At 45.9% G+C, this 122672-nt stretch overlaps 5 protein-coding genes across 14 annotated transcripts; 4 read left to right on the top strand and 1 right to left on the bottom strand.

The window, feature by feature from the left end:
* The first annotated feature begins 25905 nt into the window (after positions 1-25905).
* On the top strand, positions 25906-67520 carry POGZ (pogo transposable element derived with ZNF domain). Of its 7 annotated transcripts, none has more exons than XM_033092746.1 (19): positions 25906-26244; positions 39041-39165; positions 40122-40280; positions 47820-47995; positions 48925-49033; positions 50318-50608; positions 50717-50908; positions 52846-52952; positions 53613-53950; positions 54304-54458; positions 58837-58937; positions 59394-59540; positions 61842-61976; positions 62076-62245; positions 62395-62535; positions 62990-63046; positions 63235-63347; positions 63605-63629; positions 63761-67520. In XM_033092746.1, the coding sequence occupies exons 2-19, from the start codon at positions 39042-39044 to the stop codon at positions 65430-65432; spliced, it is 4212 nt and encodes a 1403-aa protein (XP_032948637.1). In that variant the 5' UTR covers positions 25906-26244; position 39041; the 3' UTR covers positions 65433-67520. The 7 variants fall into 7 exon arrangements, with proteins under 7 accessions (XP_032948637.1, XP_032948635.1, XP_032948639.1 ...); XM_033092744.1 differs by having other exon boundaries at positions 50690-50908; XM_033092745.1 differs by lacking the exon at positions 25906-26244 and adding an exon at positions 27143-27283 and having other exon boundaries at positions 50690-50908; positions 63761-67458.
* Positions 67521-68338: 818 nt separating this feature from the next.
* Positions 68339-70745, bottom strand: PSMB4 (proteasome 20S subunit beta 4). The gene is made up of 7 exons (XM_033092011.1): positions 70564-70745; positions 70166-70372; positions 69773-69919; positions 69483-69564; positions 68979-69095; positions 68671-68759; positions 68339-68463 (listed from the first exon to the last, which is right to left on the bottom strand). The coding sequence occupies exons 1-7, from the start codon at positions 70701-70703 to the stop codon at positions 68451-68453; spliced, it is 795 nt and encodes a 264-aa protein (XP_032947902.1). The 5' UTR covers positions 70704-70745; the 3' UTR covers positions 68339-68450.
* Positions 70746-84647: 13902 nt separating this feature from the next.
* Positions 84648-93003, top strand: LOC117015263 (methanethiol oxidase-like). The gene is made up of 12 exons (XM_033093815.1): positions 84648-84746; positions 86799-86855; positions 87043-87155; positions 87390-87575; positions 88228-88348; positions 90375-90557; positions 90824-91002; positions 91437-91515; positions 91610-91731; positions 91995-92087; positions 92249-92367; positions 92576-93003. Exons 1-12 carry the CDS (start codon positions 84743-84745, stop codon positions 92736-92738), a joined length of 1419 nt encoding a protein of 472 aa, XP_032949706.1. The 5' UTR covers positions 84648-84742; the 3' UTR covers positions 92739-93003.
* Positions 93004-99376: 6373 nt separating this feature from the next.
* LOC117015262 (methanethiol oxidase) lies at positions 99377-107867 on the top strand. Of its 2 annotated transcripts, XM_033093814.1 has the most exons (13): positions 99389-99487; positions 99629-99758; positions 101821-101877; positions 102057-102169; positions 102404-102589; positions 103271-103391; positions 105318-105500; positions 105766-105944; positions 106379-106457; positions 106552-106673; positions 106937-107029; positions 107191-107309; positions 107518-107867. In XM_033093814.1, exons 3-13 carry the CDS (start codon positions 101871-101873, stop codon positions 107678-107680), a joined length of 1365 nt encoding a protein of 454 aa, XP_032949705.1. In that variant the 5' UTR covers positions 99389-99487; positions 99629-99758; positions 101821-101870; the 3' UTR covers positions 107681-107867. The 2 variants fall into 2 exon arrangements, with proteins under 2 accessions (XP_032949704.1, XP_032949705.1); XM_033093813.1 differs by lacking the exon at positions 99629-99758 and having other exon boundaries at positions 99377-99487.
* A 6983-nt stretch (positions 107868-114850) lies between these two features.
* On the top strand, positions 114851-119673 carry RFX5 (regulatory factor X5). 3 transcript variants are annotated; one of them, XM_033093177.1, is made up of 10 exons: positions 114851-114984; positions 115892-116020; positions 116261-116294; positions 116683-116765; positions 116884-117003; positions 117190-117309; positions 117450-117531; positions 117842-118043; positions 118250-118350; positions 118484-119673. In XM_033093177.1, exons 1-10 carry the CDS (start codon positions 114851-114853, stop codon positions 119444-119446), a joined length of 1968 nt encoding a protein of 655 aa, XP_032949068.1. In that variant the 3' UTR covers positions 119447-119673. The 3 variants fall into 3 exon arrangements, with proteins under 3 accessions (XP_032949068.1, XP_032949069.1, XP_032949070.1); XM_033093178.1 differs by having other exon boundaries at positions 114958-115044; XM_033093179.1 differs by lacking the exon at positions 114851-114984 and adding an exon at positions 115323-115433.
* Positions 119674-122672: the final 2999 nt, after the last annotated feature.

Here is a 122672-nt window from a genome sequence, read left to right as displayed (position 1 = left end):
AATTCAGTTTCCTCTGAGAAATTAAGAAGATGATCCTGAATTCCATAATTGCATTGTTTCCTTTGGGCTTCTTGCGGGAGAGGTGGGGGCGGGGGGAGTCATGTTCTGTCTTCCAGCTTCTCCTTTTATCATTGATTGGCTGGGAACATGAGTAAGTGTAACCATATCTGATACAGAGCTGGGTGACTGTTAGGGACAAAGAATTCCAAGCAAACTTTTCAGCCTAATCAGAGTCACTCCCTGACAAGGGAAAGACTCATTCCCAAAGCTCCTGGTCTCCTCACAGCCTTTGACCCCTTTATCGTCCCAGCTGCCCCACCCCTAATGCTCTGAGCAACTAAATTACAGTAGGTGCAATTTAGTCTCCAGTGAGCCTTCAGAAGAAGGGTAGCATTTAAAAGAAAAAAAGAGCAAGAAGGATACATAGTTCCAATTCCAATGGAAATGAAAAAGGAACAGGTTCCTTCTGCATAATTTGATTTCCCTCTGACTGGTTAAAAACGCCATTCTGAGGAGAGAGCCAGCTTTCCTCCACACACTCAAACAACAGCTGATTGCATCTCCCATCTCGCTTTCCTTACCTTGTCAGTGAAGGAGGCTTGGCGCCTTATACCTACACGCCTATTCCCAAAGCCCCACGTTCTCTCGCAGGCCACCATGACAAAGAGTTTCAGCAGAGTCCCGCCAGTTGTCTGATTGCCTCAGATTCTTTATCTGCATTTTTTTTTTAAATATATGTCTCAAATACAGAGGCAAGATGATGTGTGGGCACAGCACTCGACTCCAAGACACAACTCCTGATGTGCAGCTCCGATCTCCCTTGAAGAAAGTCAGCCTTTCAACTGCGCAAGTGCAGTCAGCTGGCAGCCTCCAGCTCCATCTCCTCTGGGATCCGCCACAGTGTCAGAGCTAAGGCCCCTCTCTCCCTGAGCACTCCTAGTCGATGGCCTAGGCACGGCGCATTCGTGGGGCATAACCACTTCTGCCCACAGTTAGACTCCTCTGTGGGACACTCTTTGCTCTGGGGCATTCCGCTTGAAAGGAACTGCATCACGGCTTGAGGTTTTCCTTGTCTACGTGCTTTTCTTTCATGGGTATCAAATCTGTCTCAGTATCCGAAGGTTTGCCCTACCCATTCCTGCGTTCTTACCCTTTATCTTTCACAGGTGTTACCACCCAATAAACCTCTTGCAACTCGTCGTTTTGTATCAGCATCTGCTTCCCGGACCACCTGATTGGACTCAGTTGTTTCCAGGAGTGATCTGAAAACGTAGGCAGGAAAGTAGGGCTGGGGAGCTGGTAATGAAAACGCCTCCTGGGTAGTATGTGGAGTACAGCTAGTCGCTGGGACAAGATGGGGGCCCAGTTGTAAAACTTTCCCTGATGCTAAAGTGGGACCAGGTTGCTATGGTGCCACAATTCAGGCACATGGGGAAGGCGGGACGGGTAGCAGTGAATGCCGGACAATGGCATTGGCTGGCTGTTATTAAGTTGCATTGAGCCCTGCCAAGAGATACTGAAAAGCTGAGAGCAGTTACCAAACATTGAAAATTAACTGTGAAGGCCAGAGAGCCTCTTTGAGGGGTTACAAAGAGACCTTTATCTACATCAGCGGGAGAGCAAAAATAGCTGAAGACCAAACTCGGGACTTTATAACAGAGTTCCAGGAGGCGGATCTGTAATGAAGGTCAAGGCCTGGGTTTGGAAGACCCAGGATCCTGACACATGGAATGGAAATATCCAGGTGGTGCCCCCAAAGATGCTGATCCCCTACACTCCTCTGAATGCTCAGAGCCTTGAGGGGGAATACTCCTCCCTGTTAAGAGGTTGTCCTCCCTCCATGTGGGAAGACACTGCAGAATCTGCCTGCCCTCCTCTTCTGACTGCCAGGATCTTAATGAGGGTTAAGTTACAGCACAGTCCAGATGCTGACCCTGATGAGGGCAGAAAGGGACTACCCCCCCAAAGCAGCTCCAAGAGCTAACCAACATGAACTGGTAACAGTCGGCGAATGCCTATGGGACTGTATTTTGATGGTGCTTAATCAAAGGGCTGAAATACAAGACCGGGAAAGGGGGAGTTTATTGACTGGGGCCCACTCTCGTGGGACAGAATTTAACATCCTGGTAAGGACCTTCCCCAATGGCTCCTAGGAACATGGAGGAAGTGATAACCTTTGCTGAGGGAAGTGCAACTGCCTGAATTGACACAGCAACTGGGGGCAAGAAAGGGTTAAATGGCTCGGCGGCGTGGGAAAGCTGGAGTCAATTGTTAGATGCCAGCCTCCCCACCAAAGGAGGTTCCATGGACGGGCGAGAGGAACCCCACTTACCAGGGCTGTCAGGAATGTGCTGGTGGGAGGCGTGCTAACCTCACCCAGAAGCTCGGGGTGGATTTCTTCTGCCAGCCAGACCTAACGCGAGGCGATGCTGTCACAGCTTGGCTCTTTTATAGCAACAGGGACAGTGGGGGCCCAGAGCAATAGAGGCCAAGTGACAGCATTTAACTGCCATAAGCCTGGGGGGGTTACAATTATCCTAATGACAGGCAAGGTCAGAGGGACAGCGCAGGGAGCTGGACACCAAAAGTCGTGTGGATGGCTGAGAGAACATAGCATCCCTCGGGACAAAATAGGTGAACAGTCAAAACGAGGGTATTGCTAAAACACGACACACGAATAAACAAACAAACAAACAGAACCAAGGGTATTGCTGAATACATGTGATCAAAAGAAAGCCAAAATAGATGAGCAGGAACCTAAGGATGGAGGTCCCAGTGAAAAAAATCAGATCCCTGATCAGTTCCCCAACCTGAGTCAGTTTTTAGAATCAAAATTCCTTGATTAAAAAGGTGGCCAGGTCTCCAAGACTGGCAGCACCATGGGAAGTATATGCTATGATTCCCCAGTCCTTCCAAAAAGGGACTTAGAGCTATTTACTCAGGTGACTGAGTAAAGGAGAACACCCTTTAATGGAGAGATCCCGGTGGTGCCCCCAAAGATTCTGATCCCAGAATCAGAGGACAGGAGAACACCCAGGCATTTTGAGGACTGTCGGACACAGGGCCAGAGTTGACATTGATACCTGGAGACCCAAAGCATACCTCTCACCCCACCGTTGGAGTGGGAACTTATGGGGGCCAGGTAGTAAACAGAGTCCCCACCAAAGTCCAGGCTCACGTGGATCCACCCCATCTGGTCAGAGGCAGTCGGGACTGTCTGGACATCCTGCAGAATACCCCTCTGATACATTTCATTGATGACATCATGGTAATCGGTCAGGATGAGCCAGAGTCGCTGGTATACTCAGAGCCTTGGTAAGACACATGTGCTCCAGAGTACGGAAGAAAATCCCTACAAAGATTCAAGCACCTACCACGTCCCTAAAGTTTGGAGGAGCCCAGTGTTTAAGTGACATGCAGAGACACCTTTGAAAATCGAAAACAAAGTGCTGCGTCTTCCATCCCTGCCAGAGAAGGGGGACCTCGTCAGGGCACACCTGCTTTGGCCACTGTATACTAAGTGACACAAAAGACTGCCAGCTCTGAGTGCGGCCTGGAGCAGGAAAGGCGTAGCCCGACTGCCTTAGTCAGCTCGTGCTGCTGTAACAAAATACCACCGGCTGGGGAGCTGGTAAGCAACAGACATCTATTTCTCACAGTTCTGGAGGCTGGGAAGCCCAAGATGGTAGTGCCGGCAAATTTGGTGTTTGGTAAAGGCTGCCTGGTTCATAGATGGCTGTCTTTCCACTGTGCCCACACATGGCAGGAGGGAGGGATCTCTCTGGGGCCTCTTTTATAAAGACACTAATCCCATTCATGAGGGTTCCACCCTCATGACCTAATCACCTCTCAAAGGTCCCACCTCTTCACACCAACGTATTATGATTTCAACATAGGAATCTGGGTGCGACACAAACATTCAGGGCATACCACCATTGCCATCATTCTCAGTGGCTCACTGGGGGACTTTGTGTTTCCTGTTCCTGCAACTTCGGGCTCTACAGGGTTAGAAGTTCTAATTCCCAAAGGAGCATGTTCTCTCCACAGGGTCACATTAAATTACATAGCATGGCTGCCACCTGGGCACTTTGAACTCCTTCCATAGAAGGAGCAACAGGCGAGAAGAGAAATTACCATGTTGTAGGGTAGTTGACCCAGATTAGGGGAGAGAGAGCAAGATTGCTATTACACAGTTGACGCGGGTCACCTACCTGGGCCCCTCTTGCTACTCCTTTGCCTCATTGTGACCATGATTGGACAAGTGCAGAAATCCTGACCTGAAAAGGGGCCTCAGACCCATCAGGAATTACTGTTGGGGCCAGGTAAGCCACGGAGAGCAGTAGAGGTCCTGGCTGAGGGCAAGGGGGGTTTAGAGCGGAGGAAGGGGACAACGAGTGCGAGTTGCAGCCCTGAGACCGACTGCAGCCATGAGGGCTGCATTTGATTCCATTAACCTCCCTCATCTAAGTTTCTCCTCAGGAAGAGAGGTCCATGGAACCCTTACTAAGTATGTACGGAGAAGTGAATCCACGTGACCTAAGGGGTGGACAGCAGCAGTCATGCATGTGACCCACATGGATTCCCATCCAGAAAGTACTTTCTGTTCAGCTGCCAGGAGTGCAGTGATCTCACAGCGTCCAGCAGCAGCACCTTCAGGATTCGCTATCGTGGTCAAGTTCAGACCACCCTCTCCCCAGGCAGCCTCCAGCCAATGACTGAGCATGATGTGGGCACTAGGACTCGTCCATCCGCTCAATATGGCTCTCCTCTAACTGGCAGTCTTTGCCCCAGGTCTCTCCATGGGCCCAGCTGCGATGGTCAGATCTGTACTGTGACTTGAGGCTCTCCTTGCCCAATCCTGCTTCCTTTCCTTTCATCTTTCACAGGCTCTACCCCCAATAAACGTCTTTCACGCAACTTTGTCTCAGCATATAAGGACCCAAACCAATGCACCCAGGCAATAAAATAATGTTAAACAGAAAAATAAAAACTACATATATGTGTGTACACACACACACACACACACACACACACACACACACACACACAGACTACAATTACAAAGATGTTTTCAATGTGTATTTATATAGATGAGACCTGGAAGAAGACATAGAATAATAAAACTTGTTAAACTATTAGAGTAAAAGAATTATGAACTAATTTTTTTTACCTGTCCTTTATTGTCAACATAACATTGTTTATACATTACACAAAAATAAGGAGAAAATAAGGCTATTCATTCTGAATCTACTTTCTGTCTCTAAAAAGCTACGGGACTTTGGGCAACTGAGTTTTAGTTTCCCTGTCTATAAAGTAATAATTGTGAAAATAAAATGAGATTAAGCATAGGAACACACTTCGCTATTGGACAACACTATAAAGTTGTGAATCACTGTTTATTATAGGCTGGTGTCCCAGATATAAAGAAACTGGTCAAGCAACAAGTGTTTATTGAGCATCTACTATGTACCAGATATCATTCATATTAGTTTTCTATGGCTGCTGTAATAAACTTCTATGTATTTAAAGTGGTTTAAAACAACAAAAATGTGTTACAGTTCTGGAGGTCGGAAACCGTAAAATCAAGTTGTTAGCAGGGCTGCATTCCTTCTGAAGGCTCTAGGAGAGAATCCGTTTCCTTGCCTTTGCCAGCTTCTAGAAGTTGTCTGTACTCCTTGGTGCATGGCCCCTTCCTCCATCTTGAAAGCCAGCAACATAGCATCTTCAAATTTCTCCCCCCACTTTCTGACCACTATTTCTGTTGTCACATCTTCCCTGACACTGATCCTTCTTCCTTCCTCTTATGAGGACATTTGTGGTTACGTTGGGCCCACCTGGATAAGCCAGAATCCTTAATCACATCTCCGAAAGGCCAGCAGAGGCAACACAGGAGTTCCTAGGATTAGGAGGTGGCTGTCTTTGGGAAGCCATTATTCTGCATTGTTGTGGTGAACACAGGAGGTAAGGTCTCTGCTCCCACGGAGGGAGAGCTTATTCTGATGTAGACGAGACAGCAAATAAACAGATAAATGAGTTAATAAGGGGCTGGTAAGTACTATGAAGACAATTTTAAAAGCGCATCATGGGGCCGGCCGGGTGGCTCAGGCGGTTAGAGCTCCATGCTCCTAACTCTGAAGGCTGCCGGTTCGATTCCCACATGGGCCAGTGGGCTCTCAACCACAAGGTTGCCAGTTCAATTCCTCAGATCCCGCAAGGGATGGCCTGCAACTAAGATTGAACATGGCACCTTGAGCTGAGCTGCCTCCAGGATGGCTCAGTTGGTTGGAGTGCGTCCTCTCAACCACAAGGTTGCCGGTTTCGACTCCCGCAAGGGATGGTGGGCTGTGCCCCCTGCAACTAGCGATGGCAACTGGACCTGGAGCTGAGCTGTGCCCTCCACAACTAAGACTGAAAGGACAACTTGAAGCTGAACGGCACCCTCCACAACTAAGATTGAAAGGACAACAACTTGACTTGGAAAACAGGCCTGGAAGTACACACTGTTCCCAATAAAGTCCTGTTCCCCTTCCCCAATAAAATCTTAAAGAAAAAAAAAAAGAGGACATTTAAAAAAAAAAAAAAAAAGCGCATCATGATGGTGACTAGGTATGGAGAGTGGTCTGGGAATTCCCTCTTAGAAAGGCTTTTGAGCCGAAGCCTGAAGACAATGACTAGCACCCTTGGCTCCTTGCCCCCTGGAGTCCTTTGAAGATTTTTGGTAAATTTGGGGCCTGTTAGTTCAGGAAGTGAGTTGGCCGTTACCTCCCCATCTAGAGTGAGCTCTATTAAGCAAACCAGTTCCAACTCACAAAGTCAATATTGATTTGTTACCCCCACCCCAGGGATTGTAGTCTCTCGCCTTTCTGAATTTCAAGTTCAAGAACCAACCTTGTCTCTTTTTATTAAAAAACAGCACCCACCCCTGTTCCATGCGTATTGTCTGGCATAAAAGCCCTAAGGCTGCAAAGCGATGGCAGAGACCAAAGTGGGTAGGAGTATTTTAAATCCTTCATCTCGTGAATTGAATTCCTTTGGAAATAATTTCCAAAACCTCATCAGAGAAGTTTAAAGTTGATTGGCCTCAGCAAGGGTCTGGTTCATTGCTGAGTCCTGGGGTCAGGGTAACCAGGCCCCAGATGCTTCCATTTGGTGAGTTGGACTGGTGTCTGTCAAGTTCTGTAGCACATCAGGAGGACAAAGAAATGGGACCTTAGCTGAATGGCAGAGCAACTGGTTCCCCTAGGAGAAAGCCATTCTTCTCTCCAGGCTGTGAAAGGGAGGGTTTTTGTAGATTGAAGGGGACAAGGAGAGAGTCAGCCAGCTAAATAAGGAATTACACAAAGGTTACAAAAAGAACGCAACATTGTCACGCCAGCTAACCAAAGACTTTCTCCTCTTCAGTTCTCCCTCCAGGAGAGGGAGTGGCTAATTTATCCTGGTGTGTGCCTGGAATTCTGACAATGGTACTCTCTGTATCTTATCTCCCTGGGTTGTCCTTTAATTATTTTATTTTATTTCAAAATAACTATCTCTTTGACTGTAAAGCTAAATTAGACCAATTTATATATGCACGTAACCATATATAAATTAAACATCTAAACTCTGTGATTATAAAAATTTTACATATTAAGAGTCTTTTTTTCCTTTTTCCAAATAGCTTTATCAGGGTATAATTGACATACAGCAACCTGCGCAAATGTAAATGTACAATTTGATAGTTTTCATATATATATCCATGAAATACCACAATCAAGATAGTGAATATAATCATCCACTAGAAACGGGGGGTGGGGGTGGGGGTGGATATGTTCTCCCTGGGTTTTTTAACCTCTAGTTAGCAGCTCACAAATTTGTACTCTGAGTAATGAGACAAGATGAATCATTCATGAAATTTTTTTTTCCCTACAAAAGTGGGAAGAAAGAAAAACAACTTCCCACCCACTTGGCAGCCAATCAGTAGTTCATTAACTTAAAACATGTCACTACATCCATTAGTTCCCTTTCTTCATTGTGCCCAAGACTCAGCTGGGACACAAAGGGCTGGGGAAAAGTGCCCAGCTGGTGTACTAGGCCAGCTCTTGGCTGCCCTGTATGGAAGCAGAAAGAGATTTTTGCCCTCGGTTCCCTAACAGGCCTGCCTCCTGAAGTCCATTCTTACTGGGACAGCATCGTTCAGCCTGGGGCCTCAGACATGAGCCTTTCCCCACCTCCAGCTCCCCAATCTTCCCTGTGGTCTGAGAGGAAGGGATACTCATTTATCCTGCATTCTAAAGCCAGCCTTTCCAACTGGTGTCTAGAGTTAATAATTCCTGGTCCTCTCCACTATTCAGCAATATTTTTTTGTAAACCTACCAGGTGCCAGGCACTGTTTTAGGCTCCTAGAATATAGCAGAGTTCAAAACAGACAGAAATCTCTTTCTTCCTTACAGGTGAAGCAGGAAACTAAATGCTAGAACTTAACTTCTGCCAGTCTCCCTTTCTTTTCGATCATCTTCAGTCATTCCCTCTCTTTCTTCCAAGATGTATAGAACTTTATCCGCATCCTTTTGCAGCTTCTAGCTGCTCTCCCATGGCTTTCACCATGGCCTCTGTCACCCAGTTTATACCTGAAGGTTATCCCTCCTCAGCAGTTGAGCTCAGACACTGGCGGCCTTTTCTCAGCCCTCGCTCTACCGTGTGCCCCTTGTTCCTCTGCTCCCCAGTTCTTCACCCTCTTTCTTCCTTGGGTTTCTACACCTTTGTTCTGTCTATGATCTTTGACAGTGCCTTTCCATCTCCTCCATGGGTGCTTCTCCCCTCTTCCCTGAGTGGAGAAGCTTCTTTCTGCTGCCCTCTACTCTTCTCCCTCACTCTCCCGCTCTCTACTGTCACTTCCAAAAGCAGACAACTCTTAAATCTCTATTTAAACACTGACCTCTCATTGGTGTACAAAATCTGTTTTTCTAACTTTCCCCAGGACTTCTGTGCTTGAGCATCTCACCTTTACTTGGGACACATACCAACCAGCTGCACTAACTTCTCAAGTACACCAGCTCTGCCTCCCAACTTCCCTGTTCTGACTAACCATAGCCCTCAATCCCTCCAAAATCAGAAGGAACAACTGAAAGCGGGGCTCCATGCACAGGTCACAGGCCATGAAGCTGGAAACTGAAGTACACAGAGGTTAATAAGTTGCCCAAGGTCACACAATAAGTAGCAGAGCCAGAATTCACCCCCAGACTCTAGAGTCATGCTCTTAACTATATATAATTCTGCCAGCCGATTGCTCAGATGGATGAATTATACGACAAGTTCCTTGAGGGAGGGGACTATATTTCCCATTTGTTTCCTTGAGAGCCCCATATTATGCTTAAGAAAGTCTCACAACCGCCTGGAGTTTTCTGGGCCTCATTTTTGTGGGAGGCAGACACTCCTAGCTCTGGGAAGGGACATGAGACTGCGAAGGTAGGCACTAAGCTAAGCGGGGTTCCCTGGAACTTGCCAGTTGCCTCCCTCCGCCTTAAATACCCCATCTTTCATCCAAAGATGGGCGGCGCCAAGCCCTTCGCTGATATTACCTCGCGCCTTACGGCTGCCTCCTCACTCCTCGCCAGGAGCTGCAGTGAGTCCTGTGGCCACAAGAGGGCGATATGGATGTAGGCTCCACTGGGAAGACTGAGTCACACGAGAGCAAGAGGTAGGATTTCATTCATCCATCCGGCCTCTGCCCCCAACACGCTGCAGCGTAGCCACACCCGGTCCACGGGGGATGCGGTGTGGAAATTCAGTTTTAAGATTCACGTGGATCTGGGTCTGAATCTTGGCTCTGTCACGTACTGTGTCACCTTAAACAAGTTACTGAAGCTCTCGGAGCTACAGTCTGGCCTTTGAATATGCTTCTGTTATTGCTAACGCAGTAACGGCTGATACAGTGAGCAGCTGCTGTATGCCAAGCACCGTCCTAAGTACTTTCCGTGTATGAACTTGTCCAGTCTTCACCACTCTGTGAGGACGTGCTACTGTGGTCTTCATGTCCCGGAAGAGCACTTATCTTGTCAAACTCCAGTAACAAACTGAAAACTGACATCGGTCTGTGGAGCCCATTTGGCGGGAAGGTACCCTACTTCTAGGCCCATAAAAACTTCCCATGATCCCCATGCCTTTTGCAGGCTTACATTAATGGCTATGTGGATGCCACCCAAGAAGCAAAAAATACACTTCTATGTTAGGTAAGCTGTGTTCCTTATTTGGGTCTATTTGTTACAGCAATCAGTCTGTCCTAACTAATACAACACGTTTCTACTATTCTTTCACAAGAGTAATTCAGTTCAGAAAGAAATTCTCGGTAAATCTTGGTAGTGAGAGGATGAGAACAAGTGTTCGGATGGAATGTGGTATATACTGTATGTTGGGGGAGCAATGGTCAAAAGTGGGGGAAACGTCTCTGGTTGTAGAAGTATCTTAAACTAAAGTGTTTCTGTAGTCGGTCCTCACTCTGCAGGATCTCCTTTCAGGATCAAATTCCACTTGGGAAAATGTTGAAGGGTTTCCTCTTAGGTTTGAGTATTACAATGGTTTAGTAGAAAGATATCTATGGAGCGGCCTTGTATGTGTGATGTATGTACCCAACAGATGTTTGCTGCTACTGACGCAATGCCCAAGCCTTTCCGGGGGCGGCGGGGGGCGGGGGCAGGTTTCTACACAGAGACATTTTTGAGGATAAGACCCTCCCTCATTTGTTTTGTGTTGGTGTCTACCAGGCCCTGACAGCAGGAAGTATCCTTCTTGAGTTATAACTTCCTTCTATCGTTTCAGAGTCTCTCCTTGCTCTCAGGGGAGGTAGAAAGAGTGTTGGCAACTGGAGAGTCATCTGTGTTGGAGCCACCGATGGAGCGATAGTACAGTATAAGATGGTCATAATCCACTTTCTCAAAAATAAAGGGGAACAGCCTGCACACCTGAGTTGGCTGTTCCTTCAGGCAAGAGAATGGGTCCTCCAAAGAATGTATGCAAAATTAGGGAACTGCCAGCTCTCCGTACCCCTAAGGTTGATTTAATTAGGTATTTCATTTATTTATTGATCTCCACAGACACTGAATAATTAACTTGCCTCATTTCCCTACTGCCAGGAGGCAGCAGTGTTCTACCTGAGAGGTAAGCGGTGGGCAGGCACCTGGGTTCTCCTTCTGACTTGTTTCAAATCACTAAGTTATCCTGTGTAAGTAGCTGCACCTTTTCCTCCTCTACAAAAATGTGAAAGGGGATTGTTTTCCTCCCAGATAAAGAAGATCGTATGTATTTTTTCTATAGAAGTTCTCTAATCTACAAGAAAAGTTAATCAAAGACCATGCTGAAACAAAAAGCATCTTAATTTAATCCTGATACAAGGTCAAGCTCTTCTGATTTTTAAATGAAGAACTTGAACCACGGAAGTAAATGACGATAGCCCAACATTTTACATCTATTTAAATTCTATATTATAATAGACTACAGCAGGAAGGAGAGAGAATAAAGCAGGAAGAAAAGAAAACGGAAGGAAAGTGGAAGGCGAGAAGGAGAAAAGAAATTCAGATGATAAGAGACTGATAAGTGATAAGAGGAAGGAGGAGGTGAGAGGCAGAGAGGGAAGAGAGAGGCAGAAACTAGAAGGTGAAAGGGAGAAGCAGGAGAATTAAATGGTGAGCAGAACTCTGTGCCAAGCACTTCATGTCCGCCACTGCACATTTGTTCAATGTGCACTCATCATATATTTAAAGTTTCAAGCAGTGTACTGACATGATCAATGTGCATTTTTAAAAGATCACTCTAGCTGCAGAGAGGGGGATGGGTGGATGCATGCAGACGATTTTGGAAGGCTGTTGTGGAAGACTACGAAAAAGATGCCGCTGGCTTGGATTAGCATGGTGGCAGGAAGGATGCAGGGAAGCAAAGAGAATTATGGGATTTTTAGGAGGAAGAACTGAAGGAACTAAGCCCTCTCACTATGTCCTCATTGTACTTCTCTCATCATAGCCTATTACATTTGACTGAAATTATCTGTTTACTCATCTGCATTTCCCTCTAGCCCTGGGTTGTCCAGTATGGTGTGGCGAGTGTACTGTGAGGTGTGCTCCAAATCTGAAAAACTTAAAACAAAGGATGTAAAATATTTTACTAATAATTTCTATATTGATTACATATTAACATTATAATATTTTAGATATATTGGGTGAAATAAAAGAAACTTAAAATTAATTTTATGAGTTTCTTTTTAATTTCTTAATGTGGCTACTAGAAAATTTTAAATTATGTATGTGGCTCAAATTATATTCTTACTGAACAGCACTATTATAGACCATAAGAATTGAGGTACCTTCAAGGCCTAGTATTTAATGAATACGTGTTGAATGAATAAATCTATTATAGTAAGCAGGGGCACATTTGATTTCTAACTACAGAAATGTATTAATGATGACATCTTTCAGCTTCAATGTTGGCTGACATTGGTGATGTCACTGTTGGCTGAAAAAGAATGTATTTTCTAAACCAGCTAGGCCCCTCCAAACACTGTCCAGAATTTGGCCAAAAATTTTAGAACACTTTTGTAATTCATCTACTTGTGATTTATCAAAACTTCCAGGGATATTTGTCTCCTAATGGATATAGTTCACTTTCAGCTCAGTCAATCGCTCTGGAAACTGAGTGGCACAGATGTGGCTCCATAATTGAAGATCCTCTTCAGGTGTGCATTGTTAGCAACAATGAAAATGTGAAACATAATGCCTACACATCAAAATCTGGGAAGCTCTTCTGAAGTCGTGATTTCATTTGCCCCAACTGGTTCAGCACCTTGCCAAAGTCTGTGCTTCTATTGAGCTCAGGTGCGTGAGCAAAAGGAAATGAGAACAGTGGTCAGGTGACTGCTGTCATGGCCAATTCAAGTCCAACCCTCACATGTCTTTGAACACATCAGCACAGCCCTTGTTTCATTCTCCTGCAGCCATACATGCGCTGTACCCAGTCGTCACATCACATCAATCAGAAAGGACGATTTTATGAGTCAGTAGGGGTCTGGCATATTGTAGCTCTCAGAATCCTTTTAATTCATTCACTAAAGTCTTTAAGGAAACAGCTCAGTAAATCTCTTCCACAAGTTTCCTGATAGCATTAAAATAAACTGGATCTCCACGTTCTGCTTTAAACTTTTCCAAACATACTAAAAACTGAATATGGCTAAGGGCAGAAACACAAAGAAAATTCATTCTTAATTCTTCCATCAAACCATGTGACTTGGAGCTCCCAGCCCACAATCTCCTAATGAATGATATAATGGGAGCTGAGGCCCACTAATCGCTTTTGACGTGAATAACTTGAATAATGTGTCAAAACCTTTTTCCCCCAATCAGTGTCAAGTGAGCTTAGCTTTTCCATATTTAAACAAACTTCTCAAGTTCCATATTGACAAGAGGTTAGGCCCTACAAGTTAATTAAAAAATTTTAGTGGTCTACATTCCAAGGTCAAGAGAGCCTGTATCTGCTAAAAGGGCTGTAGGATGGACACCTCACACTAAGCTTCATTGATGAAGTGAAGTCATTGTGCTAGAGGGCGTCCATCCTGGTATTTTCCCTGTGTGTATAGTGTGGGATGTGGCATCTTCATTCAACCAATATTCATTGTTTGCCATGTGCAAAGCACTTTGGAGGATATCAAGATAAATAATACTATTAGCTATCATTTAACGAGTCCCTATTATATTCTAGACCCTTGAAAATGCATAACACTGCAAGGAGATTAACTCTGTTCATTGACAAATAAAATGGTTTTATTTAAGGACCTTACATTTCACAAAGATTTCTGTATATAGTATGATGTAGATTATAGGTATATGAAAACCTAAATGCTGTTTCTAATGAAATTAACAGGCATGTCAGATTGTTTAATATGTAGTATCCAATAGCATCCTGAACTAAGCGGTCCCCAAATGTTTAATAGTGCCAACCAGGAGAGAGAGAGAAAGGCTGTTTTCACTCGCATGAAAAACATTGCAAAAAATACCATGCATGTAGCAGTAAGGCAAAAATCTCTAAATCTGAATAGGGAGCAACTAAGTAAATTACCCACCGTCGAGATTAAAAAAAAAAAAAGATTTAAAAAAAAATCATCTGAATTAAACCTGTGCTGAGCTAGGTATAACCTTACCCATTTGAAGTAGGAAAGTGTGTTAGAATGAAGCAACCCAAAAAACTCCAAGTCATCACCCCGGAAATGTTCATTACTAATCAGGGTGAAGTTCTGGGGAATAAACCTCCACTTGCAAAATTTCCATCACACCAAAATCTGAGATTCTAAGTGCCAGGAGAGGGCAGAAGACAGAGCCTTGGAGCCTGATCTTGAGGCCTTTCAAAATATAATTTACCTCTAAATTAGTTTCAGAAAGAAAAAGGAAGTAGGAAAAATTCTATTTTTTTTAGATCGCATTTTAATTTTTTCTCCAGGTCACCTCATTTTCTGCACTCTTAATATGGCTTCCTTAACGCAGTCTGAGGCCAAGAGATCATGATGACAAAAAGAAGTTATCAATGAGCATGCTCCAGGGTTCACGAGACCCAGGGCCCCATCCTCAACTCCCGGCCGCCAGCGCCCCCTCCCGGGCGGCGGGCGCGCAGCAGAGGAGCGCAGGCCGACACTGCCCTTTCCTGGACTTCAGGGCTTTCTTCTCTCCCCTCCCGCTTCTTTTCCCTCCTGCCCCGTCCCGCCTCCTCTACCCCGCGTCTCCGCACCCACGTGCCACCCAGCTCCGGGCGCCAGGGGCTCCCGCTGTGCCGGCCCCGGCTGCCCACCCGCCCGCATGTCAAACGCCCCCTTTTCCCTGAAAAGTTTCTAGACGGTAGGGACTATTTTCTTCTAATGTAACCTTCCACCAAACTGGAGGGAAAAGTTACCCGAGGCCAGAGCAGGGCTGGGGTGCCGGGGGACCCGCGGGAGCCTGGATGTTAGAAGAGAGGACTCTCTTCCAAGAAAACGAATAGTTGGGCCCGCAAACCAGAGTTTTGTTTGTTGGGTTAATTGTAAAAGATGCACGATGAGGCTAAATATTTAAGATGGAGATTTAAAAAAATATTATAAAATAGATTCCACTAGACAAACGGTTCTTGTCTTCAGAAATAGTTCCTTCCATTGATTCTCGCGTTATCTTTCCCTTTCACCTCCAGCTTCCAAATGCTATGTTCAGATACAGGGAAAAACAAAGTTCCCTGAGAATGACTTCATAAATCCTGGAGACAAAAGTGAAACCTAGAAACTGTCCTTTTGGGGTATTTTGCTGAATTCTATCCTAATTCTGGACAGGAAAACTAGCCATATTTGATAATTAGGAAAGCCTACCAGATTGTTTTTCAAATTATGAGTGGCAAAATCAGTTTGACAAGCAGTATTAGGGAGGGAGGGAGGGAAGGGGGAAAAAAAGGAGGGAGGAAAGAAAGATAGGAGCCGGAATAAAAGAATAGAAAAATATTACATAGTTAAGAAGCAATATTCTTTTATGAAACTGCATGAACCCAGTCAAGATGTAGGATATATTTCTTACTGTGGGTTGCTGTCAAAAAATGTTTGAAAACCACTGCACTAGACAGTGAAATTATTTTTGGATGCTTAGATTGAAAAGGTTTGAAAAATCATCTAATTTATTCCTCTATACTTAGACAGTATTTCATTTAAAAAAAATAGTGCAGACTTTAATTATCTTTCTTATCATCTTCCCATCTCAACATCTGTTATAATGATTTGTGAATAATTTATCTCTTTAAAGCTACTATTTCAGTAAAGAAAGTTATAACTTAAAATATGAAGGCAAATCTGTCAAACTCCCCTTTTTTCTATGGCTCCTCTTTTATCCCATGACCTTGGGGCCGTGGACATATTTCTATTGTGTCTGAAAGAGCTGTCTCCAGTGCATTCTCAGGAAGCCTGGAGTCTCATGTAGTCAACTACTCCTGTGGAACTATTTTATTTTTATTTTTATTTATTTTAAAATACAGTTGGCCCTTGAACAATGGGAAGGTTAGGGGCCCCAATCCCTAGCAGTCGAAAACCCATGTGTTGACTCCCCAGTGTTCCTTCAGTACCCTGGGGATTGTTTCCAGGACCCCAATGGATACGAAATCTGAGGATGCTCAGTCCCTTATGTAAAATAGCCTAGAAGAATCCATATAGTCGGCTCTCCACCCATGGATTCCCAACCTCGAAAAGACTGTGTTGGATCCACGGTTGGGTGAATCCATGAGTGAGAAACCCACAAATACAGAGGGCCAACTGTATGTTTCTTGAAAAAACTGCGTGTAAGTGGACCCGCACAGTTCAAACCCGTGTTGTTCAAGGGTCAACTGTAAATTTTATATTTCTATTTATCCTAATTGCTTCTTTTAGAAAATATTATCCTCCCATGTAGGTAACATGAAAGCCTGAAGTGCTTGAATTTGGCTTTGTCCCTTCTCAGTAGGAGAGGCTCTCTTTTGAGCCAACCAGGGCTGCAGTCTGTGACTGAATTTTCTATCTTTACTCCCTTCTTCCCCCTCTTGCTCACTTCATTCCTGCCATTTTCATTAGTTCACATCTGGATCGATGGCCCACATGTATGTGTGGGCGAGGGTGCTGATAGCAGGGGAAGCTCCTCATTGTTGATCGTGGGCCACGGGCCCATCAACATCATCATCATATTCACAGTTATATTAGCAGCTAGCATTTACTCATCACTACTCTGTGCTAGGCATCTTCTATGCATTCGGTCAGTCAAGGCTGCTCACAACCCCATCTCGTAGTTGAAGAAACGGAGCTGAGACAAGGTTAGGGAATGTGCTCGCGAGCTGGGCAGGACTCTTCACCCACCGCCAGGCTGTCTTTCCATGTTTTTCCTGAATGTTGTGCCTGAGCACCCACCCCACCCCCACCTCCCACCTAAACGGCAGTTATGATATCAGTGAGCTGTTTTATGTTCCTTGGAGCCATGCCTTGTTAACTGGCATCTGTGCACAGGCGCACCCCACCCATCTCGCCTACCACGCAGGAGGGGGTCGTCGCAAACGTGGACTGAGGAAGGGGAGCCCCTGGGTAAAAGGTTCACCAAGCTGTACGCAGATGTGCCCACAGGAGAGAGAAAAAGCCACTACTGTGAACCTAACTAGTTTTATTTCCACTACATGCTCGTCGTGGGTCAGGCCTGTTATTTGGCTAGTTGTTCAACATTTTGAGCATCAACCCGCAATAAATCTTGAGGTTTGACCTACGGGGGTCATGGGCAGTAGTTGGAGATTTCTGGGGGAGAGGACCAGCAGGTGGGGAGCACTTCAGTGAAATTAGAAAAGTGATACTTTGAAAAATGGCATGCGTTCCTTTTTCCCTTTCTGAATAAATGACTTCATCCTTAGCTGGTCCTTGGCATCCATCTGCCTGAGGGACATAAGGATTCATTACAGAAAAAATGGGGGCAAAATACTGATGTTTTCAGCTTCTGACATTCCAAATAGGATTTTACAGCAAGATAAGAACCTTCTAAGCCAGGTTAGTGGCTTGAAAGATTTCCTAAATTCCTTTTATGATTGAAAAAAAAAAAAAAATTCTGCAACTCCCTCAAGAGCCCCGCCCGGAGGACGTAACTCAGCATGTTCTCCCAGAGGACGCAGTACAAGGCCTCCAAACCTGCTGCTCCGAGGCAGGACGTGGAGTGGAGGAAGACGGGGAGCCGGTGTTTTCTGGTGCTGGGGGATAATGGGAAGAAGCAGGGGGAGAGAGAAAAGGGGGAAAGGGAAAACTGTCAGAGGTAGGCCCTGATTTCTCCTCTCCAGGCTTCTGTCTAGACCTGACGGAGCATCAGATAACTGGAGGGCATAGCAGGGACCTGCCACTTTGGACCCCTGCGAGGAGGCAGGACACTTTGTGTTCTCTTCTCGCATGGCACATCAGGTCAAAGCAGGAACAAACTGTAGGCAGGCAGTAGGCCCTGAGGTCTGGCTTTCCTGTCAGTGAGGGCCACAGTAGCTGAAAGTTTGGCTGAGTTGCTGGAGGGGTGACCTTAGTGGGGCAAGATGATTCTGTAGTGAGGTCTGCAGAATGAACCACATCCACCACCACCATCAAGGTCAAATGGGCCCCACAGACACACCGTAATGGGACCTGTAGAGCCCGAGAGCTGACAGCAGATTGAGGGAGAGCCACGAGGCCTGACCAGCCTCAGGGCGGCCAGCCCACAAGTTCTGTCACACAGTCCTAAGCCACAAACAGGCCTCAGGGCGGCCAGCCCACAAGTTCTGTCACACAGTCCTAAGCCACAGACTTCGGCTGCAGGACAAGCGGGGGCCAGGTAAAGAAGCACACTACCCCCAAGGTCAGAGGTTAGGGAACACTGTTCTAGGGGGTCTGTGGACTCTCTCCCTTGTCACATGGTTACATAAGCCATGCTTGTCCCCTGATACACTTGGAGAAAATCTGGGGAAAGGGTGAGAGTCTGAGAATGCTGAGAACTCCAAGTGTTACTTTTCTAAAGAGAATCAGTCTTACCTAAAGGGATTGTTTAAATTATATGATGGCTTAGCTTTTTTTTTTTTTTTTTTTTTTGGTGCTTTCCTTTAAATCATATGAAATATTTAAGAACCACAGAAATAATAAGTAATATAAGGAACCTATATACCTACCACTCAGTATAAAAAATAAACACTACCAATACAGTTGAAACTTCTAGTGTATCACGCCACAAATGTCACTTTTAATAGGTTGAACCATATGAAATTGCCAATAATAGATTGTTTTTTTTACCTATGGAAACTCACCAGCAATTTTGTGATTCTACCTAATATTTTATTTTGATCAGTACCTTGATCATTCTGTCACCCACTCGCAATGCCTTGCTCCTTCCCCTCGTTCGTCCACATCCTCCTACCCATGCATTAAGGCACGATCTGGGCCCCACTTCTTTCAAGAAGTTTGCACTGAAGACTTGAGTCTGCATAGAGCTTTCCTTTCTCTTTCCAGAATATACTTGCACTGTTAGTATCATTGCATATGTCATATTCTTTAATTGTCTGGATCACTTAAATTAGCGCTTGGCAATATTATGTTACTGGTTATTTTGTTAGTTAACATGTAGAAGAAATAATAGGATTTTACTAAATATTTGGCTGATTAAAGATAATAAACTACTTATTTCTTGGAAGTTATTACTTCCAGCAATTTTGTAAAAGATGCTTGAGCCTGAGACACAAATTAGTTAGAAGAGACACAAATTATTTAGATTTATTATATAATAAGAGAATTATTTCTCACCGTAAGGTGAGAAATCTGGGAAAGAATCAGAATAGGGAGCCTGCCATCCATGAGTATAGTCAGATTTTATCATGTCCCACAAAATACTTATATTATGGTATAGGATATCTTAAGAACTAATAATAAAAGCCACCATTTATAGAGTCACTAATATAAACCAGGTACCATCCTAGGCATTTTATGTATTTCTAATACAATAACCTTGCAATATAAATAATATCAAGCTCTATCCAGTTAACCATACTGACTCCCATTCTTACCCATAAAAGTGTTCTGGGGTAATTTCCTTCTTTCTTTTTTCTTTTTTTTTTTTTACAGGACTTTTGAAAAATTTTTTATTGGGGAACAGTGTGTACTTCCAGGACTTTTTTTTCCAAGTCAAGTTGTTGTCCTTTCAGTCTTTGTTGTGGAGGGCACAGCTCAGTTCCAGGTCCAGTTGCCATTGCTAGTTGGAGGGGGTGCAGCCCACCATCCCTTGCAGAACTCGAGGAATTGAACCGGCAACCTTGTGGTTGAGAGCCCACTGGCCCATGTGGAAATCGAACCAGCAGCCTTCGGAGTTAGGAGCATGGAGCTCTAACCGCCTGAGCCACTGGGTCAGTCCTCTTTTTCTTTCTTTCTTTATTTTTTAAACCCAATCTTTATATCAGTATAGTTAGGCAATGATGAACTAACAAATTAATCCTGGAATTTTGGTGGCTTAGTACAATACAGTTTGTTGTTATTTTCTGGTACAGTCCAGTGTATATTGGTCAACTCACTAGTTCATCTCTCCTCCCTGAGGTGACTCAGGGATCTAAGCTGCTTCCATCTTGTGGTTCTACCATCTCCCTAAACGGGCAGAGAGGAGCCACACCAACCTTTAAGTTCTCTGGGCTGGAAGTAACCCATTACTTACGCTTGTATTCCCATTTGCCAGGACTCAAGCTTGAGGCCCTACCTAATACAGCTGCAGGCGAGGCTGGGAAATGTAGAGAGCCACGAATATTCAATGAGTTATAGCCAATGACTGTATCAGGTGAAGCAGGGCCAGGCATCCTAGGAAGCTCTCTTTATTTGCAAGGGAGGAGAATCAGAAATAAGCACCTCAGTTTCAATGGTATCAATTCAACTAGCCAAGGTAGCTAGACCATCTGATTGTCATTCAGGTCTTAGAAGTTCCTGGACTTTCCCAGACACTGAAGACTATCTTGGACAAAAATAAAGAAATAAAATAATACTAGTATAATAATAATTAGTAAATAATAATAATAGTAAGCCACTTGTTAGAGTGAGAAAACTCTCTAGTTCTTTGAGCATACATGTTCATATGACTATTGCGAGATGTATCGTTTCTCTGGGGAGACAGGAAGTGAACTATCTTGTCCAATGAGCCCAGGGCCTGAGGCTTTCCCGGGGATTCTTGCACAGGCAAAAAATGGCCTTCAAGCCTGAAAGTGTTGGCAACATTTTGTATATGTGAGCAAATATGTGTTTTTCTAGGGGAGATATTCCATAGTTTTCATAGAGAATTTTCAAGGGGTTCATAATGCAGAAAAGTTTACGATTCGCTTTTCTAGGCTAGGACTAAGATCTCTGAATAAGAGAAGCAGAGGTCAGAGGCTGCCAGGAAGCAGGGTCCCTAGGAAAGAGGAAACTCACATTCACACCTGACTCACAGTGCTTACACACCAATGCATTTCAACACAAACCTAGAAGTGAGAATTATTTCCCGGATGAATGAAGGTTAAATGATTTTAAATCGGTGAGTTTTGGCTCTTTCACATTTTCAGATTTTATTACCCATATGTTTCAGGCAATAGTAAAGACATTAAAAATGAATCCTTGAGTGTTTTAGGAGATGGGCTCCTTGCTACTTCTCAATCCTACTGTACGTGCTCAACAATAAGAGACCCAAAAGGATCTGACCACTGCTCTACACCAGAAACCTTTAAAACTTATTCTGGAGGATACTTCCGTCTTCTTACCTGTAAAATAATATTAATCCTTATGTCCTTCAAAAGAATGAACCGGGAAGTTATTTAATATCCACAGTTGTGGTCTGGAAATTATCCAGGACTATAATAAAATACAAACACTGCTAAATTAGAAAAGCATGTATCCTAGAGAAAAAAAAGAATTTTAATTAAATTTTACTTTGCAATCTATTATAATGAACAAGCCACATAACAAGTGTGTCTGTAAAGGAAGCCAATTCCTTTTTCCATGAAGCTGTATGGAATCAATTCAATTACTTTATAATCATACCTGCTCAACTCCACAGCAACAACCTAGATATATAGCTTTGCTAATGGGTGTCTCTTTGATAATATTAATTTAATTCAAAGTTTAACTAAATCATTATCTCCCATGAAATCATACCAAAACTTACAGAGAAATCTTGATGACTGATGCAGTTGCTGCTCCTGTGTTTCTTGCAAAATATATTTTGAAGACGGAGACCTTCAATTGCTTCTTACTGAAGTCTCATGGGGAACTCTTCTTTTAAATACCCAGTCTGAAAGTTCCTCTGGCTATTTCTCACCTCCTGAGAATTTTCTGAGCCCCTAGAAAAGTCCTCAACTCCTCTAAACATAAGGAGGCAGCAAATGATTTACTTAAATAAAATCCAGCAGTAGTCCCCGAATTCCCCGTTGTTTATTTGACACCTGGTCAAACACAGATCTTCACCTGCCCTTTATTTCATGACAGTTTCCCTGCTAAGCAAGGCATTTCGGAGTCCTCCTTTCCACCCCTATGTGTTGATTTCTCTTGACTCCCAGGCTCAGTGCAATCTGCTGTCAACCTTTTTGAGCTGGGAGATGCTCAGATAGTGAAGATTTCGCCACTGTTTTTCTAGCTCTGAGGTCTTCCCAAATGAGTAGCTCCCTTTGAGCGCCTGGTTTCGACGACCCTGAGTGTGTGTTGTAGGGAACAGGATGCTGGTTTGTAAAGGAAACTTGGCATTCTCTCCCATGGAGCTGTTTTCTGCCTGGACTGACCTCACAATCCTCACAATCAGGTGACCACCCTGACACCTACCTGTCAACTTGACACTGAATCTGAGCAATCAGTGGTTGGGTCTGTATATTAGCAAAATGACAGCAGAGGGCCCCCATGGTTCACTGCTTTTGAAGACATGCTGAAATAATTTGTCTTTCTGCCTTGACACTCTCCAAGCTACAGGTGGTTCCAATTTTCAACTCGTGGCAGAAACCATAAGCCAAGGAAGCAAATAAGTGTTTCCATAAACGGTAGAAAAGAAATACTCTCCTGCTACCTACCTGTGAGATGCCCAACTTGGTACTTCCATTAACTTTTGACCTTCTTTCTAAGAAACTCATAAGGAGAGGATTCAATTTTTCTAAGTTGGCTACTGAAGACTGGGGTAGCTTTTCAGCAGCAGTATGGGGTTCCATTTCTTCAATAGGCCAGTCTGGATTGGCTTTCAGAGTCCTCCCCATTATGTTATAGAGGCGCACGCGAATGGATTTCTAAGGATTCCATCCAGGTCGTTGGTTCTGCTGCTTTGGTTTCCCATGAGTACCAAGATGGTTCAAACATAAGAGCGATCACAGCTATCAGTTCTGTTACTTCACTCTAGAAACTTGTGTGTTAGCTGAAGACAGGAACATGTCCCAGCTCTGTCCAAATTAATATGGGCATTCCCTCCTTAGCATGGGGAATACGTTTCTGGAAATGGGAACGCTTAGAGATGGTGCTCCAGTGTGCAAGGTGATAGAGTTTTCTTCACATCCTCTGAAGTTATACATGACTCTGCCCCAGCCATTCGACGATTGATAAGTCCTCCCAGACTGGAGCACAGTTGGGGGACGTTTTATAATGTCAAAGAGTTTACTCCATTCCCTGATTGTTCACCTTTACCCTGTTTCCCCAAACTTGTTCCTCAAAGGTATCTCCAGTCCCTGCAAAACTCCCATGTTAACATTCAGCACAATATTCTTTCTTTATTTCTTTGTGGCAGGCATAGCACCATCACTCACACACACTTTGTTAGCCATTACATGTCAAAACTGTCTCTCAGGGCACAAACTACATCATAGAAAAACGGGTCACAGAGTAGTAAGTCCCCAGCTCCCACCCTGGTCCAGGCCACCAACGTGTCTCACCTGCATTATTGTACTTGCCTCCCAACCTGGCTCTCTGTGGCTATCCTTGCCCCTACCAGTTTTTCTCTAGAAGCAGCGAGAATGATCCTTTAAAAGTGTTAGCCAGGTCATGTCAGTTCTCCGCTCAAAATCTTCCAATGGCTTCACTTCACTAAGAGTAAAACCTGAACTTGGTTTCACTTTCTTTAGATCTGTGCTCAAATGTCACCTTAATGACGAAGCCTCCTCCAACCACCCCACATAAAAATAACAATTTCCCCATCCCCTTCTTCAAAATCCCAATTCCCCCTATCCTGCCCTGTTCCCCATCTACAGCATCTATCATCACATCACATTTACATATTTATTTACAGAATGTGTGGCAGATCACTTTTTCCAAGATGGCCACAACAAGATTTCCCATTCCACACACTTTTCTGACCATGTGATGTTTCTACCACTCCCTTTGAGAGATGTTCCCCACCTGCCTTGAATTGGGGTGAGCCTGTAACTGTGGTGGAAATGATGTTATGTGACCTCTGAGGTTAGGTCACAAAAAAACCATGCAATCTCTGCTGGGTCCTCTCGGACCACACAATCTAGGAACTCAGCCACTATGACATGAGGAAGCCCCGGCCACAATGAGATACCAACAGCCAGCTGTTCTGGCCAACAGCTCTAGCTGCAATCCAAGCCAACAGTCATCAACTTCTAGACTTTTGAGGAAGCTTTTGAGATGACTTCAGCCCCAGCTACTGCCTGAGACTCCAAGTGAGAACTGCTTAGCTTAGCCTAATCATCTCCCAGAGCCATGAGAAATAATAATAAAATTGTTTTAGTTCTAAGCCAGTAAGTTTTGGAGCCATTTATTATCTAACAATAGATATCGGAACACTTTGTTTCTGTGTTGGTGCAAAGGTAATTGCGGTTTTTGCAATTATTTTTAACCTTGTAAACCGCAATTACTTTTGCACCCGCCTAGTATATTGTATGCCTCTCCTCACTAGAGGATGTTTCATGAGTTTAGGGATTTTGTTTGTTTTCTTTATTGCTGTATTCCCAGAACATAGAACCATACCCGGTATATAGCAAGTACTCAATAAATAATTGTTGAGTGAATGGATGCAGGATGCATTTTCAGTATGGTATGTGAAAGGTTATTGGTCAACAGTGTGTGGTCCAGTCTGTTGGGCTAGGCCTCATTGGCAGAGAGCGTAAGTTGGCACTTACAGCGTGGCAAAATATATGTTCCAACAAGACTACTTCAGAGGCAAATTACATTATAATAAGTTACAATAATTATTGCAGGAAAGCATAGAATGGGATTAGAGCTTCATGTAGAATTTGTCTTCTGCTGATTGATTCCATAATCTTACCCTAGGCTTCTCCAGATCAGGTCTGGAAAGGCTTCAGAAGTATTTTCAAAAGGATTAGTGCTTCTTTCCCTTCAGATAATGAAGTTCTTCTGAGAATGACCACGGAAAATCACTCACGTTTTTGGTATGAAATGGGATGAAGTGGAATAAGAACGGATGGTGGTATGGGAACTCATGTACATGGGTGTGCAATGTGGAAGGCCCCCTTACACTGCTTATTTTCCTAGTCTGGTGGTTTGAGTGCAGTGTGTGTGTTAACAGAAGGAAGAAATATGGTTCTGGATCTCCCCAACCTCGCACCAAGTACTGGATTTAGCATTTGGATTGGAGCAAATGTTTGTGTATTGCTTAGAGAGCAACATCCTCCTCAAATAGCCAAGGAAAATATTAGCGTTTTATCATCTCGGAAGGTAAGAAAGGACACATTTTCTTAGTTTCCTGGAAAAGAGGTTAGTTTTTGTCTGGGGGAAAATAACAGGTGGATGGTCTTGAATGGACTAAGCAATTTCTTTGGGCCAACCTACCTCAGCCTTGATTGAAGCAAAAAGCACAAATGTGGAGTCTATGGTTTCTTAGAATGGAGGGTCTTAGCTGAGTCTATTCACAATGGTTTCAAAGCAGTTTTCACACAAGAATCACCCTGATAAGCAATCATGTGTGGCTTCTTTTCAGAATCCAGAAGGGTTCAGGGTAAAATGGCTTTTAAAAGTTCTTCACTTCTGGCTACTACCATAAGGCTAATTGATTGAATCTCTTGAGGAAGTGTGCCATTTTGCTGCCTTTGTTCAAATGACAGTTGTTGGTGCCATTGGGCCTCACCATCTGGCCTGTGGCATGAGGTTCCCTTCTTGATTAGGTACAAGCCTTGGGTAGAAAGTGGGGAGATGCCCAAAATTTCCCTGGAAAGTCCAGGCAAGTGAATTGGGGAATATTTTCTTTGGAAATCCCATTATTCTAACCAAAATTTAGATATGGCTTCTGAAGCTAATTATTATTTCATTTAAAAAAAAAACAAACTGTTTTTATTTATTTATTTATTTGCAGGCCCAGGCAAACTTGACTAGAAAAGAAGCCCGGGCAGGGGTTAGGATGAGCCCATGACGTCCCCGGCGCCCCAACCAATTGAAAGGCCACGAAAAGGGGAGGGCGGAAGTGACGAGCCGTATCCCTCCGCGGGGCGAGAGGGTCGGTGGGGGGAGTCGGCGTCTCTCTCCCCCGCGCCAGCTCCCGTACACGGAGCCGCATTCCTTGGCCCCCCCACCCCCCTCCCTCGGGGCCCCCCGCCCCCCTCGGGAAAAAAAAACCACCTCAAATCACTCGAACCCGAGGGAGGTTTCCTTGCACCCTCAGGGAGACGAGCTTTGAACGGTCCCCTCTTTCCCTTCTTCCCCCCAAACCCCCGTTCCCTCCCCTGCTCCCACCCCCTTCTCCCGGCGCCGGGTGTAGGTCCCTTTAAGGCGACGGCGCCTTCCTCGGGTCAGACTACCGGCGGCGACGACCACGGGAGGTGAGTGAGCGAGAGCGCCTTCTCTCTCCCCACCCCCTTCTCCCGGGGGTTCCGTTATCTTTTCGCTCGGCGAGGCGTTCCGAGGCGAGACAATGAGAGGGGGATGGGGCGGCTACGCGAGGGGTGGGGGCGGGGGCCGGTAGCGCGCGCCCCCGCCCCCCTGTGAGTGGCGGCGCGGCCCGCGGCGGCGGGCGTGGGGTGCGGCGCGCGAGCGCGTGTGTGAGTGCGTGTGCCCCGCGAGCCGCGAGAGCCGCGCGGCGGACCGGGCCGCGGAGGCCCCTGCCTGCCTGCCTGCCGGCGCCCCCGCCCCCCGGCGCCCGCCGCGGCGCGCGCGCGCGCACTCGCGCCCCACGGCCCCGCACACACCCGACGTCCACACGCACGCCCGGCGCGAGGCGTCTCGGAGGAGTGGGCGGGCGCGGGCGCGGGCGGCTACCCGCTGGGGAAGGGGCGGGGGCGCTGGCGGCGGCGAGACGGCGGGGCGCGGCGGGAGGGCCGGGCCAGGGGGCGAGGCCGCGCCGGGGAGGCGGGCGGGAGGGGCGGCGGGGTGACGTCCCCGGGGTGGGGGAGTGCTCGGCCCCCCGCGCCCCCCGCACCCCGGGGAAGGAGTGGGGCGCTCTTTTTGAGCGCGAGGAGGAAAAGGAGTGATGGCTTAGCTGCTCCCCTGTGTTATGTAATCTCCACTCGGTCCGATAGTACATCCCAAGTCTTAGTTCACTGCAGTTACTTTCCCCAGTCTCCTCCCCCGGCCCCCAAATTTCTTTGGGATGGCGCCGTGATTTATAAAATGGGATGAGGCGGAAAAAAAATCTATTTTCCGATTATTATATCCTGCCGCGGTGGGCGCCATGTTTATTCTAGGGACTATTTTCTCTGGATTCTTAGCACCTATTGAAAAGGAGTGATGTTGATCCACCTGCTTTCCCTCCTTTCTGCGAGTTGTCCTGGTGTCTTCTCCCGTTAGACGCGGGATTCCCTCCAACTGTTGATGACACGTTTCTCTGCTCACTAGTCGTGGACATTCTTTGCTCAGAAAAAGGTAGAGCTGAAGAGCCTTGTAAATCATTGAGCCCAGTCTCATTTTTGAGGTGGAAATGGAGGTACCAAATTGAGGTGGTACAATCTCAGAATAGCCTTCTACCCTATGTAGACACCTCCCCCCGGAGCTCAAAACCCCACGTAACATACCAGCTATGTTGAAGGTGTATCTCAAACTAAAGGAGCTAACAAGGATGATTCTTAGCATGAACAGAATGGAGTTTTACTCTCAGGAATTTTCACACCTAGATGCAGGGGAAAGGAGGGGCTACAGAGGGCTGTTTCTTGGTGAAGGACGTTGAATTTCAAGACATACTGCTCTTCGGTCTGGAGGTTGGACTTTGAATTCGAACCACTTAGCACAAAAGTTAATTTCGGGGTGCATAAAAAGTACCTTAGAGATTGCCAAAAAGTGCAATTTTGGGGACCGCATCCCCAAGTCTGTTTGGGTGTGATGGGGAGGGAGGTGTCACCTCTACATTTTTAATCGGCCCTCCTTCAGCTGAGACTGATTAACGTAACTACCACATAGAGAACTATTGGTGTAGCATAAAGGTACTCAAAATAGAATCTTTAAACAGAATTAAATTGCAATCTGTGCCCTTGATTTCCTGCCCCTTTCCTATATTATGGTTATAACATACCAGCTATGTTGGGGGTGTGTCTCAAAACTAAATAAACTAAGGAATGAAGACTCTTGAACAGGATTTTGGTAGTGTTTCCATTCTCAAACTAAAGGAACTAACAAGGATGATTCTTATACCACCTTGAACCAGTGGTATAATTTAGGAAAGCGGTTCTCAAAGTGTCCACTGACACCTGGGGACCCCCTCATACCCTTTCAGGGGAGCTGTGAGGACATAACAATTTTTAGAATGACACTAAGACACTATTTTCTTCGCTGACGTTTGCACTCGTGGTCCAAAAGCAACTGGCGGTGCCTTAGCATAAAGCAAAGAAGTGGTGTGAAACTTGTACTTACTTGAGAATGTCCTTGATGAAGCAGTAAAAATGATTAATTTTATTAAATCTCAGCACTCGAGTACATCTTTTTAATTTTTTAAGAATCTATGATAAATTGGGAAGTGCGGGGTTGGAAAATTAAGTTTGCGAACTTGTTGCAACAAGGTGGCTAACCTTTTTTTGATATCAGAAGGATCATTCATTATGAATTTTACACAAAAAGCACTTATACTGCCTTCCAGGGTATGATCGTTGACTTGTGAGCTGAATGTTTCATGGAACAGCATTTTTACTTGAAAGAACGATTGACAAGCTAGTTTTTTACACTTGAGTGCGTGACGGATGTTTTCTTGAAAAATTAATGAAGTGAGCTTGTTACTTCCAGGAAAACAGTTGACAGTATTTGTTACCAATGATAAAAATTTGAGGGTGAAAATTAGAATTCTTTAAAAGTTGACATCTCAAGTTTGACAGTTTCCCAGTATTTAAAACTTTTCTTATAACAGCAACGTGAATGACTGTTTTTTTTAATTATTGTATAATGATGCATGTCAACATTTGGAAGATGGGCATAGCTCAGTAAATATGTATTTTCCAAATGACCTGTGCATGATGTTTCAGAATCACCATGGGTAAAAAATCCTTTGAAAATGCAGGATACACCAATGGATTTTAATATAGCAAAGTACAAAAAGTTAATTGATAGGGTTTCAGATTCCAAGATCGCAACTATCCTTTAAGAAACTACCATTTGTTGAGTTTTAGTATTGCATCAATATACACAGCTATCTGTAAAGGTTTCTAGAATACTTTCTCCCTTTTCCGACCACCTATGTGAGGCCAGGTCTTCATTATGTACCCACCCGAATGCAGAAGCAGCTATGAAAATCCATCTGCCTTCTATTAAGCTAGTCATAAAAATTTGTAAAAATGCAAAACAGTGTTACTCTCCTCGCTATTTTGAGGAAAAAGAGTAATTTTTAAATGAACATGTTAACATGTAATGGGTTTTTAAAAATGTATTGCTAAGTATTTAAAATTGTTCTGTTTTAATTTCTAATAAGGTAAACATCAAAAGATATAATCCACATAAAAGCTCTTTGGGGTCCTCAATAATTTAAAGAGTTTAAAGGGGTTCTGAGACCAAAAATTTTTAAGAAAACTTTTAAGAGACTTTTAACAAGGGTCTGTCCTTTGCGTCTCCTGAGATCATCCAAACTTGCCTCCATGCAAGAACATCTGGAGAATTTACAAAATGTCAGTTGGAGTTAATAATAGAAGAGGCAGTGAGTTGGGGGAGAATTCTAGAGCAAAAAAGGTTGGTTTGAATCCTGGCTGGGATATTTACTAACTGTAACCTTGGGCAAGTTACTTAATCTCTGTAAACCTCCATTTTGACCTCACCTGTAAAATGTAGTACTCAGGGCATAAATTTGTGAGAATCATTGAGATATGAATGTAAAGTACGTAATAATGCCTGGCCATATCACGGTAAAATAAATGTATTTCCAGATAATGAATCTTTAGCATGTATGTCTTTTCGTGGAAGGTGGAGATTGCTGATTTAAATTACAGACCCTAGAGCTGGTTGGGGGTCTTTGTTGTATCAATATGGTAAGACTTGGATAGATTATTTGACATTCTGCTTTGTTGATATTAAGCCATATCCACAAAAACATTATTACATGTAACGCAGGGGAGGAGAGGAGAAGGGAAATAGACTAACGTGTTGCTGGTATTTACCAGAGTGAGAGGCAATCCAGGGAGCAGAAACGGAATTTAGACAACATCCAACTGTGAGTGAAGAAAAGCTTTTCTTGGGAGAGGGACTCTTGAATAGTAAACTCTTTAAAAATAGGGAACTTAATGCTTACTTCAGTTGTTTTAGTAAACAGCACATTCCTGATATTTGGGTGCTTTCTGATAGATTTGCTGCTTGATAAGTGGGAAGTATTTTATGTTGGGGGATATTAGACGATTAAGACGTTTTAAGGATCCACTGTGAATACTGTATGTAACATCCTGTGAGGGACAAAATGGGCCATACAGAGGATTGGATAAATAAAATCTGCTTATTGCAGGCTTAACAATAATTTTGTTTTATAGCCGTATTAATGATTCAGCCCTATAGGTTTTCTGGAATTAATCCAAAAATTGAGGTAACTTGAAAACAAATGCCAGTTATTTTGAGGATTATTATTATTTATTTCTCACCCTGAAGCAAGAGAGTGGTATTCTTCAATTTTTTTGTTTTTTAAAACATTTTTCCTGTTCCATATGTTCTTTTTATCTTGATTTATGGGCGGGTATGTACTAGCAGTGAATTGAAAATGTTAGACTCTGAATTGTTTGTTCCTAGTATTTATTTTACAGCTATAAAAGAATCAGGCAAATTAAAGGAATTCAAAGCTTCAAGAGCCAAATCTTTGTGGGAAGCTTTGGTAGAAAACAGATGTTTTCCTAATCTTCTTTGAGATGAAGATAAGTAAACATTTGCTGCCTATTAAATACCTCAAAAGTAGACCAACAGGTATATCTGCAGGATTCTTTCTGCTGCTTTTACATAACATCATTTGTAAAGAGTCTCTTTGTATCTTGCCTTTTCAATTACGTAGACTTTTACTGACTAGCTGATTACATAGGACCTGAGTAGTAGTAGACTACCCTACTTGCCAGCATTTAAGATACAATCCACTCCTCCCTAGAAAGGTATGTATCTGCTTCACCCACATTACGGATGGAAAGATGAATGCCAAAAACTTAAAAGGCTATGGGGATTGCCAATAGTCCTGTATGAGCTGCAGTGTTGAGTAAAGCCTACTGGGTGCACAAAATCATGTACTAGTGCAGTTATTGCTGTAAAAATACAGAAACCATGTAGGTTACCAACATACGTCATCAGGGATTGGATTAATCGAAGATGGCAGTGTTGACCTTATCTTACAGTTCCTTCTTGGTAGCTTGTATAACCCACCTTAGATTCGTTTCTTTTTTCTAATATTTCATTATTGTGCCACATCTTAAGAAATGTATATATGCAATCTGTGTGAAAATTGCTCCTAGAAATAAGGACAAGTTAACCGAAAATTCAACCAGCAAAACTACCAGTTTGATTTAGTAAATGGCAGAAAGATAATGACAGAATATAGTAGTATAAAATATGACAACCAAAATATGAGTAAGTGGTTTTTCTCCCCGGCTTTTTCAGCTTTGTTGAGGTATAATTGACATACAAAACCGTAAGATATTTAAATATACCTCATGGTGAGTTCATATACATGTACACTGTGAAAGGATTCCCCCATCTAGTTAATTAACACGTCATCATCTCACGTTTCTTTCTTTTTTTTTTTTTTTGGTGAGAACATTTAAGTTCTACTCGTGTAACAAATTGATTTCAATTCTATGATACAGTTACCAACTGTCAGACATTGGCCATGTTTTACATTAGATCCTCAGACTTTTGTTCACCTGATCCCCCAACTTTTTATTAAGCAAGTTTCATGCGTGTACAAAAGATGACCAAATACTACAGGGGTGCCTACTCCACCTACACACAACCGTTTTTAACATGTTGGCATATTTGATGTCTATAAGAAAATGCCAAAGTATCCGTGTATTTGCTGAACCACTTGAAAGTCACAGGCATGACACTTGCATGCATTTGCTAGCAATAAATACATTCTCCTACATAACTCTATGCCATTATCCTTTCTAAGAAAATTAAAAATAATTCCCAAATGTCGTCTGTTATCTCCAGGCATGCATCAGAAACACTGCCGGCTTAGTTTCAGACTCTTAATAAAGCAAGTCACACGAATTTTTGGGTTTCCCAGTGCACGTAAAAGTTATGTTTACACATACTGTAGTGTGTTATTAAGTGTGCAGTAGCATTATGTCTAAAAAACGTGCATACCTTACTTAAAGATACTTTATTGATGAAAAAAATGCTACCCATTAACTGAGCCGGTTGGAACCCGGCTGTGATAGACTTGCTCAACCTACGGTTGCCACAAACCATCTATTATATTTGTAGAAAACACATTCTCTGCGAAGCGCAATAAATTGAGGTATGCCTGTAGTCTATACTCAAATATTCTAATTATCCCCAAAATGTCATTTACAGCTTTTTTATGAACCAGAATCCAATAAAGGCTCACATGTTACATTTTATTATGTCTCTTTGCTTCAGTCTAGTTTGGTCTTCTCACTGTGTGTGTGTGTGTGTGTGTGTGTGTGTGTGTGTGTGTGTGTAAAGAGATCTTATTTTTTCTTTTTTTCCTTTTTTCTTTTAAGGAGGGTGCAGCTCACAGTGGCCCATGTGGGGATTGAACCGGCAGCCTTGGTGCTACCAGCACCACGCTCTAACCAACTGAGCTAACCGGTCACCCCAAGAGACCATGTTTTGTAATATTTCATATTCTGCATTTGTCTGATTATTTCTTTATAGAACGTCTCACCTTCTGGCTTTATCTCATTTCCTAGTGGTGTTGCTTAACCTATTCTTCTATTGCTGTATTTCCTATAAGCTGGAAGTCAAATTTAAACGCTTTTTTTGATTTAGGATTTGATTTAGGATAAACATTAGCGTCAATGGCTTTTCTTGTTTGCTTTTTATAAAAGAACAAGTCACAGACCAAACAGCTGATGACAGAGTTTGGATTGTTGGCTAACATTTTTCCATTTAACCTTATTACTGATACCACCATTGGCTTTTGATGTATAGAGCTACTTCTGTAACTAAGTTCAAGCATAACAATGAGACGTTGAGAAAGAACATAGAAATAGTTTGGGATCATGATATTGGTTCACTGTCCTCAGGAAATGATTCAGAAAAGTTGAAGAGGCAAAAAGAGGTGATATATTTAAGAAAAGCAACCCACAGAGGAATTGTAAAGGGCTCACAACCAGAAATTTTAGAAATGGCGATTAGATCAAGGTCTTTGGGAAGTTATTTTCACAAATTTTTCACCAGTCAGTACTGGTAATAACAAATACCAATATTAACCATAATTTTGGAGAGCTAATGTGCTTCAGCTTTATGAGGAGAAATTATGTAGTTGAGCAAGAACAGGAATGGCTCAAAAGTTGTCAGATGAATAGGAAGGTAAAATCAAGTTTCATAGGTAGATGATTCTGGGGTGAAACAAACTAGGTGTATATGAGTTTTATAAAAATGTTTTTACCATTCGAACAAGTTGTCGGAACCTGTTCTTATCCTTTCTGTTGCAGAGAGGATAAATATTTTTTTTTAAATGATAGTTCTTTGTGCATAGAATGTGGCATGATTTTTTTTTTTTTTTTAATTTCCCCATTCAGTTTGATCAGAGTTTCTCAGTCTTCGCACTTCAGACATTCTGGGCCAGGTAAGTCCCTGGCTGGCCTGTTCATGATTGGGTGTTTAATAGCACCCCTCGTCATTCCCCAGTAGATAGATGCGAGTAGGACTTCTCCCTACCTCCACCCTAGTTAGGACTACCAAGATGCCTCCAGACCTTGCCAAATGATTTCTGGGGGCAGACACCTCTTCTAGTATCCTCTTCTAGTATCACCGAGTTGGATAAAGTCCACTGGCACGTGTGACGATTCCTTCATGATGTCCTGTATTCACTGGGTTCCCCGTTCTAGCACCTGTGGACAGCTCTCGAACCCAGCCCCTTCTGCAGTTGCGCTGCACAGCTTGGGCTGTGCCTGGTCTGTGTTGGAGAACATGCAAATATGATGAAAGTTTTTAGCTGTCTTGGAAAGTTTATTGAAGGTAGAAATGGGCTCTTCCTTTCTAAGTAAAGGTCTAGGCCTTTTGCTTTATCTGTTCCCCATCCCCACCTCCTAGTTTACTTGGAAGAGAACTTTATTAGCAATGTGTTATGGATAAAATTTTTGTTAGGAGTAATTGAGAAATTTGTTTGGTGTCTTTGAGGTGATCTGTCTATATCTTGAGGGTTCAAGAAAAGACAGTTTTTTATTTATTTATTTTTTTATTGGGGAACAGTGTGCTTCTCCAGGGCCCATCAGCTCCAAGTCATTGTCCTTCAATCTGATTGTGGAGGACACAGCTCAGCTCCAAGTCCAGTCACCGTTTTCAATTTTTAGTTGCAGGAGGCACAGCCCACCATCCCATGCGGGAATTGAACCGGCAACCTTGTTGTTCAGAGTTCGCGCTCTAACCACCTGAGCCATTTGGCTGCCCAAGACAGTTTTTTAAAAAGTAGTTACTTGCTAAAGGACTTGATTAAACTAAATGTGCCCTCTTTGTTAACCTTTGATTGCCCCTAAAACTTTTAAATTATATGTAATCATGAAAATGATCTAGGCATCTTGTTACAGGAAGGGAAAGGGAATACATACAGTTGCGGTAGGGTAAGAGTGGAAGTAATGAGAATTTTTAAATGTAAGTTATAAGACTGAAACATCTCAAGAATTTCAGAAGAAAATATAATTTTGTTTAAAGTTTCTAAGACAAATATTATTTGTGGATTTGGAATTTTTCTGCCAGATGACATAGGAGTGAAATTGAAGATAGCCAACTAATAGTTTGGGTTGTTACAGAGATAATTTTATATTTAAAGTGAGCAGAAAGGCCCCTGGCATCTGGACTGTGGCCTTGGAATATCATTCCTCACCAAAAGGAATCAGAGCTCTTTGGAAAAGTGGCTGATACCTGGTCTAGGGCAGGAAATGTACATGTGTGAGATGAGCCTGGAACATCTCGTCTTATCAAATGCAAGGACTTTATCAAACACTACGAAGGCTTGTGTCAGGACTCAGGAGCCAACTGAAAACGCTTTCACTGGCCAAAATAGGACACTTAGAGTTCTCAGTGAAGATAACTGCAGTGGATCAAAAGATGTTTAAATCTGTGATAGCATAACAATAATTTAAGAACAAGCTTATTGGTCACTTTGTGGTAATGCTAGTGCAGTGTCTCATTATTTCGAAAACTGGTAAATAGAGGGAAAGGATCAAGCAAGATGGAAAAATCAAGACTTTTACTATATGAACTGCATCACAGGGTGACCAAATAGTAGATTTTATTTTTTTTTATAGAAGCATTCCAATTAAGAAAAAAAGGAATGGTAAATGTAGAATGAGTGTATCCAGACATTGAGCATGCCTCCTGCTGTAAGAAAACACCACCCTTAAGAGTGGTCTTAGAGAGAGAAGGGAGTATGCAGTCATGTCTCTGGATCCAGCTATCACTCAGGATGTGCAGCAGACAAAGGCATAGGTTAATACCCCGTGTCTGAGCAACAGTATCCAGACTGTAGAAACGCCCGGAGGTGACCGGGTCCTTCAGGAAATAAATTGCAAGGGGAAACGAGATGAAGGAAGACCTATAAACGAGAGACTCACGAACCTTATCAAATAGTCATAATATGTGGGCCTTGTTTGGCTCCTGATTCCAATAAACTTCTAAAAGTTGGCATTTGAGAGAATTTCAAGTTGGAGTGCTGACTAAGTATTTGATAAGGGAATCTCCATTTTTTAGGCATGTAATGGTGCTGTGGTTTTCAAACCCTCAGTTTTTAGAGCTACATGCCAAAAATACTGGGCGTGCCAAAAAGATGTATACATATGACTTGTATTCATCTTTTGTTATCGGTGTGGATTGAGTATGGCAATTTTCATGCAGTTTTTTCCTTTCTTCAAATGTGTACCTTTTTTTTTGGCACCTTCTGTATTTATGAATGTAATATTAGGTATTGGCTTGAAAATAATAGGAGGGAGAAGGGGGCATAGAGGAAACCAGGTTAGTTTTCAGTTGATAATTTTGGAAGCTGGATGATGGATACATATCTGACTACTTCTGTATTTCATTAAAATGTACATCTCACCTTAAAAATAGCAAGACGGGCCGGTTAGCTCAGTTGGTTAGAGCGCAGTGCTCTTACAACAAGGTTGCCGGTTTGATCCCCACGTGGACCACTGTGAGCTGCGCCCTCCACAACTAGATTGAAACAACTACTTGACTTGGAGCTGATGGGTCCTGGAAAAACACATTTAAATAAATAAAAGTTAAAACAACAACAACAACAACAAAAAAAAACCAAGACAAATGGAATCACTGCAATCTTGATATGGAGACTTGTAGTTGTAACATCAGGAAAGTTTGCCCCTTCGCTTGGTTACATAATAAATCTTAAATTCACTGCCCATCCAAGTTTTCCCCTTGATGTATAATAAATAGCACAGTGCCCTATTTATTGGCCTGTAATTTCTGAAATTCACACTTTTACCTACAGTTTCTCAGAAGAAATAAAAATGTCCCTCAGTTGAGTAAGGATTGCATTTCAACATAATTTTGTTTTTTAGTGTGAGAAGTCTATGAGTGCATTTGTCCTTTACAGCAAAATAATAGGAAAGAGAAAAAAATTTCAGGTTGTTTTTTTCCCCTTGTGAGAGATTAAGTGAAAGGCTTGGTGTGGAAAGATGCTAAACATGAGTAGAATGATAGTTTGGGAAGATCTGTACATTTTAGTACTGCTTATATAGTAATTCCTGTCTCCTTTGAACAGAAATAGTGAAAAAGTGACTGTATGCTGTGGATCACAGAGAATGATGGTGGGTTTTTTTTGAACATCTGGTGGAGATATTAAATACAGCATTTCATCATATTAATGATTTCTTTTTCATAACTGGAAAATTACAAGAAGAATGCTAAATTTTCATTTTTCGTTTTCAAGGTTTTAAAGTAGGTTGGTATCTATTGTGGCCTGGCCATCTTTTTGATAGAGTTAAATTTTTGGATTCTGAGCTATTGATGTTGGAATGAAAGGAATGATCACGTTCTGAGAAAAAGAGTCTAGGTCAGAATTGAGGACTAACTGAAAACTTGGTTTTGGTGTTTTTCAAAGATGTTTTGGGTATAAGTCCGTGAAATAGGCTCAGTCACAGATTTATTATGTTCTGAATTGACAAACCTTGTTAGTTAATTCCCTCTGGTTTGCTGTAAAACACTTGAAAATAGTTTCTAAGTTGAGTTTTCTTTCAGTTTTGAATCTTTTAATTTACATTGGTTTTCTTAGCAAAGTATTTACCTGAGGAGTTATTTTTCCTTCTCACTTGTTAAAAACTAGTTAGAACACAAACATCCTTCTTTGCTATCTTTTCAAAATCTACCCTTCCCACTCTGTTTCTTAGAATACCTTTTTGGTGGGAGGAATAACATGATTTGACTTTGGTCAGATGGAAGAAACTTTCAGTATTATTAAAATTCATTGTTTCACGAAATAAAACATGAACTTAAAATATTACATACTTGAGATAAAAGACCAGCCTTTTGGATATGCTAATATTTTAATATCCATAGGCATGACATTGAAAACCACAGTTTGCATTTAGATAACGGTCCTTATTCCAAAGGAAATTTTCTACAGATTGCTCAGCATATGTATGGAGAGTTTGCTTGCAGCTGGTCAGAGCTGAAAGAAGATCCTTGGAAACCATCTGTAGAGGTTATCCATAGTTTATATTCATTCTGCTGAGTGTTTGATATTTATGCGTTAATCACTGTTAGTCGTTTGTTGACTGCGGCCTCTCAGAAAGTTATACAGCAAAGAACAATGTGTAAAAATTAAGTAGTTAGGAAAAAAGTTTTGAGTGTGGTCTTTTTCGAAAGTGGAATTAGACTGAAAAATACAAAAGTGTGTGTTCTGTAGTCTTGGCTCAGAGTGACTGGATATGGATTTAGTTTCTTTTTAATTCAGTTTCTGGCTAGCATTGTCCTTTGTGTATGTAAATTAAATACGAAACAGAAAATTAAAGTTGATGCTTTAGATCTTTTTCTTTCCGTGCTCATTCCTTCTCCCCTTTGTGGTTTTGGGAAGACCGAAATAATTAAACTAGAGGGTTAAAGACCACTTAATCAAGTTAAGCACTTGAGCCATTAAAACTCTGGGTATTTGGCTGTAGCTTGCTAACTCACTGAGGCATTGCCTGGGTATTTTAAATTTTCAAGGAAACTGATGCCATCATCTGTTGGGCATCTCACAAATGAATGCTGTCCGTCATATGGACCTAACTACTTAGGTTGGTCATTTTGTTTTGTTTTTTTTGTTTTGTTTTGCTTTTGACTTAGGGCATGGTGAAAATTTTACTGCTGACACTAAGGGCTCTGAGACCCTTTGCATTAAATTAAAGGCTTTCTTTGAACGTTGAGCTGAAATGCTACTCCCATTCCAAGGCAAAGAAATTGACCTTTAGTCAACTAATACGGAGGGCAGAATAGCAAAAGCTCTCTCTTTGCATTGAAGAGGTATAGGCTTTATTTTTAAAAGAAGCAGTCACCTTGGCAGTGTTTTCAAATTAAAGGCTGACTCTAGAATCATGGTGGGGCGTACAGGATAGCAGTGGGGCTGGGACTAGATGTGACAAGTGACGAGGTTCTCATCTTGGGTGCAGAATTTCAGAGATTGTAGAAAGGCTCGGTAATAAAGAGAAATAGTATTTGAATGTATCATTTTAAAAGCTTAACGTTAATACAAAAAATCTCATAATGAAATAATCCGTTTTAAGTAAAGACAGGATCCAACCATGCACTTACATGATTCACTTTATCCTAATCCCACCCTGGCTATTATAGGTTAAGTCTTTATAATCCTAATTATTGAAGAATTTGCTGTGTATTCTTCCACAATAAATTTTTTCAAGAATAAAAGTTATGAATTTGGACCCTTGAAAATAGGAGGTTAGAGGAAATGGTTACCACTGGATTCAAGAATCTGATTCTATATTTTGTACAAAACAATTTCTTCCATTCTGAGGCCAATATCTTATTTCATCATTTTTCTTGTAGCATGGCGGACACCGACCTGTTTATGGAATGTGAGGAGGAGGAGCTGGAGCCATGGCAGAAGATCAGTGATGTCATTGAGGATTCTGTAGTAGAAGATTATAATTCCGTGGATAAAACTACTACAGGTAACGGAAACTCTCGATCTGACGTTGTTTAAAGTGACTCAGTTGAACGGCATTTTTGCTAAGAAAGTGTGAGGTGGAGAAAGACTGTAAGAATCCGGGATGCCTCATTATGGCGCTGGTGCCACCTTTATTTTTCCATGCTCTAATCTATAAGTGCCTCGGTTTCCTCATACATAAAGCTGGAAGCACAATATTTAATTCATTAAAAACATTGAGCCTCGTATTAACCAGTATTTGCCAAAATCGAGCGATCCTCTTACCGATTGATACATGACGAGAATGCAGAGTGGTGGTTGTGTCATTGCTCATCTATGTACCCAGTCAAATCACAGGTTCCCATAGTCTTGGGGTTTTTTCCTTTGTTTGTTTTACTTGAACTTGGTTTCATTTGTGAGCCGAGCAGAACTTGCTTTGTGTCTGCCTTCACGGACAGTTTACAAACTTAGGCTTTTTAGCTTCTCTTGCAGCAAGGTGATATTGCAGGGTCGAGTTCTGGGTTGCCCTGAATTCAGAAAGTGGGTGGTAGTTCTCCCCCGGACCCCACATTGTACCCATTGCTCTGTATTTTCCTCTTCCTGGCCATTGATTGGGCTGAAACGGGACACGGTTCAGGGCGTGTGGACGGCTTACTGTGCATGGCTCTGAATACCAGCAGTGGTGATAAGAAACCTTTGAGTCCTCAAGGTTTGCTTCTGTATAAGCAACACACTAAAGTCCCGATCGGTCAGCTTGGGAGTTAACTGACCAGGAAATGTGAGACAAAGAAGAAGCCATGGTGTCTGCTTGGTGGAGTGAGGGACAAGCAGGAGAAATCACAGGAGCAGTTGGATTTACGAATAAAGCAGGCAACTTTGGCTATGGAGACCTACAACGAGATGCAAAGGGAAGAGTAGAACAGTGTCCTTTAGTGTCCTCTGTCCCTGCCTCCAAGTGACTGTGCCTCCCCTTCCCCGCAGTTTCTGTGAGCCAGCAGCCAGTCTCGGCTCCAGTACCCATCGCTGCCCATGCCTCTGTGGCCGGGCACCTCTCTACGTCCACCACCGTTAGTAGCAGCGGGGCACAGAACAGCGACAGTACAAAGAAGACTCTTGTCACACTAATTGCCAACAACAATGGTAAGTGGGATTATTGGGAGGGGCGCGAGCGCACCAGAGGTCTTAGGAGCAGCTGCGTCCTCAGGCACCGATGTGGTTCTGTTAGTGGGAGAGGGAATGGAGCAACAGTCCCCACCAGGAAACCGGCAGTAGGTGGTGCTGTCCCTTCTGAGTTGGTGCTGAACTCTTGCGGCTTGTTTCAAGTCATTGCCGCCTGGTCTGGCTGCTGGTCGCTCCGAGGAGAGAAAACGTAAACCCGAAACTCGTAACTGTTAAAGAGATCTGGGGTTTTTGTTTTTGTGTTTGATTGCTTTTTTTTTTTTTTTTTTTAATTGCCACTAGTTTGGTAAGAATTCCCCCAGGGCAGCTTTGTTCTGTATTTTCTCTGGCAGGTTCATTTGCTTATTGGTTCCTGGGTATGGAAAATAGGGTAGGGTGGTTGCCTAGCTGAAGGAAATGGTGAAAGAGTAGTGTTTTTAGTGTGTTTATTGAGTAGAGAGGCTGTATGGTATTGATTTTTTAAAAATTTTGTTTCTGATGACTGTTTCTACACTCTGAATGTGAGTTATTGGCAAATTATGTCTCAAGCTTCAAAACTAGAAGAAGCACCTTCATAGAGTTGTTGCACTGCTAAAAAGGACTTTATTTTTTATTATTTTATTTCCTTTAAAAATACAAAGTGCTATGTGGACATTTTCAGGCATTGTATCACTCACTATGTAGGCACACCTGCGGTACAAAGTGAGATTGCTTTATTAATGCAAGAATAATATGTGCATTGTAGAAAAGTAGAGAAGAACAATAAAAGGAAGAAAAATTTTTTTAAATATCTCACTTTTTCTGGAGATAACTTTGTAACTCTTATTCTAAAGTACATATGTGTACTTTTATATATTCTACATGCTATATGTAGTGATTTACTTTTTACAAAAATGGATCGTATAGTCTCTACATTGCTCTTTGCCTGCTTTTTTCCTTCAAAACATAGTGACTGTCTTCTCATTTAACTAAATATGTATCTGACATTTTTGATGACTAACTGATGTTTGGTTAACTGATATTAACAATAGGTCGTAAAAGGGTATGTTGCTATTTTCAAGAGCCACTGTGAGCGTCTCTGTGTCCTTTCTCACATCCGTAGGTTGTTCTCAAAATATAGAACCAAATGTCAAATTGTTGGATCAAAGGTCATCACAATTTTAAGGATTTTGATCAATATTTGTTCCTGGATTGGCCGTCAGTTTTCCATTAGAAGTGCACATGGTGTTCTTATTTTTGGATGTAACACTTATTCTGCTATTGTTGGACATTTTTTTTGAGTCCCGATTTTTTGTTTTATTTTATTTATTCCCTTTTAAATAGTCCCAATTTTTTGTAATTACAAAGTGCTATGTGGACATTTTCAGGCGTTATATCACTCACTATGTAGACACATCTACGGTACAAAGTGAGTTTGCTGGGTCGGGCATTTAAGATTTGATAAGACAGCGTCAGATTGTCCTAATCTGTTGCTCTAAAGAAGTGACCACCAGCAGCTCTTTCCCCATATTTTTTCAATCTCTGGTCACTGAAAGTATGATTTTTATCATGTGGAAAGCACTTAGAATTTTTTTCAACTTACAAATAAAGGCCCTCATATATATGTAAAGATGAGGCACCACTATCTAGAGAATTCTCTCATGTTTACAGATGTGGAAACCAAGGCCTAGAGAGTCTAAATAATTTGCTTAAGGTCAAATAATTGGTAACTGACTAAATTGGACTTGAATTATGTAGACTTGAAAGCTTGTGGCCTTTCCACTGTATTTTACTGCTATCCTTGGGTTCTCTTAAAATAATCTGTCAAAGCTCTAAGCTCTATTAGCAACCAGTTTAGCTAAACTTCTCTTTGATCCAAGGGTTTGATGAGCATCTCATGACACCGTGACGTAACCTAGTCCCCTTGCTCTGAATGGACTCGATTCCCGAGCCCTCTTCAGGCCTGTGTACTAAGTTTTAAATATACAGTATATATAAATTGATTTCATTTATTTCAGAAACCGCTAGTATTCAAAATAAAATGTTAAACCAACTTCATGGTTAAAAAAAATGGGTATAACCACAGTTACATGTGTCTGCATATTCTTCCAAAAACTGTCCATGCATAGATAAGCACACATTAATAGGTCCAGTTTGTCTAGCCATATAAATATATATATATATCCTGTAACTTTTTTATCAGGTACTCTTGGATGCCAGCATAGGGATAAGATGGAGGGATAAGACTTCACAATAGAGTGGATACAAAACGTTCCTCTTACAACCCAGTTCACCTATAATAAGCCTTTCGTTTAATTGTATTGATACATTGTCTACTTATTACATTATCAACATAGCAAGGGAGAATAACTTGTCAGCAATTTAGTATTATTTCCCCTAGTGCACTAGGTTCTTTGGAAACTAAAAAGCTGTCTTTTCCCCCCGCCCCCCTTTTGTAAGACCTGTTTGAAAACCGTTCTGGCTCCTGAGTCCCAAGAGCCACCTCCTCCAGTCATCACATTTTAAAAGACTGTCCCTTTTGGGGCATTGATTGGCTTTTGTCGTTTATCTGGTTCTCTTATTTTCCTTGCCCTCTCTACATTAAAAGGCATTCACTTGGCTCCTGATTTTAAGGAACATTTTTATGTGTGTGGGAGGGAAAGAGTTAGGAGGAGCACATGGATATATTTATAATGGTCTAATCTGAAACTGGGTGGGGTTTGTTTCATCATTACACTTTATAACCTAAGTTTTATATAACAGTCTATGTGAATCAAATGTTAAAGTGTAATTAAGGTAAAACTATTTCAAAACAATGAATGGGACGAGGGCTTGGGGATGGACACAGTTTTGACCTATACTCCAAAATACCTGTCGTCCCATGGAGAGTGATAGTTTCAAAAAAAAAAAATCCTTTCCTATACAATGAAGAAAGAATAGTTTTTTTGTTTGTCTGTTTTGTTTTGTTTTTAACAAATTATACTGGGGCAACTGAATGCTTTCTTCCACATTGATAAAAATGAAGTACCTCCCACCCCTACCTCATACCAATACAAACATTAACTGTGAATGATCACAGACCTAGATGTGAGAGCTATAACTATAAAGGCAAACATGGGTAAATCTTTATGACCTGGACTTAGGCAGTGGTTTCTTAGGTGGGGCACCAAAAGCATAAGTAACTATAGAAAAATTAGATAAGTTGGACTTCATAAAAATTTAATAAACCTTTTATGCTTCAAAGGGAGGGCACAATCAAGAAAGTGAAAATATATAACCCATAAAATGGGAGAAAATTTTTGCAAATAATATATCTCATAAGAGACTTGTATCCAGACTATACAAAGAACTAGTTCAATCCAGTAATGAAAAGACAAATAATCCAATTTGGGTGGCAATGGATCTGAATAGACACATCTCCAGTGAAGATATATAAATGGCCGATACACACATGAAAAGGGGGCCCAACATCGTTAGTTGTTAAGGAAATGCCTATCAAAACCACAACTACTTCGTACCCGCTAGGACAGCTGTAATCAGAAAGACGGACAATAGCAAGTGTTGGTGAGAATGTGGAGAAATTGGAACTCTCACATACCGCTCAGGGGAATGGAAAATGGAAAATAGTTGGGCAGTTTCTCAACAAGTTAAGCATAGAGTGATCATGTGACCCAGCAGTTCTACTCTTAGTTATATACCCAAGAGAGTTGAAAATATGTTCACACAAGTACTTGCGCACAAATGTTCATAGCAGTATTATTTTTTATACCCAAAAAGTAGAAACAACATAAGATGTTGAATGGATGAACAAAATGTGGTACAGCCATACCATGGAATATTATTAGGCCCTAAAAAAGGAGTGAAATACTGATATATGCTATAACGTGAATGAAACTTGAAAACATAATGCTGAGTGAAAGAAATCAGACACAAAAGGCCACATGTTGTATGACTCCATTTATATGAAATGTCCAGAATCAGCAAATCCATGGTGACAGAAAGTAGATTAGTGGTTGTCGGGGCTGGGAGAGAGGAGAGTGGGTAATAACTGCTAATGGGTGCAGGTTTCTTTTTGGGGTGATGCGAATGTTCTGGAATTAAATAGTGGTGATGGTTGCACAAATCTTGTGGATATACTGAAAACCTCTGAATTGCACACTTTGCATGGGTGGTATGTATGGCACGTGGATTATATCTCAATAAAGCTGTTTTTGGCTTTAAGGGGGTATTGTTTGTTTAAGAAGGTGTCAGGAATAAAATTTTGGAATATTTTTTTTTTTTGCCGTTCTCCATAATCTGTCACTCAGCCCTGGGAAGTTAGTCCTATAGCTTTGGCTGATCATATGTTTGCATTGGAAAGAGACAGTATGAAGGGCAATAAACCAGTGCTTAATTCTGAGCTGTGAAAGATGTGAATTTAATTTTATAAATTTCTTAATGCATAAATAACAAGTTGGGACTTTCATCCCTCTTTAGCTCATTTCAACTCCAGTTTTAGCCCTCTTAAGGGTTTTAAGACTATGTAAGCAAGCTTAAAACAATGAAGGAAAAAATGAAGATGTTCAGATTTGTCCAACAAACAGAACATGTGAGAGAAGCTGCTGTGATCTCCTTCCTTTATTTAATCAGTTTGTGGCTGTGGTGCCTGGTTTGGGCGCTGAGAGTAAACTTAGAGGCAGGAGATTGATTGGCTGGATAATTCTGTTAAAGGCTTTTTAAGCCTCATGATTCTCACGGCCACTTTCATTCTCTAGAACTAGAACTTTGTACGACCTTCAAATTGTTAGAATTTCTTTGAGAAAAGAATTAATAAGAATTCAGAAATCATTAAAAAATTCATCAGAATATTAGAATTCATTCAAATTCAAATAATTCATTAAAAATGATAAATAAGTATAATTTACTCAGTGTGACTTGCCATATGCTGGATTTTACTTTCAATTGCATCGTGAACTTAATCTGAGCTTAGAAACCCACTTTTTTGTTTGCACTATATTTTTGGAAAAGTCCTAATGATCCACCGAAATTCAAACATGACCTGGTGTCATAGAGAATATTTGCAGAAAATGCCCATGTTGACATTCTTTGTAATAGTAGAGTTGGTGCAGATTTCTTGGGAACAGGGTCTCTTTCAAGACTTGCTAATGCCAGTTGATTTCACATAAATGCAAAATATTTCCATCATTCCCCTCCTGTATTTGGTTGGGATGTTGAGTCAGTGATTATCTTAAGAATTTTTAGGCTTAGATAAATAACAGAATTTCTTTTTTTACCATAGCAGTTGAAATAATGAATAGAAAATACATGTTTTTGTTTAGTCAATATTTTTTCGCCATAAATTGTACAGGAGTAAACGAGATGGGTGGGGAACCTACGCGTATAGATGAAAAGAGACTTCAGAGATATGTCCATCAGTTGAATATCTGTTGGGAACACTTTTGTAACCTGATTCAAACAAACTCTTTAAAAATTACAGACAATCGTCTGTTTGAATTCTGACTTGGTATTTGATATTAAAGAATTACTATACAATAGTGGTTACCAGAGGGTAAGGGGGGAGGGGAGTGCGAGATGAGGGTAAGGGGGATCAAATATATGGTGATGGAAGGAGAACTGACTCTGGGTGGTGAACACACAATGGGATTTATAGATGTTATAATACAGAATTGTACACCTGAAATCTATGTAATTTTACTAACAATTGTCACCCCAATAAATAAATAAAAAAGAATTACTATATATTTAACTTTTATAGAGTATAATTGACAAATATAATTGCAAGATATTTGAAGTGTCCATGGTAGTGATTTGATACACGCGTATGTTGTAAAAGGATTCCCACTATCTAGTTAATGAACACCTCCGTCACCTCATATATTTATCTTTGGCGGGGAGGAGTGAGAACATTTAAGTTGTACTCTGAGCAAATTTCAATTTTTTATACAGTGTCATCAACTATAGTCACAGAATTATTATTACATTTTTTAAGGAATAATAATGGTGTTGATACTCGCTCTTTAAGTTCTTTTAGAGGTATATATTGAAATATTTACAGATGAAATGATATGATCTGGAACATGTTTCAAAATAATATGGGAGCTGGTAAGTGGGTGGAAGGTATAGATGAAACAAGATCGGTCATTAAGTTGATAATTGTTGAAACTCAGTTATGGGTACATGCAGATTTATTACAGTGGTGTGTGTGTATGTGTGTGTGTGTATTTAACTTCTCCATAATAAAACATTTAGATTTAAAATCTATATAGTCAATAAATTGCCAGCATAGTTAGTATAGATAGAACTTGTTGAATTTTTTGTTTATCTGTCAACCTCTATAATCACTAGTCTGCTGGCCCAGTAACTGTGAGGGTCTAGTCCACTGATGGGCTCTCAATTTCTGGGAGAGTGTGGGACAAGCCACGGCTGGCCCATTAACAGCCACCTGTAAACCTACTCTCCTGGCCTCAGTAGCTAACGGCAGAGACTCCATTGTCAAGTAGAACATCCAGTTCAGAGGACTCCATCCCATTCTGGTGATTGGAGGTAAAAAGGCGAGGCAGTGTGTTGCTTTCATCTTTGATATAGGTATATTGGCTCCCTGAAATTTTCTGTCTGGTTTTGAAGTATTCTTTGTAATTAGGAAACTTTGTATTCTTTGTATTAAGGATTTTTCAGCCCTATGTAGTAAATAGAGGACTTAAAAACATTTACAGAATTGCTTTTCTCACAAATGAAAAAGAATTTAGAATATTTCAATAATAATTTGCCCAGCTTATTAGTATTTATAATATCTATTAACTTTATTCATGAATGATGAATCATTATCTTCTGGAGTCATATCATCTTTACTTGATGTGGGTTAGTTTTTGACCAGGTCTTTTCTTGATCAGTCTTGACATAGAGAGAAGGTAGCCTGCCACTCTCTGTGTTCCCATACGTGGAAAAGATAGTACTTGTTGAGAGTTTTTCATTTCTGAGATTTGACTCATTAGGAAGAGATGCCATTCTTTAAATTCTGTATACTCGCTGAATTAATGTTTGTTGATGAGTATTCCTCGTGTAAAAAGATTAAGGTGGGTTAGCAGCAAACTACATTCTGACAAAATAGGTTGAATGTGGTACTTTTGGTTTTTTTGATTTTTTTCTTTTAAGAAATTTTTTTTTTTTTTTTTTTTTTTTAGGAAAAAAAACTTATATGTTATTTTGTTTGGCTGATTTGGTATGGGGAGATTATGTGTGGTCACCTAAATAATTAGTCAAAGTAATAGTCATGTAGAGGTCTTAATATTTTAAGACATCCCTAGTTAAGATACATAGGGGAGATGTTAGTGAACCTCCCCTACCTACCTGTTTTTCTGTTAGTTGTAGATTTGGGTGAAGCTTAAATTTTTGGTGAATTTGGTGACGTTAAACCTGAGGTGAGTGATAGTCTTGGATATTTTGATATCTGGGACACCATTTCTTATCTAAGATCATAATGTTTCTCTCAAAATGTGGGTTTGTTTTCTTATGTTCCTGTTTTTTCTCCCTTTCACCCTTTAGCTGGCAATTCTTTGGTCCAACAAGGCGGCCAGCCGCTCATCCTCACCCAGAATCCAGCCCCGGGTCTGGGCACCATGGTTAGTCAGCCAGTACTGAGGCCTGTCCAGGTCATGCAGAATGCCAATCATGTGACTAGTGCCCCTGTGGCCTCACAGCCCATATTCATCACGACACAGGTGAGTAGGACTTGGGATCCTGGGACTTGGTGCAGCGGAGAGTATCTGCCTTAGAGTCTGTGACATCATGAGAAACGGTCCTGCATCCTGTCTTTTGACCTCGCTTTCTCATTGGCTGTTTTGTAAATTGATGCTGACTTTTGTGGAAAGCCTAACAGCTGGCTGATCTCCTCTTTATTCCTCTTAGAGGGCTATTAGGTGATTTGATGGAGGTTTGGGCAGAAATTAGTGGGAAAGCTTGGGTTCAGAAGCCTTAACACTTGCCCCTCAGGGCTTCTCGCCCTTTGTTTGAACCATTTTTGTTAAAATGCGGTGAGTTCGTTGGCTTCTGGAAATGCAGGTGAAATTGGTGAGGTGTGGGCAAATCTTTGAAGAGAAGGAAGATGACTTACTTATTTGCTACATCATGTGCATTGAAGTGGAAAACCTAATGCTGGATGTGGGGTGCAAAGGCAGATTCGCCTCTATGCCTGTGGCTTCCTCAGTTACAAACTCTTCTCTTAGAAATTTGCCCGAGGTTCATGGCCTTTGAAGTGGACTTGGAACAATTCCTTACAATTATTTGTATGTTGAATCACTCTGGTGAATAGCTACTAGTGTCATTTTATTTTTCCCTTCTATGTCTTTAGCAGGTGAGGGTCCAGTCTTTGGATGAGTTTTTTTAAAGCTGAAGTTTTTTTTTAAGACAGGAAGTAGATTTTCATTTTCGCTCATATGCACCCAAGCCTGTTCTTCAGTTTCTATATTTTGTTACTCAAAAGTTTGCCAGAATCCCTAAATTGCTCCATCTCAGTCATTTAAAAGCTCTGACTCCAGAGAGGGAAGTACTAGGTAAGAGTGTGGGAAGTTTTTTGGATGTAGGCCTGACTGCATTCTCTGCTAGCATTAGCGGGTCTCTATGTTAAAGATCACTTTGCTTTTTAACGCAGGGATTTCCTGTAAGAAATGTCCGGCCTGTGCAAAATGCAATGAATCAGGTTGGGATTGTGCTGAACGTACAGCAAGGCCAAACGGTTAGACCAATTACACTAGTCCCAGGTAAGGAAAAATGTCTGTCCATGTGGAATCCACTCACATCCAGAAGATTTGTTTTTATTGTCTCGACACACACTAGGTCATTTACAAAGTGTATTTAAGGAAAATCTGAAACTATAAACCTCATTGTGATTTAAGCCCGTTTTTTTGAATACTGTTTCTAACCTTTGGCCAGAGTGGTGGTTTTATTTATTTCTCTTTTTAACTTTTTACCACCCTATAGGAGGTAATAAAACTGGGTTTATTTATAATCAGTTTTCTATTTCTCATCTTTTAGTCAGCTATTAAGTTTGTTATCCTGGAGGAATATTATTAATGCAAACTCCCAAACTTTGTATTCCTTATAATTCTACTCATATACGTGGTAGGATTATAAACTCTATTTTGCTTTAATTTTATAGCATAGATTTTAGATGTAAGTTAAACAAATGACATACCCTTTGAGGATAAATATTGTCTAGTTAGTTTTTTTTTTTTTGAAGAAACTGAAGTGAAAGGTAATTTTTAAAAATCTTGTAATTTTCCCCCAGTTCTTTATTTAGTGTCTAAATTTACTACAATTCAGGCCCAAAAAAAATACCTTAGTTGAGTTGTTGTAAGGGTGTCTCTATAGTTTGTCTTCCTAAGTTTTATTGTTCTCAGAGCCCACAGAGGTAGTTTTTTGGGGTTTTTTTTGCCTTCAGTCTTTGAGTTGATCCTATGTAGTTCTGATGTTTCTTAAATATACTCATATGTCAGTGGCATTGTCTAGAGCTGAGCCAGGAGACTCTCATCTTTGGGACATCCTAGTTGAATAGTTGGTCTTCTATTTGAGTTTGTTTATTACATAAGAATGGAAGACTCCTTTAGTATTCTGAGAAAGCAAGATTGCTTTTTCCAGGACCAAGTCTGTCCTTTGGGTCAGTACATACCCATATTGCCTCCTATGCTATGCCCATTCCTTGTCTTCCAGTACCAAAGTCAAGCTACTCCTGGTTGTATTCTTAGACTAGAAAAGGCCGCGTGGTCAGGGGTTTTGGGGAGGAGTTGATGGGAGTCTTCTTTCTTCAGTTAAAGGTTTTTAAGGCTAGTTAATGTAGGCTAATTTCTTTTAGTAGTAGGTTTGAATGCCTAGTACTTTCTCAGATATGAGGCTCTGTGCTACTCTTGGTAACCTCTGATGGTCACCAATCATTTTGGGGAAATAACCTCTTCCTATCCCAGTATTTCCAGTAGAGACAGGGGGGATGTATTCTAGGTGAGCTTATTGACCAAGATGTGGTACTTTTCTTTGTCTCTCTTTTGAAGCCCCAGGTACCCAGTTTGTTAAACCGACAGTTGGAGTCCCCCAGGTGTTCTCTCAGATGACCCCAGTGAGGCCAGGCTCCACCATGCCCGTGAGGCCCACCACCAACACCTTCACCACCGTCATCCCAGCCACTCTCACCATTCGAAGCACCGTCCCACAGTCCCAATCCCAGCAGACCAAGTCCACTCCCAGTACTTCCACCACTCCCACCGCCACACAGCCGACCTCCTTGGGGCAGCTAGCCGTTCAGCCTCCAGGCCAGTCCAACCAGACCCCGAATCCCAAGCTAGGTGAGGCTCGGGGAGAGGAGACAGCAGAGCTGGGACGGGGTGGTGGGTGGAGAACAGATGATTCTCACTTGGCCAACATAGCTCCCTCCTTTCCCTCTCCACCTGCAGTGAGCATTACCAGCTTTGTCACTGTGAAGCGACCTGGGGTTACAGGTGAAAATAGCAATGAAGTGGCCAAACTGGTGAATACCCTTAACACCATCCCTTCCCTGGGCCAGAGTCCCGGGCCGATGGTGGTATCCAACAACAGCTCTGCCCATGGCTCTCAGAGAACCAGCGGACCTGAGTCTTCAGTGAAAGGTACAGTAACCTTGCGAATCAGGTACAAGGAATTCTGTGGCCGTGCTTTGTAGGTGGGTGAAATGGGTTGATTGAGCAAGTATGGGTGGGACCATGAAAGGATGGCTTCCTCGAGGAGCTGGATTTCCAAACAAGGTTTGAAAGTCGGGATTTGGTCGAGAGGTTTTTCAGGTGTAGAAGGATATGAACATGAGGGTTTTCAGCGGGCTAGATTAGGGGTCAGCACACTTTTTCTGTAAAGGACCAGATAGTAAGTAGGTTAGACCGTCTGTGCAACATACTCTGTGTCACAGGTATGACTCTGCATTGTATGCAAAGCAGCCACAGGCAGTGTGTAACTGAATGAGCGTGGCTGAGCTTCACCGGAAGTACTTAGGGACTCGGAATGTCCTATAATTTTCACATGGCAGAAGATCTTACTCTTGCTTTTATTTCAACCATTTAAAAATGTAAAAATGGTGTTGGAAAAACCAAATATCCACATCCAAAAAAATGAAGTTAGACCCTTACCAGATACAAAATGAACTCAGTGAATCGAAGGCCTACTAAACAGAAGAGCTAAACCTATAAAACTCTTAGAAGAAAACACAGGGGAAAAGTTCATGACGTTGGGTTTGGCAGTGATTTCTTGCATATGACACCAAAAACACAGGTAACAAAAAAAAAAAAATAGAAAAATAAGACCATATCAGAGGATACTATCAGCAGTGAAAAGGCAATCCACTGAATGGGAGAAAATATTTGCAAATCATATTTCTGGTAAAGGGCTAATATCTAGAATGTATAAAGAATTTCTACAAGTCAACAAAAAAAGAACAAACAACCCAATTTAAAAATGGGGAAAGGAGTTGACTAGACATTTCTCCAGAAAAGATACACTATAGTCATTGAGTCCATGAAAAGGTGCTAAACATTACTAATAATTACAGAAATGGAAATCAAAACCACAGAGAGATACTACTTCACACCCATTAGGGTGGCTATTGTCTAAAAAACAGAAAATAACAAGTGTTGGTGAAGGTGTAGAAAAATTGGAACCCTTGCGCAGTGCTGGTGGGAATGTAAAATAGCATGATTTTTACTATTGATATTTACTTCCAAAAAATGAAACAAAATTACCGTATGACCCAGCAGGTCCCCTTCTGGGTACTTATCCAAAAAAATTGAAAGTGGGGACCCAAACAGATATTTGTCCACTGATGTTCATAGCAGCATTATTCACAAATAGCCAAAAGGTGGAAGCAACCCAAGTGTCCATCAGCCTATGAATGAATAAACAAAATGTATAGACGTACCATTGTATATTGTTCGGCCTTAGAACAGAAGGAAATCCTGATACATGGCTACAACACTCCTGAATCTTGAGGACGTTATGATAAGTGAGCCAGTCACTAAAGGACAAATACTGTATGATTCCAATTACATGAGGTACCTAGAGTAGTCAGATTCATAGAGACACAAGTAGGCTAGTGGTTGCCAGGGCCTAAGAAAAGGGGGGAATGTGGAGTTTTTACGTGGGTTTCAGTGTTGCAAGATGAAAGGACTTCTGGAAATTGCTTACACAACACCGAGAATGTACTTAACACAGCTGAACTGTATGCTTGAAATTGGTTGAGAAATAGGTTGTAGGCTATGTATATTTTATCACAATTAAAGAAAAAAAACTGTATAACAACAACAAAGAGTAAAAGGCATTCTTAGCTCATGGTCCAAACAGAAACTGGCCGCTGGCTGGATTTGGTCTGTGAGCTATGGTTTGCTGACCCTTGGCCTAGAGGCAGGAGAAAGGATGAAAGCAGCCTGCCTCCTAATGATCTCGTGCTCGCTGATCAACCTCGATAGGCCCCTCAGGGAGTTTGGAACCTTTTTCCAAAAGGCCAGTAATCTGTTTCCAGTATCATCTTCTTAATCTCATCAATGCTTCTCACTTCTTCCAGTGACCTCTTCCGTCCCCGTGTTTGACCTCCAAGATGGTGGACGGAAAATATGTCCACGGTGTAACGCTCAATTCCGTGTAACCGAAGCTTTGAGAGGTCACATGTGTGTAAGTGATATGGCCGGTGATGGGCATCCAACTTAAAGGGCTACCACTGCAGACCTCCTGTCACACTGGGAGCTTGTGAAGCAGGGGCTCTACAATGACGGGGGCTTTTTAAGGGTTACTTTCTCTTTGGGACTGTGTTGGAAGAGCTGTGCTTGAGACTGTGGTAGGATACACTTGAAGACCCTCCGAGAGATCAGAACATATGCAACCTTGGCTCCTTAGTGGTGGTAGGTCTTGAAAGTGCCTGGGAGAACAGGTGTGTTAGAATCAGAACCCAAACCAAGTTGGCTGTATTGTCAGATGAGTCGGGAGCTGCTAACCAGTTGCATTTCTAGCCTTTGTGTTTTGGCATTAGTCCACATGCAGAGGTCGGAGCTTCCCCCTGCCAGGGGGCTCAGAATCAAGTGAGGCTAGTGAGTGGTTACAGGAGCTCAGGCAGGAGAGAGAAGTACAAGATACGGTGTTTGGAGGGGCACGTGGCTGTAAATATATACACACTAGAAAAAGAGTGAATCTTGGAAATGCTGTAGAAAACTGGAGAGCGAAAGCTGGATGAGGATACCTAGAGCCAAACTTACCAAGGACTGTTCTGGACTTGGGGGAGTAGCACACCCTAGACGCCAGGAGAGCCAGAATGATCGAGGTCTTCTCTCTTGGTAGTACTGCTGCCCGGAAATGGTCGAATACAAGAAGAAAGGAAAGTCGCTGGATTCTGAACCCAGTGTCCCGTCAGCAGCAAAGCCCCCGTCCCCTGAGAAAACAGCTCCTGTGGCTTCCACACCCTCTTCTACACCAATTCCTGCGCTGTCACCACCCACAAAAGTCCCAGAGCCAAATGAGAATGTGGGTGACGCTGTCCAGACCAAGCTCATCATGCTAGTGGATGACTTCTACTATGGACGGGATGGTGGCAAAGTAGCCCAACTCACCAACTTCCCTAAGGTCGCCACGTCTTTCCGATGCCCACATTGTACCAAAAGGCTAAAGAACAACATTCGGTGAGTGTCAGAGAGCCTGGGACGTTACCTTGGAGAAGAGAAGACTGACATTTTCTTACCCGTTTAATAAGTCTTGCCCTTTCGGGAACGGTTCTATTATCCAGTCTTGCTAAGGATTATCATGATTGTAAAATCAATAGCGAGTACCTTAGCTATTACTATAGTTATCTTTTAATAAATAAAAGACACCCTTGGGTAGAGTAAGGGAGACCAGTGTATCTCCTTCCACAGAACTCTTAGTTCCCTAACAGGAACTGTGGGGGAGAGGGGGCAGGTCATGTCTGCTCTGTGATTCTGTCATGTCCCCAAGGCTACTGATTTTTACATGTTTTCTGTACTTTGTGCTGCTGCAGGTTCATGAACCATATGAAGCACCACGTAGAACTCGATCAGCAGAATGGGGAGGTGGATGGTCACACTATCTGCCAGCACTGTTATCGCCAGTTTTCCACTCCCTTCCAGCTCCAGTGCCACTTGGAAAATGTCCATAGTCCCTATGAATCAACTAGTAAGTCTGGAAACTCTTCAACTCAAGGGCTACACTTAGCTCTTTATCAGTACTTGGCACTAGGGGGAGCCGGTTATATTTACTTGTATGCACGTGGGTAACACTATAGAGGAAGTTGTTTGTATATTTGTCATCAATTCCTTACTTCACTTACACTGTTTTCTTACAAGCCTGACTTCTGTTCAGCATGACTTGAGTTCCTGAATTAGTCGGGGCTGCGGTTCAGGACCACTGGAGAGAGATACATGTAATGGGTTTATTACCTAAGTCCTTTTATAGAAGGAGCGTCTCCATTTGGACCTCCATTTTAGCTAGTCCCCTGGTCGGTTTTATGTAAGATAAAAGATAATGTCACGAAGTACTTTACCGTTGAGACAGTGCTTTCAGTGAAGTGTGAGTCGCAGTGTTACCTACACTGCACAGGTGAGGAAACATGGGCTGGCCACGAGCTCAGAAAACTCAAGTCGTAGTAAGGTGACATTGTGAGAATTTGAGCCCAGTCCTCTAGAATACTTCCTGTGTCCTGGAAGGGACTTCTAGTTTTGTTGCAGAAACAAAACTTACGTACATGTGGAGAAATGTGAGAACAGCACAGTGTATTTATTATACACACAGGCGTTTATTGTGTGCTCTCAATAGTCCACTAGTTCAGACAAGAGGAACGATCCCTGTGGCTGGGTTTCCCAGAAAGTCATGCTTAAATTTTTAGTCTTTTAAATACAAGAAAGGTTTCAATGGATAGAGAGAAGAAAAGCTCTTAGGTGGTGGGAAATGGCATGAGCAAGCACAGAGGGACCAGAAATACGCGTGTGTTCTGGATGCTGCTGCTGCAAATTACAAACCTTGCCTAGAAAGACATTAAACAGCAAGGACAGCTGTCGTAGCCTGTCACAGAGAGGGTGTCATGCCCAGGACTTGAGGGCTCTGCTTCTCGACCTTTCTTTCTCCTGTCTCTGGCCCATAGAGTGGCTGTGTGAGTCCCAGGCACTCACACACACTATTGTGCAGATGAAGGACGGACCGTACCCTCCTGTGTGTTTCCAGAATCTGTTTCTTCCAGGCAAATGCTTCCCCTTCCTCCCTCCTTGGCCTTGGTCACAGCGGCAAGGGGACTGGGGCTGCCATGGGGGGCTGAAGCTAGTGCTGCTTGGGGGAAATATAATGTGAGCCACGCTTCTAATTGTAAGGTTTTTAGTAGCCATTTTAAATAAAGGTGAAGCAAGATTTTAAAATGAATGAGGTATTTAACTTTTTTATTGAGAAAACAGATTTTTCATATATTTGCACAGAGACAGATGATTGCTAGACTCCATGTAGTGATGACATCATAAGGTATAGAAATGTCGAGTCACTGTGTATACACCTGAAACTGATATAATATTGGCTACCAACTGTACGTAAAATTTTAAAAAGAAAAGAATTTTAAAACCATGATTTGGAAACCTGGTGGATGTAGCAGTGCTCGGAGCAGATCTCGGTCTGGGCTCACACATTTCAGGTGTTCCCTGAGCATACGTCACCGGCAGTTACCATATTGCACAGTGGGACACAGGGCGACGCGTTTGCGGGGAGAGTGGGTATGAAATCAGCCAGCTCAGCATGGCAGTGTGGCAGCAGAGGAGCCAGCTCGGCTGGTTAAGGCCTAGAATTCTTCACCGTCAGTGACAGGCAGCGCAGATAACTTACCTGCCCTCCCCGGTGACAACGTCTAACTCAGTTAATACAGAATCTGGTCGGTGGGTTTTTGTTAGTCCATTTGTGAGGACATACGGACTATACATAGGAAAGATAAGTTTTTCCTTGGGGGGGGAAAAAAAAGGCAATGCAGAAGCTCATCGATCCTTCTTTCTTGGCTTACTACTCTCTGTCATCCCCGACTTTTAGCTTACATATCAATTTTATTCTTGGATCCTTTTCCTGCACCCGTAGCGGATTCTGCATGCAAGTAGTATGGTTTTTAATGTTAATATTTTGGGACCCACTGCTTTTCTTTAACTTTGAAAATTTTATTTTATTTTCACTTTCTGGTGTTTTAAAATTAAATTATAGATACAATGATATTTTGCTCTTAAATATGTATCTAAAAACATAAGTATAATTTTTCAATATAGCCATAGTATCTTCAAGACTTAAGAGAGTCAGTCATAAAACCTTAGTATTACCTAATACCAGTCCATTGTCAGATTTCCTGAATTGTCTCCAAACATCAGTGGATCATTATATTTAATTATGGCAGCAGTAGAATCACAACAGCATTATGTTTCTCTTCATTCTTGTTTAAGGGCAGTTAACTGAGGGAGAGGTAGGTCGGACAGAGCAGCAGATGCTTCAAGGGGCTTCACCTTGTCCAGGTGTTGGGTGGATCCTGTGTGGAAAAGGCTCGAGAGGGAAAACGACCTGCTTGATAAAATCTTGGACTACATGGAGTGACGAGGTTGGACGAGCCTTAGGAAGGCATAAGGACTCCATCCTCCCGTTATTTGGAGAACAGGAAGTAGGAGCTGTAGTACTGACACCTGTTTTCTCAAAGTGAGAGACTTGCTAGGTGGTGAGGTGAGGGTGAGGGTGCCGGCCGGGCCAGTGTTGGGGCAGCCACTTGGGAAAGTCAGCTCTTCCATCTGGTTCCTCACCAGCTTCTTCCTGCAGAACCGATGAGAAAGGTTACCGGAATCTCTTAAACCCACTGGTGTCTTAGGTTCCTGTGTCACTGATTTTCTGGCTGTGAGAGAATACACATAACTGTTAGCATGGTATTTTTGCATTAGAAATTGCTTAGTAAATGTCATTATTGATGATGTGTGACGGGTAACAAGAGAGCTGATGTGTAGGTTGTAGGAAACACCTTTGAGGTTGAACGAGATGCCCAGGGAAAACATGGAATAAGAAAGGCTTGGACAGAAGGTTGGAAAACACCGATGCTCACAGGTGTTCTAGAAAAGGAAAAAAAACTAAAGAAAATGGGTGAGCAAATGGAATTAAGAGCTAAGGGAGACAAAACGAGAGAAAAGACCATCATGCCACTAGTTACTGTTCCCCAAACATGTCAGGCTCTTACATACCGCCATGCCTTTGCTCTTGATCTTCTCGCGGCTCCTATGTCTGCAAACCCCTGTTCTCCTTTCAAGGTGCAGCTTATGTATCTTACAGCTTTTCCTCATTCCTGTAGGCAGAATTCCTGTATATTTCTGTATCTGTGTCCTCCTAACACCTAATGTACCTTTCGGCAGTTGTTCTAAGTGGGTTGTAGACCCTTAAGAGAATGAACACAAAACTTGTAAATTCTCTTCCCAGAACAATAGACATTTTCCTCTTTTGCAAATAATTTCAGAGGGTACCCTATATTTCCTGAGACCTCTTCCCTGGACCCCAGATTGAAAACCTGGGGGGTTTTGTTTATTTTACTTTAAGGACTTACCTAGATTTCATTCATCTTTTGGGGGGACATGGATTGGACATTGTCCATAAGTGCTCAAAGCTTCAAATTTACAATTTCCATAGTTACAAAAAAGTGACAGTAATTCCAGTGACAGTAAGAAAAATACAAATACCTATCTTTATTTTGCTTATGTAATTCAAAATGTGTAGCAATTAAAATGTTTACCAAAAATTCAGAATTGCTGTCTTACAAAGCTCGACAAAATGGCCAAATTGACAGTTATCTCAAATTTGTTAATACTGGAACAACAGTAACTCATAACAAGGCAAGAACTTCTGTTCATGACTGTCAGTTTTTTGAGGACAAATTCTTATTTGTACTCAGTAGATGTTCAATAAATGTTTGTTGAATTATTCATAAGAGGTAATCATTGTCCTTAAGCAGAGGAGTAAGTACTGTATTTTGAAGGAATTCATTTGGCAAAGGTACGAAAAACTAGATACTGTATTCACTGGAGAAACAGGAGGTATTGGAAGTAAGCCAATTAGCAGTAGGCAATCATACGGACTTCTACCGAGTTTTTGTCTGGGGGAATGGAGAAGTGACAATTCCTAGATGCATTTTGAAATAATGGTGACAGGACACAGGGGTTTGGAGTCAGACAGTGCCCAAGGTTTGAGCCCAGGAGGAGGTGAGGGAGTGAAGAGGGAAACAGTGGGAAGCAGGAGACGGTTGATGGTAGAATGTCCCATTAAAAAGGTGTTGCAGATAGTTCACAATCTAGAATGGAGCTTTGGTAAGAAGTCGGAGCTCGAGGCAAGGTCAGTTGTTACCAGCAACACACATGTTAAGACGGAATCATTTTAAAGCAAGAACGGCAGAGACTCAATGATTTTCCTGACGACTGGCAATGAAGATGGGCACGTCCGAGAAAACCCAGTGAGCCGGAAGGACTGTGCTCTTACTTTCAGGGGGAGTTATCGATTGCTTTTCTTCTTACAGCCAAGTGCAAGATCTGTGAGTGGGCGTTCGAGAGTGAGCCGCTGTTTCTCCAGCATATGAAGGACACTCATAAGCCTGGAGAGATGCCTTACGTTTGCCAGGTATGGCCCATCTCTCTAGGGAGCGTTCGCCCTCCTGCTCTCAGGCTGAATATAAAGAGTCCACTCGTGACCGTTGCTGAATGTTACCGCACACACTTAGTTTCAGGAACACTGAGGAGATGCAGAAGGAGGAGAAAACCTAAAGGAGCATATGTGTGTAGTAAGGGAGGGTCTGTCTCCTGAACTTGCCCTTTGGAGCTGGACGGAGAAAACTCTGCTCCTTCAGTCACAGAACATGGATTGTTCTCAGACTTCCCTGTCCTTCCCCACTTGTACCTCAATTCGCGGCTGAATTCATCCCAAACAGAGGCCTGTATTACGAAGTCAGAATAAGAATTTGATTCGTGTACATTCAGGAAAATTCTTTCATGTTTTAACGTTCTTGTTGCTTCCTCTTTGTTGGGGCCTGGGTTGTTGGCTTCCCTCTTAGCTGACGTTCCCTGTCCTGTGCCTCAGGTGTGTCAGTACCGCTCGTCACTCTACTCTGAGGTAGATGTCCATTTCCGGATGATCCACGAGGACACGCGGCACCTGCTCTGCCCCTATTGCCTGAAGGTCTTCAAAAACGGCAATGCCTTCCAGCAGCATTACATGAGGCACCAGGTACCAGGCACCGAGCGGTTCCCATGCTCGCATTTTTTAAATTTACAGCTACTAAGGTAGGCAAGTCAATTTCGTACAGAAGAAGATAGATATGTTGGCAAAAGTTTATTGAATTTCGGTTATATGCATTGCATTGGGCTACGTGGCAAGCGAGAAACTAAACAGTACAATAAAGCATGACAAATGGTGTACTAGGGGGAATACAGGACACAGAAAAGCACATACCTGTTCTGGGAGCCGAGCGGGGCTTCCAGGAGGAAGGGTGTTGAAGACCAGAAGGGCGAGCAAAGACGGGCCAGAGAGGTGGAACAGAACAGTGCGCTCAGCGTGTGCTCAGAGGCACGGGCAAGGGAGTGGCACTTCCGGGAACTGAAAACAGCTCAGAATAGTTGGAGTGTAGGGTACGGAGTAGGGTGGAAGGTAGGGAATGAAGTGGAGAATTTTGTAACTGTGAAAAGGAGTTTCAACTTTCATTAAGTCATTGGGAAGCCATTAAAGGGGTGTTTAAGTCCTGGAGTGATGTGTTCAAATTCGCTTTTAGTTATGATGACACGGGCTGCACTGAGGACAGTGAATTGAAGGAGATTAAGACTAGAGTTAGGGAGACCAGCCAGCAAAGGCCTGTTCGGTTTAGGTGAGAGACGATAGTGGCTTTTGGCATTTGAAATGAAGAAAAAGGGGAGAGTTGCGAGATGCTGACAAGTGAAGTGGTATTTATGACTTAGGGGCGGATTAGGTGAAGTTCGCAAGGGAGTAGTTAAAACCTGGTGCCTGAGATTCTGCACGGGCACGTGGCTGAGTGGTGGGACTATGTAGTGAGAGAAACACGAGTGTCCTGAGGTGGCAGAGTCTGCGATGCTCTGTGGCTGCTTATCGAGCAGGTAGCTGGCGTGTCGGCCTGGAAGAAGAACCTGGGTTGTAGGAAAGGTGCTTAGGAGCCATCGTTACATGAATCCAGTGGATTTGAAACGTGTACGTGCCATGCCGCCACCCCTCCGTCTTCTCAGCCCCACCACTGAGAAAAAGAGGGAGGCTTAGGGCCCTAATCTCCATCCACAAAGCCAAGACCATAGTCCCAGCAGGAAAAGCAGACTCTTGGTGTCATGGAAGCTGAGGGAAGGAGAAAGTGTTTTGAAGAAAAGGATGTGATCAAAATGTTACCGGAAGGTATCAAGAAGGTAGAAACTTAGAGGCTGACCTTTAACCGGAGCGTTTTGTTGGTTGGTGGGGTGGAATTCGGGGTTCAGCAGGACAGATGATGAGAGGGAAGGAAATGGAGGCCACTTCCGTAAAGCGGTTTGTCTCGGAAGGTGGGGACCGAGGGTGATAGATCCTGGGGAAGAGGCCGCCAGGGAGAATTTGTCGTCACTGTTTTTAAGATGGAATAGACGTGGCCTTGTAAAATGCTACAAGAAAGGAGCTGCTAGAGGAGAGCGAAGGAACAGAGAGGGCACAACATGGAGAACAAGATGGGTACACGTGTGTGCACGAGCACACACTCGCATGTGCCCGCACTCATCTGCACAGTAGTGACTGCTGATTGTCTCCAGGTAGCGGCATGGAAATTGTCACTTGTAACTCGGAGGTTATAGCCTCCCCTCCTAGGGGAGAGAATTGGACATGGGCCTTGTTGTTGAAGGACCTCACTGCTCGGCCATCGGAATCCTCAGAGGGTCTGGCCCACAGGGAGGCATCTCTGTGTCGGCTGGTGTGTTAACAGGAAAACCAGCAAGGTGTGGAAGAGCACTGCCATTTATGTTGTAAAAGGAAAAGAAAGGAAAAGAGGGTGGCGATCGAGACATATGTGTCTGTTACATCATTAGACGCAGACTGTCCATCAAAGAAACGAGGAACGCGTTGTTTCTGTGCAAAGGGAGCGAGGGCCAGAGTTGAAGGCAAACTTACAATATGAAGGAGCATAGAATAAGAAGTGTGATTTCTTTTCACCATGTACATTTTCTTGCATTTTAAAAAAATGAGAACGAACACTGTCCAGAAGTAGGTGGCATGTCCTTATTGTAAAGATAAAGCAGGGGCAGGTAAAGCCTAACCGCTCATCCAGGTGACCAAAGTGACTTAGGGAGACATGGTTTGGGGAGCTAGTCATCCTGGCTTTGAGCCCACCTCTTTTTGGGAGAGTGGGAGGTGGGGATTGATGTGTTTGGCTGTGGGGTCGCGTATTACTTTCTTCTTAAATCGCCAACAGAAAGGTGGGAGGTATGCTGTGGTTGTCCTACCTTCTCAGGAAAGAAAATTCACTGGGAACCATTAAAAGACTCTTGCTCTTTCCCCCCCATTCAGAAGAGGAACGTTTATCACTGCAACAAATGCCGGCTGCAGTTTCTCTTCGCCAAGGACAAAATTGAACACAAGCTTCAGCACCATAAAACCTTCCGTAAACCCAAACAGCTGGAAGGTTTGAAACCAGGCACCAAGGTAGAGGCTTTGGCACCATTTCCCGTACGGACCCGAGAGGAGGAGGGCCTTCCAGTCTGCGTTTGCGCATGTCTCATCGTCCCTTTGCTTGACCCACAGGTGACAATCCGGGCTTCCCGAGGGCAGCCACGAACTGTCCCCGTCTCCTCCAGTGATGCACCTGCCAGTGCCTTGCAGGAGGCAGGACCGCTGAGCTCAACAGACCCTCTGCCCGTCTTCCTCTACCCCCCTGTCCAGCGCAGCATCCAGAAGAGAGCCGTCCGGAAAATGTCAGTGCCGCCTGCTAGAGGCTGGGGGTATGGGTGCCTGTAGCCGGTGTGGTGTGGGAGCCTGTGCACACCGCCCCGCCTGTCGTCTGAAGTCCCTGCAGGTGGGGGCTCCAGAGGCAGTGACGAGCATCTTCCCTGTTGCTTGACAGGAGTGTCATGGGCCGGCAGACGTGTCTGGAGTGCAGCTTTGAGATCCCGGATTTCCCGAATCATTTCCCAACTTACGTTCACTGCTCTCTGTGTCGCTATAGCACGTGCTGCTCTCGAGCGTATGCCAACCACATGATCAAGTAAGTCACGAGTAACCAGGGTTTCCCTCTGGGCGTTTCCCTCAGGACCCTCCCCTGTTCACACAGCATGTTTTCTCCTCCAACTCTTAGAGCTGTTGTCCCTCTCCGAGCAGGGGAAGCAGCCAGCCTGTGTTCACATTGGCTGGCTGCTATTGCTCTGCTCTGGCGGGACCTTCTTCTCCAGGTGTGGTGCAAGGACCGGCCCCGCTCCCGGAAGCACGTTAGGAGCGCAGCCGCTGGGCCCTGCCCAGCCTGCTCGGTCCAGTGTGCATTTTCACAGGCCTCCATGGTTCACAGGCGTGTTAGTGAAAATAGTAAAATGATAGGAAAACGGGCTTGGGATGAGCTGGGAGGCGTAGAAGGGGATCTCGTTGTTGGGGCTCTGTCGGTGGGCTGATCTCTAGTCCAGCCCGCGGAACCCTGGGACTCACACCACTGTTTCTTTGTTTCTCAGCAATCATGTTCCACGGAAGAGCCCCAAGTATTTGGCTTTGTTTAAAAATTCTGTGAGGTAAGGAAAACTGACGGACGGTCTCTTCATTTTTCAAGTTTTTACATTGGATCCTTGTAACTGTTTGGGGAGGGTGGGCATGTGAATAGAGAGAAAGAGGGACGCCCCTTTATTAAGTAAGCCTCATAGCTTCCCTCTCTAGCGTCCCTGCTGCGTGTGTCTTAGGTTCTCTTGGCTCTCTCTCCTAGTGGAATCAAGCTGGCCTGCACTTCCTGTACCTTTGTTACCTCTGTGGGAGATGCCATGGCCAAGCATTTGGTATTCAACCCCTCGCACAGATCCAGCAGCATCCTGCCGCGGGGTAAGTAAGAGAGGGGGCTTGGGAGGGCAAGAAAAAACGAGGAGGATACAGGTGACAGTGCGCCAGGAGCATCCCTGCGGGGCCTAACCATCCACTCTTTCCACATACTCCACCCCGTGGGAGCGTTCCAAGCTGAAGTGTGTATAAGACTGAGCAGGTAGTCGCTTTGCTTTTCTGGTTGAAATCCCAGACACTGTCTTTGGAAGGCTCGTTTCTCCACGGAGCTAACTTTTTCTTATCGTCTCATTTTTTCACAGGACTGACTTGGATATCTCACTCAAGGTAACAGACTCCCTTCATGGTTTCATTTCTATTTCGCACTGTGTTTGGTCTTTATTATTATTAATTACTATTACTGTTATTGTTTCGCTTTCCTGGTTTACCTGAGTCTTGCTCTCTTTGCTGACCCTTAGGCATGGCCAGATGCGGGACCGAGTGCATGACCGGAACTTGAAGAATGTGTACCCTCCCCCTTCCCTCCCCTCTAACAAAGCTGCCACTGTGAAGTCTGCGGGGGCCGCCCCAGCTGATCCTGCAGAGCTGCCGCCTCCCGTGGCCCAGGCACTCCCGTCACCAGCTTCCACCGCCACCCCTCCGCCAACCTCCAGCCACCCCCAGCCCTCAGCCCTTCCGCCCTTGGCTGCAGAGGGGGCCGAATGTCTGAATGTGGATGAGCAGGACGAAGGGAGCCCAGCCACCCAGGATCCTGAGCCCGCCTCGGGGGGCGGGAACAGCGGTGGGATTGGCAAGAAGGAGCAGCTGTCGGTGAAGAAGCTCCGCGCGGTCCTGTTCGCCCTGTGCTGTAACACCGAGCAGGCGGCCGAACACTTCCGGAACCCGCAGCGGCGCATCCGCCGTTGGCTCCGGCGCTTCCAGGCCTCCCAGGGGGAGAACCTAGAGGGCAAATACCTGAGCTTCGAGGCAGAAGAGAAACTGGCTGAGTGGGTGCTGACCCAGCGAGAACAGCAGCTGCCCGTGAATGAGGAGACCTTGTTCCAGAAGGCCACCAAAATAGGACGTTCTCTGGAGGGGGGGTTTAAGATCTCCTACGAGTGGGCCGTGCGCTTCATGCTGCGGCACCACCTGACCCCCCACGCGCGGCGCGCCGTGGCGCACACGCTGCCGAAGGATGTGGCGGAGAGTGCGGGACTCTTCATTGAGTTCGTCCAGCGGCAGATCCACAACCAGGACCTCCCCTTGGCTATGATCGTGGCCATTGATGAGATCTCCTTGTTCCTGGATACAGAGGTGCTGAGCAGCGACGACCGCAAGGAGAACGCCCTGCAGACGGTGGGCACTGGGGAGCCGTGGTGTGACGTGGTGCTGGCCATCCTGGCCGACGGCACGGTCCTCCCCACCCTGGTTTGCTACCGCGGACACGTGGACCGGCCTGCTGACATGCCGGACTCCATCTTGCTGGAGGCCAAGGAGAGCGGCTACAGTGACGACGAGATCATGGAGCTGTGGGCCACCCGCGTGTGGCGGAAGCACACGGCCTGCCAGCGCAGCAAAGGCATGCTGGTCATGGACTGCCACCGCAGCCACCTGTCGGAGGAGGTGCTGGCTTTGCTCAGTGCCTCCAGCACTCTCCCCGCCGTGGTCCCAGCAGGCTGCAGCTCCAAAATCCAGCCCTTAGATGTGTGCATCAAACGAACGGTCAAGAACTTCCTGCACAAAAAGTGGAAGGAGCAGGCCCGGGAAATGGCGGATAGTGCGTGTGATTCTGGTGTCCTGCTGCAGCTGGTGCTGGCCTGGCTGGCCGAGGTGCTGGCCGTCATTGGGGACTGTCCCGAGCTGGTGCAGCGGTCCTTCCTGGTGGCCAGCGTGCTGCCTGGCCCTGATGGCAACATGAACTCCCCCACAAGAAATGCTGACATGCAGGAGGAGCTAATCGCCTCCCTGGAGGAGCAGCTGAAGCTGAGTGGGGAACATTCTGAGGAGCCCTCGGCTTCCACTCCCCGGCCCAGGTCATCTCCTGAAGAGACAGTTGAGCCTGAGAGCCTTCACCAGCTCTTTGAGGGTGAAAGCGAGACCGAGTCTTTCTACGGCTTTGAAGAAGCTGACCTAGATCTGATGGAGATTTGAGTGTGGGGGTCCAGAGGGGGTGTGGAGTGGGGGTGGGAACGTGTGAGGGAGGGGTGAGGGGTTTAGGGAAAAGGGGGTATACCAGGTGGGGTATTTGGTTTATATTTTTTAATTTTATGCCACCGCTGCCCCTGATGTTGACTTATACTTCCCCTGTGGATTTGTGGATTATTAGGAAAACCAATAGTGATCACGTCTGAGCCGAGGAGCTGGCCCATTGGTCATTCACTTATGCTAAAAACAGGTTTTTGTGACTTTTTTTAAAAATTGAAATCACTGTGTTTGGTATTTTTCTGACAAAATCAAGAAAAGGAAAAAAAAAAACTTCGTGGGTGAATGATAAATTTTTTTGTTTCCCCTTTTACCTCAATTGTATCATAGTACATCTGGGTTTGTTAGTTTGTTTTACTGTGTGGCCAACGGCGGCATGACGCTATCCAACCATTGTCAATGTGAGAACATTTCTGAAGATGGGAAAGATAAAATTATGTAGCTCACAAACTGGTTTATTATATATGGATAAAAAACTTTTTTCATTGTGGTCTTAACACTTTTATATAAAAACGAAAATGGAAAAAAAAATCCCACTGAACTCTCTCTTCCTTCTCCTTTCTTACCTTCCCTCTCCAGAGATGTTGGTTTTTACAGCAACTCTAGATATAAAATTGTGGCTTTAAAAATGCATGAAACCACCTTGAGTCATCCAGAATGATGAATAGATTCTGTTCCCTCACCACCCACCCTCCAACAAAAACACAACAAAATCAGTATCCTTTGCACTTGCCATCCTTGGCCCCTTCGCCCATTCTCACACCATCACCCTGGACAAAGCCTCATACACGAGTCATTAGCAAGCAAGAGGTACTGAGGTGACCACACGAGTGTTAGGGTGGGAACTGTGCCCAGTGTGGGGTCTTCATCCTGCAGACCCCCCAGGGGCAGTCCCCGCCTTGTTGGAACTTCCATCTGTTGAGTGGACAGCGTGCCTGTTCAAGAGACCACATGTCCTACAGCCAGGAGGAGCTAATTGTGCAAGAACTTAAGTGTTGAACTTGAAAGACAGACCACTTGTTGAAATCCTGCTTTTACCCTGTGGCTTTTCCGTTTCTCTTAATGCTTAGAGAAGAATCTGACCTGAAGAAGAAACATACCGGGGTGTGCACAAAGAAAAAGACAGGAATTTTATTTTTCACTGCCAGCTTCAAGGAAAAAAATTTTTTCTACAGTTTGCATGAGGGATTTTTTTAAAAATTGTATGTACTCATGGTTATAAACTAAAATGTACTATAACATAGAGGAAAGGAACAAAAACCAAGTCCACTTTTCCCACAGCTACACCATTCTTCTGTCCATCCTGAGGCTTTCGGCAGCGTTGCCTCCTGTGAGCCGAGGAGACAACCTGCAGGCTTGTAAATGGTTCGTCTTTAGAATGTACATAAGTGGAACATTTAATAAAATGAGGGGATATGGGTTTATAAACGATGTGTTTTGTTTCTTTTTATTTTCTAGGTAACCCTATTTTAATAGGCTTTCACAGACTGGCAAATGTTCAAGATGTGATGGGCCTGGAGGTACAGGTGTGATGTTTGTTACCACCCGTTTCTTCTCACCCCCATTTTTTGGTTTGTTTTTTAACCCCCAGAACACTATAATATAGTGAACTGGACTGACCCCTCCCATAAACAGCTTGGCCAGCTCTGTACATCTGAAAACTGAACTGAGGATCTTTCTGGGTTTCCCTTCCCCAGCTTTTCGCCTGATGCCACTGACAGAATATGGACTTTCAAGTCAACCCTTTGCCTTTCACAAAGATCAAGAACTATGGTCAACTCCGTCTACAGCGACCTAATCCTCCCCTCTGGTAGTCTCTGCAGCAGCCCCAGCATTAGAGCTGGGTTCCTGGCCTCTGCACACTAGGACTTCTCAATGGGTAATTTTTTTAAGACCATAATACCAACAGTGGGTCAGCTGGGTTTTGGCCAGGAAGTTACCTTTGTGGATTCCGCCTGCATGGCTTAGTAATAGAAGGAAGTTTTTTTTGTTTTTTTTTATAATTCAGTTTAATCAATAAACAAGTATTTATTGACTACTTTCTGTGTTGAGACTGAATGTGTAGAATATTCAAATTGAAAGCTCATGGTTTTCTTTTGCTTACATGTACTCGTGATCATGGATGACAGAAATGGAGGGATGTTTTGTTTTCTCACTCAGCTCTCATGTCACTGAATTTCTGTAAGTTTTGGGTTTGCTAACTACACTACTTTCTAAAAAAGGTTTAGAGAATATGCATCAGAATTACCTATGGTGTATTTTTAAAATTGGGTTTAACACCATTCCAGGGGTGGAATTTCGCTAATGCCCCCAACTGTCTCACAGCTGCAACTAGGACTTTTTAATGAACAACTTGTGTGAGGTTTTGTGACAGCACTAGAAATTAGATTTAGACACATTTAGGTTAAATGTTGAAATGACTTATTCCCCACATGGAGGTTGGATGGGGGAGGGATTGAGGCTGTAGGTTCCAGCCTGCGGGTAACCTTAAACAGAGCAGCTGTAATAGATGCTACACTTCTCTTTGAAATGGTGTTTTAAGTAAAACCACATTTGCAGCCAACATTAACCAGAAACTATATTAGAACCTAGCGCAAGGGTGGAAAAATACTAAACACAAAAGCCAATTATGTCATCACACAAGGATTACGCCTGGCTTCTACACAAAGCTGCCTTCAGTACAGACCCAAATGAAGCTGGCAGTGGGTCTTCTGTATTGTCATGCCGAGAACTATTTGCTGTAAAAACCAAGAGCCAAAGGGTTCTCTGACCAGGGAGGGAGATGGCATATGGCAGTACTTAGTGGTTTCACTCTTGGTGTGACCCAGTCAGACAGAATACAACCAGTCAGCAAGCATTTCAAGAGAGTTGTTTTTATTTTACAAAAAGAAAAGTCTACCTTTGAACCAGCCAAGTTCAAAGTTGGAAGAAGGGTACAACTTCAGTTCTGGATAATCCTCCGGTATTTCATTCAAAGCCACTAAAAAGGAAGAGAGCATAATAAAATTGTGAAGCCATAGGGAGAGAAATCAATTCCCGAAAGCAGCTCTATCCTCCAACCAAAACACATTCCACCCAGACAATTTCTGGGTTGAGATTCCAGAAGAACACAGCTTAGTGGAAGCCAAGGAGCCTCCCAGCTCCTCTACCACCTGTTTTTTCCTACTGTAATTTTCATTTCAGTCACCTGATCATGTGGGCAATATCCCAGTTGGTCTCTGCAGACAGTGGCCCCTCTATTTCAACACCTTTTTCGGTTACAGTAGCGATTTGAAACTGAAAAGAAAGCAGAGCTCTCAATGAAAATGCCCACCCCCACATGAAAGGGGTCTCGGGCCTGGTCAAAGGTCAAGTAGAGGGTCTTGCCCTAGTATGAAAACAGGAGACAGTAACATGGGGCAATCTGTTCTTCAAACCACAGAGACCCCAGGCATTTGCAAGTACCCAGAATCTCCCAATTAGAACCCCATCACCTTCATTCACACCCCTCCTCACCCGGTTATAAGAACGGGCATCTCGATAGTACAGCACTCGCATGCAGCGTTCCACTAGCTCTCGGGCCTCAGTCTGGTTCAGCACTGGCTGCTTCTCCAGAGTTTCTCGCAGCAGAGGCTAGAGATTAAGGGGGAAAAGACATGGGCGGTATCGGGCTGAATACCAAGCTATTAGTCTCAAATCCGTGGTGCAATATGCACAAATCAGTGGAAAGGTGACATTCCACCTGTTGCCTCACCAGAAGGAACTCTCTTTACTTGTGCTAAGACCTACCTAAAAAGAAAGTTCTAGGGTGTCCTCTTTCCACATATCTACTGACTCCTGAACGTACCACCTTGTCATTGGAACGTAAGTGGACCACAAAGAGAACCATCTGCCCAGCAGTAGAACAGATCCTAACCTGTTCTTCACGGCAGAATTTCAAGGGAAGAACAATCATACAACCCACTAAGCCCCACTACCTTCTGTCTTTCCCCCTCCCATATCTCTCAACGGACTGCTTACCTGGGCCAAGTATGCACCATAACCAGTGGCCAGCGAAGGGGCTTCGTAGGCGACACCAAGCATGTCCACATAACCCAGGAAGCTAACAGGACACAACAGGTCAAAGAACTGATGTCACCTTAGGTACCTGTATCTTAGCTGAAGGATGGGGGCCATGGGGTCTGAGTTAGACGCGGGATTTCATGGGGTCTGAGTTAGAAGCGGGATTTACTCAGGGGTAAGAAACAGACCCTACACAGGCACTAGAGGTTAGGCTGTCAAGGAAATACGTTATCTATGTTCAACTCAACCTCTCTCCATCAGAATAGCCTCCGATGACCATGGTGTTCCACAGAGGGTTCATCTTGGACCGGCGGCTGTACATGGCCCTGGTCAGCCAGGAGTGAATAGCTCTAGGGCTGTAGCTGTGCCCATCTCCCAACAACTCCTCATCAATCCTTAGAAAGAAATGGTCAGAAAAGGGACAGCATGAAAGTCGGGATTTCCATCCCCCCCCCAAAAAAAAGACGTCAGCACAGTCTTCCCCATTTCACACTCCCTGATGTGGAAAGCTATTTACTGCACGCTCCCAGTCCTCTGCTGCAGCCTGAAGTGCCCCCACCTTAGCACCACTTAAGGGGATGAAAAAAACAGCGGATCCCCCTCCGCACTTGGGAACTACACCTGTTCTCTATTTGACTTACACCATCTGGCCGAGAACTTGCTTCAAATACTGGAAATCAGCGTAGTCTCCGGAAGCCCCCAGCATGGTGGTGTTGTTGACTCGCATAATGCGAGAAATGTTCCGGAAACGAGCCAGGGAACCGTAGGAGCCCAGCATGTCTGCTGCAATCACCACTCCGCCGTCAAACTTCACGCCCAGGACCGAGGTCCCGGTCACCATGGGGTTCCTGGACAGAGAGAGGGAGGCCTGGAGGGGCGGCGCGGGGGAAGGGCCTGAGTGCGCTCCCCGCGCAGCGGGTTCCGCTCGGGGCTCTCCGCGGCTCCTTTCATTCCCCGGCCTCAGCGCCCCGAGCTCCCCCCTCGCCATCCCCGGCTCTCTCGGAACCCGCCGGCCGCACCGGGCCCTCCCACAACTTACTGAGTGTGCGTAATCGGGCCGCCGTGGAGCGCGGACGCCGGGTCCACTAAGGAACCGGGAGTGGGCGGAATGCGGTAAAACTGCCCGGGGGCCGGACCCCCAGCCCACAGTCCGGACCGCGACTCGCAAAACGATTCCATCTTAGTCACGGTAGCAGAAGAAATGAGAGCGCTTGCGCCAACGGAAGCGGAAGTGATCCTTGAGTGCCACACCTCGCCTTCCTGCGAGCCGCTTCCAGCCGCCACATTGATGAGGTCATGAGGGCGCCTACCGTCGTCCTGGGCAGCCACCGGGAACCAGAGTGGGAATTGCGCGACATCATATCACACCGCAGTAGAGTGTGCACTAGGTCAGAGGGTTATGACGCACAAAGTCAAGGAAGAAGAGAGTGGTGTGGGAGGTAGGTTGGGGGTCCACTTCAAGACACTGACCCTTAGGGAGGAGGCTGCATTTCTTCTGTCATCTTTGGATCCTCGTCAAAAAGCGCCCCATGAGGGGCCCGACGGGTGGCTCAAGCGGTTAGAGCTCCATGCTCCTAACTCCGAAGGCTGCCGGTTCGATTCCCACATGGGCCAGTGGGCTCTCAGCCACAAGGTTGCCAGTTCAATTCCTCAAGTCCCATCGACCACAAGGTTGCCAGTTCAGATGGTGGGCAGTGCCCCCTGCAACTAAGATTGAACACGGGCACCTTGAGCTGAGCTGAGCTCCCGGATGGCTCAGTTGGTTGGAGCCCGTCCTCTCAGCGCCCCACCCCACCCCTCCCATGCAACTAGCAACTGGCACCTGGACCTGGAGCTGAGCTGCGCCCTCCACAACTAAGATTGAAAGGACAACAATTTGAGTTGGAAAAAAGTCCTGGGAGTACACACTGTTCCCCAATAAAGTCCTGTTCCCCTTCCCCAATAAAATCTTTAAAAAACCCAACAACAAAACAAAAAAAACCCCACCTTTTTCAAATAAGGTAACATTCACAGGTCCCAGAGATCAGGGTGTGGATATATCTTTGTAAGCCATTATCAGCCTACCACATCTGGAATTAGAAGTCCCTGATTTGATTTTTTATACCTTTATAATTGAAAACCAAAACACATGCAGAAAACCACACAGAACAAATGTATGACTTAATGAATGATAAGGCAAACACTCTTGAAAGTACCACCCAGCCCAAGAACTGGAACTTCTTCAGCTACCCCAGGCCCAATCACAATTGTCTCCGCCCCCCAAAGATAAGCCACTATTCTGACTTTTATGATAAACACTCCCTTGTATTTCTGTATAGTTTTATCATCCAAGTGTGCTTCGCTGGACACTATACTTAAGTCTTTCTCATTTCTTTGATTTGATATGTATTTTGAGTTTCTTAATCTACTGATTCTCTCCTCCATCCCTTTTTGTATCAGTTTATCCTTTAAAGACCCCAGGATGTTTGACCCGTATACCCTACTTTCTGCCTGTACTATGGTTTTGCTGATTGCATACTAAGAGTGTGACTCAACATGTGTTTCTGTCCTCTGCATTTCCTGCATGTGGGCACAGCAATTCAATCCAGAGGTCTGATCAGACTGAGGTTTGATGCCTTTGGCAAGACTATAGGTGGTGGTGTGTTCTTTCACCAGGAGGCCCATTGTGCCTTGTCGTCTCTCTTTTTTGTGATGTTAGCAATTGCTGCTGTTCGGTTAATTCATTTGGTGTTACAAAATAATGAATTCTGATTCTGTTATTTGATTTGCATTCATTAGATTGAATATTTTCATAAAGAGACACTTACCCTATTTACCTTTTGGTGACTAAGTGTTAAGCTCATATAAGAAAGGCAGAATAAATGTGTGATTCTTTCTCTTTAATGGCTTTTAAGATGACTTTGCCCCTATTATTATCTACATGTGACCAGTTAAGCCTCTTTTATATTTTTATGAACTCATGGATTTATTTGGATGCTCATAATATTCCAGATTTGGCCAGTGAGAGCCCTTTTAGGCTGGCTCCTGTGTCCTTTTAACATGTCCTCATCATTATTTGAGCACATCCTTACTTTCTGGCACAACAGGCTATTCCAGTCTCATCTTGTCCTTTCTTTACACTAGCCCTGGACTCAGTCATTCTTCAAGGAGCCTCGATTCCTTTTAATGGAGGCTGGTATTTAGAAACCAAGGTTTTGATTTATAGATGATGTAATGCAGAATTGTACACCTGAAATCTATGTAATTTTACTAACAATTGTCACCCAAATAAATTTAAAAAAAAGAAGAAAGAAAAAAAGAAACCAAGGTTTGGTTCCTAGGTGAGCTCATTGCTATTGAGATGTTGCTATTCCCAAGACTTCTCATACTATGCGCATACACGTACATTGAGATCAATGTTTATTTCTATACCTAGCTATACACATTGAGAACTATGAGTTTATACCAGTGTCCAATTTCAGTCCAACACAACCGGTTATATTCTAATTTCTCCCTTTCCATATTTGTAATTCCCTTTTCTGAAAGTGAGAAACCTGACTCCCAATATTCTCAATGTATATACAGTCATGTGCCACTTAACAAAGGCCATACATTCTAAGAAATGCATCATTAGGCAATTTGTTGTTGTGTGGATGTCATTGAGTGTACTTACACAGACCTAAGTGGTACAGACTACCACTCGTAGGTTGTATGGTATAGTCTCAGGATAACAGGATGCATACTGCCACCAAGAACATTCTAAAAACAGTTAAAACTCTTTCTTTTTGTATTTCTTCTTCCTATTCTCCCCTTGTTTTAATAGATGTACTATATCCATACAGCCATTATACCACAGCCATTATACGTAAGCCTTTTCTTACTCTTAGTTCTACAAATTTATACATATATATAGCTTACCACCAGTCCTCCTTAGGTTAATGTTGTTCTAGTCATTTTGCATATCTAAAGCTTTTTTCCTAGATCCTTCAGGGAGGGCTCATGGAATCTATATTCTCTAGGTTAGTAAGTGCTGGTAGCAGTTGTCTGTGCCCTTCAAACTTCTGAGTTATTTTTGCTGGATATAAAATCCTTGGCCCACATTTTTTTCCTTGAGTATATCTTAGTTATGTTACGCTGTTTTCTTCTGACATAAGTCATTCCTTTCAAACAGTTTAATGACAATGAAATTTCCTCTTTTTATAGGTCACTTGCTCTTTTTACTCAGATGATGAAATAAATTAAAGTCCAATTTTACTAGAACATGACTATTTTAGTCATTCTGAGTCAATGTCCTTGTATATGTCATGTATTATTTTAATATGTAGTTTTAAAAAATAATTTCCCTCAATTTACAGATTTTAGTGTGTATTCTCTCCCCCTGCTTTGGTTTTCTTCTTTTGGGCTACTTACTATCTGTATGTTACAGTTTCTGATATTCTTTACCTATCTTTAATATTTGTCACTATCTATTGAATCCTTAATAGCTTTTCATTTATTTTTAATTTAATTTTTTTTACCTTCTACTTCTTTTAAGACACTATTTATTCAGTTTTATATTCCATCTAGTTTAGTCTTCATTTCTTAAAATATTTTTTTTCTTCTATTTCCAGTTCATTCCTGAGTTTGGTCACCTCATCACTGCTTTTTTCAAATTCTGACTTATGTTGTTCTTTTATTTCTTGTATAATTTTCTCAATGTCTTTCAGCTCATTTTGAACTAGTGGATTACAGTTGGTTCTGCTTGTGGGCTGATCTATCTGGCATGCTTTCGTTGTCAGTAGGGATGTTATTCTGCTCCTTATTCTCCATTTTATTGTTATAACTCTGGGTAGGATTTGCCCTTGATTCTGTTCTGTTGCTCATTTCTTTTGGAAATATTTGTGTTCCTGAACTTTTAGGACGCATGATTCAGGGTAGCTCTTCTGACTACAGAGCTCCCTCTGCTGTTGTTTTTGTGTCATATTTCAAAAAACATGGCCTCTTGTTCTCTAAGATTAAGGTTAAATCAGGTCATAAGGGTGAGGCCCTAATCCTATAGGACTGGTGTCCCTTATAAGAAGAGGAAGAAACACCAGAGATCTCTTTCTTTCTCCACAGGCACAGCAAAAAGACAGCCATCTCTAAGCCAGCAATAAAGGTGTCACCAGAAATCAACTTTGCCGGGACCTTGACCTTGGACGTCCAGGTTCAAGACACGTGAGAAAATTAATTTCTATTGGTTAAGCCACCCAGTCTGTCCTATTTTGTTATGGCAGCCCAAACCAAATAATACAGATTTATGTCAAATTCTCATAAATGGTATTTGTATAATTAGAATGTGTCCAATTTCCCCACACCCTCAAAGACACTTGGATATTACACTTAATTTTTGCCAATCTGATAGTGAAAAATAGATCTTTGTTCTTTTAATTTCCATTATGCTGATGAAGAGTGTTATATATTCAATCTCTTCCACTATGAATTGCTTCTTTGTAGTATTTATACTTTATTTTATTTATATGTTTTACTTTTTAAAATTTGAATCTTTATTCTCTGGTTTTGTTTTTTGCAGATGGGATGAGATAGTAGACCTACATTAATTTTCTTCCGATACACAGTTATTCCACTACCATGTACAACTAAACATACTTTTCGTTTGTCTATCCTGGAAAAATAATAAGTCCTTACATATACTTAAAATCTCTTTGTAGGTTGTTTTAGTGATGTATTACGGTTACTTTGTAATAAGTTTTAACATTAAGAAGAAAGGAAGGAAGCAAGGAAGGAAGGAAGGAAGGAAGAAAGGAAGGAAGAAAGAAAAAAAGAAAGAAAGAAAGAAAGAAAGAGCCCCTCAAGGTAATTTTTCGAACTTTCATTACAATTTCTATCCATTGATTCTTCCATATGAACTTTAAAATAATTTCTTCCATTCTTTCAAATACATGGAGATTCCTAATGGAAAATAATAACTAATTAATTTGAGAAGGATTGACATTTTTATATTAAATTTTCCCATCTAGAAATATGATTCACCTTTTCATAGAGTCATTTCTTGATCTTTAAAATAAGAGTTCATCTTTTTCCTTATATAGATCATGGACATTAAATTTTTTATTTTTTAATAATTTTGTGAACATAATTCATTACATCCATAAAGTAAAGGAGAGAGCCCAGGGGATTGTATTAATAGATACCCCTAAAAAAGCATTTAATGAAAATCAGCAGTCATTCCTAATAAACTCTATGCCAAATATGAATATAAATAGAAGACATAAACATAACAATGCCTATTTGCCCCAAACCAACAACAAATATTAACTGGGGAAGTATTCAAATCAGGAACTAGACAGGGAAGCCCACTATTACAAGGTTTCCCTTTTCTCCACAGCCCCACCAACATGTTATCTCTTATCTTTTTGATAATAGCCATTCTAACAGGTGTGACGTGGTATCTCATTGTTGTTTGGCATTTCCGTGATGATTAGTGACACTGAACACGTTTTCATGTACCGGTTGGCCATCTGTGTGTCTTCTTTGGAGAAATGTCTATTCAGGTCCTCTGCCCAATTTTAATTGGATTTTTTTTTTTCCTGCTACTGAGTTGTATGAGTTCTTTATATATTTGGGGTATTAACCCCTTAATAGACATAAGATTTGCAAATATTTTCCCCCATTCGTTAGGTTGCCTTCTCTTTTTGTTCATGGTTTCCCTTTGCTGCGCAGTAGTTCGTTTCTGTTTGTTGTTGGGTAATCTTCCATGGTGTGGGGGTACCAGTTTGTTTAATCATCCATACGTTGAAGCACATCTGGATTGTTTCTGTATGGTTTTTGGCTATTACAAATAAAAGTGGTATAAACATTCCCATACAGGGTTTTGTATGTACCATTCTCATTTTGGCAGCTGATCCTAAGGCCGTGACTGGTATTTATGGCTTTCCTCTCATTCCTTTGCCTTAATAATAACTAACATTTAAAGAGTGTTCACTACATGCCAGACCTTGTCCTAAATGCTTTACAAGTGTTACTCACTTAATTTTTTTTTAAATTTTTTTGTTGGGAAACAGTGTGTTTCTCCAGGGCCCATCAGCTCCAAGTCATTGTCCTTCAATCTAGTTGTGGAGGGCACAGCTCACTGGCCCATGTGGGAGTCAAACTGGCAACCCTGTTGTTCAGAGCTTATGCTCTGAATCAACTGAGTCATCTGGCCACCCCTATTACTCACTCAATTTTAAACAACCGCTTAAGGTATGAACTATCATTATCCCCATTTTACAGGTATGGAAACTAAAGTAGAGAGAGGTACACAGCCAGCATGTGTTAGCACCCAGCTTTGAGCCCAGGAAGTCTGGTACCAGAACGCAGCCGCTAAAGCACTAATTTATACAGCCAGGACTTAAGATAGTCAGGGTTCTTATGGAGTGACCTGAACCTTCACTCCTGGGGGATCTGAACTCTTGGTTATCTTGCTTCTGCTGTTTTCATCTTCTGTTAACTTTAACCCTTAGACAGGTACTAGATATCCCTGGGGAGTCCCCCTCCTAACCCTGCTATGTAACAGCAACCTGTCTCTAAATCATCAGAGTCATCTCAGCTAACATCTTGTCCCTCTTTTCTGCCTGTTCACTCGACGGCATAAAAAGCCCAGAATAGCCAGGTCACTGTCTCAGGTTCCAGTTCAGTGGGACTATTGGCAACTCCTCTTTGTGGAGGATACCAGCCTCGAAACCAGCAGAGCCCAGATTCGTGGGACTGCAAGCAAAAGTATTGCGAATGGGTTATTAGGGGTCATAGTGGGAGGCCCCACTCCTCTCTCTCTCTCTCTCTCTCTCTCTCTCTCTCTCTCTCTCTCTCTCTCTTTCTCTCTCAATCTCTCTCTGTTCCTGGGTCCATTATGGAATCTGGCTGAGAGAGAAATGGTGCCATAGAGTGGTTGCTGGTTCAGAGCATAAATTGCAGTCTGTGGTCAGTACTCCAGCCTCAGAAGGTTTCGCCATAACTGAGTCTCTATAAGGCCACTGCTTCTGAGGAATGGGATAGATGGTAAGATCCACGCCTCCTGGATAAGAGCATCGACTCTAGAGCCAAACTGTCTGGATTCAAATGCAGGCCTCGCCACTGACCTTCTTAGTGTTGACTGTAAGCAATTTGCAAAACTTCTCCGTAACTCAGTTTCCTGTATGTAAAATAGAGATAATAATAGTATTTAGCTCAGTATGGTTGCTGTGAAGATTAGATGAATTCATATTTGGAGAGCACTTCGCATGCTAGACATTGACTATACTTTCTCACAGCATGGTGAGAGCTTTGGTCAGAAGCCATGTTGTGTACGGGGCACCGTGATGGTGTACGGGGCACCGTGATGGTGTATGGGGCTTCCGGGATGTCCACAGATGTTGGTGGCAGCTGATGTATGGGAGCAGACAGAATAAATCCAAATATGTAACTGTCTTCTAGAGAGAACAAATGTCTGCCCCCTCCTTGTTGAAAGGGAGCTAACAGAGGCACCCTTCACCAGGTAGTGGGGCTGGTTTGGTAGCTTTTGCAGGCCAAATGGCCCTTCAACAATGGGCCCCGCTGGGTCAGACATAGGAAGGGGCGGTCCATCCTGTGAAGGCCACGGGCAGCTTGTGTTCTCACCCCGTGGCCTCTTTGTTCATGGAATGCCTAGGAAGGAAACCGAATGACATCCACAAAGCAGGTTCACCTCACCTACCTGACCACCAGGAGCCGCCTCCAGGAAGAGGCCGTATGTATGGTGGTGAGTGGCCATACGAGACCCAAATATTCTTGTATTCTGCAGCCCTCCTGTGAGGTCCATTCTCAAGCCTTCTTTACACAACCTCAGTCTGTGTTCTACCCAAGTCGGTCCACCCAGCCAAACCACTGGCCTGGCACCCAAATCAGTATAGACCCTCAGACTGTCTCCTCCCAACAGAGCCAACGACGTGTTCTACTTGAAATTTTACCCTTCGGAGGGTTTTCCTTCTCTGCCAACTTCCAGGACCACGTCTCAGAAGGGCATTATTTATTTTTGAGTAAAGAAGCATTAATTAAGTATCTGCATTTTAAGAAAAGGACCACTGATTCTCTACATTAGAAAGTGAATATCTTAATTATAAAATTCCATGTTTAAAAACTTCCTAAGTTTTAGTGTTTTTTTTTATTGGGGTAAAAGCCCCAATTAAATTGACCAGCTTAGCAATTTTTAAACGGCAGTTCAGTCGTGGGCTTGTGCCACAGATTTCCTGGACTTTTTCTCAGATGGACTTTACTGCTGCAGTAATTACACTAACATTTAGTGCATGCTAACTGCTTTTCTAAGGGCTTGACATATATTAAGTCATTGAATTTTCAAAACAACCTATGAGGGTAGATATTTTTATTATCCGTCTTTTAGAGATGAGGAAACTGAGGTACAGATAGGGTACGTAACTTGCCCAAATTCATCCAGCTAGGAACTGGTGGAACTGTAATTCAAACACAAGCAGTCTGGTTCTAGAATCCTGGCTGTAAACTCTTAGTAATAGGACACTTCTGGCTGGTGATGGGGTGTGGTGGAAAGCCAGCCCCTTATAATACGAGGTAGAATGGTTTTCCTTCTCAATATCCTTCTTGCATAACTTCTCCCGAAGCCATTGGCGTGGACTGAGGAAGCAGACGCCATTTTTCAGGACAGGGCCAGCTAGAGGGCACGCAGGGCATCTTGTGGCTTCTTTCTACTTTCCGGATATTCAGGCTCCACCCAGCTCTACTTGAGGATGAGGACTCCGGGGCTTGTGAGACCCTGGGCCGTCTAGCTGGTCTTGGGTCACAAAATCACCTGCTTTCCCATGGTCCCATGTTTGTTTTCTACTGGGACCCAGCAACTCCCAAATGGCTACTTATCAAGAGAACTGTTACTTGCTGAAGTGGGCTGGGCTTGAATGCGCCTTTGGGCCACGCTGGGGGCTCTCCTGGGTCTTGCTTGCCACAGCATCCTGGATCATCCAATGTGTCAAGTGCCTTTGGATCCCCTTAGTCATAAGACCTGGTGGCAGGTGTGCTTTGCTGCTGGGTTCTTCTCCAGGCCTCCCTCTGATTCCCTGTAGAACTGCAGGTGTCTCCCAAAGCCTAGGGACTCGGGTCTTTCTGGGAATCTGGGAGAAGTAGACCCTGTCTTCTTCCCAGGGAGCATCTTTGTGCTGGGGTGACAAAATGGAGGCCCTGGGCTCCCCAGGGAAGGAGAGGATTTGTTCCTGTCTGTCCTGAGCCTTAGTAGAGAAACTGACTCAGCAATATGACTCCAGGGACCAAAGGTCCTTCCAGCCTCAAATAGAATGGCTTTTATTTTCCTTGGGATGTTTTATTTACAGTATTGTAAAGAGGCCAAAATTGAGGCTTTACTAAGGGTTTTGATGGGTTAATTGAGGCCATTAACCAAGACAGATGCAATTTTTCTTTCCAGGGCTCTTAGAATGTGCAAGCTAAGTAGGCCTCTGTAAAGGTGGAGGTGGTTGCATAAAAGCCATTTTATGGCTCTTGCGTCAGCATTTCTGGAGCCAGGCTTGGCACGAGAGGGAGGGTTGAGGTGATCGCAAACTTTCACCTGTGTTCCTGTGATCAATGTTGCTGGTATCTCTTCCAGACCACATAAGGCGTCTTCAAACCCACTTCACCTTTCTTTGCGTGGATTAGATGTGTAGCAAGATACATAATCTGTGTTCTGGTCATATCTTTCTTCACTGAAACGAAATCAGTGTTGAGGGCACCTCCTTTTCTCACCTATAGATTAAAGAGATTTATCAGAAAAGACAATAGAAACCTATGGACCCTCTTTAGATCTTGACTCAAATAAACAAACTGTAAACCAGGAATTTGAGACAGGAGGGAATATTTGAACACTGAATGAATGTTTGATAATAGAAAAGACATTGATTTGTGTAAGTGTGATTATGGTATCGTAGTTAAAAAAAAACAATTCTTATCTCAAAGGGGTGCATACTGAAATAGTCATTCAAGAAATAATATAATATCTAGGGTTTGCTTCAAAAACTCCAGGGTGGAAAGAGGCTAGGAGGTATAACTTTGACAAGGTGGGTTATAAGCTGATTATTATTGAAGGCAAGAGGTATACCTGAGGGTTCCTTATACTATTCTGTCGACTTTCATGTATATTGAAATTTTCCGCAGAGAGGGAGAACTAGATCTCCCTCACTTACTCTCTCTAGTCTTTTCTCTCAAGAGATGGGGATGAATAGGTAAGAAGGTAACAGCTGCTTTTAAACACTTCTGTTGCCCTTTGTAGTGTCTGCCTTGCTCTGGTCCTCAGGCCACTAGCCACTCAGCGCTGCCCACGGGGAGGCATGCATCTGCTCACAGCGGCCCTGCTAGGGGACTAGGAGCCTAACGCCAGGGCTGAGCCCTGCAGCCCCGAGGTCGGAGGAGGCCGTCCCCTGACAGTTTCAAGCATCAACGGCAGGCCAAGGGGAGGACATTTCTGGGTGGACTGGAGGTGGGAGGAAGCCCTCCAGGTGCCCACTGAGGACAAGCCCTTTGTTGGAAGCACTGGCAGACGGCACTGTGTTTTCTTTTCTTTCTCTTCTCTGCGCCTGTCGTTGCCCTGATCAGCATGTTGATCTCAGCATTGGTAGAGACAGGGAGATGCTGAGAGACGAGCGCCAGGAGCTGGATAAACTAGGAAAACGGTTTCCTTGATGTGCAATGCAGAAAAAGCTATTTACCTCTCCAGGTTGGCGGTGGGCAGGACCGGAGCTAAGTAAGTGCTGGGTGCAGAGCTCAGCCTGGCGCCAGTGACACCTGTAACAGGTTCGCAGTAAATGCTACTTTCTTCTTCTGAGGGCGTGTAGCTGGTCTCTTAAAACCAGAAGAAATGAGCAGGACGAGGCCCAGAAACTCTGCTGAGCGGGTGAAAACCTCGCCCTGACCAGCCAGTCCTGCTCAGGCCTCCACGGGCTGCTACCTGATGTCGTGTATACATCTGTGTGTTGTGGCGTTTTGATTTGTATGCGCTCTTCGTCTGCATACAATTCCGCACCTGCACAGACCAGACCCCCATCTAACGGTGCTCGTTCAGTCACCCTTCCATTGCACTTACCTGAAATCATCTTATTTGTTTATAAGTTCACTTGTTTACGGGCTGTCCCCCTTAGAATGTCATCTCTAGGAAGGCAGAAATTTTGTCTTGTTCACATTCTCTACCAAAACAAGTGCTCCTGAAATGTTTGTGGAGTACAAGATTGAATGAATGAATGAATGATCACGTGTCATATAAAGGACGCGGCAGGCAGGTTGGTGGGACAGCTGCAGGTGACAGGGACGAGGGCCAGTCCTCCCCAGCACAGCTCCCCCACTGGCCCTCACCTGCAGCACATATGACCATTCATCCTTCTTTTCTATATATGTATATAAATATACTTTTTTTTCTTTTTTTCTTGGGGAAGGGGAACAGGACTTTATTGGGGAACAGTGTGTACTTCCAGGACTTTTTCCAAGTCAAGTTGTTGTCCTTTCAATCTTAGTTGTGGAGGGCGCAGCTCAGCTCCAGATCCAGTTGCCGTTGTTAGTTGCAGAGGTCTAACCGGCAACCTTGTGGTTGAGAGGACACACTCCAACCAACTGAGCCATCCAGGAGGCAGCTCAGCTCAGGGTGCCGTGTTCAATCTTAGTTGTGGGGGGCGGAGCCCACCATCCCTTTCGAGAGTTGAGGAGTCGAACCCGGCAACCTTGTGGTTGAGAGCCCACTGGCCCATGTGGGAATCGAACCGGCAGCCTTCAGCATTAGGAGCATGGATCTCCAACCGCCTGAGCCACTGGGCCAGACTACAAATATACTTTTATTTCGGGTTTTGAAAACAAAAGTAATACACAATTACCTTTTTTTTTTTCCTTTTAGTACAGAAGTATATGAAGTAGAAATGGAAAATCAATCCCTTCTTCCGGAGCCTCTGCACAGGTAACGAGGGGTAGCACCCAGCTGAATAGTCTTCCAGTCTTTTCTACCTCACAGGGGGCTCCACCACTTCTCCCATCTCCCCCATGAAGACTTCACCGCTCAGTCTGCTTCTTCACTCCTGTCCCCATTTCACAGCAAGTCTGTCCTGAGACTTCCACAAACAAGACATGACACCCTCCTTCTGGTTCAAGGCCACCCCACCACCTCCCCACCAAAACAAACAGGAGCAAAACAAATAGGAAAGAGCATAGTGTGTCCAGAAAACTGTGAGCTCTGCAGTCAGAGGAACTGGGTACAAATCCCGAGGTCAGGGTGTCATGGAGGAGCCAGAGACGAGCCAGGACACAGCACAGGGCAGGAAAGAAGTTGCCGTCAGTGACAGACTCTAGAACAAGCCAAATAAGTGCTTCGTTGGAGTGAAACACTCAAGAGCTTCTGCTAAGAGGGTGCTGATGATGTTTCTTCTTCTTTCAGATCTTAGATGTTGGGCTATTGTAGCCAGAAAGCAGGGGCATGGAGGGCAGGTAGGAGGTGGAGCTCTCAGAAGAAGAGGAATGGGGGTGGGGTGGGTGTTGAGGGTGGGGGACAGGGTGAGGGCAGGGCAGGTGGGGGGAGCCAGGAGACAGGCAGCAGGTAAAGGGGGAGAAGCAGGCTTCAGAGGCGGCCATGGGGTGCGGCTATGGGGGACAGCTGCACCCCCCCCACACACACACACACACATCGTGCCAGTCTGACATGCAATGGGGAGGGTGCAGACACGGGAAGGGGCCAAGGGCGGTGAGCGCCGTGGGGATAAGGGAGCACCCTGCCTTGGGCAGCCACTGAGGATCTTCCTTTGGGGCACATGATCCCTCACCATGGGACCCAGGAGGACAGACCCCCTTCACACCGAGGACCAGTTCTACTCTCCTTCCCTCCACCTGCTTTGGAAACCCCCTGGCTGTTTCTCCTGGAAATCTCAAGCCCACGCTTTGTCCCTTTCACTATCCAATAAAAATGTCACGCCAAGGAGATGAAAATGGCTTTGTAGACACAGAGTCAGCAGTTTTCTAGAAGAGTAGGGCAGGAGTTACCCTGTCCGGCAGCCACCTTTGAGGGGAAAAGGAGCCTAGGCGTCAGGATGGAGACCAATTTAGGGGGGTTCCCTCGTCCAGCCCTTCAAACCCCAGCTTCTCTGGAGGAGGGCAGCCCCAGAGAGAGATCACAGATGGAGCCTCAACCCTGCTTGGGTTCTTCAGCACGCAGTTGTCATTTGCCTGGGGGCCATAGCATGTCCCTGGGACACTGTACTGTCAGGCCCAGAGTTCTGGCAGTCATGAAGCCTCCAGCTGGAGGACTCCCTCCTGGATAGGAGAAGACCCTGAGAGTTCTGTGCCTGTCATAGGTCAGCTAAGGACGGTGGCATCTGCCGGGCTCCTCAACCTTGGGGACAAACCAGGCTGGGACATGATGGGGAGGCTCCGTCCCCCTGTCCCCTGAGGATGACGGGTAACCATTGGACATTGAGGAATTTCCTTCCATTTCAAAGCTCAGGGGAAATGAATGGGCCTGAGAAAGTGGAACCTGGACATTCTAGCCAGTCCTGCTGCCTGTCGGGCAGCTGTGGCAGGAACACATGGGTTTGCAGGCCTTGGGCGGGTAGGGCGGTGCCTGTTGGAGCAGGTCTGCGATAACATCAGGGAGAGCCTACCTGGCTGTGGCCAGAGGAGCCAACAGGCCCACCGCCCTGGGTCCCCCTAGATGCCACGAGACAGGTACACAGATGAGCGTTTGGATTGCCAGGAACATGTGCGTGACGCCCACACACACTCACAGAAACCCACACAGGCTACATATCCTGGTTGGCACACTTCACAAAGGCACACAGGACACACACATGTACCCTCACACACACAGCACAGGTTTTCACACACAGACAGATGCACATTCGTGCAGCCTCATACATAGAAGCACCACACGGGCAACACAGAGGTGTACAGACACACTCACACATGCCCAGGCACCCACGAAAGACATGCACACACACCTGCACACACAGGCGTGCACACGCGCACATACCCCCCAGAGCTCAAACAGCAGCCGCCCAGGCCATGTGAGTTTCCTGGCCAGCGGCCCTTCCTCATTCACCCTGGGCTGCATCCTGACCCCTACTACTGTCTCATCCACCCCCACTGATCAAATAAATTCCGTCCCTTTGCCCGTTCCCTGCACAGCCTCCTGGGCACTGCCTGCATCTGCCACCAGCTCAGCTTCCCTTCTCTTCCCTCCCCTGGCAGACCAGCAGGACCAAAGCGTACCAGCCAGCAACATGGGTAAGGAGGGGGCTTCAGACCCCCACAACCTCACTCTGTCACCCCCCAACCCCCTACAGAAAATGACAGAAATCCTGGGTGGTGATGGGGGATAGGGGGTGCGGGCGGCAAGATGGTGCAGGCGGAGCCACCTCCGTCACACCCCACTTCTCCCAGGCCCCGTTGGCTTTGCACAGTTTTCCCTGTGTTCCCATCTGGAGTGCTGACTCTCCTTGCCAGTCAGTGTGCAGCCCCTCCTTCCCTGCCCCCTCACCGCCCCTGCAAAGCCCTGCCACAGCTTGTGCAGCAGAGCAAGGCTCCTGAACTCCTATGGTGGAGCTTCCTCTCACCTGGTCTCCACCTTCACCCCCATTCTTGGCACCCAGTACTGCCTGGGATCCTTCCTTTGTGGCATGGCCCTACCCGTATTTATACACTTCCTCCTTCTTTGAAAAGTACTCCTGCACACATTGTCTTATTTAATCTTCTACCACCTAGAGAAGGTCAAATGAAAGGGAGAAAATGGAGAGTAGATCTCAAACCTGGAGCTTGAAACCAGATCTTTGGATTCTAAAACGCTGACGCTGGGTGACAGCCTCTGAAGTCCTTGGCTGCACAGAGTAGAGGGCCTGCTCCCTGTCTGAGGGCCTGGGCCCAGGCACCAGTGCAGGCTCGACCCTGGCTACTCCTAGCTCCCCACATGCGGCGCCCCCAAGCTGTCCGGACAGTGGCCAGACTGGCCCTGGGACAGGGCAGGTTGGAGTGCCCAGTCCAGCGACTTTCAGCCCAGAATTTCCTTCCACTGCAGCTCCCTCTGTGTCTTTCCTCAGCCCTCCCTCCTGGTCAGGCCCCAAACCCAGATTCCTGCTCCTGGCGGACCTCCTCAGCAGCTGACTTCCCAGAACAGTCAGGCTGCTCTTCTGAGCCTTCAGGGGACAGGAGAGCCACTACTACAGCTCTGGTGGGTGGGCCTCTGCGCTCTCCAGAGTTGGGCCAAACACCCTACTTTACAGATAATGGCAGTGGGGCCCACCCAGGGGTGGGAACTGGTCTAAGGACATCCAGGGGCTGTCAGCCCTGCAGCCTTGAACTTCAGCCTCCTATGCCTTACCAGACTCTCGGCCTGGGTCAGGACTCAGCAGCCTGGGTCAGGACCCAGAGGGGAGAAAAGCAGGAAATGCCCCAGTCCCTGGATAGACAGCTTTCAGTGAAGGGAGCTGACTGGTTCTGCACTTGGCGGCTCCTCACATACGCACAGCAGGGTTTCCTGGCTGCCACAGCAAGCACTGAGCTGCACACATGCCGGCACCTTCTTTCTATTTTTTTTTTAAGTGTTTTTTGTTTGTTTATTTGTTTTATTGGGGAAGGGGAACAGGACATTATTGGGGAACAGTGTGTACTTCCAGGACTTTTTTCCAAGTCAAGTTGTTGTCCTTTCAATCTTCGTTGTGGAGGGTGCAGCTCAGCTCCAGGTCCAGTTGCCGTTGCTAGTTGCAGGGGGTGCAGCCCACCATCCCTTGCAGGAGTCGAACCGGCAACCTTGTGGTTGAGAGCCCACTGGCCCATGTGAGAATTGAACCGGCAGCCTTCGGAGTTAGGAGCACGGAGCTCCAACCGCCTGAGCCAACAGGATAACCCCCTGCCGGCACCTTCTTGGTTCCTTGTCATAAAAGCCCACGGTGGAATTCTTATTACCCTCCTTTCACAGGTGATGTGGAAACTGGGACCGTGCAGGTTAAGTGATGTGCCCAAGCCCCCATGGTTCATCAGTGACCAGCTGGGATGGGGACCCACGTGTGTCACAACCACTGCACCATCCACCTCTGGTGCAGGGGCCCTTCTCCTGCCCTCCCCTGCGTCCTCTTGAGTGTCCACCCGCCTTCAGGTCATATCTCCACAGTGCTTCCCACCACAAGCACACACTGTCAGGGCTTTGAGGGGCAGGGAGGATGGTGGGAGGGACCTGGGACAGCGCACCTGCCTTGGCCCTGGGCGGAGTTGTGTGTAGCCTGTAGCAAAGCCACCTTCACCCTCAAGGGCGGAACCAGCTAACAGGCCTCATTGTTTCCACAGCTACAAAATGTGCAGAGTGTGGACCCGGGTACTCCACCCCTCTAGAGGCCATGAAAGGTACGTACGTGCTTGATGTCTGAGACCCAGCCCCCTGGGAAGGGCCTCTGAGACCAGGCGCCCTCTACTGGTGGCACAGCTTGGGGGGGGCGACCTCAAATTCTGACTCCACCCTCAGGCAAACCGAGCGCTGACCCTGCCATTCCTCTCCACCCCACCTTGCCCACTGCCTGCTTTCTTCCCCCAGGACCCAGGGAGGAGATTATCTACCTGCCCTGTATTTACCGAAACACTGGCATTGAGGCCCCGGATTATCTAGCCACAGTGGACGTGGACCCCAAGTCTCCCCAGTATTGCCAGGTGAGGTGACGCTCGGGCAGCAGAGTGCCCTGCAACCTGCCCTCTAGCACTGGCCCGGGGATGCCCTCCCCAGCTCCATTCTCCTGCACCCTTCCTGGGTGTGGAGGTGCCGGTTGTACCACAGGGGTTGCAGGAGGCTGCTGAAAGCCAGAGTGGGTCCTGTGGGCAGCTTTCTCACAAGTGGTCCGGGTGAGCACCATGGACCTTTCCCATGATGCCCCTTTCCCATCCCAGGTCATCCACCGTCTGCCCATGCCCCACCTGAAGGACGAGCTGCATCACTCCGGCTGGAACACATGCAGCAGCTGCTATGGGGACATCACCAAGGCCCGTACCAAGCTGGTGCTGCCCGCTCTCATCTCTTCCCGCATCTATGTGGTAGATGTGGGCACTGAGCCCCGCGCCCCCAAGTTGCACAAGGTATGTTCTTTGCCCTCGTGGACCCAGCACCCTGGGCAGCCAATGGGCAGGAAGCCATGCCTAGGTCAGCTGCCTCCAGCTGTTGGGCAGGGTCTGGACTCAGTAGCAGGGACTAGAGGACAGTTACCGGGGAGGCGTTCTGGGTGGTCACCATCAGGTGGCATTCTGGGTAGTCATCATCCAGCACCTGGGCTGGAAACTGGAGGCGTGGGGGGGGGGGCTGTTCTTGTTTTCACTCTGAGTGGGGAAGGGCCATTTTCCCCGGCCAGTTAGGAGCCCAGGGCTTCCCTCACACAGGACCTCCTCCTTCCTTTCATCACCCTCTTCAGCCAGCACTCACCGCTGGCTGCTGGGGGACAAAGTTGACGCTGGCATCAGCCCAGCCCGGGAGGAGCTTATGGTCCCATAGGGGACAGACCGAGGCGGAGAGTAGTCAGTGCTTTCTGCCTGGGGCGTCAGCCATGACTCTGGCTCTCCAAACTGCTCTGCAGAAGTGACCAGCTTGCGTCTTGCCCAATTCCCGCAGAGATAATTGTGTCCATGTTTGAAGGGAAAGGGGACAGGGTCAGCAGGTGGAAGTGGGGAAGTGGCGGAGTAGGGAGTGGGTTCCCAGCCCTGGAAGATCTTGAGGCTGTTCCTTACCCTTCTCCAGGTCATTGAGTCCAAGGACATCCACACCAAGTGTAACCTGGGATACGTACACAACACCCACTGCCTGCCCAGTGGGGAGGTGATGGTCAGCACCCTGGGAGACCCCGAGGGCAATGGCAAAGGTAGGTGCCTGCACTGTAGGCACATCTGTGGGGGAGCTGGTCCCAAGCAACAGAAGGGAGGGAATGACCTTCCAAAGAAAACCAGGCGGTTGGGTCTCATCCGGTGTTTAAAGTAAAGTCAAGTGAATATTTTACTTGACTCTAGTTGTCTCAGTTGTTTCTATGAAGATTTCACTGATGAAATCCCTTAAAAGTTATAGGCAGCTGTGGGCCATGTGAGCACAGATAGGGCCCCAGGAAACACAGACATTTAGTATCAGCCTTTGTGAATTCATGAGCAAATCTCACAGTCCTTGCGGCCCTTACTCTACATATTTGCTATCTCTTTTATGGTATGACCAGAGCTGACACTTATAAAGTGTCCACTACGTGACAGATACAACATGAAGATGGGTGCTACTCTGATTTTGTTTTACGGATTCGAAAGCGGGGCACAGCTTGGTTAAGTAACTTACCTAACGCTGTACAGCTGGTGAGTCACAGAGCTGAAACTCAAACCCAGCAGTCTGACCCCAGAATCCATGTCCTAGCACCACGCTCTGCGGCTCCTCTCCAAGCCTTACTTATCTCATCGGAAGCCGCCGTCCAATGTTGGGGTGAGATATCAGATAAGGTCATCCAGTTAAGTAACTGCCATAGATTCTACCGTGTTTCCCCGAAAATAAGACCTAGCCAGACAGTCAGCTCTAATGCGTCTTTTCTTTTTTTTTCTTAATTTTTTTTATTGGGGATATGGGGGCAGCATGTTTCTCCAGGGCCCATCAGTTCCAAGTCATTGTCCTTCAATCTAGTTGTGGAGGGCGCAGCTCAGCTCCAAGTCCAGTAGCCATTTTCAATCTTTAGTTGCAGGGGGCACAGCCCACCATCCAATTCGGGAATTGAACTGGCAACCCTTTGTTGAGAGCTCACGCTCTGACCAACTGAGCCATCTGTTTGCCACTCTAATGCGTCTTTTGGAGCAAAAATTAATATAAGACCCGATATTATATTACATTATATCATATCATATATCATATCATATTATATTTATTATATTATATATCTTATATTATGTTATGTTACACCCGGTATTATATTATGTCATATTATATTATATTAAATTATACCCGGTATTATATTATATTATGTCATATCATATATCATATCATTTATTATATTATATTATATTATATTTATTATGTTATACCCGGTATTATATTATGTCACATTATATTGTATTATATTGTACCCAATGTTATACTATATATCATATCATATTTATTATATTATACATGTTATTTTATACCCAGTATTGTATTATATTATATTATGTTACACCCAGTATTATATTATATCATATTATATATTATGTTATATTGAATTATACTCGGTATTATATTATATTATACCCGATATTATATTATAGCATATCATATTATATTAAAGACCCAGTCTTATAGTAAAATAACATCAGGTCTTATATTAATTTTTCCTCCAAAAGACGCGAGTAGGTCTGAGTAGATCTTATTTTAAGGGTAATACGGTATTTAACTGCTTTTTCCAGGAGATTGGAGGAGTGTGACATTCCTACATTTCATAACACATAGCGTCGACTTGTATTTGCAAAGAAGTATCAAGGTGTCATACTGAGCATGAGGGAAAAACATAATGAACATTCATGTTGAATTATGAATAAATATAACCTGTCTGCTCTATAATAAAAAAATAGAGTGAGCAGAATGGAGCTTAGGCTCTGGCAGGAATCTCACACTGGAAGTGGGAGACACACAGGGTGCTGACTCCCAGAACTCTTGGCTCAACGGGAGAAAACTTCCCCTGGGTCTGGAAGGGGGAGAAAGTTGATGGGAGGCAGGGGCACCAGAATAAATCCACACTTCTCAGCCGTCGCTCGGGATGGGGCCCATTGGACACTTGCATTTAAGGAGCTGACAAACCCAGTGGTAGGAGGGGCACCAGGCAATGCACTTGGGGCCTCCTGGGCATGGCCCAGGGTGAGTACTGCCACCCTACTTCCTACCCTTCTCAGGGGGTTTCGTGCTGCTGGACGGAAAGACATTTGAGGTGAAGGGCACGTGGGAGCAGCCTGGGGGAGCTGCGCCTTTGGGCTATGACTTCTGGTACCAGCCCCGACACAATGTCATGATCAGCACTGCATGGGCAGCGCCCAATGTCGTAAGAGATGGCTTCAACCCCGCTGATGTAGAGGCAGGTGAGAAGGTCCCCATGGGTGGGCGGGAGCCTGGGCACACACACCCCTCTCTCCCCCAAACTGCACTCTGTGGCCCTCTCCCTTCCCTCCTGTGGACCCAGACTCTTGAGTGATGGTTGAGGACGTGTTGAGTGCTTCACTTCCTCCAGCGTCCTTCCAGTCCCTCCAGCCCATTTTCAACCTCCGCCCTGTCCCGGGCCCCAGCCATTGCCCATGGCCTCCTGCCTCCAATCCTGAGCTCTTCCACTGCCCCCGGGGCCACACAGGACTGTATGGAAGCCACTTATACGTGTGGGACTGGCAATGCCGTGAGATCGTGCAGACCCTGCCATTACAGGATGGACTCATCCCCCTGGAGATCCGCTTCCTGCACAACCCTGACGCAGCTCAGGGATTCGTGGGCTGTGCCCTCAGCTCCACCATCCAGCGCTTCTTCAAGAATGAGGTGACGTGCACCCTCTGGCCCTGTTACCCAGCAGTCCTGTCAGCATGCCAGCCCAGGCTTCTGTGGTCATGACACTCCCCTCGCCCTGGGGTGACCCGGCGCCTCTGCTGGGCTCCCTCAGCCCAGATTCCCCAGGGCCACACGCCTGCCTCTCTGCTCTCTGTGCTCAGCTACTTCCACCCTAACTCTAACTGGCCATATTCATTCATTCGGAAGATCCTGTGGACGCTTTGTGTGAGGGGCTGTGTAGGTGCTGGGAAGGCAAAGCGAAAGCAGACGTGTCCCTGCCTTTGGGGGCCTGCATCAGAACTACACCCTAGTGGCACGGGGGCCTGTGTCCAGTCTCTCTGTAGACAGTAGGCCCTGGCAAACCCAGACCCGCCACCACCCTCAGCTCTGACAGGCTCGCCTCTCTGCCTCCTGACCCCATGCAGGATGGCACTTGGTCAGCTCAGAAGGTGATCCAGGTGCCCCCCAAGAAAGTGAAGGGCTGGATGCTGCCTGAAATGCCAGGTGCGTGCCCAGGGGAGGGTGGGGATCAGAAGTTGCCATTAGCCTGGGGTCAGGGGTGCTTAAAGCCTCTGAACGGCCCCCACCTCCACCCCAGGCCTGATCACTGACATCCTGCTGTCCCTGGACGACCACTTCCTCTACTTCAGCAACTGGCTGCACGGGGACATTCGGCAGTATGACGTCTCTGACCCGCAGAGGCCCCGCCTCACGGGACAGGTGGGCCCCCTAGCAGGATGGGGAAAGGGAGGGAGGGAGGCAAAGAAGAGAGGCTGCGTGAGGGAGAGGGTGAGAAGGGGCTGGGGGAGAATCAGGGAGCTGAGGGATGGCGTAGGCCAGAATGGTGGGGAGCCTTCTCCTTCCATGGGAACACGTGGGAATGGGAGGGAGGGTGAGGGTCCTGGCCAATGCAGGCTCCTCTTCCTGCCCTGGCCTCCCCTTCCACCCTTGTTCTCCTTCATTCTCTGCCCTTTCTCACTCAGCTTTTCCTGGGGGGCAGCATCGTGAAGGATGGCCCCGTGCAAGTGCTGGACGACCAGGAGCTAGATTCCCAGCCAGAGCCCCTGGTGGTCAAGGTGAGGATCTCCCCCAGTTCCTGGGCACCCTCAGGTCCAGGCTGGAGAAGGGGAGGAGGGGGAGGGCAGAGTCTGAGCATGCTCTTCGGGCTCCGATGGCCCCCTGAGCGCCTCCTGGGGTCCGTGTGTTGCCCTGGGGACTGACCCCTGGCTTTCCCAAGGGGAAGCAGGTGGCCGGAGGCCCTCAGATGATCCAGCTTAGCCTGGACGGGAAGCGTCTCTACGTCACCACATCGCTGTACAGTGCCTGGGACAAGCAGTTTTACCCTGATCTCATCAGGTGAGGAGCACACAGCCCGGGCTCCCCTCCCCGGCCCTCCTCTCCCAGGCGGGCCATTGGCTCTCTGAAGACTCCTCGGGCTCCCCACCAGCCCCACCATACAGCCCCTGCCCAGTCCCCAGGAACCCCCACGTCTGCGCTCACACAGTCCTGAGGAAAGGGACCGCCCCCTCTGACCTCTCTCTTCTCCCCTTGTGTCTACCCCCAGGGAAGGCTCCGTTATGCTGCAGATTGATGTAGACACAGTAAAGGGAGGGCTGACGTTGAACCCCAACTTCCTGGTGGACTTTGGCAAGGAGCCCCTCGGCCCAGCCCTGGCCCATGAGCTCCGCTACCCTGGGGGCGACTGCAGCTCTGACATCTGGCTCTGAAGCGCCGCCACGTTCTGAGCCCTCACTTCTGCAGAGACCTGGCTCCACTGTTCTCTCTCTCTCTCTCTCTCTCTCTCTCTCTCTCTCTCTCTCTCTCTCTCTCTCTCTCCCTCCCTGCCACCATCCTACCAGAGCCAAGCTGAGGCTGCTGAAATGTAGTGAGAGGGGGCTCCATTTATCGACAACTGTCGCGTGTTGTTCACTGTTCTGTTTTACGTGAGCTCTTGGAAATTATTTCATCGCTAAATAAACTGGTGGACCTGTTCCTTAGGTCGCCTTGTCTTTGGGGGGTGGGGCCTGTGGCCCCTCTTCTGCTGACCCTTTGTGTCTTGCATGGGGAAAGTCCTCAAGAGGACTTGGGGTTACGGAGCCTAGTTCATACCAGTGATTCCAACACGTTGCTAATGGGGCCGAAATCTCACTTTTATGGCCAGACAGAACCTCAAGATTTTCCATGCGGTTGTCACAGGACACCTGGGGACAGAGAATGTCAATTGCTGTTTCTAAACGTTTGTTTTTTTAATCCGCGCTTTCTTTTAGGGAACCTAAAATCCCACCACCCCAGGACGGTGTCATGGGCCCCTCACACACAGGAGACACCCTACACCCCTGAAGCAGACAGTGTAATCTATTTCCACTGCCAGTGAGACTCACAGTTGTGGGAGGTTAGGTGTGTCACCTCCTACCTGGGTGACAGGAACATCACCATGCAGGAGGGCTGACATCAACATGAACCCAGCCAACAGACCAGGCCCTGGCACACTTGTCTCCTCGCCTGGACAGTGTTTCAGAACTTGGCCCAAGTTAGAAATGTCTCCTTTCCCTGTGCTACTCTTTAATTCTTCATAAAAGGTACGAGATGGAATGTTCAGGAACCTGAGACAGCAACCAAGTGGTAATTCTATTGACTCCTTCATTCTCTACCCAAGGTAAGATCAGGCAGCATACAGGCATTAACCAACCTTCTTACCTGTTTTCCTCAAAGGTCTCTTTGTTTTAAACATTGGAGCCGCCTAGAACCCCCAAGGTGGCCTGGTCCCTGCCAAGAACTAATCACACTTTCTTTCCCTTTGAGGTCTTTTGATCATGCTCCTGAACCCTCTTCCTCAACTTGAACCCTAATTCCCTCCTCCTGCCTTACCTGGCATCTGGACCAGGTTGTCACAGCCTTTGCAAAGCCTCCTTCCCTGTCCTCTCCAGGTTAGGGGCCTCCTGCTCTTAACTCAGCGCGAACATATGTCACATGGAATCGAACCTCCCAGCTTCTTCACAGCACCCAGCTGGGACATCAGCACAGAGTGTGCGTGAATGAATAAAAGATTATAAAGGAGGTGCTTGGGATGATTCAGGAGTTACAGGGGCCTTGGGATTCACTGGGTCTTACCAGAAGTTTCTCTCCTAGGTGTCTGCCCCGTGTTTCAATAACCAAACTTCTTCAGAAGCAAAAAGATTATATAGTTCATCATTCCTATATATTTCTAGAAGTTTAACATTCCATTGAACAAGATGAACCTCGAGCACTTTTAATACCACAAAGCAAAAAAATTACTGAAGACTACAGGGGCTAGATCTAAAGGACACATAACATATTTGACAAAGAATTTGTATCCAGAATACATGAAAAACTCTCAAATCTGAACAGTAAAAACCCCAAACATTCCAATTAGAAAATGGTCAAAAGACATGAACTCACATTTCACCAAAGAGGATATACAGATGGCAAATGATTACATGAAGAGATTATCAACATCATAAACCATTAAGGAAATGCAAATTAAGACCATGTGGTATCACTACCTACTTCTCAGAAGAGCTAAAATAGAAAATACTGACAACACAAAATATTGGAACGTTACATTGTTCAGTTTTTCATGTCAAATATTTTCAATTGCATTGCACTTTGTTTTCTTCTGTGTTTTTGTTCTTTCATTGTTTCTGAAGTTCATCCATGTGCATGCATATAGCCGTGGCTCATTCATTTCCACTGCTCTGTGACATCTGTCATGAATATACCACAATTTATCATTCTACTGTTGATGGACATTTGGGTTGTCCCAGTGTTTTGCTATTGCAAGAAGTGAGATAATAAATCTTATTGTCTGTTTCTTCAGGGCATACGTCTAGGAGTAGGGTTGCTGAATTATAAGATATTCAATATTACCAAATAATACCACACTATTTTCCCAAATGGTTATCCCAAATTACACTCCCACAGGCTTGGATGAGAGCTCCTGTACATCCACAACTACATCAACTCAGTGCTGCCAGACTTACTTTTGTCCCAATTCAGTGAGTATGAAATGATTTCTTATTGTGGTTTTAATTTGCAAATGCAAGTTGATTTCTATAGACAGTGAACAACTTTTCTTATGTTTATGAGCCATTTCTGCTTCTTTTTTGAAATTCCTGTTCATTTCCTTTGCCGGTTTTTCTATTTAGTTGTTCATCTCTTTATTTGTAGATTCCAGATTTATAAATTTATTTATAAATTCCAGATAGTAATCCTTGGGCAATTATATCAGGTCAGACAACTAAGTTCATGAACTTGTTGCGACGATGTCGCTAACCTTTTTTCATATCAGAGGGATTATTCATTATGAATTTGTACCAACTGGACAGTTGACCAAGTTTACTACTTGGAAGTGCTGAAAAGACTGCCTTAGAAATTTAGATGACATTTCGCCAACAATTCTTGGCTCTTGCATCACGACAATGCACCAGCTCACACGCTGTCTGTGAGGGAGTTTTTAGCCAGTAAACAAATAACTGTATTGGAACACCCTCCCTACTCACCCGATTTGGCCCCCGATGACTTTTTTCTTTACTTGAAATTAAAGGAAATATTGAAAGGAAGAGATTTTGGTGACATTCAGGACACCAAGTGTAACACGACAATAGCACTGACGGCCATTCCAGAAAAAGAGTTCCAAAATTGCTTTCAAGGGTGGACTAGGCGCTAGGGTCGGTGCATAACTTCCAAAGGGGAGTACTTCGAAGGTGACCAGCAATATTCAGCAATGAGGTAGGTAGCACTTTTTCTAGGATGAGTTCGTGAACTTAATTGTCTCACTTGTATATTGAAATTTTCCGCAGAGAGGGAGAACTAGATCTCCCTCACTTACTCTCTCGAGTCTTTTCTCTCAAGAGATGGGGATGAATAGGTAAGAAGGTAACAGCTGCTTTTAAACACTTCTGTTGCCCTTTGTAGTGTCTGCCTTGCTCTGGTCCTCAGGCCACTAGCCACTCAGCGCTGCCCACGGGGAGGCATGCATCTGCTCACAGCGGCCCTGCTAGGGGACTAGGAGCCTAACGCCAGGGCTGAGCCCTGCAGCCCCGAGGTCGGAGGAGGCCGTCCCCTGACAGTTTCAAGCATCAACGGCAGGCCAAGGGGAGGACATTTCTGGGTGGACTGGAGGTGGGAGGAAGCCCTCCAGGTGCCCACTGAGGACAAGCCCTTTGTTGGAAGCACTGGCAGACGGCACTGTGTTTTCCTTTCTTTCTCTTCTCTGCGCCTGTCGTTGCCCTGATCAGCATGTTGGTCTCAGCATTGGTAGAGACAGGGAGATGCTGAGAGACGAGCGCCAGGAGCTGGATAAACTAGGAAAACGGTTTCCTTGATGTGCAAGGCAGGAAAAGCTATTTACCTCTCCAGGTTGGCGGTGGGCAGGACCGGAGCTAAGTAAGTGCTGGGTGCAGAGCTCAGCCTGGCGCCAGTGACACCTGTAACAGGTTCGCAGTAAATGCTACTTTCTTCTTCTGAGGGCGTGTAGCTGGTCTCTTAAAACCAGAAGAAATGAGCAGGACGAGGCCCAGAAACTCTGCTGAGCTGGTGAAAACCTCGCCCTGACCAGCCAGTCCTGCTCAGGCCTCCACGGGCTGCTACCTGATGTCGTGTATACATCTGTGTGTTGTGGCGTTTTGATTTGTATGCGCTCTTCGTCTGCATACAATTCCGCACCTGCACAGACCAGACCCCCATCTAACGGTGCTCGTTCAGTCACCCTTCCATTGCACTTACCTGAAATCATCTTATTTGTTTATAAGTTCACTTGTTTACGGGCTGTCCCCCTTAGAATGTCATCTCTAGGAAGGCAGAAATTTTGTCTTGTTCACATTCTCTACCAAAACAAGTGCTCCTGAAATGTTTGTGGAGTACAAGATTGAATGAATGAATGAATGATCACGTGTCATATAAAGGACGCGGCAGGCAGGTTGGTGGGACAGCTGCAGGTGACAGGGACGAGGGCCAGTCCTCCCCAGCACGGCTCCCCCACTGGCCCTCACTTGCAGCACATATGACCATTCATCCTTCTTTTCTATATATGTATACAAATACACCTTTATTTAGGGTTTTGGTAACAAAAGTAACACACGCTTATCTTTTTTTTTTTTTTAATACAGAAGTATATGAAGTAGAAATGGAAAATCAAACCCTTCTTCCGGAGCCTCTGCACAGGTAATCAGGGGTAGCACCCGGCTGAATAGCTTTCCAGTCTTTTCTACCTCATGGGGGGCTCCACCACTCCTCCCATCTCCCCCATGAAGATTTCACCGCTCAGTCTGCTTCTTCACTCCTGTCCCCATTTCACAGCAAGTCTGTCCTGAGACTTCCACAAACAAGACATGACACTCTCTTTCTGATTTGGGGCCACCCCACCCCCTCCCCACCAAAACAAACAAAGCAAAACAAATAGAAGAGAGCATAGGGCGACGAGAAAACTGGGAGCTCTGCAGTCAGAGGAACTGGGTACAAATCCCGTGGTCAGGGTGCCATGGAGGAGCCAGAGATGAGCCAGGACACAGCACAGGGCAGGAAAGAAGTTGCTGTCAGTGACAGACTCTAGAACAAGCCAAATAAGTGCTTCGTTGGAGTGAAACACTCAAGAGCTTCTGCTAAGAGGGTGCTGATGATGTTTCTTCTTCTTTCAGACCTTAGATGTTGGGCTATTGTAGCCAGAAAGCAGGGGCATGGAGGGCAGGTAGGAGGTGGAGCTCTCAGGAGAAGAGGAATGGGGGTGGGGTGGGTGTTGGTGGTGGGGGACAGGGTGAGGGCAGGGCAGGTGGGGGCAGCCAGGAGACAGGCAGCAGGTAAAGGGGGAGAAGCAGGCTTCAGAGGCGGCCATGGGGTGCGGCTGTGGGGGACAGCTGCACCCCACACACACACACACATACACACACCGTGCCAGTCTGACATGCAATGGGGAGGGTGCAGACACGGGAAGGGGCCAAGGGCGGTGAGCGCCGTGGGGATAAGGGAGCACCCTGCCTTGGGCAGCCACTGAGGATCTTCCTTTGGGGCACATGACCCCTCACCATGGGACCCAGGAGGACAGACCCCCTTCACACCGAGGACCAGTTCTACTCTCCTTCCCTCCACCTGCTTTGGAAACCCCCTGGCTGTTTCTCCTGGAAATCTCAAGCCCACGCTTTGTCCCTTTCACTATCCAATAAAAATGTCACGCCAAGGAGATGAAAATGGCTTTGTAGACACAGAGTCAGCAGTTTTCTAGAAGAGTAGGGCAGGAGTTACCCTGTCCGGCAGCCACCTTTGAGGGGAAAAGGAGCCTAGGCGTCAGGATGGAGACCAATTTAGGGGGGTTCCCTCGTCCAGCCCTTCAAACCCCAGCTTCTCTGGAGGAGGGCAGCCCCAGAGCGAGATCACAGATGGAGCCTCAACCCTGCTTGGGTTCTTCAGCACGCACATAGCATGTCCCTGGGACACTGTACTGTCAGGCCCAGAGTTCTGGCAGTCATGAAGCCTCCAGCTGGAGGACTCCCTCCTGGATAGGAGAAGACCCTGAGAGTTCTGTGCCTGTCATAGGTCAGCTAAGGACGGTGGCATCTGCCGGGCTCCTCAACCTTGGGGACAAACCAGGCTGGGACATGATGGGGAGGCTCCGTCCCCCTGCCCCCTGAGGATGAGGAGTAACCATTGGACATTGAGGAATTTCCTTCCATTTCAAAGCTCAGGGGAAATGAATGGGCCTGAGAAAGTGGAACCTGGACATTCTAGCCAGTCCTGCTGCCTGTCGGGCAGCTGTGGCAGGAACACATGGGTTTGCAGGCCTTGGGCGGGTAGGGCGGTGCCTGTTGGAGCAGGTCTGCGATAACATCAGGGAGAGCCTACCTGGCTGTGGCCAGAGGAGCCAACAGGCCCACCGCCCAGGGTCCCCCTAGATGCCACGAGACAGGTACACAGATGAGCGTTTGGATGGCCAGGAACATGTGCGTGACGCACACACACACTCACAGAAACCCACACAGGCTACATATCCTGGTTGGCACACTTCACAAAGGCACACAGGACACACACAGTTACCCTCACACACACAGCACAGGTTTTCACACACAGACAGATGCACACTCGTGCAGCCTCATACATAGAAGCACCACACGGGCAACACAGAGGTGTACAGACACACTCACACATGCCCAGGCACCCACGAAAGACATGAAAACACACCTGCACACACAGGCGTGCACACACGCACATACCCCCCAGAGCTCAAACAGCAGCCGCCCAGGCCATGTGAGTTTCCTGGCCAGCTGCCCTTCCTCATTCACCCTGGGCTGCAGCCCTGGCCCTCCTCCAGCCCCGCCCACCCCCACTGGTCATATAAATTCCTTCCCTTTGCCCCTTTCCTGCACAGCCTCCTAGGCTCTGCCTGCATCTGCCACCAGCTCAGCTTCCCTTCTCTGCCCTCCCCTGGCAGACCAGCAGGACCAAAGCGTACCAGCCAGCAACATGGGTAAGGAGGGGGCTTCAGACCACCACAATCTCACACTGCCCCCTTTTGCTCCCCCTACAGAAAGTAAAAAAATCCTGGGTGGGGATGGAGGTAGAAGCTGATTAGGGGATGAAGCGCTGCCACCACCTATATATTTCTCAGCTTAGCCCGAGTTCTGAAGGTTCCTGGGAAGGAAGCTAGAGAGTCTGCTGGCAAGGATGACCCTGGGCTCCTGCCAGCTCCCCAGCTGCAGCCTGGGGTCACTGTGCTTTTCTGCAGCTCAGAAAATCAGGTACGGGATACTTGGGTGGAAATTCTATGTCCCTGGCTGTCACAACGCTGCCTCAGCCCCCGGCAGGGAGTAGGAAACTCAGGCCTTCCATGCAATGCCTGGGGTTACTTTCTAGCTGCCCCAATCACCAGACACTCTGTGGGGGGAATCAGGGAGCCCACACTTTCTCTGTGGCCTGTTGCAATGCCTCCCACCCCCTCAGTCCCAAAGTCCTGCTATTACCCCATTGGTGGGAATGGATATCTGAGGAGTCTGGGTCTGGTTGGAATGTTGAGGTTCCTGTCCCCTTGGATGGGCAGGCCGAATGCCCAGCAGCCGGCCTGGCGCTGGGAACACTTTCCCTGGACTCCTCTCAAACCAGAGGCTCAGAGATCTTGCCTAGATGCTTCAGAGAGGAGGTTGTTCTCCAGAAAGAGGACTGATGCTCACAGCAGGGGTGGGAGACTGGGTGGAGGGGGCTAAGATGGTGCAGGCGGAGCCACCTCCATCACACCCCACTTCTCCCAGGCCCCGTTGGCTTTGCACAGTTTTCCCTGTGTTCCCATCTGGAGTGCTGACTCTCCTTGCCAGTCAGTGTGCAGCCCCTCCTTCCCTGCCCCCTCACCGCCCCTGCAAAGCCCTGCCACAGCTTGTGCAGCAGAGCAAGGCTCCTGAACTCCTATGGTGGAGCTTCCTCTCACCTGGTCTCCACCCTCACCCCCATTCTTGGCACCCAGTACTGCCTGGGATCCTTCCTTTGTGGCATGGCCCTACCCGTATTTATACACTTCCTCCTCCTTTGAAAAGTACTCCTGCACACATTGTCTTATTTAATCTTCTACCACCTAGAGAAGGTCATATGAAAGGGAGAAAATGGAGAGTAGATCTCAAACCTGGAGCTTGAAACCAGATCTTTGGATTCTAAAACGCTGACGCTGGGTGACAGCCTCTGAAGTCCTTGGCTGCACAGAGTAGGGGGCCTGCTCCCTGTCTGAGGGCCTGGGCCCAGGCACCAGTGCAGGCTCGACCCTGGCTACTCCTAGCTCCCCACATGCGGCGCCCCCAAGCTGTCCGGACAGTGGCCAGACTGGCCCTGGGACAGGGCAGGTTGGAGTGCCCAGTCCTGTGACCTCCAGTCCGGGATTTCCTTCTGCCTGCAGCTCCCTCTGTGTCTTTCCTCAGCCCTCCCTCCTGGTCAGGCCCCAAACCCAGATTCCTGCTCCTGGCGGCCCTCCTCAGCAGCTGACTTCCCAGAGCAGTCAGGCTGCTCTTCTGAGCCTTCAGGGGACAGGAGAGCCACTACTACAGCTCTGGTGGGTGGGCCTCTGCGCTCTCCAGAGTTGGGCCAAACACCCTACTTTACAGATAATGGCAGTGGGGCCCACCCAGGGGTGGGAACTGGTCTAAGGACATCCAGGGGCTGTCAGCCCTGCAGCCTTGAACTTCAGCCTCCTATGCCTTACCAGACTCTCGGCCTGGGTCAGGACTCAGCAGCCTGGGTCAGGACCCAGAGGGGAGAAAAGCAGGAAGTGCCCCGGTCCCTGGATAGACAGCTTTCAGTGAAGGGAGCTGACTGGCTCTGCACTTGGCGGCTCCTCACATACGCACAGCAGGGTTTCCTGGCTGCCACAGCAAGCACTGAGCTGCACACATGCCGGCACCTTCTTGGTTCCTTGTCATAAAAGCCCACGGTGGAATTCTTATTACCCTCCTTTCACAGGTGATGTGGAAACGGGACCGGCAGGTTAAGTGATGTGCCCAAGCCCCCATGGTTCATCAGTGAGCAGCTGGGATGGGGACCCACGTGTGTCACAACCACTGCACCATCCACCTCTGGTGCAGGGGCCCTTCTCCTGCCCTCCCCTGCGTCCTCTTGAGTGTCCACCCGCCTTCAAGTCATATCTCCACAGTGCTTCCCACCACAAGCACACACTGTCAGGGCTTTGAGGGGCAGGGAGGATGGTGGGAGGGACCTGGGACAGCGCACCTGCCTTGGCCCTGGGCGGAGGTGTGTGTAGCCTGTAGCAAAGCCACCTTCACCCTCAAGGGCGGAACCAGCTAACAGGCCTCATTGTTTCCACAGCTACAAAATGTGCAGAGTGTGGACCCGGGTACTCCACCCCTCTCGAGGCCATGAAAGGTATGTGCTTGATGTCTGAGACCCAGCACCCTGGGAAGGGCCTCTGAGACCAGGCGCCCTCTACTGGTGGTACAGCTGGGGGGGACCTCAAATTCTGACTCCACCCTCAGGCAAACCGAGCGCTGACCCTGCCATTCCTCTCCACCCCACCTTGCCCACTGCCTGCTTTCTTCCCCCAGGACCCAGGGAGGAGATTATCTACCTGCCCTGTATTTACCGAAACACTGGCATTGAGGCCCCGGATTATCTAGCCACAGTGGACGTGGACCCCAAGTCTCCCCAGTATTGCCAGGTGAGGTGACGCTCGGGCAGCAGAGTGCCCTGCAACCTGCCCTCTAGCACTGGCCCGGGGATGCCCTCCCCAGCTCCATTCTCCTGCACCCTTCCTGGGTGTGGAGGTGCCGGTTGTACCACAGGGGTTGCAGGAGGCTGCTGAAAGCCAGAGTGGGTCCTGTGGGCAGCTTTCTCACAAGTGGTCCGGGTGAGCACCATGGACCTTTCCCATGATGCCCCTTTCCCATCCCAGGTCATCCACCGTCTGCCCATGCCCCACCTGAAGGACGAGCTGCATCACTCCGGCTGGAACACATGCAGCAGCTGCTATGGGGACATCACCAAGGCCCGTACCAAGCTGGTGCTGCCCGCTCTCATTTCTTCCCGCATCTATGTGGTAGATGTGGGCACTGAGCCCCGCGCCCCCAAGTTGCACAAGGTATGTTCTTTGCCCTCGTGGACCCAGCACCCTGGGCAGCCAATGGGCAGGAAGCCATGCCTAGGTCAGCTGCCTCCAGCTGTTGGGCAGGGTCTGGACTCAGTAGCAGGGACTAGAGGACAGTTACCGGGGAGGCGTTCTGGGTGGTCACCATCAGGTGGCATTCTGGGTAGTCATCATCCAGCACCTGGGCTGGAAACTGGAGGCGGGGGTGGGAGGGGTGGGGGGTTGGGGGGGAGGGGTGGGGCTGTTCTTGTTTTCACTCTGAGTGGGGAAGGGGCCATTTTTCCCGGCCAGTTAGGAGCCCAGGGCTTCCCTCACACAGGACCTCCTCCTTCCTTTCATCACCCTCTTCGGCCAGCACTCACCGCTGGCTGCTGGGAGACAAAATTGACGCTGGCATCAGCCCAGCCCAGGAGGAGCTTATGGTCCCATACGGGACAGACCGAGGCGGAGAGTAGTCAGTGCTTTCTGCCTGGGGCGTCAGCCGTGACTCTGGCTCTCCAAACTGCTCTACAGAAGTGACCAGCTTGCGTCTTGCCCAATTCCCGCAGGGATAATTGTGTCCATGTTTGAAGGGAAAGGGGACAGGGTCAGCAGGTGGAAGTGGGGAAGTGGCGGAGTAGGGAGTGGGAGTCCCAGCCCTGGAAGATCCTGAGGCCGTTCCTTACCCTTCTCCAGGTCATTGAGCCCAAGGACATCCACACCAAGTGTAACCTGGGCTTCTTTCACACCAGCCACTGCCTGCCCAGTGGGGAGGTGATGGTCAGCACCCTGGGAGACCCCGAGGGCAATGGCAAAGGTAGGTGCCTGCACTGTAGGCACATCTGTGGGGGAGCCGATCCCAAGCAGCAGAAGGGAGGGAATGACCTTCCAAGGATAACCAGGCGGTTGGGTCTCATCCAGTGTTTAAAATAAAGTCAAGTGAATATTTTACTTGACTCTAGTTGTCTCAGTTGTTTCTATGAAGATTTCACTGATGAAATCCCTTAAAAGTTATAGGCAGCTGTGGGCCATGTGAGCACAGATAGGGCCCCAGGAAACACAGACATTTAGTATTAGCCTTTGTGAATTCATGAGCAAATCTCACAGTCCTTGCGGCCCTTACTCTACATATTTGCTATCTCTTTTATGGTATGACCAGAGCTGACACTTATAAAGTGTCCACTACGTGACAGATACAACATGAAGATGGGTGCTACTCTGATTTTGTTTTACGGATTCGAAAGCGGGGCACAGCTTGGTTAAGTAACTTACCTAACGTTGTACAGCTGGTGAGTCACAGAGCTGAAACTCAAACCCAGCAGTCTGACCCCAGAATCCATGTCCTAGCACCACGCTCTGCGGCTCCTCTCCAAGCCTTACTTATCTCATCGGAAGCCGCCGTCCAATGTTGGGGTGAGATATCAGATAAGGTCATCCAGTTAATGTAACTGCCATAGATTCTACCGTGTTTCCCCGAAAATAAGACCTAGCCAGACAGTCAGCTCTAATGCGTCTTCTTTTTTTTTTTTCTTTAAAGATTTTATTGGGGAAAGGAACAAGACTTTATTGGGGAACAGTGTGTACTTCCAGCACTTTTTTCCAAGTCAAGTTGTTGTCCTTTTAATATTAGTCGTGGAGGGCGCCGTTCAGCTTCAAGTTATTGTCCTTTCAGTCTTAATTGTGGAGGGCGCAGCTCAGCTCCAGGTCCAGTTGCCATTGTTAGTTGCAGGGGGTGCAGCCCACCATCCCATGCGGGAATTTAACTGGCAACCTTGTGGTTGAGAGCTCGCACTCTAACCAGTCGAGCCATCTGGCCACCCGTCCAGCAGCTGAGTAGCAGCTCATTGTCTTCAATCTAGTTGCAGGGGGCACAGCTCACTGGCCCATGTGGGAATCGAACCCTGGCAACCCTGTTGTTCAGAGCTTACTCTCTAACCAACTGAGCCATCCGGCCGCCCCTCTAATGAGTCTTTTGAAGCAAAAATTAATATAAGACCCAACTTATATTATATTATATAAGACCCGGTATTATATTATATTTATTGTATTGTATTATATTATATTATATTATATTATATTATATTATATTATATTATATTATATTATATTATATTATATTATATATTATACACCTGGTCTTATATGATAGTAAAATAAGACCGGGTCATATTAATTTTTCCTCCAAAATATGCTTTAGAGCTGATTAGGTCTTATTTTCGGGAAATACGATATTTAACTGCTTTTTCCAGGAGATTGGAGGAGTGTGACATTCCTACATTTCATAACACATAGGAGTAAACACCGACTTGTATTTGCAAAGAAGTGTCAAGGTATCATACTCAGCACGAGGAAAAAATATAATGAACATTCATGTTGAATTATGAATACATATAACCTGTCTGCTCTATAAATAAAAAAATGCAGTGAGCAGAATGGAGCTTAGGCTCTGGCAGGAATCCCACACTGGAAGTAGGAGACACACAGGATGCTGGGTCCCGGAGACCTCTTGGCTCAACGGGAGAAATTTTCCCTTGGGGTCTGAGAGGGGGAAGAAGTTGATGGAAGGCAGGGGAACCAGAATAAGTCCCCACTTCCCACCCAACTGTCTGGATGGGGCCCATTGGACACTTGTATTTAAGGAGCTGACAAACCCAATGGTAGGAGGGGCACTAGGCAATGGACTTGGGGCCTCCTGGGTATGGCCCAGGGTGAGTAATGCCACCCTACTTCCTACCCTTCTCAGGGGGTTTCGTGCTGCTGGACGGAAAGACATTTGAGGTGAAGGGCACGTGGGAGCAGCCTGGGGGAGCTGCGCCTTTGGGCTATGACTTCTGGTACCAGCCCCGACACAATGTCATGATCAGCACTGAATGGGCAGCGCCCAATGTTTTAAGAGATGGCTTCAACCCCGCTGATGTAAAGGCAGGTGAGAAGGTCCCCATGGTGGGCGGGAGCCTGGGCACACACACCCCTCTCTCCCCCAAACTGCACTCTGTGGCCCTCTCCCTTCCCTCCTGTGGACCCAGACTCTTGAGTGATGGTTGAGGACATGTTGAGTGCTTCACTTCCTCCAGCATCCTTCTGGTCCCTCCAGCCCATTTTCAACCTCCGCCCTGTCCCGGGCCCCAGCCATTGCCCATGGCCTCCTGCCTCCAATCCTGAGCTCTTCCACTGCCCCCGGGGCCACACAGGACTGTATGGAAGCCACTTATACGTGTGGGACTGGCAACGCCGTGAGATCGTGCAGACCCTGCCATTACAGGATGGACTCATCCCCCTGGAGATCCGCTTCCTGCACAACCCTGACGCAGCTCAGGGATTCGTGGGCTGTGCCCTCAGCTCCACCATCCAGCGCTTCTTCAAGAATGAGGTGACGTGCACCCTCTGGCCCTGTTACCCAGCAGTCCTGTCAGCATGCCAGCCCAGGCTTCTGTGGTCATGACACTCCCCTCGCCCTGGGGTGACCCGGCGCCTCTGCTGGGCTCCCTCAGCCCAGATTCCCCAGGGCCACACGCCTGCCTCTCTGCTCTCTGTGCTCAGCTACTTCCACCCTAACTCTAACTGGCCATATTCATTCATTCGGAAGATCCTGTGGACGCTTTGTGTGAGGGGCTGTGTAGGTGCTGGGAAGGCAAAGCGAAAGCAGACGTGTCCCTGCCTTTGGGGGCCTGCATCAGAACTACACCCTAGTGGCACGGGGGCCTGTGTCCAGTCTCTCTGTAGACAGTAGGCCCTGGCAAACCCAGACCCGCCACCACCCTCAGCTCTGACAGGCTCGCCTCTCTGCCTCCTGACCCCATGCAGGATGGCACTTGGTCAGCTCAGAAGGTGATCCAGGTGCCCCCCAAGAAAGTGAAGGGCTGGATGCTGCCTGAAATGCCAGGTGCGTGCCCAGGGGAGGGTGGGGATCAGAAGTTGCCATTAGCCTGGGGTCAGGGGTGCTTAAAGCCTCTGAACGGCCCCCACCTCCACCCCAGGCCTGATCACTGACATCCTGCTGTCCCTGGACGACCACTTCCTCTACTTCAGCAACTGGCTGCACGGGGACATTCGGCAGTATGACGTCTCTGACCCGCAGAGGCCCCGCCTCACGGGACAGGTGGGCCCCCTAGCAGGATGGGGAAAGGGAGGGAGGGAGGCAAAGAAGAGAGGCTGCGTGAGGGAGAGGGTGAGAAGGGGCTGGGGGAGAATCAGGGAGCTGAGGGATGGCGTAGGCCAGAATGGTGGGGAGCCTTCTCCTTCCATGGGAACACGTGGGAATGGGAGGGAGGGTGAGGGTCCTGGCCAATGCAGGCTCCTCTTCCTGCCCTGGCCTCCCCTTCCACCCTTGTTCTCCTTCATTCTCTGCCCTTTCTCACTCAGCTTTTCCTGGGGGGCAGCATCGTGAAGGATGGCCCCGTGCAAGTGCTGGACGACCAGGAGCTAGATTCCCAGCCAGAGCCCCTGGTGGTCAAGGTGAGGATCTCCCCCAGTTCCTGGGCGCCCTCAGGTCCAGGCTGGAGAAGGGGAGGAGGGGGAGGGCAGAGTCTGAGCACGCTCTTCGGGCTCCGATAGTCCCCTGAGCGCCTCCTGGGGTCCGTGTGTTGCCCTGGGGACTGACCCCTGGCTTTCCCAAGGGGAAGCAGGTGGCCGGAGGCCCTCAGATGATCCAGCTTAGCCTGGACGGGAAGCGTCTCTACGTCACCACATCGCTGTACAGTGCCTGGGACAAGCAGTTTTACCCTGATCTCATCAGGTGAGGAGCACACAGCCCGGGCTCCCCTCCCCGGCCCTCCTCTCCCAGGCGGGCCATTGGCTCTCTGAAGACTCCTCGGGCTCCCCACCAGCCCCACCATACAGCCCCTGCCCAGTCCCCAGGAACCCCCACGTCTGCGCTCACACAGTCCTGAGGAAAGGGACCGCCCCCTCTGACCTCTCTCTTCTCCCCTTGTGTCTACCCCCAGGGAAGGCTCCGTTATGCTGCAGATTGATGTAGACACAGTAAAGGGAGGGCTGACGTTGAACCCCAACTTCCTGGTGGACTTTGGCAAGGAGCCCCTCGGCCCAGCCCTGGCCCATGAGCTCCGCTACCCTGGGGGCGACTGCAGCTCTGACATCTGGCTCTGAAGCGCCGCCACGTTCTGAGCCCTCACTTCTGCAGAGACCTGGCTCCACTGTTCTCTCTCTCTCTCTCTCTCTCTCTCTCTCTCTCTCTCTCTCTCTCTCTCTCCCTCCCTGCCACCATCCTACCAGAGCCAAGCTGAGGCTGCTGAAATGTAGTGAGAGGGGGCTCCATTTATCGACAACTGTCGCGTGTTGTTCTGTTTTACACTGACAACTGTCGCGTGTACACTGTTCTGTTTTACGTGAGCTCTTGGAAATTATTTCATCGCGAAATAAACTGGTGGACCTGTTCCTTAGGTCACCTTGTCTTTGGGGGCTGGGGCCTGTGGCCCCTCTTCTGCTGACCCTTTGTGTCTTGCACGGGGAAAGTCCTCAAGAGGACTTGGGGTTACGGAGCCTAGTTCACACCAGTGATTCCAACACGTTGCTAATGGGGCCGAAATCTCACTTTTATGGCCAGACAGAACCTCAAGATTTTCCATGCGGTTGTCACAGGACACCTGGGCACAGAGAATGTCAATTGCTGTTTCTAAACTTTTGTTTTTTTAATCCGCGCTTTCTTTTAGGGAACCTAAAATCCCACCACCCCAGGACGGTGTCATGGGCCCCTCACACACAGGAGACACCCTACACCCCTGAAGCAGACAGTGTAATCTATTTCCACTGCCAGTGAGACTCACAGTTGTGGGAGGTTAGGTGTGTCACCTCCTACCTGGGTGACAGGAACATCACCATGCAGGAGGGCTGACATCAACATGAACCCAGCCAACAGACCAGGCCCTGGCACACTTGTCTCCTCGCCTGGACAGTGTTTCAGAACTTGGCCCAAGTTAGAAATGTCTCCTTTCCCTGTGCTACTCTTTAATTCTTCATAAAAGGTACGAGATGGAATGTTCAGGAACCTGAGACAGCAACCAAGTGGTAATTCTATTGACTCCTTTATTCTCTACCCAAGGTAAGATCAGGCAGCATACAGGCATTAACCAACCTTCTTACCTGTTTTCCTCAAAGGTCTGTTTGTTTTAAACATTGGCGCCGCCTAGAACCCCCAAGGTGGCCTGGTCCCCGCCAAGAACTAATCACACTTTCTTTCCCTTTGAGGTCTTTTGATCATGCTCCTGAACCCTCTTCCTCAACTTGAACCCTAATTCCCTCCTCCTGCTTTACCTGGCATCTGGACCAGGTTGTCACAGCCTTTGCAAAGCCTCCTTCCCTGTCCTCTCCAGGTTAGGGGCCTCCTGCTCTTAACTCAGCGCGAACATATGTCACATGGAATCGAACCTCCCAGCTTATTCACAGCACCCAGCTGGGACATCAGCACAGAGTGTGCGTGAATGAATAAAAGATTATAAAGGAGGTGCTTGGGATGATTCAGGAGTTACAGGGGCCTTGGGATTCACTGGGTCTTACCAGAAGTTTCTCTCCTAGGTGTCTGCCCCGTGTTTCAATAACCAAACTTCTTCAGAAGCAAAAGGATTATACAGTTCATCATTTCTATATATTTCTAGAAGCTTAACTATCCATTCAACGAGATAAACCTCGAGCACTGTCAATACCAGAAAGCAAGGAAATTATTGAAGACAGGGGTTATATCTATAGGACAAATGACATATCTGACAAAGGATTTGTATCCAGAATACATAAAAAAACTCTCAAATCTGAACAGTAAAAACCCAAACATTCCAATTAGAAAATAGGCAAAAGACATGAACTCACATTTCACCAAAGAGGATATACAGATGGTAAATGATTACATGAAGAGATTATCAACATCATAAACCATTAAGGAAATGCAAATTAAGACCGTCTGATATCACTACCTACTTCTCAGAAGAGCTAAAATAGAAAATATTGACAACACAAAATATTGGAACGTTACATTGTTCAGTTTTTTATGTCAAATATTTTCAATTGCATTGCACTTTACGTTTTCTTCTGTTTTTTGTTCTTTCACTGTTTCTGAAGTTCATCCATGTGCATGCATATAGCCGTGGCTCATTCATTTCCACTGCTCTGTGACATCTGTCATGAATATACCACAAGTTATCATTCTACTGTAGATGGACATTTGGGTTGTCCCAGTGTTTTGCTATTGCAAGCAGTGAGATAATAAATCTTGTCTCTTTCTTCATGGCATACGTCTAGGAGTAGGGTTGCTGAATTATAAGATATTCACATATTCAACATTACCAAATAATACCACACTCTTTTCCAAAATGGTCACACCAAATTACACTCCCCTAAGCTTGGATGAGAGCTCTCAGTGCTGCCAGACTGTTAAATTTTTGCCTGTTCAGTGGGTATGAAATTGTTTCTTATTGTGGTTTTAATTTGCAAATGCAAATTGATTACTATAAACAGTGAACAATTTTTCATATGTTTATGAGCCATTTCTGCTTATTTTGTGAAATTCCTGTGAATTTTCTCTGCCTGTTTTTCTATGTGGTTATTCATTTCTTTATTTTTAGGTGATCTTTATAAATTCCAGATAGTAATCCTTGGTCAGTTATATGTCTTGAAAATATCTCCTCCCAATTTGTAGTTTGACTTTGCATCCTTTTTATAGTGGTTTTAAAAATAAATTTAAGCTTTTTATATTAATGTAGCTAAATTTATCAATATTTTCCTTTATGGTTTGCATTCTTGTGTTGGTTTCAGAAATTCACTCCCAATATTAGTAGGCAACATATAATATTTTCTAAGAGCAAATTCTGAATCCTGATAGCCTAGGTTCAGCTCCTGGCTCCATCATTTATTATTCAATGTTGGGCAAATTATTAACCTTTCAATGCCTCCATCTCCTCATCTGTAAAATGGAGATAACCATAATACCTATCTGATAGAGTTGCTATGAGATTAAAAGGTAACATCTCTGAGACCCTTTGAACAATCCTCATCACATAGAAAGCTCTATATAAATATTTGCTGTTATTTTAATGATGTTTATCAGGCCTTTTTTATTATTACCTTTAGGGCAAGGACTATCATACCTGGCTCAGCATTGTATACCCAGCTCTTAGCACAACACCTGGCATAAATGAATAGTTGTCTGTTTTTCCCATCTCCAGCCTTTTCACCCACTCAACCTCGCCTTTCTATAATGCTGTCAAAATAATCTCCTTTTCATAACTATAATACTTTTTCTCCGTTTGCTAAAGCTTCTAATTATGTCCTGCCACCTGCAAATTCCTAAGCTAACATAATTTACCCCAAACTCCCTTTCTAATCAAAGTGCTCTATATTCCCCTTTGGGCCAAACAGTGATGTTTGGAGTATCTTTCCATCAGTTTATACCCATACTTGTATATTAGTGATACAGGAGAGCCCCCTCACTATAGGAATTTTAAGTCTCCTTTTCCCTAGTTTCTTAGCTCCCTAATCCTTGGTCCTAATCACTTTTAAATCAAATTCTTAATCTTAAACAAAAGATTATTCCTAGCCTGAATCATAGGATGTCTCCTACCCTCTGCTTCAGATAATTACCCAGAAGCTTTTGATTTATGTGTGTTGATTATAAGCATTGTGGCCCAGCATTCTTTCCAGGCTATTCTGGGCCCAGCTCCTGGGTGAAGAACAACACCTGAATGACCAGTTAAACCAGAGGAAAACGCTACAGGCTCCATGCAGCTGAACGGACTTTCCATCACGTAGTCACCATGCGTCAGTAGCTTTGAGTCCTGCTCCTTGGGCCAGAGCTTTTAATCTATTAACTAAAATCTATCTCTCCTTATCTAGGGGCCATCAGGATACAACTGATGCCCAAGAAAGGCTTCCAGTACATCCCGACCAAAGAGGTCAACGCAGTCTTCCAGGCAGATCTTGAGACCCCTCCCTCTTATCAAAGATCAGATAGGGCGAGAGTTCCGTGAATCCCCAATAGGTAGGGACAACGACCACATTCAGCAGGAAGCAGATACAGAAGAAGAGACCTCCTGTCCCTCAACTTCCCATAGAGATTTACGGGGATCACGCCTCTCAGGGGGAAATAAGGCAGGCAGGTAAGAGACAGAAATTGGGTCTCCAAGTATTCCTGAACGTTCAAAACGGCCTACGAAGAGTGACCGCCCAGAAACCTGCCCTCTACGCCCATATTTTCCCCTTATCTACCATAACCATTAACCACTGTGAAGACACTGGAAGACACAAAGTACTTAACTAGGTTAGACTGGTCACTCACACCTGCACAGTAAAGGTTACAACAACCTTCATCTCACCTTAGCCTCATTATACCATCATTATAATATCATGCATATGCCCGGAAGTTCATTACTATCATTACAACAGACTGAATTCTGGGAAGGAACATGCACAATCTGAAAAGATGAGGTAGGGCTGACCGGTGGCTCAGTTGGTTAGAGCGTGAGCTCTCGGCAACGGGGATGTCAGTTCGATTCCCACATGGGCCAGCGAGCTGCACCCTCTGCAAGTAGAATGAAGTCAATGAGCTGCTGCTCACCTCCCGGTGGCCAGATGGCTCAGTTGGTTGGAGCGAGGGCTCTCAACCACAAGGTTGCTGGTTTGATTCCCGCAAGGGATGGTGGGCTGCGCCCCCTGCAACTAACAATGGCAACTGGACCTGGAGCTGAGCTGCGCCCTCCACAACTAAGATTGAAAGGACAACAACTTGACTTGGAAAAGACCCAGAAGTACACACTGTTCCCCAAAAAGTCCTGTTCTGGGGCCGGCCTGGTGGTTCAGGCGGTTGGAGCTCCATGTTCCTAACTCCAAAGGCTGCCAGTTCGATTCCCACATGGCCAGTAGGCTCTCAACCACAAGGTTGCCTGTTCGACTCCCGCAAGGGATGGTGGGCTGCGCCCCCTGCAACTAGCAATGGCAACTGGACCTGGAGCTGAGCTGTGCCCTCCACAACTAAGACTGAAAGGACAACAACTTGAAGCTGAACGGCACCCTCCACAACTAAGATTGAAAGGACAACAACGTGACTTGGAAAAAAGTGCTGGAAGTACACACTGTTTCCCAATAAAGTCCTGTTCCCCTTCCCCAATAAAATCTTTTTTAAAAAAAAAAAGGCCTGTTCCCCTTCCCCAATAAAAATCTTAAAAAAAAAAAAAATGTGGTCTTTCTCTAGGGTCCAATAAAATAATAAATAAATAAAAAGATGAGGTAGTAGTCTTCTGTCAATCATAAGTGTCAATCAAAAGACCCAACACCCAGAGAGGAGTAGCCCATTCTAGAAGAGAAGGAAATAAAAACTCCAAGTCCACACCAGTAGACGCCTCTTGAGCCACAGTATTGTTTGGTGTTGCTCCTATCCCTTTGGAGTGCACTTTCGCTCCTAATAAACTGCCCTTTCACCACTGTATTTCTGTGTCTCATTCAATACTCTGCCCGAGACACCAAGAACCTGGACACCGCGCTGAGAAGGGTCTGTTCTCTTGTAACATTAGCATCTACAAATATGTATACGTGCAGCCTGGAACAGTGTTCAAAATGAGGTGTTTAGCATTTAGTATGGTGTCTGACACACAGTAAACACTGAATAGATTTTAGCTGTTATTAGAAAACCTTCTTGAAATCTACATAACTTTACTAACAATTGTCATCCCAATAAATTTTAATTAAAAAAATAAAAAATAAAATAAAGAAAAAAGAAAACCTTCTTGCCAGTATATCCTTATTCCCCCAACTCTGCAATTCTGCCAGTACCCACAGAAACTGCTGGTAGTAGGGAAGTGAAGGCTATAATGGTAAAGGTGATGAGATCAACCAGGTAGCACTGCCGTTCTCTTTACAAAAGCACATTGATGAGACTGGAGAACACATTAGAAGTCAGGGCTGCAAATATAGTTGTGGGCGCAACATATCTGCTGGGCAAAACAAAATATACCCATTCAAAATGTTGTTAGTCCACGACCTCTGAAATTAGATGCAAAACTTGGTCTGTATGTGCATTTTCATGGCAGAAGGTTCTTGTTAAAAAACAAAATTCAGCTGAGTAAATCTAATTGGCTTTATGAAACAATTCCTGAAATAGCAGCATCTCACCTAGAAAATCACCTAGGAAAAAAAGAGATACTCAGCAGAGTTATAAAAAATGGAAGTCTTTTATAGGAAGGAGGATGGGGCAAGGACTCATTAGAAAATAAAAGTGGAAGTTCATTGGAGGAAAGTAAGAGTTGAGGATAACAACGGGTTCTCATTGGCTGAGCTGCTCTTTTTTTTCCCACTGGCTGGGCTTGTTAGTGGGCAAGAAGAAAACCTCCCTTCCTCCTACAGGGTAGTAAAGTAGGAACACCTTTCTGTAGGAGATGACAAGGTAGTCTCTTCCAGGTTGAGGTAACTGAGAAAAGTGACAGGGTGTGAGAGCTCCCTCTAGAGACCTTCCTGACTCCAATTTTAGTTGAGATTTCCTTTATTAATTTTCACAATTCATTGCTTTCATCTGATTCATGACCTTAAAAAGCCTTAATTACTGGTAAGAGGGTGTAGAACCCATGATCTATTCAGTACAAAGTGCTCTGAGAGTGAAAAATTCGTGTGGGCATCCAGCACCCTTTGGGGGAGTCAATGAAAAATTCTAGTGTTCACTGAGTGCAGAACTATGGGGGTGCAAATGCATTAGCAACTCTTTGGAAGGAAATAAACTACACACGGCAAACTAACAGCATTTTGGCTTACAATGCATCTTATTTATTACAGCTTGTTGAGGTTTCCAGGCCTCCATTAATGAGGACAGAGTCCGTTTGCAGGTTTGAGTGCCTGTATGCATATGAGGGTGGGAAGAGGAATGGTTCAACTTGTTTTTCAGCAAAAGAGGGTTATATGAGCTTATAGCGAACTTCCATCACTACTATCCATAATTTTTTAGATATTTTATCATCCATTGATTCTTTTCTTCCAGAAGCTCTGACGACCGAAAGCAAAACTGAAATACGAAACGAGAGAGCAAAAGGAAAGAAAGCACCAGAGGGAGTCAAGCTCCGGGTCTTTCGTCCTGCGGTCCCTTTAAGAGAAGAACCTCTTGGGACCGGCAGTCCCAACCGACCCCAGTTTTAACCGAAACCTAACCCGGACTTCCCCCTCTTGACTCAAATAAGACCAACTTTGGATTTTCCCTCCCCTATTGACCAATCAGATTCTGTTACCAGGCAGACTTCAGCTGCCGCTGGTGTGAGCCCCGCTCCTTCGGTCTCCGGGTGGCATCAACGACCAATGATAGAGCAGGCCGTGCGAGTATCTAGGCAGATCGGGGCTGTTCCAGCCATTCAGGAAAAAGAAAATAAAGCAACGCACGAGCCCGCTGGGCCAGGACCGTGGGGCTGGGCTGGAGTGAAGGTGGCTACGAGGTAGTTTCTCTTTCTCCCTTACCTTTATTGTTGCTTGTGTGGGAAGGCGACTGTTCAAAGGTAGGGAGGGGGCAATATGAGTTGGGAGGAGAGCAGAAAAAGATTTTAGCTGTATTTTCAACAGCTTCTTCACCCATGTGCACGTGCCCCGAATCTGGGACCTCGTTCCCCCCACCGGGTTTCCTACGCTCAGCCCTGGAGTTCTGCTACCCTGAACCCCCTACTCTGCAGCAACCCGGGATTGAATGGAGGGGGAAGGGCGGGAGGTGGGGGCGCGCATCAGGATGGGATGTTGAGGGAGATGACGTAGGGGCCGGCGACGTGGGGAGGGGGAGCGGCGGGGGAAGCCGTGGCGAGATTAAGCAATGAGAACTTGGGCCCAGTGTTTTCCAAGCCTGGAAGGGCAGAATCTGTTCGTATCCTTTCTGACCTCCCAGGCAAATTCAGTGGTGAGGAGTATATTAGAGAATTAGAGAACTTTGTTTTGTGGTGGTGGTGGTGGTTTTTGAGGGAGAAGAGGGCAGTATGGGGGTCAGAGGCAGAAACGAACATTTCTTTGGAACATGGATCCCCAATCCCTCTAGCTCTTCCTTTACAGTTTTCCACATTTAGGAGACAGACTGCAGAAAGGTGGGGCAGATAGAGTGGAGATGGCAAAGATTTTTTGGGATATATATATATATATATATATATATATATATATAGAGAGAGAGAGAGAGAGAGAGAGAGAGAGAGAATGGAATAATTTCTAATTTTTGGACAAGGCAGTTGGTGAGAAAAAGACCACTGGAGAAATTTGGAGGCTTTCTTTCTGTTTCTCCATCTTTCTGGGTAGAGAGATGAAGAGTGCCCCGGGGTCTCTGGAGGAAGGAAAGTTAAATCTTATCCTGTTTCCTGTCAACTCTAGCCCTCATGCCGGGATGGCAGAAGATGAACCTGATGCTAAGAGCCCAAAGACCGGGGGGAGGGCCCCCTCAGGGAGTGCTGAGGCCGGGGAGCCTACCACCCTTCTCCAGAGGCTCCGAGGTACCATTTCGTAAGTACTCACCATCATCTCCAAGTCTTGTTCCAGACCTGGGCATCGATCCCTGTAGCCCCTCACTTCCTCTGTAGATGGACTGCCTCTCCCCAGGCAAGTGCATCTGACCAGGGGGAGAGTCTTGCCACTGCCAGGGTAGCAGTTCAGGAGCACCTGGTTGGCATTTCAGTCCTGAGTAATCAGACCAGGAGGGGGGAATCTTGTGTCTGACCTCCAGCTTTCTTCTCTCCTCCACAGTAAGGCCGTGCAGAACAAAGTAGAGGGAATCCTGGTGAGTATTTTGGGGAAGAGGGCAACAGAGAGATGGCGTGGGTGGGGGATGAGGATGGTGAGGATTTGAATAATTGAAAGGTTTTTCTGGGAGAGGCAGTGGTGTCTACCCTGTCAGACGACAGTTGGCTTTGCAACTTGCTACCAATATGACCTTGAGCATCTCTGTGTCTCTGTGACCTCTGATCCCCTCTGCTCCCCCTGTCACCATGGCAGCCCATAAGGGCCCCTAAGAGCACAGTGAGCACCCAGCCTCAAATCCTTCTAAGGTCCTTTTTCAGTCTGACAGTCTCTAAGTCAGCTAAAGCTTTTTGGTAAAGATCAGCAGGTCCTACTATGCATCTTTCTTGGCTTTATTGTTTCTCCTGCCTCTGTTCTTCCTTCCTCAGCAAGATGTACAGAAATTCTCAGACAATGACAAGCTGTATCTCTACCTTCAGCTCCCCTCAGGGCCCAGTACTGGAGACAAAAGGTAGGTTTGGCGCTGGACTTTCAGATGTCAGCGGAGTCAGCAGTACTGAAGTGGTAGTCTGGATAGAAGCAGGACCACTGTTGGGATCTCAGTGCTGCTTCTGTCACTTCTCTTGCAGCTCAGAGCCCAGTACACTCAGCAATGAGGAGTACATGTACGCCTACAGGTGGATCCGGAACCACCTAGAAGAGCATACTGACACCTGTCTGCCAAAGCAAAGTGTTTACGATGCCTATCGGTAGGTGCACGGAGGGTGAGAGGGTGGGTTGGTGGGCATGGGACTACCCCCTTGCCCCTGGAGAGCTCCCTGCCGTGACAGAGCCTGAGTTCTTAAAGACTTTCCCCAGCGTGATCCCCAGGGGCCCTCTGAACCCACCCATGACCTCCTCTGTGTATCTTCCCACTCTGCCCCCCACTCACCCAGGAAGTACTGTGAGAGCCTTGCCTGTTGCCGCCCACTCAGCACAGCCAACTTTGGCAAAATCATCCGAGAGATCTTCCCTGACATCAAGGCCCGAAGGCTTGGTGGCCGGGGCCAGTCCAAGTATCCTTGACTGGAGAGGTTGGGGCTGGAGGACATGGGGGGGAAAACTTGTGGATGTGGAGAGCCAGGACTAGAAACAGCCTAAACTTCCTAAGAGGCTTGGAAACCCCATGTGTAGGCTGCTCCTTAACTTGCATCAGATATTGCTACAGTGGCATACGAAGAAAGACCTTGGTATCTATGCCACCCTTGCCTGGCCTTGACCTGAAGGGCTCTGAGAGTGTAAGTAACAAAACAACCCTCTGATTGCACTCTTCTCTCCAAGGTAGAAGTCCCAGGTCTGTGGGACATGTTTTGAGGGCTGACACAGCCTAGGTCATTCTGCATATAGCTTCTGGGTATATAGGATATGCCCTGTGCCCACCCTACGGCTGGGGCAGAGGACGAAGGGAATTGGTGGGTTTCTGGGATGGGATGGTACAGGCTCCTGCCACCCCCCCGTCTGGTCTTCCTGTGGTCAACATGGGTGTTTGAGAGGGGCCGGGGGTCCTTTGGTTTGGAGTGTGATGGGGGACGTCCTTCCTCACTGCAGCCAGAAATGGGCCCAGAAGTAACCCCAGCACCTCGGGATGAACTGGTCGAGGCAGCCTGTGCCCTGACCTGTGACTGGGCAGAGCGAATCCTGAAACGGTCCTTCAGCTCCATCGTTGAGGTCGCCCGCTTCCTTCTCCAGCAGCATCTCATCTCTGCCCGATCTTCACACGCCCACGTGCTCAAGGCCATGGGGCTTGCTGGTGGGTGGACCCTCTCTTCTGTCCGAGAAACCCTCAGGCTTCAACTTCAAAGGCCCCCCACCCGTAGGAGGAGAGAGGAGCTTGGATTTGCCTTCTGCTCCTAGACCACTTTCTTTCCCTGCCTCTACCAGTCAGTCAGTCAGAATCACCCCATTTCTCCATCCTGTTTCCTCCTCCCCTTATTACCTTTTCTGACACTTACGCAGAAGAGGATGAACATGTCCCTCGGGAACGGTCCTCTAAATCCAAGAATGGTGTAGAGAACCTAGAGGGTGGAGCCCACAAGAAACCAGAGAGACCAACCCAGGTAAGGAAGTCAGTGCCCCTGACCTTGCAGCCCTGGGCTGTGGGCTCAACGTACCCTTCGCCCGCGGGTGCCGGACTTTTTCACCTCCAGTGTCCAGTCTTCCCATTCACTGTGTCCTCTGTTTACCTCTCAGCCTCCTCAGGAGCTGGAAGCCCGGGCTGGGGCTGGCCCCCCAGCACGTGCAGAGCGGAAGAAGAGTGTAGTAGAGAGCCCGGCCCCTGCAGCCAGTAACCCGCAGGTTAACGCCCTGGTGGCCCGGCTGCCTCTGCTCCTGCCCCGCGCCCCTCGCTCGCTTATTCCGCCAATCCACGTCTCTCCATCCATCCTGGCCCCCAAGCTTTCTCCAGGCGCTCTGAAATTGGCCACGCTGCCTCTGCCCACGAGGGCTGGGGGACCCCAGGCAGCTGTGCCCATCATTAATATGATCTTACCAACTGTTCCTGCTCTGCCTGGACCCGGACCTGGGCAAGCTCCACCTGCGGGGCTCACTCAGCTGCTGGGCACAGAGAACAGGGAGGTAGGCGTGGGCGGTGACCCGGGACCCCATGACAAGGGTGTCAAGAGGACAGCTGAAGTACCTGTGAGTGAGGCCAATGGGCAAGACCCACCCGCTAAAGCAGCAAAGCAGGATATAGAGGATACAGGAAGTGATGCCAAAAGAAAACGGGGACGCCCTCGAAAGAAATCAGGTGGAAGTAGGGAAAGGCATTGTACCCCTGACAAGGCAGCAGCTGCCGTGGACTCTGCCCAGGCCTCAAGGTTACCACGGGAGACATGGGCCTCTGGGGAGTCAGACAGGCCAGGGCCAGTGGGAGAGGCTGAGAAGGGGGTGGTGTTTGCCCAAGGTCAGGAAGATGGTGCTGTGTCCAAAGGAGGAAGGGGTCCCAGCTCCCGCCATGCCAGAGCAGAAGATAAAATTCCTCTTTTCACCTCGAAAGTGAGTGTCATCAAGGGCAGTAGAAGCCAAAAGGAGGGTCTTCACCTGGTCCGGGGAGAGGCAGACACTGCAGCACAGGGTAATAAAGACTTAAAGGGGCACGTGCTTCAAAGTGCCTCGTCCCAGGAGCAGAAAGACCCCAAAGCGACACCCCCGTGACAGGTGTGTGGGGAAGCATGTTTATATTCAGATGTGATCTCTACCTGACTGCCTATCCAGGCCCTTGTCCACACTCGCTTCTCTGGCTCTTTTCCGAAGGGAATTCACGCTCTTCTGTTGTACAGACAGCTGAGGCTTCTGTCTTAACACAGTGCCTGCTTCCTGCCTCTGACCTTTTCAGCTCGGTCCCCTTGGCTTCAGAGTCACTAATAAATCTAGTGACCTCCTTACCTGGATCCCTGTGCTATCCTGGGGGGAGATAGGGATGGATGGAGTATGATGAATAGTTAGGTTAGGAATCTCTGGGTTTTAAACCGTAGAAAACCTAACTCAAGCTGGCTTACAAATAAAGGTCTATTGGCTCATGTAACTGGAAAGTCCAGAGGTAGTGCTGGCTCCAGGTACAGCTGATCCAGTGTCTCTGTGTCTAAATGCCCGAGTGACTTTTCCGCCCCCGCTGCTCCCTGCTCTACCTTCCGTCCGTAGGATTACCTTCAGCCTGGGCTGCCTTGGGGCTGCCAGCACTCCTGGAATTACTTGTCTGCTGTCTTATGTCCAGCCAGAAACGTGGTATTTCTGTGCCAGGAATCCTAGCAAAAGCCCTATGATCCACTCTGATTAGGCCAGCTTGAGTCATGTATTTACCCCTAGCCAATCTCTGTGGCCAGGGGGCTGGTACGTGCTAATTTGCTTACTCTACATCTTGGACTGCACCTGTGGAAAAGGTGGGATCAGCCTCTTCAGAATCCCACAGATCCCCAAGTGGAAACTGGAAGGGGGACGTCCCTGGGGAGGCAGCTGACACCCAGCCACTGCTAGGAAGTACGTGTGGTTTTAGCTTGCTAGGTGGAAATCAGCCATACCTGCTTTTCTCCCTCACAGCCTGGGCCTTTTCCTTACTGCAGCTGTAACCTCTTTCCTCTTATTGTGGTCTCAGAAGGAATGAGAGGGAAGTCACCCTCCTTTCGGGACTATCCCTTTAGTCTCATTTAGATGACAGTCTCTTTTTTTCACCTGTGTCTCAGAGCTCCCAAGCTCCTTCCTTTTTCTGTTTCCTGTTTTCCTGATTTCTGCTTCCCTATCTCCCACCCTACTGCCACTCTCACCAAATAGAGGGAAAGATTTCCTTCTAGTCATTTTATTAAATTCATTCTGCACCCACCAGGTGTCAGTCTCTTGTCATACGTGTGTCAGGACTAGCCAGGATTGTGGGGTTTAGGCTAGCTGTATGGAAGGGGGTGGCTCTGTGCATCAGGGAGCACATATGGAAAGGCAATCCAGACGGTCCAGGTGCATCCTGGGAAAAGCAGTAAACCAGCCAGCGTTTGCCGAAGACACTTGGTCTTCTGCCGCAGTAGGGTAGCTTCTGTCAGGGAATCTTGGTTCTTCCCAAGAAAGACAGATTTTCTTTCAGGGAGACTTGTTCATTTAGTTGTGCTACAGCAGATTTTTAAAAATTATAATATGTAATGTTTGATATCTATAAAGAATGTATTTAACATGAATAAATTATGAAGCCTAATAATTAAATGACTACCTATGATCCATCATCCAATTTATGCATTAACACATTAGAAATACCATTGACTTTTTTGTGTTCCTCCCCTATCCTATTCCCTACCTCTCCATAGAGGTAACTACAGTCCTTAATTTTGTGTTTATTAATTACCTACTATATATATATTTAACTATACATATTTAACCATATGTGTATATATCCTTTAGAAATCTATTCAGTTTTGCTTTTTTAGCATTGCACAAATTTTATACTCTAATAATACCTTGTAGTTTGCTTTTTTCACGTAACATTATTTCTAAGGTTCATCCACATTGTTGTAGATAGTTATGATTCATTCATTTTCATCTGTATAATATTTCATCAAGTGTGTAAACCACAAGTTATTTATCCATTCACCTGTCAAAGGACTTTGGGTTGTTTCCAATTTTTCGCTATTACAAACAATGCTGCTATGACCATTCTTGTACATGTTAGTGCCTTTGTTTTTAGTAAGATTTCTGGAAGGTTTTCTAAGATGGTCCTTTTGGTCTATACACCCTCTGAGTTGGGGACTGTTCCCTCCATCTTATTCTCTGGAATTGTTTACCTCAGATTGAAAGGAACCGTCCGTCCCTTGAAAGTTTGGTAAAGCTCACCTGTAAAGCCTTCTGAGCCTGGCGTTTCTTTGTGGTAAAAATTTTAACTATTGATTCTGTTTCTTCAGTCATGGCTATTTGAGCTTTCTATTTCTTCATAAGTCAATTTAGGTAAAGTGTTTTTCTAGGATTTTGTGTATTTTATGTCTTTTTCTTCCTTAATGAAATTTCTTCTAATTTTTTTTTACCTCTGCTCTGGGTATTTACTTCCTCCTTTTCATTTCTACTGTTTACTTGGCTTTCTCTCCCCCTCCCCCCATTACTGACACCAGAAATTTGTTATTTTACTTGTCTATCTTCAGTTACTACTTTGGGCTTTGTTGATTCTCTCCCTGATGTATTTGTTTTCCATTTCATTAATTGTGGATCTTCTCTATGGTATTTCTTTTCTTCTGGTTGCTTTAGATTTCATTTTATGTTCTTTTACAACATCTTAATTTTGACACCTATCTACTTAGTTTTCAAGCTGTCTTTTCTATTGTAAGCTTTTAAGGACCTGCTTCTCTACATTCCCCAAGTTTTTCTGTTGTAAAGCATTTCAATTATTTAGTTCTAAGAATATTTAAACTACCCTTATGATTTTTTTTTGATTCATGATTTAGAAAAGTTTTATAAATTTCCAAATGTCTAGATATTTAAAATTTTATCTTTTTGATGTTGATTTTCAGCTTAATCATTTGTGCTCAGAGAATGTGGTCTCTCTGGTACCAGTTCTTTGACATTTGTTGGGGTTATATTCTGTAACTTATCGTGGATGTCCAGATCTGTTTTTATTGTTGCCTGTGGTAGCTTGTTTGCTTGTATGTTTTGTATTTTGGGGTTTTGAGCTCATATTTTGTTAAATTTAATCTATGGGAACCCAGAGGGCCTAAGTTGGGGGTACCTTGCTTCCGCCCGGAGCCAAAGGGTGCTCCTGACCCTTTAAGAGTCCTGGCTTAATTCAGGAGGCCCAGGTTTTCTCCCATTCCTTGGCTAGGCCCAACGTTTAGCCTCTGGTCACAATACTGACATTGGCATTTGTTCCCAGGGCAAACCTGCTTTTCCTACTGCATGTTGCTCATCCTTCATGGAA

Source organism: Rhinolophus ferrumequinum, chromosome 22 (assembly GCF_004115265.2).
Source record: "Rhinolophus ferrumequinum isolate MPI-CBG mRhiFer1 chromosome 22, mRhiFer1_v1.p, whole genome shotgun sequence".
Taxonomy (NCBI): domain Eukaryota; kingdom Metazoa; phylum Chordata; class Mammalia; order Chiroptera; family Rhinolophidae; genus Rhinolophus; species Rhinolophus ferrumequinum.
The sequence above is the reverse complement of the archived record's forward strand: the minus strand, read 5'-3'. Positions and strand labels throughout refer to the sequence as shown.

Coding starts and splice junctions, on each gene's coding strand:
- LOC117015263 (XM_033093815.1), top strand. Junction 91,516..91,609: donor GATGCTGCCTGAAATGCCAG/GTGCGTGCCCAG, acceptor CCTCCACCCCAG/GCCTGATCACTGACATCCTG. Junction 91,732..91,994: donor GGCCCCGCCTCACGGGACAG/GTGGGCCCCCTA, acceptor TTTCTCACTCAG/CTTTTCCTGGGGGGCAGCAT.
- PSMB4 (XM_033092011.1), bottom strand. CDS start 70,703: ATGGAATCGTTTTGCGAGTCGCGGTCCGGACTGTGGGCTGGGGGTCCG. Junction 70,373..70,563: donor GGCCCGATTACGCACACTCA/GTAAGTTGTGGG, acceptor CTCTCTGTCCAG/GAACCCCATGGTGACCGGGA. Junction 69,920..70,165: donor CAAGTTCTCGGCCAGATGGT/GTAAGTCAAATA, acceptor TTTCTTTCTAAG/GATTGATGAGGAGTTGTTGG.
- POGZ (XM_033092744.1), top strand. CDS start 39,042: ATGGCGGACACCGACCTGTTTATGGAATGTGAGGAGGAGGAGCTGGAG. Junction 53,951..54,303: donor AGGCTAAAGAACAACATTCG/GTGAGTGTCAGA, acceptor GTGCTGCTGCAG/GTTCATGAACCATATGAAGC. Junction 63,348..63,604: donor CAGCAGCATCCTGCCGCGGG/GTAAGTAAGAGA, acceptor ATTTTTTCACAG/GACTGACTTGGATATCTCAC.
- RFX5 (XM_033093177.1), top strand. CDS start 114,851: ATGATAGAGCAGGCCGTGCGAGTATCTAGGCAGATCGGGGCTGTTCCA. Junction 116,766..116,883: donor CCCAGTACTGGAGACAAAAG/GTAGGTTTGGCG, acceptor CTTCTCTTGCAG/CTCAGAGCCCAGTACACTCA. Junction 117,310..117,449: donor GGTGGCCGGGGCCAGTCCAA/GTATCCTTGACT, acceptor AACTTGCATCAG/ATATTGCTACAGTGGCATAC.
- LOC117015262 (XM_033093813.1), top strand. Junction 105,501..105,765: donor CCCCGCTGATGTAAAGGCAG/GTGAGAAGGTCC, acceptor GGGGCCACACAG/GACTGTATGGAAGCCACTTA. Junction 105,945..106,378: donor AGCGCTTCTTCAAGAATGAG/GTGACGTGCACC, acceptor GACCCCATGCAG/GATGGCACTTGGTCAGCTCA.